Source organism: Momordica charantia (assembly GCF_013281855.1).
Source record: "Momordica charantia cultivar OHB3-1 chromosome 1 unlocalized genomic scaffold, Mcharantia_2.0 BLBB01000001.1, whole genome shotgun sequence".
In the NCBI taxonomy this organism is placed as follows: Eukaryota; Viridiplantae; Streptophyta; class Magnoliopsida; order Cucurbitales; family Cucurbitaceae; genus Momordica; species Momordica charantia.
The window spans coordinates 22,210,225-22,323,425 of record NW_028275157.1 but is presented as its reverse complement, the minus strand read 5'-3'; the positions used below and the strand labels follow the sequence as shown (position 1 = coordinate 22,323,425).

General features: G+C 35.1%; 16 protein-coding genes, 4 non-coding genes and 1 pseudogene across 41 annotated transcripts; 8 read left to right on the top strand and 13 right to left on the bottom strand.

Annotated features, from left to right (window-relative positions):
* Positions 1-1,901: 1,901 nt before the first annotated feature.
* On the top strand, positions 1,902-4,829 carry LOC111012249 (E3 ubiquitin-protein ligase RMA1H1). Of its 4 annotated transcripts, none has more exons than XM_022286323.2 (3): positions 1,916-2,026; positions 2,419-2,496; positions 3,881-4,829. In XM_022286323.2, the coding sequence occupies exon 3, from the start codon at positions 3,909-3,911 to the stop codon at positions 4,644-4,646; it is 738 nt and encodes a 245-aa protein (XP_022142015.1). In that variant the 5' UTR covers positions 1,916-2,026; positions 2,419-2,496; positions 3,881-3,908; the 3' UTR covers positions 4,647-4,829. The 4 variants fall into 4 exon arrangements, with proteins under 4 accessions (XP_022142017.1, XP_022142015.1, XP_022142018.1 ...); XM_022286326.2 differs by lacking the exon at positions 1,916-2,026 and adding an exon at positions 2,033-2,317; XM_022286325.2 differs by lacking the exon at positions 2,419-2,496 and having other exon boundaries at positions 1,902-2,026.
* A 502-nt stretch (positions 4,830-5,331) lies between these two features.
* On the bottom strand, positions 5,332-5,404 carry TRNAV-UAC (transfer RNA valine (anticodon UAC)). The gene has a single exon. It is a non-coding gene; the product is annotated as a tRNA-Val (tRNA).
* Positions 5,405-6,733: 1,329 nt separating this feature from the next.
* On the top strand, positions 6,734-7,804 carry LOC111012410 (BURP domain-containing protein BNM2A-like). 3 transcript variants are annotated; one of them, XM_088125742.1, is made up of 2 exons: positions 6,734-6,896; positions 6,985-7,804. In XM_088125742.1, the coding sequence occupies exons 1-2, from the start codon at positions 6,840-6,842 to the stop codon at positions 7,717-7,719; spliced, it is 792 nt and encodes a 263-aa protein (XP_087981868.1). In that variant the 5' UTR covers positions 6,734-6,839; the 3' UTR covers positions 7,720-7,804. The 3 variants fall into 3 exon arrangements, with proteins under 3 accessions (XP_087981868.1, XP_022142248.1, XP_022142249.1); XM_022286556.2 differs by having other exon boundaries at positions 6,734-6,900; positions 6,992-7,804; XM_022286557.2 differs by having other exon boundaries at positions 6,739-6,900.
* A 1,173-nt stretch (positions 7,805-8,977) lies between these two features.
* On the top strand, positions 8,978-18,269 carry LOC111012389 (GTP-binding protein, HflX). 2 transcript variants are annotated; one of them, XM_088124385.1, is made up of 13 exons: positions 8,978-9,477; positions 12,862-12,926; positions 13,009-13,072; positions 13,264-13,349; positions 14,370-14,482; positions 14,606-14,674; positions 14,940-15,084; positions 15,179-15,234; positions 15,350-15,400; positions 15,524-15,578; positions 15,672-15,728; positions 17,233-17,352; positions 17,446-18,269. In XM_088124385.1, the coding sequence occupies exons 1-13, from the start codon at positions 9,060-9,062 to the stop codon at positions 18,037-18,039; spliced, it is 1,893 nt and encodes a 630-aa protein (XP_087980511.1). In that variant the 5' UTR covers positions 8,978-9,059; the 3' UTR covers positions 18,040-18,269. The 2 variants fall into 2 exon arrangements, with proteins under 2 accessions (XP_087980511.1, XP_087980507.1); XM_088124381.1 differs by having other exon boundaries at positions 8,979-9,477; positions 13,009-13,071; positions 13,260-13,349.
* A 237-nt stretch (positions 18,270-18,506) lies between these two features.
* Positions 18,507-18,579, bottom strand: TRNAV-UAC (transfer RNA valine (anticodon UAC)). The gene has a single exon. It is a non-coding gene; the product is annotated as a tRNA-Val (tRNA).
* A 3,779-nt stretch (positions 18,580-22,358) lies between these two features.
* On the bottom strand, positions 22,359-22,431 carry TRNAV-UAC (transfer RNA valine (anticodon UAC)). Its single transcript has one exon. It is a non-coding gene; the product is annotated as a tRNA-Val (tRNA).
* Positions 22,432-33,167: 10,736 nt separating this feature from the next.
* On the top strand, positions 33,168-34,747 carry LOC111012446 (heat stress transcription factor B-2a). Its single transcript, XM_022286599.2, has 2 exons — positions 33,168-33,923; positions 34,261-34,747. Exons 1-2 carry the CDS (start codon positions 33,660-33,662, stop codon positions 34,570-34,572), a joined length of 576 nt encoding a protein of 191 aa, XP_022142291.1. The 5' UTR covers positions 33,168-33,659; the 3' UTR covers positions 34,573-34,747.
* Positions 34,748-35,626: 879 nt separating this feature from the next.
* GRXS17 (thioredoxin family protein) lies at positions 35,627-38,477 on the bottom strand. The gene is made up of 3 exons (XM_022286547.2): positions 38,155-38,477; positions 37,971-38,045; positions 35,627-37,060 (listed from the first exon to the last, which is right to left on the bottom strand). The coding sequence occupies exons 1-3, from the start codon at positions 38,323-38,325 to the stop codon at positions 35,837-35,839; spliced, it is 1,470 nt and encodes a 489-aa protein (XP_022142239.1). The 5' UTR covers positions 38,326-38,477; the 3' UTR covers positions 35,627-35,836.
* Positions 38,478-39,416: 939 nt separating this feature from the next.
* SDE5 (silencing defective 5) lies at positions 39,417-47,834 on the bottom strand. Of its 3 annotated transcripts, XM_022286542.2 has the most exons (12): positions 47,620-47,831; positions 46,174-46,724; positions 45,170-45,195; positions 44,516-44,593; positions 43,714-43,742; positions 43,224-43,480; positions 42,509-42,591; positions 42,333-42,389; positions 41,005-41,072; positions 40,790-40,899; positions 40,339-40,409; positions 39,417-39,938 (listed from the first exon to the last, which is right to left on the bottom strand). In XM_022286542.2, the coding sequence occupies exons 2-12, from the start codon at positions 46,721-46,723 to the stop codon at positions 39,813-39,815; spliced, it is 1,455 nt and encodes a 484-aa protein (XP_022142234.1). In that variant the 5' UTR covers position 46,724; positions 47,620-47,831; the 3' UTR covers positions 39,417-39,812. The 3 variants fall into 3 exon arrangements, with proteins under 3 accessions (XP_022142234.1, XP_022142236.1, XP_022142235.1); XM_022286544.2 differs by lacking the exon at positions 40,339-40,409 and having other exon boundaries at positions 47,620-47,833; XM_022286543.2 differs by lacking the exon at positions 40,339-40,409 and having other exon boundaries at positions 39,843-40,268; positions 47,620-47,834.
* A 1,057-nt stretch (positions 47,835-48,891) lies between these two features.
* Positions 48,892-52,235, top strand: LOC111012509 (defensin-like protein). 7 transcript variants are annotated; one of them, XR_002601595.2, is made up of 7 exons: positions 48,898-49,140; positions 49,743-49,796; positions 50,543-50,646; positions 50,896-50,934; positions 51,592-51,771; positions 51,858-51,939; positions 52,096-52,235. XR_002601595.2 is itself a non-coding variant. In XM_022286679.2 (6 exons), exons 1-5 carry the CDS (start codon positions 49,062-49,064, stop codon positions 51,733-51,735), a joined length of 420 nt encoding a protein of 139 aa, XP_022142371.1. In that variant the 5' UTR covers positions 48,898-49,061; the 3' UTR covers positions 51,736-51,771; positions 51,858-52,129. The 7 variants fall into 7 exon arrangements, 4 of the variants coding, with proteins under 4 accessions (XP_087976997.1, XP_022142371.1, XP_022142370.1 ...); XR_002601594.2 differs by having other exon boundaries at positions 51,592-51,779; XM_022286679.2 differs by having other exon boundaries at positions 51,858-52,129.
* Positions 52,236-53,478: 1,243 nt separating this feature from the next.
* Positions 53,479-61,693, top strand: LOC111012326 (transcription factor-like protein). Of its 7 annotated transcripts, XM_088120847.1 has the most exons (16): positions 53,488-53,950; positions 54,356-54,523; positions 54,903-54,971; positions 55,275-55,368; positions 55,544-55,644; positions 55,726-55,771; positions 55,856-55,915; positions 56,185-56,253; positions 56,604-56,723; positions 58,711-58,794; positions 58,932-59,015; positions 59,275-59,360; positions 59,988-60,078; positions 60,831-60,911; positions 61,088-61,162; positions 61,252-61,693. In XM_088120847.1, exons 1-16 carry the CDS (start codon positions 53,838-53,840, stop codon positions 61,384-61,386), a joined length of 1,476 nt encoding a protein of 491 aa, XP_087976973.1. In that variant the 5' UTR covers positions 53,488-53,837; the 3' UTR covers positions 61,387-61,693. The 7 variants fall into 7 exon arrangements, 5 of the variants coding, with proteins under 5 accessions (XP_087976969.1, XP_087976973.1, XP_087976978.1 ...); XR_015789331.1 differs by lacking the exons at positions 61,088-61,162; positions 61,252-61,693 and adding an exon at positions 59,566-59,653 and having other exon boundaries at positions 53,479-53,950; positions 60,831-60,878; XR_015789329.1 differs by lacking the exon at positions 61,252-61,693 and having other exon boundaries at positions 53,481-53,950; positions 59,988-60,121; positions 61,088-61,147.
* A 574-nt stretch (positions 61,694-62,267) lies between these two features.
* Positions 62,268-62,340, bottom strand: TRNAV-UAC (transfer RNA valine (anticodon UAC)). Its single transcript has one exon. It is a non-coding gene; the product is annotated as a tRNA-Val (tRNA).
* A 1,639-nt stretch (positions 62,341-63,979) lies between these two features.
* On the bottom strand, positions 63,980-67,606 carry LOC111012327 (E3 ubiquitin-protein ligase AIRP2). Its single transcript, XM_088126320.1, has 5 exons — positions 67,319-67,606; positions 65,790-65,940; positions 65,621-65,687; positions 65,283-65,517; positions 63,980-64,537 (listed from the first exon to the last, which is right to left on the bottom strand). The coding sequence occupies exons 1-5, from the start codon at positions 67,396-67,398 to the stop codon at positions 64,327-64,329; spliced, it is 744 nt and encodes a 247-aa protein (XP_087982446.1). The 5' UTR covers positions 67,399-67,606; the 3' UTR covers positions 63,980-64,326.
* A 1,599-nt stretch (positions 67,607-69,205) lies between these two features.
* On the bottom strand, positions 69,206-71,514 carry LOC111012266 (CBS domain-containing protein CBSX5). The gene is made up of 2 exons (XM_022286349.2): positions 70,938-71,514; positions 69,206-70,304 (listed from the first exon to the last, which is right to left on the bottom strand). Exons 1-2 carry the CDS (start codon positions 71,270-71,272, stop codon positions 69,449-69,451), a joined length of 1,191 nt encoding a protein of 396 aa, XP_022142041.1. The 5' UTR covers positions 71,273-71,514; the 3' UTR covers positions 69,206-69,448.
* Positions 71,515-78,493: 6,979 nt separating this feature from the next.
* Positions 78,494-79,961, top strand: LOC111012301 (stem-specific protein TSJT1). Its single transcript, XM_022286394.2, has 4 exons — positions 78,494-78,767; positions 78,862-79,102; positions 79,207-79,327; positions 79,599-79,961. The coding sequence occupies exons 1-4, from the start codon at positions 78,562-78,564 to the stop codon at positions 79,793-79,795; spliced, it is 765 nt and encodes a 254-aa protein (XP_022142086.1). The 5' UTR covers positions 78,494-78,561; the 3' UTR covers positions 79,796-79,961.
* Positions 79,962-80,539: 578 nt separating this feature from the next.
* LOC111012388 (uncharacterized) lies at positions 80,540-84,734 on the bottom strand. Its single transcript, XM_022286529.2, has 3 exons — positions 82,104-84,734; positions 81,871-81,961; positions 80,540-81,479 (listed from the first exon to the last, which is right to left on the bottom strand). Exons 1-3 carry the CDS (start codon positions 84,045-84,047, stop codon positions 81,289-81,291), a joined length of 2,226 nt encoding a protein of 741 aa, XP_022142221.1. The 5' UTR covers positions 84,048-84,734; the 3' UTR covers positions 80,540-81,288.
* Positions 84,735-85,473: 739 nt separating this feature from the next.
* Positions 85,474-87,615, bottom strand: LOC111012447 (clathrin light chain 2). Its single transcript, XM_022286600.2, has 3 exons — positions 87,178-87,615; positions 86,180-86,333; positions 85,474-86,091 (listed from the first exon to the last, which is right to left on the bottom strand). The coding sequence occupies exons 1-3, from the start codon at positions 87,507-87,509 to the stop codon at positions 85,666-85,668; spliced, it is 912 nt and encodes a 303-aa protein (XP_022142292.1). The 5' UTR covers positions 87,510-87,615; the 3' UTR covers positions 85,474-85,665.
* A 2,564-nt stretch (positions 87,616-90,179) lies between these two features.
* LOC148213450 (uncharacterized) lies at positions 90,180-93,128 on the top strand (annotated as a pseudogene).
* Positions 93,129-95,592: 2,464 nt separating this feature from the next.
* On the bottom strand, positions 95,593-103,176 carry CPL1 (C-terminal domain phosphatase-like 1). Its single transcript, XM_022286527.2, has 13 exons — positions 102,415-103,176; positions 101,230-101,706; positions 100,618-100,828; positions 100,302-100,459; positions 100,122-100,192; positions 99,868-99,973; positions 99,674-99,757; positions 98,704-99,267; positions 98,487-98,550; positions 98,119-98,246; positions 97,963-98,016; positions 96,859-96,955; positions 95,593-96,395 (listed from the first exon to the last, which is right to left on the bottom strand). The coding sequence occupies exons 1-13, from the start codon at positions 102,688-102,690 to the stop codon at positions 96,265-96,267; spliced, it is 2,421 nt and encodes an 806-aa protein (XP_022142219.2). The 5' UTR covers positions 102,691-103,176; the 3' UTR covers positions 95,593-96,264.
* A 2,955-nt stretch (positions 103,177-106,131) lies between these two features.
* Positions 106,132-108,488, bottom strand: LOC111012457 (epoxide hydrolase 2). 2 transcript variants are annotated; one of them, XM_022286616.2, is made up of 6 exons: positions 108,347-108,488; positions 108,053-108,246; positions 107,745-107,959; positions 107,161-107,340; positions 106,587-106,822; positions 106,132-106,431 (listed from the first exon to the last, which is right to left on the bottom strand). In XM_022286616.2, the coding sequence occupies exons 2-6, from the start codon at positions 108,120-108,122 to the stop codon at positions 106,185-106,187; spliced, it is 948 nt and encodes a 315-aa protein (XP_022142308.1). In that variant the 5' UTR covers positions 108,123-108,246; positions 108,347-108,488; the 3' UTR covers positions 106,132-106,184. The 2 variants fall into 2 exon arrangements, with proteins under 2 accessions (XP_022142308.1, XP_022142307.1); XM_022286615.2 differs by having other exon boundaries at positions 107,745-108,246.
* LOC148213449 (epoxide hydrolase 3-like) lies at positions 108,457-111,482 on the bottom strand. The gene is made up of 5 exons (XM_088122385.1): positions 111,185-111,482; positions 110,888-111,102; positions 109,674-109,838; positions 109,349-109,584; positions 108,457-108,844 (listed from the first exon to the last, which is right to left on the bottom strand). The coding sequence occupies exons 1-5, from the start codon at positions 111,252-111,254 to the stop codon at positions 108,598-108,600; spliced, it is 933 nt and encodes a 310-aa protein (XP_087978511.1). The 5' UTR covers positions 111,255-111,482; the 3' UTR covers positions 108,457-108,597.
* Positions 111,483-113,201: the final 1,719 nt, after the last annotated feature.

Below are 113,201 nucleotides of genomic sequence, written 5' to 3'. Positions count from 1 at the left end.
GTTTTTTTAATGTATAAATTTGTAATTTATGTTATCTTTGTAAAATTTTAAACTTGATGTTATATATAAATACATATTCTCTTTCGTGATATTTTTGTTATTTCTTCTAATTTTTATTTTTAGTTTTGTTAAATCAATGAAGAAATTTTAAAGATTAAGTTAATTAGTTACTATGTAAAAAAAAAAGTTAGGATATTAATAACTATTTTAAGTTGAATGTTTGAGTCTTCATCTATCTTGTAATATTGAAATTAAAAAACTATTTTTATATAGAATTTAAGAAATCAAATAAAACTATATAAAATTTAAATTTAAATTTCATGAACTAAAAGGATCAATCTAGGCTTAAAAAGTTGTAAAATTACCCATAATATACAAACAAACATGATATAGATTCATTATTTTATCAAAGTTGATACAAACAAGAGGAAAAGATTATGCCCATAAGGATAAGGTGATGGTGTACTTTTAAAAATATTTATAAATTTTTGTTTATAAGAAGTAATTATAATATAGTATTTCTAATTTTTTTAATATATATATATATATTTATTTATTTATTTATTAAATATAGAAGTTAAGTCATATATTTCAAAACAAAAATCGTGAAATTTATACCCTTCGAACACACTTGTTTGCTTCCAGAAATATTTGAAGTACTCTCTAATCGCCTCTTAATTAAAAAATATATATATGATCAACAAAGAAGTAATAGATTATATTGAACACAAAAACACAGTTGCAATTAATATACACCTTACAGATAAAATGATGATTATATATTTTTACATAATTATAATCAGTGATGTTTATGTTACTTCTTTCGATTTTTTTTTAAATTTTTTTGACTTCAATAATTACGAGGATCAGCTCTATTTTTTAAATGATAATAAATATGTTATTTATTGATATTCATATATTTTTTTATTAGTTTCTAAAATATTGTTCAAATAAAAAAAAATATACAATACTAATTAACGTCAACAATATTTTATTATATATTCAGTTTATAGTAACTAGTCACAAATAACATGCTTTTAAAAATATATTAATTGGCAAAGGATGGCTTTTAGCCTTTTTGACACGTACTCTGATCCTCAAATGAGCCAATATCAAACTAAGGTTTGAAGTGTCGGTTTGGAGTGTCAGTATTTGATAGAAATACTTTGAGATCTCAATTTCATAAAAATATTAATAAAATGTTGATGTCGATAAATATTTTTAAACATATTATAAAATAAAAAATAAATATTTAAATTTTAAAGATAACCATTTCATTATTATTAATCTTAATATTACATTGATAGTGAATTTTGTTGGATACGTTTGTATTTTTTTGCTTTTGTTTTTGTTTTTTTTTTGTTTTGAAATTATGAAATTTATCAATTTATCCTTTATGTCCATGTCAAACCTATAAATATGTGAAATGTCAGACATGTTGAAGAAAAATTAATACCTTATATCTAATAATATGGAGATATGATATTATATTAACCATCATGGGTGACTAAGATGGAATGAGTTCAAATCCTCTAATAGACAATTTTAAAGGGAAATTTAGTACTAATTTAAACAAATCGGATAGAGTAGTCACCGAATGATAGAATAATAGTAAAAATCAAAATGCTCTCTTTTAGTTAAAAAATTACATACGTGCGGATTAGTAATAGATCACGGTAGACAATCTAAAAACTTATAGATTAAAATAATATATATATAAATAAATAAATAATTGAGAGATTAAAATAGATAATTGGAAAATTTAGAGAGAAGAAGTTAAATAAATATCCAATAGCTAACAAGTAACAAGAAAAACAGAAAAACAGAGAGAGTATGATGCGAGATGAAGCCACGTCAGCAAATGTGGGGCCCATTAGAATGGTTAAAGAAACGGAAGTTCGTCAATAAAATCCCGTGGGGACGCTCAATAATTTCCAACTGCTCCCGCCCTCCTCCAACCCTTTTCTCCGTTTCCCTTTTCATTTTTCGTTAACATTGCCGCTTTTCCTGGAATTCTCTCTCTCAGGTGAACCACTGAATCTCAACTTTCGAGAATCGTTCTCGACTTTTTTTTTTTTTGTTCTCTCTTCTCAACTTTTCTTTCGCTGTGATTGTGCACATGGAGGTGGAAGTTTCGACTCTTCTTTCCAATTGTTTTAGTCTTTCTCGATTTCTTGGATTTCCTGGTGGCATTTCTCGTTTTCGATCAACTTTTTTATGGCTTTAATTGGTCGAGAGAAGCCATGGAAGCTTCGGCTTTTTGATATGATTTGTTTTAATTTTGAGAATTGGGAATGCGTATTTGGCTGTTCGGATGGTAATTCCAATTCATTTGGGTTCTTTTGAGGAAAGCTGGAAGGTGATTCAGTTTTATATGGAGTGACCACTTGTTGTTCTGTTTGTAATTTTCATTTCTAGATGGAGCCCTAAACACTGAACAGGGGAGGGAAAGGGAAAAGTGATGTCTACACTCTACGAGTGATCCAGAATTTCAGAGTAATAATAATCTCGATTCTGAAGTTGATATCTGATAAATGATAATGTTTCTGCTTGCATATTCATGAATTTGTGCAGATAGGTCAAATTTTCTCCATCTCATGTTTTTTATTTATGGGCCGGCGTCATCATTGAACTAGGACTACATATGTGTCGAAGTTAAGTTCATTTTAAATATATATAGTTGTTCAAAATGATAGGTTGTTATGGTCTCTTGTGATGATGAATTTGGGTCATAATCTAGAAAGACTTTTGTTTCTAGAACATAAGCTATTAAGTTGTGACTTTCATGCTGTTGAAGTTTGTATTTGCTACAAATCATGATCCTGGTGCTAGATTGCAAGTAATAGAGCTCAGGGTTGGAGACATTGTAGTGCCAGATACTTGGATTGATTGCCGTTCCAAATATGAATACGGAGATGGGGGTTTTCATGAAGATTCCTAGCAGTTAACTGCTTCCATTTTCCATAATGTGCAATTTACTTCAAATAAATGCAATTCTGGAAGGAAGTAGAATTGAACGGAAGGGTAATGAATTAATTGAAGCGGACTTAGGAGGTGGAGGACCATGTGCCAAGATTTTTTTTTTTTTTTTTTTTTTTTCTTTTTGAGTTCAACCAGGTGTGAGGTTGAGGTAGGAATTTGAATTTTTGACCTTTCGCAGAGGTTACATATTTAACCAATTGAGCATACTTAAGTTAGCATGATTATATTTTTTCTTTTTCGCCAACTAATTAAATCTTTATTTAACATTAAGGTTCTCTCTTCTCTTCTGTATTTATTCATTTGGTATATCAGTAAATAATGTAGTCTTCTTTTTTGGGTGTTGCTGATGTATTATGTCCCATGGTAAGCTCTAAGAGACAACTACTAAGTTTGGGGTGAGTAAATGACATTTTATACAACTAGATGAAAACGACTACAACTAAGAGGTTACTAGTTGGCTAAATTAATTGCTAATGCATTCATATAGCTGTTATTAGATGTTATTGCTCTAGCTGATGAAGTTATACAAATTCTCAGAACTAACCACATCAGGCAAATCGATTTAAAGCGCTTCGGATTTAAGTTCACTTCTACCTACTCAATGATGTGGTTGGTTTAGTTGTTTTATTGTTTTATCCACCCTCTCTCTAACCTAGCAATAGTTTCCAATTCTATTTCATTTTGTGGTTGGTATTAAGTAATTAAAATCTTACAGGATGGGCACCAACTTTTTCTGTAATTAAGTCGGTCACATGTTTGGTTACTTCCTGTTGGGGTTTAGGTACCTTAAATGGCTCACCAACCTTCTGTTAAATGATCTGTTGTCATTGACTTCCTTCCCTCTAACCTTAGCCTTAGCTTCTAATTGTGCATCTAATTTATTTGCACGTTTATCCAGGAAATAACTGGAGTTGCTTGAGCAATCCATGGCCTTTGAGCAGTACTATGCGCATGGATGGAAACAACACGTCTCTAGTACAGGGGGAACAGATCGAGAAAACTACAAAGGTTGCTTTGATTGTAACATATGCTTAGACTTTGCCCATGAGCCAGTGGTCACTCTGTGCGGCCACTTGTACTGCTGGCCTTGCATCTATAAATGGCTCCACGTCCAGAGTGCCTCTCTTGCCACTGATGAGCACCCGCAATGCCCTGTTTGCAAGGCTGATATTTCCCACACCACAATGGTTCCTCTCTACGGCCGTGGCCAATCTGCCGAGGAAGTCGAGCCGGAGGCCAAAGCAATCCATCGAGACATTGATATACCTCCAAGACCATCAGCTTGTGGTAACCATATGCTTGCTACTCCCAGCATAGACCACCAACAGCAGCAGCTTCCATATCGAAATCCTTACCAGCGACCAAACCATGACCCTCTTCTTTTCAGCAATTATGAAGAAGACTCATCAGCAGCTCCATTGCTGAACCTTGCAAGAACTTCATTTAGCAATTTTCACCATCCAGTGGTCGGGATGATCGGCGACTTGATGTATACGAGGGTGTTCGGGAACTCGGAAAACTTGTATTCTTATCGAAACTCTTACCATGTAACAGGGAGCAGCAGTAACCGGTTGAGAAGACAGGAAATGCAGGCATCCAAGTCATTGAACAGAATCTCCATATTCCTCCTCTGCTGTGTCATTCTGTGTGTTCTCGTCTTCTGATGATCATATTCTGTTGCTGGAAAGTGGAAACTACTCCCCCATTCTCAACACAACAAAGAAGATACAAATAAAATACATTGTTGTCTTTGTATTCTAGGCTTTTGGAAGTAATAAGCTCATGGACGTATAATCTGTTTATATGTATAAAATAGTATTAATATTTAACTGACGACTGTTTTATCACTCAAATTATGTCAAAGAAATCACTCGACATTCAGCCATGCTACCTAAATCTCGTGATGTCGCAGATAAGTGGAAATCTACTCCCTACAATATCTTCATTTTTTATTTTTTTCTTTTGGGATAATACTTCATACCCTTCAAAATACAAAAAAGGGAAAAAGAAATATACTTCGTACTTTGAACTACAAACCTGTTTTCTCTATTTGTTGAAAGTTTTAAATCTTATGTTTAACTACTGGGTACAAATTTGTTCCAAACTTTTGAGGTTGTTTTGGACTTTTTTTTACTTTTTGTTGGAGATGGATACCAATTGTAGTTGAATTAAGCTCGTACAAATATTAATAGATTTCGAATTAATAAAATACAATTTTTCGTTTCAGAAAGTGTAAAAAATTAAGGAACAAAATTTGAGAAATTTGCAGATCTCCCATTTCAGAAAGTGCAAAAAGTTAAGGAACAAAATTTGGGAAATTCGCAGAAAATGTTAAAAATAAAAGGATAATGTTGCTGCCCAGGATCGAACTGGGGACCTTTAGTGTGTAAGACTAACGTGATAACCACTACACCACAGCAACTTGATACTTGCAAAATGCACATAATAAATAATGCAACAACTACTCTGTTTCAGGCTTCTTCCCCTCTCTCTTGCTTCACCACTCCCACTCTTTCGCGTCTAATTATGTCTAGACAATTTGATGATCTGAAAAGTATCGACCAATCCGACTCAAATCGTATTGGATTGAGTTGAATTAAAATAAATAGAGTTCTATGAGTGAGATTGATTTAAAGGTTTATCCAAAATATATTTGAGTTAAATAGAATAAACTCGAATTTATTATTAATTGTAAAACTAGTTCTACTCACCGTTAAAAATATATAAGTTATATTTACTTTAGTTTTATTTCATTCGATAATTCTTTATGAATATTTATTCTATGATAGTTTTTTAATATATATATATATATATATCGATTTAAGGATTTTAATTTAATGTTAGACAATATATAAATAAATATTGAAGATATTATCATTTACTTTTTTTGTTATAAAATATTTTGGGTAAATGATTCGAATAATGCCAACATGAGATTAATTCAGACAACTCTCTATGACCAAGAGGTCAGGTTGGACTCCAGTTCGATTGTGCCAACAAATAATTTAATTAATACAATGCTATTATTTAATGTATAACATAGTCGTTAATGTTTTATTTTTCTTTTTGAAAATAAAGGTCAAAATATGGTCGTTTCTTGAAAAGACGATTACATAAATAGTCGTCTCGTACCATATTCCAAGTTTCTAAAAAAATTAAATGTGGCGTCAAGAGAACACCACGTCTTATAAATACTAAGTGGAATGAGACCAAGTGGTGGTACCAATTTCAAACATATTATTTTTTAAATAAGTTTGGGAGGAATGTATTATTTTTTAATATGTTTGGAAATAAATCTTAAATAAAACATTATTTACAAAAACAAAAAATCCGGTTTTACTTACCCATATTAATTTTAAACCAATTATATATTTTCGAGTGTATTTTAATACTGGCAAAATGGATATAGTTCAGCAATGATTGACATATTTCTCCAACCAATAAATTCTGAATTCGATTCCCTACCCCACATATTGTACTAAACCACAAAAAGTGTAATTTAATATTGGCAATTCGTGGCAAAGTCGCGTGCCAAGTATTGAGGTGGTGGCGGATGTATTTTGTGCCCCTCATTTTCAAATGGCATAAATTGTCACCCAAAAAATAAATAAATAAATAAATAAATAAATAACTCAGTACTTGGCAGTTGGCACCATGCTTTTGCCACGAATTAAAGTGGATTCCCATGTCTCTACAATATATACCTTCTCTGTGTCTGTGTCTATATATATATAAATATTATATAGGTATGAATATGTCATTGTTCCCTTCCCTCTCACACCAAACTCATCGAACAAGGAAAATAAAGGAACTCAGTTTTCAGTGAAGTTAGTTAGTTAGTTATTGAAAGACAAGACATGACGAAGCTGGTGCCTGTTTGTGTCTGCTACATCACTTTGTTCTCGATCGCTTCTGTTGGTAACCAACTTCTCCCCCTTCCCAATCCTTTCATTTACTTTTACATACATAAATCTCATTTGATTTAATTTAAGGTTTGATTAGTCTGCAGGTGCCATATTAGGCTCAACAAAAGAGCACATGGAAGACGCTAGAGATATGCTGTACTTCACCACCACTGATTTGAAAATAGGCAAAAAAATCCCTTTCTATTTACCTCCTTCGACCCCTCCTCTATCGTTGCCCAAAGAAATTACCGATTCAATCCCTTTCTCGCTCAAACAACTCCCTCAAATCCTCGATTTCTTCTCCATCCCCTCAGGCTCCCCCCAAGCGCATGCTGTGGAACTTACGCTCCGTGAGTGTGAACGCGAACCCCTTGTGGGAGAGACCAAGTTTTGCAGTACCTCCATGGAATCCATGGCAGAGTTAGCCTGCTCTGCCTTGGGCAGTAGTGTCAAATTTCTGGCCACTACCCTTCTCAAGAAATCAAAATCCCCCAGCCCCACCAATAATCTCCAAAACTACACGCTCCTCCAAATGCCTAATGAAATCAAAGTCTCTAACTACTTCGCTTGCCACATAATGGCCTATCCTTATGCGGTTCACTACTGCCACTCTCGGCTGAGCCACACCAAGGTGTTCCAGTGTGCAATGGAAGGTGAAAATGGTGACCAAATCCAAATTCTGGCTACTTGCCACATGGATACGTTGGGCTTTAATCCAAACCATCGCGCCTTTCGAGTGCTCAAGGCCAAACCAGGGACCATCCCCCTCTGCCATATATTCCCATTCACTCATCGTATATGGATTCCCCTCTCTACTTTTGCTTCTGCTTGAAAAAATAAAAATATGTATGTATTCTATGTTGTAGCTACGGGAGTTCATTTTAAATTTTATGGCAAATTATCTTTATTTTGTTTAATACAGCCATTTGGAAAATATGAGGATTAAACTTTCGAATTCGAAGAATATATAGAGTGCATGTCAATTACTGTTTCAACTATGTTCATGTTAGCTATGACAAATTATTTTTATTGTATATAACAACAATTTTACAAAAATGATACAACTTAAATGTTTTCAAATTTGACTTGGTCTAGATCGAATGCTCGTTTGAGCTTTGATACCATATTAATATTCTAGAGTTTCATCTCAAAATCAATTTGCAATGACATTCTTTTATCAATGTGAGATCCTTAACACATGTATTCTTACTTTCACTTCTACTTGCATCGTCTCTTTCCGTAATGTTATATGAAAATATGTGTATATAATATGTTGTATGTCTTAGAATTGGTGAAGCCAAAACATGGGAGATGGAATATGAAAAAGGTGTTTGGGCCTTTTAGCCAGCCAAAAGTGCAGCACCATGACGCTGTCATAAAAAATCGAAAAAAATATGTTGTGATCGCAAAAAATCAAGAAAAAAAATGTCGCGCATCTCATTTTGACATTGTGGTATTTGTAGTGTCCCAATTATTATTCTAAATACACACATCGACATTTCCATCGACATATGTATATTTCTATAGGTTCGACATCGACACGAGGGGTGAATTGATGTTTCCATCGTATTACAAAAAAATCGATAGAAATATGAAAAATATCAACAAAATGTCACTAATATATATATAATATTAATATTAACTATTTTTAACTAATTTAGAAATGAGAAAATGTTTATTTTAAATTTTTTAGGATTTTTTTAATTTTTCCAAAATTTTCAGAAATATCAATCGACATTGATATTTTATCGATATTTTCATGAAATTGAGACTTCGACATTTCCATCCACATCGACATTTAAAACTTTAGTCTCAACGTTGTGACCAGCATCTCCGACGCGACACTCTTGTAAAAGAGACTCTTATTTTGGTTTAGGTTTGGCCAAAATTAATTTTGTTGTTGCACATGTATTAATTAATTTAAAAAGTCCAAAAAAGTCTTTAATTTTTATTATAAACAGTAATTCTGATTTTTATTTTTTTAAAACTTTTTATGAAAATATTTACATAACCTTTTTAGAGTAATAAATAAACAAATTCAATTAAAAATTAACTTAAATAATATTTTTCTCCAGAGTATTAACCACCTCTTCTTCTCACTTGGTCTGGCGTGAGTTGCCTTTGTAGGAAGTGACTGAGACTCCAGGGAAATTGTTCGACAGGTTCTTCCAAATGTTGAAAATCATCTCCCTATCGCAACCTCGTATCAAGTCTGTAGCCCGTTATGTAGCCTCTGCATGTTGCACCTCAACGAGCTGTCTATCACCGTCTAATTCCCCTTCGAATCTATTGGCACCTTCGATTTGGATTCTGTTTTCGCCATTCTCGAATTCGTCCAAGCAGAAGAAGGAAGATACAAACGACGTTGTTTCCGTTTTCAACAGAGACCCAACAGCTCCCGCGAAACTCTTCGTGGTTCAACCTCGTCTTCGTCCCGATACGTTTCTGGAAGCAAAGCTAAACGAGGCTTTGTGTCTTGCAAATTCTCTAGAAGAACAACGAGATGGGTATTTTGATACTGATTTCTTTGACAAGGAAATACCCCCTCACGTTGTAGTTCAAAATCCTTCTGCAAGAGGGGCTCGCGCTGGTGAGTCATTGAGATGTGAATTCTATTGCAAGAATTGCTCTTTTACATCTTGATTGTAATCTTGTTATTCTTCCATCTTTTTGGAAAGGTCTGTGAGCTGGTAGCTTAAGACTTTAGTTTACAGCCTTTAACTTTTAGTTGACTCTCTTACAACAGGTAATTCGTTGTTACTTATTAAAAGTTTTACGTAGCTGTTAATTAGTTATCAGCGAGCTGTTAGTTAGTTTTCAGGTTGTTTACCGTAGCCCTTCTCTTATAAATAGGAGCTAGTAGCTACTTCTTCCTTTGTAAGCATTATTTAGTAAATTCAATAAAAAACCCCCCTCACTTGAATACATCATTTTTTCTTAGGCTTTTTAATATTTATAACCTCAACTAGGAATTACTATTTATAGGATTCAGCCTGGCTATCCTAGCTAGATTGATTTAAAAACACACGGCGACTAAGTGCATGGCTCATGGAAAGATCAACAAATGTTACCATATCTCCGATTCCAATGGTGTTGCAAAGCAAGTGAACACATTAATCATCTTTTTCTGAACTGCTCTTCTTGTAGTTCTTTTGGTGGTGATTGCTGCATCTTTATCAACTATTTAGGTTCCTACCCTCTCTTTCTCTGTTTTATGTGCAGATTTTAGGATTGTTAGGTGAAGATGTTTAGAGCTCAGGTGAGATCTAGAGATACCATAATTACCAAAGGCATTAGTGTTAACATAAGCATAACTCAATAGGTTAAGACACCTTGTGTCATATAAGAAAGGCACCTTATGTCATACCAGAAAGTCGTGAGTTCGAATCTCTCACCCCCACATATTGTATTAAAAAATAAAATAAAAAAAGCCTTAGTACTAGAGGTCCAAGAGGACACGAAGATTCTAACACACTCCCAAAACAGGTCTCTTTATTATTCTTCTCCAAGGAAAGTCCGATTGTTTCTTTCATACCAAAGCCTCCAAACCAAACCAACTATCCCACTAGACCAAAGAACTTTCGCTTGCCCTTGAAAATAGGTTCCTGGAGCAGTTGAAGAAAAGCCTTAGAACCATTGTTTGGGAACACCCAACTCATGCCGAAAATTCTGAACATATCAAGCCAACATGCAGCCGCAAAGGGCAATTGAAGGACAGGTGCCACTGTTCTTATTCACTCTTCTTACATAAAACACACCAGCTAGGGGAAAGGCAAACATTGGGCATCTGTTGCTTTTGAAGTCTGCTGCAAGTTTCTTACATAAAACACACCAGCTGGGGGAAGGCAAACATTAGGTGTTTGCTGTAATAGAATCTTTAAGGGGTGGAGAGAGATGGAGAGTTGGTTTGGGATCTCATTAGATTAAATGTTTCTTTGTGGAGTTCTGTTTCGAAAGTGTTTTGTAATTACCAGTTAGGTTCTATTCTTTTGGATTGGAAGCCCTTTCTTTAGATAGGGCTCCTCCTTCTGGACTTTTGTTTTTGTATGTCCTTGTATATGCTCTCTATTTTCATTTGTCTTAATAAAAAGTTCAGTTTCTTATAAAAAAATGAAAAAAAGAAAAGTCTGCTGCAAGTTTTTAGCCATCCATGAATCAACAATCATAGGAATATTTTAACTTTTTTCGGGTCCTCTAGTTGCTAGATTAAACCACCTTTGAAGTTGCCTCCATTCGAGTTTTGTTGTAAAAGATTGGCCATAAAGGATTTGACTGTAAACGACGCCACTGTTGTCTGACCAAACTTTCCTGTCACTTAAGTTTGATAAGGAAACTCCAGTAAGTAAATTTGTCAGCCCAGCCCATTCTTCAACCTCCAAGTTAGCAAAATTCCTTCTAAAGGCCAAATCCCAACCCCTACCCTCTTCTAACCATCATTGAGCTATCGTGGAAGCTTATGAATTTGCCACTCTATACAGCCATGGGTATACTCTGGATATAGGTTCATTTAGAAGCCAAGAGTCATGCCAAAACAGAGCTTTATCCTCCTTACCCACCTTTAACTTTATACCATTCATCTGCTATCTTACAACAAGGAAGGATATGAACTCACGGCTCCTTAAACTTCGCATTATTTTGCACCTCTGACCACCACTCATTATCCTTAAGATGATACTTGCTTGCAATCACCCTCTCCATAAAGCTCCTCTTTCCGTCATGAACCTCCATTCCCATTTGGCTAGAAGGGCACAGTTTCTATTTGCTAAGTTGCTTAATCCCTTCAGGCAGAGTTACCACCTCCCATCAAATAGGACTTCGACATCCACCTTCCTTGCCAACTTTCTAAAAGAAGTCCCCCAACAGCTTCTCTAGCTTCAATATGCTCTGCTTTGGGCATCTGAAAATCGAAAAATAATACAACAGGATGCTTGAGAGCACTGATTTTGCTAAGGTGAACCTTCCCCCTCTAGAAAGCACAAGGAGCTCCTTTCGCCAGCGTGGTAAGAAAGCTGCCAAATCAGTGGGTTGTTATGGAAGTCCTTGGTTTTCTATTTCAAAGATTTGGAAATCTGTGGAGCAGTTCATTCTTTCAAAGTGGGCAATGGGAGGCGTATTTTATTTATTTAATTTTTTTGAAAAGAGGTATGGTTGGGAGATTCTTCCCTGTATAGAAGATTTCCTCATCTTACCAGAATTTAAGGGTTGTTTTAAAATCACCCCTAGTGAAGTCATTATGGAAGCTCAACTATTAGAAGAAAGTGAAGATGTTCCTTTGGTTCATGGTTCACAGAGGGCTCAACACTTACTACGGACCTAAAAAGTGTAGAAATTGGGCACTCTTCTCATCGATGGGCAGCTTATGTCTCTTGAGGGAAGAAACCTTTGACTATTTCTTTCGTCATTGGCTCTTTGCTTTGAGATGTTGGTCCATCCTCCCAAGGATTTTGGTTTATCTACTTGCTTTCCTAGTCAAATAGATGCCTAGCTCATTGAAGCTCTTCACGAGCCATCGCTCAATAGCAAAACTAGAATTTTGTGGAGATATGTGACTAGAGTTTTGCTGTGAGTCTTTGGTTGTAAAGAAATCAAAGGTCTTCTAAAGATAAGTCTACAAATTTAGTCTTTTTTTAACAATGTACAACTCACAGCTTCTTGGTGGTGCCACACTTATAGCAAATTATTTTGTACCTACTCTCTCTATCATCCTTCAAGATGCTTTAATCTACTCTTTTGGGAGGGAGTTTACTCTTCCCCTATCCTTAGGCTGTTCCTCCTTTTTGTGATTTATACATCCCTCATGTTTCTTTAAAAAAACAAAGTAGTAGTTATAATTCCTCCTTGATATTGAATGTTATAAGAGATAGACTTTTTTATTTTTAAATGTTGAGTTCATTGGCTCGTCTGTAATCCAGATGGTTAAACATTGCATCATGTTAATTTATTTTCTTTTTCTAATTATGTTTTGTATTTTCAGACACGTATTTTGGACCAGGGACTGTGGACACCATCAAATGCCATTTGAATGTGACTGAGTCGAAGGTACGTGGTATTTTGGTTATGTTTGTGTGTGATTAGGTATACAATGTTATCACTAAACCTTTTCAGTTAAAAATTTTATCAGAGTGAAGTTGATGCTATTTTTGTGAATGCCATTCTCTCTGGTATTCAGCAAAGGAATCTGGAGGTATATCTTGTCTATATTCATTTTCTTCTTCATGTTAGTTCGACCATGGACAACAGCTCTTCAATACACGTTCATATTTTTGTGGATGAAGTTTAGGTTGTGCGTATTTTATCTTTGTACTTGTCATCAATATTTCCTTTTTTGCAATATTCTTTATCTTGATAACATGTTCCTCTATTTTATGTCAGCGGGCATGGGAGAAACCTGTACTGGACCGTGTGGGTCTCATTATAGAGATATTCAATGCTCATGCCTACACAAAGGAGGCGAAGTTACAGGTTTTCTCATGGGCCCAATTAAATATATCATTGCCTTTTTCTTGCTAAACTATATTTACAGTCATTGAATAAAGGGATTGGTTTCAATTTATATTTTGTTATTGTTTTGACTTGGTTCACAAACTATCATAGATTTAAAAAGGAAAAAATGTGAGGGACCAACATTGAAACAAATACTCTATAATTTGCAGAGCGAAGATTGAGGTCTGACCTATATTCTCTCTTAGGCTTAAATGTGTTTTTATCCTTGAACTTTAGAATGGACCCTACCGCTCAAAAGTTTGATTTTCGTACCTACGCCTTCAGTTCCTTGTTCTTGCATCAACCTTTTTTTTTTTTTTTTTTCTTTTGCATCAATTCAAATAAAAAGTAGCGGAGACACCGACATGCTTGAACACGTCCGACACGTGTCAGACATGATAACTAGAGTGCCCTATTTTTCTTTTCATTTTTTAGTTTATTGGCACGAGGGGACACAGCAGGGACACTTTGGGGACATGGGAAAAATAAAAAAATTTCACGAGCTCTTCTTGCCATTTAGTGCCATCGCCATACCCCCACAACATGTGCGTCAAACCCACCACGGATAAAGATGAAGAAAGGGAGGAGAAGAGTCAGAATAGTTGGAAGATGAACGGTCAAATAGCAGATATTCTCACGAAAGGATTGAACAACAACAACAACAATTTTGAGCATTTGGTTAGCGAGTTGGAAATGGAGATTATTCATTCACCAATTTGAGCGAGAGTGCTAAATTATGTTGTACAATTATTCTTTGTTAATTTGTATTTATTTTATGTTCAAATAAGTACCCACTTATTAAGGATTGAAGTTAAAGAACTTGGAAAGCTGAAATATTTTCTCAATACAATCTCCCATAAATTTGTATTTTCTTTGTGTGTGTGTTTTTTTTATTCTTTTTTGGTTCTTTCCTGTACTTGCTATTTAGTCTATGTATCTATTCTTTGTAATGAAGCAAAAATCCTTTTCTCAGCTTTGACACCTTCTTACTATTTATAGGCTGAACTGGCTGCTTTGATGTATAAAAAGTCAAGGCTTGTTCGTGTACGTGGCCTTGATGGACGTTACACATTTGGTGCTACAGGAGAATCCGAAGTTGTTAGTGCCAGAGGGTAGGGTATACTGCATTTACAGCTTTGCAATAACAAAAACCGTAACAAGCCAAAGTTGTCCCTTTTTTGTGGTTTTTATTAATTGACATGGCGAGTAATTACTTGTGAAGTTATCAATTGCAGGAGAGGGAGTGGAGGACGTGGCTTTATAAGTGGTGCAGGAGAGACTGAACTTCAACTTCAGCGGCGAAGGTTGAAATATATGATGCTAATTGCTCAAATTTGAAAACTCCTTTCTTACAAACAAAATTTTTAATGAAAAGTCCTTGGTTTCTTTTTTTTTTTTTTCTCTTTGCTTCCTTTTGGAAGCTTGTATCGAACATTTTTCTTTCTTTTCATATTTTAATGAAAAGTTAAAAAAAAAAAACAAACAAAATTTTATAACAAGAAGGATTCAATAATTAGAGGATATTTACTTCTCTGCTGCAGTTTAAGTTCTGTAAAACTATTTTTTCAGAATTTTGATACGAAGAAATCATCTATTATCTCAAATTGAAGAGGTACGCCGTACACGTGCTTTGCAGCGTGCTTCTCGAAAAAGGCACGGAGGTTCAAATGGGCAACATTTAGCCACTGTTGCTGTAGTTGGGTATACTAATGCTGTAGGTGCTCAGATCCAATTATTTATGATTCTTTTCTGAGTTTCATAAAAGATTAAAAAAAAATCTAAATATCTTTATGTAACCCATTTAATAGGGGAAGTCGACATTGGTTGGTGCACTTTCAGGCAATGATCTCTATAGTGATTCTCGGTATTTGACATGCTTTTCAATCAATACTAGACAATGGCATAGATAATTTTCTTTTTTCCTTTTCTTTGCCAGAATTTTTCATCTGATTTGATCATTGGAATCTGAATTTATGCAGATTGTTTGCAACTGTTGATCCCAGATTAAGAAGCGTTCTTCTTCCTTCTGGGTAATATGATCTCTAACGAGTTGGAAGTGTCACTTTTTGTTGACTTCTATTAATTAAGACTTCGATCTTATCTTTAATTTTCAGAGATTTTTCTATAACCTTTTGCTGTCTAATAATTTTCAGGAGAAAAATACTCCTAAGTGATACGGTGGGATTTATTTCAGATTTGCCTGTGCAGGTAATGAAATTATGAAAGCATGGGGTGTTACTTTCTCTTTCACAGGTTATTCCTAAAACTCTTTCTAGCTAAAAGACGATGAATTTTTTATAGTTGGTCGAAGCATTTCATGCAACTTTAGAAGAAGTTGTTGAAGCAGACTTGTTAGTGGTATGATCTGCTTCCTTTGACCTTTCTTTATTTGCAAGGATTTTGCATCTCCAGCTCCGTTGAACAGTGGTCTCACGTGAATGATATACTTTATTATGTGGATCATTTTACCTTTTGTTCTCCATTAACTTGTAGTTTCTTCATTGTTTTGAACTTATTGTATCAATTATTTCCTTTTTTTTAACAGGATACGAACTTCTTATTGATTAATGAAACAAAATGTTCAAATGATGCAATCTTAAGTGAGCGAAAAAAGAACAAAAAGAAAAGAGAAATCTAGATTCTAAATAAGGTTATACAACTCAAAAGAGCATACAAGAAAAACTACATAAAGACCAAAACAGCTACTTTTAAATAGAGCCTCCAAATAGCAAGGAACCATAAATAAAAGCTTTGGGAATCTTGATCATCAAAAGCATCATCAAGGTCATCTTTATCTTATGGGAGCAAATCTTTGAACTTCTGAGAATGTTTGGCCCAAATATTTCTGAGACCTTCAGCGAGTTCTATTTCCCGATCAACTTGAATTTCTATCTTTCTAAAGTATGTTTCAATACAAATAAAGTTCTCTTTCCCGATCAACTTGAATTTCTATCTTTCTAAAGTATGTTTCAATACAAATAGCCCTTTCTTTGCGAATTTGGATAAGCTTGGACTTAAGAGATGATAAATAATCATCCAATTGAGAAGGAGATAAGCTTGAAATGAACTTGAGAGAAGAAACGAGGTCTTCTTTAAAAACTTTGAGGGGAAGATCCATGAAGCCAAGAAAAAAAACCTCACAGCAAACCAGAAATAAGCTTCTGATTTGGAACAAGCCAACAATGGAACTCCTTCCCTTAAATAAGAGAAGCAAAGGCATAATAAGTGTTAAATGATAAGAAAAAAATAATTCCTTTTCAGCTCTCAACTTCTAGAATTAGCTCCAACGTTGAATTTTGAGACACTCAAAATCGGAGGCTTTTCATCAGCACACAACGTAGAATAAACCCTTTCTTTAGATAAACTTGTTTTAAGACTGGAATATTTAAAATTAGAGTTAAAACTCATTCAGATAATTCTCTACCCAAAGCATTTTTCTTCTAAAATAACTCTCTTATAGAGAGTTACAGCAGGTGGGGGTGTCCCGGGTTATGGGGGCAAAACTTTGACTCCCAATTATTAAAAAAAAAAAAGTTATCTTACCTCTTCATAGAATTTAGTGGGTGATGCCTTACTAATGTTGGGCTGAAATTTTTATTTAAGTTTAAAGCACTTGTTCCTTGCAGTTTTTTTCACCCTTGTTTTTGTGCCGTAATATGTCTTACATGATCCCTGGGGACCATGCTTGCCTTATTACAGTTGAATTATTTTCCACAATAACATGGTGGCACAATATGATACTGATTTGTTTGTTTAATACCTATTAATGGATAATAAAATCAATTCTGAAGTAGCTGTCCAGGATATTTTATCATATAGATACTAGTATGAGACATCAATGTTGTTACCTTGATTATTGCAGCATGTGGTGGATTGCACTGCCCCCAACCTTGACGAGCATCGATTGACTGTTTTCCAAGTACTTGAGAAAATAGGAGTTTCTAAGACGAAGCTTCAAGATATGGTTGAGGTTTGGAACAAGGTAATTCTACTTACCACATTTCTTACTTCTGCACAAGAAGAAAAGTACTGAAGTTTGCTTGGTAATGCATGATCCGTGTAATAATTTGGACAGATTGATTATCATGAAGAAGGCAAGAGTATAGACGAATATTATGATGAAGATAATAGCGAGGCTGGCAATTTGTCAGGAGAAGATAGTACAATGGCAAAGCTATCAAATTCTAAAACCAACAATTTCATTGAAATAGAGAAGGGCGATATTACAACAAAGCAAGCAACTGGACTAGTCCGCCGATCCTCCATCGGAAATGTCTGCCAGCTTTCTCAGGGAGTTCTTGGAAACACCATGGAGGGACAAGACAGCGATTGCTCTGATGATTGGCTAGCAGAAGATGATGATCAAAACCATTGGGTTGATGAAAATGGTTACTCTGAGGCTGAGGCTGAGGCTTGGGAGACCTCTGAAGGCCGGGGGATGGTAAACGTTGTACAGCCTCCAGGTGATCAATGCAGTCCACATGTCAGAATATCAGCTAGATTTGGAGTTGGTTTGCGGGAGTTGCTAGAACTCATAGATGATAAGCTGAAGGTTCAGGATGAGAGGCTGAAAACTCGAAATGTTTTAGAGAGAAGTATTTTTGAACGTAAATGGAGGCCATCTCAGGCAGAGGCAGAAATTGCAGCTGAACAATCGGTTAATATATAGATTACAGTGCCTTCCAACTGCAACGGAGCTCTACCGAAAGCATGGTTGTTAGTTGCTATCTAGATTTTTGTTTTATAAATGGGCGTTTGGTTCCCTTTTTTAGAACGGAGAGTAGGGTTATTTAAGCCAAACTCGTATTCGTTTCACAGTTTTGTAAATCCAGGTTTGCTACGATAAATATTACCCTATCTGTTTCAGTTTTTCTGAAATGCATACGAGTTCATTTTGAATTTTGTGGCAAATTCATGGTTTTTCAAAAGTTTGGCACACGACGCTTGAGGCGGTTTGCCACATGGAATTTATCCAGGTGGGCCTTTGTGCTTTTGGGCCAGTCCAAAACTTGGTCCAAATCTGGAGCCCAACGTGCCGGTCTCGCTTAAACCCAATCTCAAGGTATTTTCCAAGTGGAACATTCACGAGGAAAAATAAAAGGAAATTTGCAGAAAATGTAAAAAATAAAAATATAGTGTTGCTGCAAAGGATCGAACTGGGGACCTTTAGCGTGTAAGACTAACGTGATAACCACTACACCACAGCAACTTGACGCTTACAAAAACCATATAGTAAATAATTCATTAACTACTGTGTTTCAGGGTCTAATTATAAGTGTTAAAAAAATTTGATGACCTGGAAAAATCAATAAACTTGACTCAAATCGTAGTGGGTTAGGTTGAATTCAAATAAATGGAATTATATGATTGAGATGAGATTGGTTTAAAGGTTTACCCAAAATATATTTGAGTTAAATCAAATAAACCCGAATTTATTATTAATTGTAAAACTATTTCTACTCACCGTTAAAAATATATATAGTTATATTAGTTTTAGTTTTATTTCATTTGATAATTCTTTATGTATTGTTTATTCTATGATAGTTTTTTTAATATATATATATATATATTTTGATTTATATATATATCGATTGAAGGATTTTAATTCAATGTTAGACAATATATAAATAAATGTTGAAGATGTTATCATTTACTTTTTTGTTATAAAATATTTTGAAAAATGATTCGAATAAGGCTAATATGAGATTAACTCGACATCTCTCTATCTGGACTCCAAAATAATTTAATTAATACAATGCTATTATTTAATATAAACCATAGTCGTTTATGTTGTATTTTTCTTTTTTTAAAAAAAAGGTCAAAACCCCTCCCTGTTGGTAATTAACAAACCTCTCCCTTCCACTTCCTCACTTTTTATTTTTTTATACAATACATAATATGCCTCATCTAAATTTTCTTTTTATGTGAAATCGTCAGCTTCCGAGTAGCATAGAGTCCAAAAAAGAGCTGATAGAGCATCAGTGGAACAATGTGATGGCCGATGGGAGATGAGTTATCATTTCAAGCGATCGGCCATTCTGATTCAAACCCATTTCTTCATCAAGGTGAAAATCTTTTGATCAAAGGATATAGAGATTCAACCAAACTTCAATGGATCGCTGCCTCTTTGGTCCTATAAAACACAACTGTCATCTTCTACATCATTTACAAAATCTTTCATCAAGGATGTAGAGCCTCAACAAAACCTTAATCGACCGTTCCCATTATGGTCCTATAAAATACAACCGTCATCTTCTACATCATTTACAAAATCTTTCATGAAGGATGTAGAGTCTCAACAAAACCTCAATCGACAGTTCCCTTTATGGTTCTACAAAACACAACCGTTATCTTGATAAGATCCATGTTCACCGACATGAGACATGATGATTCTTAAGAGATTGACATCACATGGAGGACCATTCAAATATGATTTTCTTCACCATCAATAATTTAAAATTAGGTAAAAAAACCTCATTCTATTTACATCAAACAACCACTCGTCTATCATTGTCCAAAGAAATTGCTGATTCAATCCCTTTCTCCCTCAAATCACTCCCTCGAATCCTCAATTTCTTCTCCTTCCTCCCAGGCTCCCTCCAAGCCCAGGCTGTGGAATCTACACTCCGTGATTGTGAACGCAAACCCGACGCAGGAGAGACCAAGTTTTGCAGTACCTCCATGGATTCCACTGCAGACTTGAGTAGTTATGCCTTGGGTAGCAGCGTCAAACATCTGGCCACTACCTTTCTCACAAAATCAAAATCTCACACCAATCTGATCCATAACTACACTCTCCTTGGAACCCAAAGCATCCCTCGTTTCAAGTGCTCAATGTCAAACCAGGGACCATCCCCATCTGCCATCTCTTCCCACTCACTCATCATCTATGGATTCCCATCTCTCTACTTCTACTTCAACTTGAACTTCATGTGTTATTAAAAAAAAAAATTAGAAGTTCATGTTGCGGACTGCTGCCATTAATAATAAGAGCGCCACCTCAAGCGCTCATCTATCGTCGCACTTACCCTGAATGTTGTATCTTTGAATATGATGTAAATGTTATGAAAAGTAAAAAATGTATATATGTTGTATGTGTGCGAGTTCATTTTGAATTTCATGGCAAATTCTCTTTCTTATATATAACAACAGATTGGAAGATGAGATTTGGGAAATGGGTGTCTTACATTTTGGAAAATTTGAGGTGGGTTTTCGATTTTGGGGGGATGGAGATGGGTGTTTTTCATTTTCCATTCCAAGAATGTACATTTGGATTAGGGGCTTGATTTTGGAGATGAGATTATTTTTTTCTATTTGGGGAGGAGAGAGAAGAAGAACAGAAGAGAGAGAAGAAGGGGAAGAGAGAAAAGGGGAAAAAAATGGAAGAAAATCCACCTAAGCCAAAAGTTATATAAAATTAATAAATATTGTCAAATTTGTCCCTCAAGTATTCAACTTAACTAAGAGTCTATTTAAAGTTATTTTTCAAACTTTAAAAATAAAAATGTTGTTTTGAAAATTTTACGGAATAAATAGATATTTAGTTCAAAATTCAGGAACCAGAACATATTTTACACTAGACTATTATACCTCTACTTTAATTGATAACATTTTGAAGTATATTATCAACCTTAATTAATCAAATGGAAATAATTATAAATTCATTAATAAAATAATAGTCCAAATTATTTTAAATTTTTATTATAAAAACAATAATGCTGACTCACTTTTATTCTCGAATGTTTTTGGGCAAATTTATTGTTTACATAACCTTTTTAAGTGTGAAATTAAATTAACTTAACATGATGTTATTATTTTTTATATTTTCTAAAATATTTTCTATTTAGAAATTTAATTTTAATATTTTTTTATAAATGGTTTTAATAAATTGTTCATATATTATATTTTTACCATGCATTTTTTTTTTCAGATACGTGTGAGCCCCCTAAATTTATCTCTCCAAAATCATTAAAATTTTACAAAGTATTTTAAGAAAAATAAAATTTTAAAGTAAATATTATTATTTAAAATAATTGAGAAAGCTTTAGACTTACTAACAATTCAAACAAATATTTGGTTGTGTATTTGGTTCTTATAATGACAAGAAAATAGTTTGATTAATTAAAAACAATTAAATATTGTAAATGTTGTTCTGTATAAAATTACATTATTTATGAACTTTAATTACACAACAGTAAATCTTCTCATTAAATTTTAGTTTTTTTTCAAATGTTTTGTATAATTTTAATTGTTTTGTCCACAACTTATCTTAAAAATACGTCGAACACAATATTTTTTTAAAAAAATTAATTGTCTGGGGGATTTACAATTTACTTAAAAAAAAGATTATTAAATTAGATTTGGTATATTTTATTAAAAGAAAGTTAATATTGTTACGTACAAAACTATTCAGATTTTGGCAAAGTTTGATAAACAATAATAATAAAAATAAATAAAACATAGATGAATTCAAGTAAAAAGGAAAAAAAAAAGGTTATTGTATCAGGTAAAAGTCTAAGAGTCCCTCCAAAAAAAGTCTAGAGTACACTTTGTTATTCTCAATGTCTAATGACTTTTGCAGATATAAATATATTTTAGCCGGTGTCAAAACAAGTATAATTTAACAGTAATTGACATGTATCTCAAACCAAGAAATTGTGAGTTCGATCTCCCACCTCTACATATTGTACTAGAGAAAAAAAAAATATTTTAGCCAGTAAAGCAGAACCTTGATCCTCCCTCTCCATTTTTTTTTTTGTACAAAACTAAAAATTTAATGGTTTTTCAAAAGTTTGGCTTCAGGCGGTTGCCACATGGAATTGATCCAGGTGGACCTTTGGGCTTTTGAGCCAGCCCAAGGAAGGTCCAAATTTAAAGCCCAATGTTGCCGGTCCCGCTTCTTACTAAACCCAATCTCAAGGCATTTTCCAAAACATTAATGGGGAAAAATAAAAGAAACTTTCAAAATTTTGAAAAAACGAAAATTATTGTTGCTGCCCAGGATCGAACTGGGGACCTTTAACGTGTAAGACTAACGTGATAAACACTACACCACAGCAACTTCATGTCTATAAACTTCACATAATAATATAGATATATGTGAACAAAAATAAAAGGTAGAAAAAGTATATATCTTTATTTTTATTTTTAAAACAACAATATATTTATAATTTTGGTTGGAGATAAGATCCTTAACCAATCGAGCTAAGCTCGAGTTGGCAAAAAGTACAAATTATGTATTTACCTTTCAAAATATGTGTATTGTTTTTTTCTAGAGATCTCGATCCTTGATTTCTTCTCCTTCCACTCAGCCTCCCCCAAGCCCAAGCTGTGGAATATGAACTCCGTGAATGTGAAAGCGAACCCGTCGTAGGACTGACAAAGTTTTGCGCTACCTCCATGGAATCGATGGTAGAGTTGGTTAGCTCTGCGTTGGGTTGGGTAGTAGTGTCAAACATCTAGCCACTACCCTTCTCACAAAATCAAAATCTCCCAACCCCACCAATTTCCAAAACTACATACTCCTCCAAATGCCTAAGGAAATAAAAGTTTCTAACTGCTTCGCGTGCCACAGAATGATCTATCCTTGTGCACTTTACTACTGCCACTTTGGGTTGAGAGACACCACGGTGTTCCAATGTCCAATGGAAGGTGAAAATGGTGACCGGGTCCAACTTCTGGCTACTTGCCACATGGATTCATTGGATTTTAACCCAAACCATCCCACCTTTCGAGTGCTCAAAGCCAAACCAGGAACCATGCCCGTCTGCTATATATTTCCATTCACTCATCGTATATGGATTCCTATCTCTACTTCTACTTGAACTTGCCACTTCCACTGCTGCCATCAATATAATAAAAAAACACGATAGGATCGGAGTGAATCGTTACCTTTTCACTTCTTAAGTAGAAATGTACTTAAATAAATCTATATTGTAATATGTAACATTACTATAATATATATAGTAATGTGTAAAGAAGTGAAATGTACTTAAATAAATCTATATTGTAATATGTAACATTACTATAATATATATAGTAATGTGTAATGTTGTACGTATATTGTGAGTGAATTGTCTTTATTATATATGTATATAATCAGATTTAACTCCTTAAAAAGGGAACTTCAAAGTTTTAAGTATATTATAAAATATGCATGCTCACGCTGCCCATGTGTACTGCAGAATAACCTTTTTTCTATCTGAGCATAACGTGGTTAAGTCCTTGGTACTCCTTTGGAAAATATATATAATACCTTCAAAAATAGGAAAAGTAAAAGAAGTTTTAAGTACATTATAGAAAATCTCCATTCCAGAAGTTATGAATTGACCATTAAATAAAAAAGTCAAATCCTTAAACTTTTATAAGTTACCATTCCACTCGAGAAAATTTAATGGCTCGTCATTTCATAATTGTTCCAAAAATATAATTTGACCAAACATCTCTGAACAGTTTCAAAAAAAATTGACCTGACAACTAAAATGAAAGCTTCTCTGATCTAATTTTATCTTAAAATTATTTCTCTACTGTCAACATAATTCATTTAATCTATTATCTATTTAATTTTATCATAATCTCCTTTTTAAAAACTCAATTCTTTTAAATTTACTTTATTTTAAATTTAATCTAAGAAAGTCTTTAAGTTAATTACTACGTCATTTGAGATCGGCACACATCAATTTTGCCGAGATTTATAAATGTAAGGTTAGTATTCAAATTCGTGAAAGAATAAGAGTATTTTATAAATATTAGGCAAAATTCAAAGGTTCTTTTTTTTTTGGGTAATTTAGCCCATTTGAGAATGAGGGACACAAAAAACATCCGCCGCACCGACGGGCCCACAGCCCGAGTAGTTGGCATGAAGGTGCACGCTGGCGACTGGGTCGAGGCGGTGGCTGGTTGCCACATGGATACGTAGGAGACATATTCTAATGTCTCTATGTGCACATACCTCTATTACGTACTCTCTTCAATTTATTTTCTGTCTATTTTAATTTAATTAATTTTTCGCATCCTGTTTTAAATTTCACTTTAGTCGATTAAGTTAATCTGCTGCAACAAACACACAAAGGAAAATGTAATTGATTAACACTGTTGAAGGAAGGAAGTGGGTCGATCAGGAATTCAAATTCAAAAATTTACATTACTGGTTTGGGAGATTGATCTAAAATGTGATACGTGGCTCACAGATTCTGTGGAGAATTACACAAGTACGCACATCTCGACTCATCTGCTTGCCCGAACCGAACCCTTTCGATGGCCGAATCGAACAAGCCTGCACATAATCTCGTTCCTATATCATTGGTTGAACCGATTAGCTTACCTCAGCTCGGTCCCATCTCGATACACTCCACTACAACACGTCGCATTTCACGACAAACTTAAAGAGTCGTTGAGGCCTTGTCGGGAAAACTGTCAGAGACTTCTGTCTATAAATAGAACCATTCCGCTCCATTTTGAGGTACGCGAACAACTCAATTCTCTCTCTCGAATTGATTTTGATCACACTTATTGACATTTACATCGGAGTGCTTACTCTGATATGCAAGTCCACTATCCAACTCATTCTGATCAAACATATGTCTTCTCAACAACTATTATACTAGCTCTCTATATATATGTGTGGATTGTTAGATTAAGAATATCAAATGTGTCCCCACCAAATTCATCCATCAAAACAGAAAACGAGATTCACTTTATTTTTGATATGAAGTTTCCTCCCTACATCACTCTCATCTTTTTGCTTCTATGGGTAATACCAACCAATCTAAAAATTTTTATATGATATGAAATCATCATTTTTTTCAAGTTTAATACTCTCAAACCCTTTTTTTCTTTCTCTGTGTGGTGTTTTAGTTTGCGAGAACCATAGAGTCGAGAAAGGAGTCAAGAATTCATGCGTGGGAAAATGTGATGGAAGATGTGTCATCGTGCGGAACAATAATCAAGTTTGATTCAAGCCCACTTAGAGATATAGAGCATCGACCATATTTCTATCGTGACCTTAAAATAGAAGACTAATCCTCCATATCGGTGGAAAATCCAATCAAAAGAATGGCCAACAAAATAGGACATGATGATTCCCAAGAGATTAACCCCAACCCCCAACCCCACGGAGCATCACCCCACAAATATGATATACTTCACCATCCATGATTTGAAATTAGGCAAACAAATCTCATTATATTTACCTCAAAACCACCCTTCAATCACTCCTCCATCATTGTCCAAAGAAATTGCTAATTTAATTCCTTTCTCAATGGGTCAATATAGTTTGAATTCTTATTCTATAGTTGTAATATTATATTTTAAAAAAATTAAGAGAGAGGTTAAAAACATGCAGAAAAGTTAAATAAAATTTAACTCATAGAGTAAATAAGAATGAGGTCTCTACTGTTCCACGATTCATTATCGACATTTTCACAAAATTTTAACTACAAAATTTCCACATACTTCCATATTTAATACATTAAAGAAAATAGATGGCTAGATAGAAAAATAAGTAATGAAGAAGCAGATAGACAATTTTATGTAAAAAAATATTTACAACAAAGAACATTGAGATTAAAGTTAGGGCATAAAAAAAGAAAGAAGGAAAAAATGGTTTCAATTCACTAATTTATGGAAACAGATACTATAAATTATTGTGGTTAAGAAAATATGAAAAAAAAAACAAAAACGTATTTGCAATAAAGAAGATGCAAATACCTTAAAAATGAATTTAGATATACAAAACTGAAGAAGAATGGGAAGAAATATTTTTCATAATTACCCGATGGAATTGTTTGCCTTTAGACCCTTCTTATATAATTAAGTGATCATAATTCATACTTGTGAAAATTTCGTGAATAATTGTCACTCCGTAGAATATCAAAAGATATATCTTGATGGAGAAACGTTGTCGGAGGAAAGAATGGAGCTAACCTGTTTGCTGTGTGTCACAATCGCACTTTTTCAAAGCAGCTCGAGCAATTGTGTGGCACTTACTCTAGCTCAAACGAGCAAATCAGCCGGGAAAAACTGTAAGTTGCGGACAATCTCGGTCGTGGGTCTAGCCTCCGCTCACGTTTTAGGAGAAAATTGGTTTTAGAAAACGTGAGAGAGAAAAACAGTTGAAAACATCTTTAAAACAAGCATTGTAGACATTGGATGCAAGAAAGCTTTGATTGCAAGAAAGTATACAACACTTGGTCGGGGGGAGGTTTGATGACTACTTGGTCCCCCCTAAGGTACATTATAAGGCATTTTTGGTGTGGCAGGTGTAGACGTCCTAAGTGGCGAGGAGTCACTCGGTGGCCTACAGGGCCCGTGTGAACTCCGATTGGCTTGAAATTTGGCATGCTTACATATCTTACTAATACACACCTAGTTCCAAAGCCGCTCCGCCAAATTCCACCTACAACCCCAAAAACCCGATACAAGAAAATTACACTAGAAAGCTTTAAAGACATGAAAGGAAAACGAGTGGTGAGGATGGTTTGGACATGCGGCCATGGGTAACACACCCTGGACAAGCATGCCCACAACATTCTCCCCCACTTAAACGGTTGACGTCCCTGTCAACTGCTGCAACTTGAAGTCCTCGATCTTCGTCTTCCAGGCTTCAAGGTCTTCTTCTCGTTCCCAGCTGGTCTCTGCATCAGGTAGGTCCTTCCATTTGACGAGGAATTCTCGAACATTTCGAACGGGTCTCCCCACCTTTCTGGTTCTATCTGCAAGGATCTCTTCTGCTTCTTTGTCTTCCTTCCGTTTGAAGTCGATGGCGGGCCGCACAACAGCATCGCGTTCGTCATCCTCAAAGTCGGGGTGATAAGGTTTTAAATTGCTTACATGGATTACCGGGTGGATCTTCATCCAAGCTGGTAACACCACCTTATACGAGACACTCCCCACCTTCTTAACGACTTCCACGGGTCCCTCGTACTTTCTCACGAGTCTCTGGTCTTTGCGTCCTCGGAAACGAATCTGTTCTGGCCTTAGCTTGATAAGAACTTTGTCGCCTACTCGAAATTCGAGAGGGCGTCTCTTGCGGTCGGCCCATTTCTTCATATGCTTGGAAGCTTTTTCCAAATATGCTCGAGCAATTTCTGTCGTCTGCTTCCATTCCTTTGTGAAGTGAGCTTGAGGACTTTTCCCCCATACGGGTGGTCAAGAATATGTGGCATAGACGGCTGTCTTCCGCACACAATCTCAAAGGGGCTCTTTCTTGTTGAAGAACTTGTCTGGCCGTTAAAACAGAACTAAGCCACATCTAACAGCTGGACCCAGTTCTTTTGTCTGGCATCGATGAAGTGACGCAGGTATTCCTCAAGCATGCTGTTGAATCTCTCTGTCTGACCATCGGTCTGTGGGTGATAACTCGAGGAAATGTTCAAGCTTGAACCCAGAATAGAAAAAAGTTCCGTCCAGAAGGTTCCTGTAAATCGGCCATCCCTGTCGCTAACGATGCTCGTCGGAACTCCCCATAGCTTTACTATATGTTTAAAGAACAACTGCGCCGTCAGCTCGGCGGAACACGTCTTGGGAGTCAGAATGAAAGTTGCATATTTGGAAAATCGATCGATAACGACAAGAATGGCTTCATGTTCTCCTACCTTGGGCAAGTGAGAGATGAAGTCGAGCGACACAATCTCCCATGGTCTCGTAGGAGTTGGTAGGGGTTCAAGCAACCCTGCTATTTTAGTCCTTTCTACCTTATCTTGCTGACAGATAAGACAGGTCTTCGTGTATTGCATCACATCTTCCCGCATATTTGGCCAAAAGTACCCCTTTTTCAGCAAGGCGTAAGTCCGTTGCCACCCCGGGTGACCAGCCCATAGAGTATCGTGACACTCATGTAGGAGCTTTTTTCTCAGGTCTCCCATTCTTGGCACGTACAGTCTGTTTCTTCTTGTAAATAATAGGTCCCCTTCAACCTAGAACTGGCGGGTCTTCCCGGCCTTAGCCAGCTCGACCACAGTTCGGGCGGAGGGGTCTCTTTGAAGATATTCTCTGATGAGGTCACGGATCGACCCGTCCACTTTGCTGGCGTGAATGTGGGCTAACATGCACAGGGCCGCATGTTCGCCTTTACGGCTAAGAGCGTCAGCAGCTTGGTTGGACTTTCCTGCCTTGTGTTCAAACTTAAAATCAAAATCGGCTAACAATTCCTGCCACCTGGCCTGTTTGGATGTTAGCTTAGACTGATTGAAGAAGTGGCAAATTGCACTGTTGTCCGTCTTTACCACAAAATACGAGCCCAACAAGTACTGCCTCCAAGACCTGAGGCAGTGAACGACTGCTAGCATTTCTTTCTCTGATACGGTATAACGTCGTTCCGCATTATTCAGCTTGCGACTTTCATAAGCGATCGGGTGACCGTCTTGGAGAAGGACACCACCTAAAGCGTAGTCTGAAGCATCCGTTTCTACTTCAAACGGCTTCGTCACGTCGGCTAGCCCAAGTACTGGGCCTTTCATCATGGCCGCCTTTAGATCTTCGAAGGCGTCCTGACTTTCCTTTGACCACATCCAGGTCATTCCTTTCTTCAGTAACTCTGTCATTGGGGTGGCTCTCCTTGAGAATCCTTCGATAAATCGTCGGTAGTAGTTGGCCAACCCCAAAAAGGAGCGTAACTCGGTCACAAAGGTAGGGACTCTCCATTCTTGGATCGCCTTTACCTTATCTGTGTCCATACTGATTTGCCCCTGTTCGATCACGTGGCCAAGGAACGTGATCCGCTTTTGTGCGAACGCACACTTTTCCTTCTTTACGTATAACTGATTCTGCCTTAGTTTGTCGAAGACCAACCTGAGATGGATCTGATGTTCTTTTAGCGTCGGACTGTATACCACTATATCGTCTAGATAGACTACCACAAATTGATCGAGATATTCGTGAAAGATCTGATTCATCATAGTACAGAACATGGCAGGGGCATTCGTCAATCCAAAAGGCATCACGAGGAATTCAAAAGCCCCATACCTCGTCACACAAGTAGTTTTAGGTTCGTCACCTTCTGCAATACGCACTTGGTAGTAGCCCGACCTGAGATCCAATTTCGTGAAGTATTTAGCTCCATGTAATTGATCAAACAGATCGGTTATGATTGGGAGGGGATACTTGTTGCGAACTGTGACTTTGTTGAGGGCTCTATAGTCAATGCATAGACGCAACGTCCCATCCTTCTTTTTCTGAAACAGCACAGGGGCTCCGAAGGCAGCTTTAGCTGGACGGATGAACCCAGCATTTAACAACTCATCTAGCTGCTTCCGGAGTTCGGCTAACTCCGGTGGAGCCATCCGGTAAGCATTCTTTGCCGGAGGTTTAGCTCCTGGAATGAGCTCGATTTCGTGGTCAATCCCACGTCGAGGGGGTAAGGTCTTCGGTAAACTATCTGGCATTATGTCAACATAATCTCTCATGACAACTTGAATTTCAGGTGGGACATCTCTTGTCTCCACCGACTGTTCGACCATCGGAATGGCCATAAAGGTAGGTTCCTCCCGGTTGAGGCCTTTCTTCAGCTGTAACACAGATATCATCCTTATGCCACCAGGTTGTTTGATGCTAGCTGTGACCACAGTGGGACTATTACTAGTGACAATCATACACTTGGCCAGAGGCATCGGTATGACTTTATGCTCGATGAGGAACTCCATCTCCAGTACAACGTCGAAGTCGTCCATGCGAACTACTACGAAATCGACACTGCCTGTCCACGTCCCCAATTTCAACATCACTCTTTTCGAAACTCCCACAATGGGTAGAGCTTCGGAGTTGACGGCCTTCATCTTACCCGTATCCTTCTCAATCGTCAATTTCAATCGGCGGGCTTCCTGTTCTGATATGAAGTTGTGGGTTGCACCCGAATCCACCATGGTGCTCTTTGCAGGGTTACAATTGATCGTAGCATCTACGAACATAAGCCACTTTTCGGACGTTCCTTTGGGTCCATTGATCCTCTTTTGAATGGCATATAGGAATTTTAACGCCCCCATTCTAGGTGTTTCTCCGTCTTCTTCCTTCTCACAATCCGTTTCAACTTCAGGTTCATTGCACGACTTAACGGATGCTTGAAGGGCAGTAAGGGCCGCTCGGTACGGGCATTCAGCTACCCGGTGGGGACCCTTGCACAAGAAGCATGATATCGGCCTTTGAACGTTTTGACTTTGTGGATAGGGTCCTCGGGAAGGACCGGGATTCGGGCCTTGAGGTCTCTTGTCAGCTCCCCCACTCTTTGGGGTAAAGGGTTTGAACGTCTTGTTTCCCCCAGTGGGGTTTGTAGCATTCTTTTTCGGGTGGGATGGCTCACTGCTATAGTCTAGCAATCTTTCGGCAGCGGCCATGGCGGTGGCAAGGTCTTGTACTCTTTGTTCATACAGATTGGTTCTGGCCCACGGTTTCAATCCTTCGATAAAGACGAACACCTTGTCTTTCTCTGACATGTCGCGAATATCCAGCATCACGGCAGAGAATTGTTTCACGTAGTCCCGGATTGTTCCAGTGTGCCGGAGTTCACGTAGCTTCCTTCTAGCCATGAACTCGACATTGTCGGGGAAAAACTGACCCCTCAATTCTTTCTTCAGATCATCTCAGCTATTGATCGTGCATCGACCATTCTGAATATCGTTGACTTTAGATCTCTACCACAGCTTTGCATCATCAGTAAGATGCATGGAGGCCAAAGTCACTTTCATCTCTTCTGACGTTGTTCTCGTAGCCTTGAAGTACTGTTCTACGTCGAACATGAGGTTCTCGAGATCTTTTGCGTCTCTATTGCCATTAAATGGTTTGGGCTCTGGGACCTTCAACTTGTTGAACCCCATGTTCGCTTGGTTGGGAGCCTGATTTCCCACGGCTCGCATGGTTAGGTTCACTCTAGTGCTTATTTCAGTCATCTCAGCTCGGAGGGTGTCGATGGTTACTTTGAAGTCTTGTCATTTCGTTAAACAATTGCATCATTGCCGAATGCGAGTTGTTTAACTCACCCATGCGTACTTCTATCTGTGTGTTTGGGTTCGTGGAACTATCTCCACGTTCGAAGCTACCAGGACGCGTAGCTTTGCTTTCTAGGGTCTCAACCCTCATGACTATATCTTGTATCGACAACCCGTCTACGCGGGCATTCACTGCGTCTATTTCTCCAAACTTCTCGGAGAATTCATCAACTCGCGCCTCCAGCAGACGGAGGGAATCTGGGACTTCTCTTAGGTAGAGAAGTTGTTCTTCTATCTCTACCAGTCGGTCGACGTACGACTTGCTCAGTTGTTTTGTCGCCGACACGGTTCCGGACTTTTTCGGGTCGAGGAGCTAACTAAGCTCTGATACCACTTGTCACAATCGCACCTTTTCAAAGCAGCTCGAGCGATTGTGCGGCACTTGCTCTAGCTCAAACGAGCAAGTCAGTCGGGAAAAACTGTAAGTTGCGGACAATCTCGGTCGTGGGTCTAGCCTCCGCTCACGTTTTAGGAGAAAATTGGTTTTAGAAAACGTGAGAGAGAAAAACAGTTGAAAACATCTTTAAAACAAGCATTGTAGACATTGGATGCAAGAAAGCTTTGATTGCAAGAAAGTATACAACACTTGGTCGGGGGGAGGTTTGATGACTACTTGGTCCCCCCTAAGGTACATTATAAGGCATTTTTGGTGTGGCAGGTGTAGACGTCCTAAGTGGCGAGGAGTCACTCGGTGGCCTACAGGGCCCGTGTGAACTCCGATTGGCTTGAAATTTGGCATGCTTACATATCTTACTAATACACACCTAGTTCCAAAGCCGCTCGGCCAAATTCCACCTACAACCCCAAAAACCCAATACAAGAAAATTACACTAGAAAGCTTTAAAGACATGAAAGGAAAGCGAGTGGTGAGGATGGTTTGGACATGCGGCCATGGGTAACACACCCTGGACAAGCATGCCCACAACACTGTGCAACACAACCTTTCTTCTGCAGCTTGGCTCGATGAACTCGAGCTCTACCCAAGCACGTGCCTTCGTGGAAGTGGTCCACTGTAACCTCCATTAATATCAACATTTTTTTAGTATTTCCAAGATAGATCTAACATTTTAGTCAGTCCTCATCTCGTGCTTGTGATTCATCCCTTGTAGATATAGCCTTACTAAACTATGTATATTGCACGCATCATCATGACCCTTCCTTTTGATCTGGTCGTGAAGTAGAGGAGAATCATGGCCGTCCATCACATCCCTGAAAACCTTTCCACATTTTCAACCATCAGTGGGTAGTTGTGTAGTGTTTTATGCATACAATAGTATTATATCATCCTGTCTCTCACCGCCCACACCCGACTAACAAAAAAATATTTGGAAATTTTTCCAATATTTTAATAGAATTTGAAATTTTTAAATATAGAAATTTATATATATAACTGTTGAATCCAACTAGAATGTTTAATCATAACTAAGATAGAAAATTGTAAAAATATAAAATATCTTTGAAAAATAGTAAGGTCGATAATAATAGGCATAGAGATAGATTCTCACTGATCAGGACTTAAGTTTTTTTGTCTCAAAATATAGTGCAATAATGCAAGTGACTAAACGATCATTAGAACTTTCCACTTAAGTTTTTTTGTCTCAAAATATAGTGCAATAATGCAAGTGACTAAACGATAATTAGAACTTTCAACTTTCAATCTAAAGCTACGTTTAAAATAACATAATTTGTAGAATTTATAATATGTTAGCTAACCATCCTTTGGGAATCTTAAATCAAATAATAATGAAATAATTCACATGGGGTGCAAACGCAAAGAGCCAAAAGAGAGGGGGTAAATAGTGGGTCAGAGTTCGCGGCCCTTCCTTTGAAATTACATGTCAATTTCAACTTTATGAACAAAGAACATCCCAAAACAAATTATAATCGTTCTTTTTTTTCTCATAGATTTAATTATTTACAACAAAAATCATATTTTCTTTTCTTTTTCCATTTTTCTTAACTAAATATAGCTCAACTTATTAAAGTTCACATTTGGAGTGTTTTCAATCCTTTTAATCCTGTATTCTGATATTACTAAAAGAAGCATGGTTTTGATTTTTGATTTATTTATTTTATTTGAGTTCAGCACGGTTTTGATTTTATAACTTCATTGGGTCCAGCTTATACCACCAAACAACCTTGAAGAAAAAGCAGATTTGGAAAAGAAAAAAAAAAGAAAAGGAAATAATCTGTTCAACTTTGTGGCACCTGGTAGCTTCCTAGCAAATGGCTGCAGGTGGGGTGGTTATAAGTAGAGAAGCTGTTCAACTTTGAACAAAATTTGGGTCTCACAATTGCATCAAACTAAACTATGCAGTCTTCAAGAACCAGAAGCCCTGCTCCTTTTCTATCCAAGACTTATGATCTGTTAGAAGAAGCTGGAAGCTTCCATTTTAAAGCAGCTCATCATGAAGAAGAAGAAGAAGAAAATGGTGGCAATCCTAGGATTGTGTCCTGGAATGCAGAGGGAAGTGGGTTCATAGTTTGGTCTCCTACTGAGTTCTCTGAGATTTTATTGCCCAAGTACTTCAAGCACAATAATTTCTCTAGCTTCATTCGCCAGCTTAATACCTATGTATGTGATTCTCTCTCTCTCTTTCTCTCTCTGGGAATGCCCCACCATTGCTATTCCCATAAACATCCTGAAAGACGAGTTGATCATTTAGATCCAAGAGGCGCTTTTCCTAATTTTTTGAATACTGGTATTCGTCCTTGGAAATTGGATCTATACATATAGTTTATCTATAATACATATTCTTCATACTCTAATCCTGTAGAATTCGAAGATGCCATATTTAGTTACCACTAAATCGAAAAGCTTAAGATGATAGGTTACAATATTAGTAACCTTATCTTTCGGACGTCATTTTCTAGGAAGGGTTTCGATCTAGTTCTTGTGATTTTGGAGACAGGGCTTCAAGAAAACGTCGCCAAAGAGGTGGGAGTTCAAGCACGAGAAGTTTCAGCGGGGAAACAGGCACATGTTAGGGGAGATTGTACGTAAGAAGTGTGAACCAAGTGTGTTTCCAGCCTTTCTAAGATCGTCTCGTGAAGGGGATACAACAATAGTGGCTGCTGATCGGGAGAATGACGACCATATGTTACTAATGGAAGAGAACAAGAACCTAAGAAGACAGAAGCAGGAATTGCAGACAAAAATAGCCCAGTTCAAAGAACTCCATATTAGACTGCTGGACTGTCTCGGTCAGTGCATTGAGAAATAGCCTATGGAATTTTGCTAATTAGGAAGATGGGTTGGTTGTAAAATTTTTAGAAAGGAATGCTTTTGGGTCATTATCCACCTGTAAGTTTCAACGAAGTTGTGATAACGTATTGCCTTTCTGTAAAAGTTGATATAAACAACTAACAAATCATTCTGCACTAGTTTGATGGTCTAAACTTATAATCTAATATTAACATAACCAAATAACAAATTGAAATACGCAAGTCAAAAGAATTTAAGTAAAGAAATGCTTTCAGTTTAAAAGTGGTAAGTTTAGGGAGAGTTTGAATGCATCTAGTTTGCCACAGCTTGTTTATGGATTATGAAATAGGAATAGATCTCACGTGATTTATTTTGAAGATACCAGAAGATGCTAGAGGAGAGTTTGGTTTGGATTGTCCTACTGATCTTAAAAGTCCAAAAATGCAACACAAAATTTTCTGCCTTTTCCATAAAGTAAAAGATTTTGACTTTGAAAATGAAAAAGAGTAATGGCGAGCGCCATTTCTTTCTCCATAACACCTACCCCTTGATTTATTTCTATTGACAAAGAGATATTAGCATACCTTTTATTCTTTGGACCAGTTTTCTTCAGAAGGCCAACAGTTTCAACCGTAGCATTTTCCCAAGCAGAGTTATGGATCTGAAGCTGCCCTACAAAATCCTATCGAGAAAACTCATTTGCAGATTCTTAGTCCAAGCAACATTAAAAGAAGAATGTAACAGCTATTTCAAACACATTTAATTCAAATCAAATGATTGGTTCCGTCTATCACTACTTGTACAGGGTGTAATGCAAATGTAATTTCTAAGTCATTTAATACACACATGACAGAACTATGAAATTAAACTTTTTATACTCATTATAGAGTGTGGACAGAAACCTGATCCGACATTATTATAGCCTGAAGCTACGAGAATTCAAGAGGTTTCAGGACAGGTACTCCTACAAAGTGGGAACTGGGAAATATAAGTCCCAACTTTTAGCATGAAAGCACGATTTCTCATCATTGAAAACCCAACTAAAGAAGCAAGAAAATGAACAAAGTTTCCAGTAACAGGTAAAAACACACATGATATAATTCAAACTCGTCGGTCACCAGGACAACCTCTTGCTTTTACATGCAGTAACATTTAAGGGTCAGAGATCAATCAAAATTACAACTAATAAGAGCAAGCTTTGGAAAATATATAATGTCAATGATTGATGTAGTGAGGCAGTTGAACGAGGATGCGGATACACCCCCAAGAAGCTCATGTTGATACTACTCGGATAGAGAAGATTTCAGTTCTCCATTATTTCGTAGCTCCAGCACAATATCACAGCCCCCTATAAGCTCGCCTTTGTAATAAAGCTGGGGAAAGGTTGGCCAGTTGGAATAGGCTTTCAACCCCTGCCTCACTTCCTCGTCACTTAAGATATCAAAGGACCCAAAACCGACTCCCTCCTCCTTGAGGGCATTAACAACTTTAGAACTGAAACCACATCTTGGAGCATCTGGTGTACCCTTCATAAACAGCATAACTGGAGAAGAAGTGGTCAATTTTTTCAGACGATCTTCTATAGTTTCTTTCTTGATGATTCCTTTATTTGTTAAAACTTTCTTAAGTTCTCCACTTCTCTGCATTTGCAAGGCAATATCTGATCCACCAATCAGTTCACCCTTGATATACAGTTGGGGGTAACTAGACCAGTTTGAATAATCTTTGAGCCCCTGGCGGACTTCATCGTCCAAAAGAATATCAAAACTCTCAAAGTCCACATTTTCCTCTCGAAGGATTGCAACCACCTTGTGACTAAAACCACATTTTGGTTCATCAGGTTTTCCTTTCATAAACAGCATAACAGGACTAGAATTTACTAGCATTTTAAGACGAGAGGCTAGAGCTGCACTCAATCCACCTGAGGTATCACCTGTTGTCCTATTCAGTTCAGCAGCCTTTACTTCATCTGAAGCTATGCTTCCAATGCCATGATCTCTGAAGACTTCCTTCAACTCACCACTCTCATGCATTGCAATTACTATGTCACACCCACCTAGTAGCTCCCCTTTGCAATAGATCTGCGGAAATGTTGGCCAGTTAGAGAACTTCTTCAATCCCTCACGAATCTCATTGTCTGATAGGATATCAAAACTTCCAAATTTCACATTTTCTTCCTTCAAAATGTCAACAACTTTTCGACTAAACCCACATCTTGGCTCTTCAGGGCTTCCTTTCATGAATAACATGATTGGACTGGAGTCAATAAGTTGTTGTATTTGCTTCTGCAAAGCACTGCTCAATCCAGGTTGCACCTTGCTTTCAGTAACAGAACCATTGTCCCTTGCCAATTCTCTCACTGTCTCAAGAACAATGGCCCCTGCAGCCGTCCCAAGGCTAGCTGGGGCTGCAGGTTCTCCGGTGTTAATTGCCCCAGAAGCTTTAGCAACTTTATTAGCCAAGCTAGATGGATCCGCCCCCTCTAAGGTATCAACAGTCTTGCCATCCTGAAACAGAAAATTAATTACAATGCAATTAATTTTGTTCTCTACAATAGACGTTAGTTGAGCCTACACATTCCAAGCATCTCTAACTTTTTTGGTGTTTAATATGGAAACATATAACAATATCCTTGACCTACTCTTACAACAACGCACCCAAAGCCACTACAAAGAAAGGATGAACGTGGAAAAGGAAAAGTGCATTAAAAATAAATTCTGAAAGTTGCCCCTTGCCCAGTTGGCAAAGGCTTGAGATCTCTAGGTTATACCAACTTAGAGGTCTCAAGTTCAAACTTTCTTGTGAGTTTAATACCAAAAACTCTTGATGTCTTTCGGATCCAAGCCTTGGGGTAGGCACGGATGCCCCTGTATAGAGGAGCAAGGCTCCAACTCCTCGTTATAAAAAAAATTAATAATAATAAATTCTGAAAGCACAAAAATTTACTATGTAACAATTACCGATCAACAACAACAATTAGGAAGCCCACTACTACATCATATCCTAAGCAATTCTTGTTTTATTTTTCTTTCTGTTCATATACATTTCTAGTAAAAAATGATGAATTCAATTTACTTTTATAATTACTCACAAGAGAGAAACTAAAAACTTCCAGTAAATTTAAGGTCAATTCTTGCTTTGGAAAAATCAACAAAAGAACCAGGGAAACTTCAAAGCCAAGTTCAAAGATCAGACAGCCAAAACATTGTCATCTCTCCGGCTAATACAATTGGATCAACTACAGGTTGGAAACCATCCTTACACAAGTCAAAACAGTAACAAGATTCCATAATCCACCAAACCAACTTGGCAATTAGAAATAATTCAACTCAAATAAACTCGGCACAACCATTCCCCAAAATCCAGATGAACGCAAGAAAATTACAAAGAAAAAAGTAACAGAATACTCGAACAGACCTTGATAAATACAAAGTAAGGCACAGCAGCAACCGAGTAAGCCTCCGATATTTCGGGTTGTTCTTCAGCTTCAACCTATAATCTCCATGAACAACTAAGAAGATATACAATCGAAGTAATAAAAATTGACAGGCAGAAAAAGGATCACAAAATACAAGTAGTAAAGAGAGATAGAGAAACCCACCCTTAAGAAATGAGCGTGAGGAAAATCGGTAGAAAGGTGTGAAAAGACCTGGTCCATGTGCTTGGAAGCTTCACACCATGAGGCCCAGAAGTGGAGGATAAGCATGGCATCACTCCGGAGCAGGCCGTCCAGCTCCGCCTTCGATTTCACGTCCTTCACAGACCCACTCATTGTTCTTCCTGACCCGCACCACAGACAGACGGGCGATCAAAACTTGACTCTGAAATTCAATCGCGAATATAAAATAAAAAACCTAGAAGACAATGCTGAAGCGTGAAGCTTCTCTCTTTTTCTTTCCTTTTTGTTTTTAAATTTAAAAGCTTTTCTCCTTGTACTTATATTATAGCCATCGTATTAAATATATTTCCATTCATGTTTACGTGCAGTCATCAGTTGCACGTAGATGTGAACTTAAATCCACATTCCATCGTCATAGTACAAAAATATCAATAAAATATTATTAATATATATCTAATATTAATATTAATTATTTTTTTATTTTTTTATAAATAGAAAAATATTTATTTGTTAATTTAAATATCTTTTATAATTTTTTTAATTTTCTAACTTTAATCGAAATATCCAAAGACATCGATATTTTATAGATATTTTCATGAAATTGAAACATGACATTTAAAACCTTGGTATTTTTATTATTAAAATAAATAAAACTATGGACCTATACATCAAATATTTGAAAGAATATTTAAAAATTAATAGCTAAACACTACATAAGATGTTTACTATTTTCAAATCCTAATTACGTATGAGTCAAAAATGGAAAAACAAAATTCATAACTACCGAGAAAAACTGTCATTAGGTCAAAACAAGATAGAAATACGAATAGGTTTTATCCCTCAATCTTGATAATTGTGTTTATTTAATCCTCAGACTTTAAAATGCTTAAAAAAAATTCGGGTACTTAAATACTTAAATTGCATCCTTATACTTGCAGTTGATTTTAATTCAAATAAATCTTTCTGAAATATTCCTATGATGATGAGTAAACTAATAAATAATAATTTGCCATAATGTTTACAAGAAAGTGAACTAAATGGATAAAATAAAGACAAAAGCCAATTATAAGTTTTGTTGATGTAATCAGTCAAATTACATCTTTAACTAAAAATTTTTTCTCACTCATATTATCACTTACAAGTTCAATCAACATATCAAATCAACATTTACATAGTATTATTAACCGCACATATTTATTAAAATAAAATCCAAAAGCTCAAAAAATAATAGATGCAACCATTAATGACTTGAATTTTAGTTTAACCTAATATTCAAAGATTTATCTAAAACACACCATGTAGAGATATGTAACTTCTTTTCTAATTCGTATGAAAAGAAAAACAATCACATATCCTATATTATGGGGAGTGTGCTTTAGTGTGTTTTTCAAATATATTTCTACATAATCTATTAACCTATTTCAAAAATACATGGCTTTACTGCTTACACAACTCGTTGCATCAAGCAATTTTAAAAAAAAATACAAGCTTTTGGCCACATACATACACCAGACACTCGGTGCTGTGGATTTAGATTCAGAGAGCACAAAAATATAAAGGTCTTCTCCCGTGATGAAACTAAAATAATCTTCCATCGGTTTCTTGTTTCGGGTTCTTTCAGTTCCATTGCAACCCATTTGTTATCCATGCATTTTTTTTACGAAACTTAATTGTTTTCGATCGATAGTATCCAAACGAATAAGAATGAAACCGCCGTTTTCTTCCTCAGTCCACTCAATTGACTCTTTCTCCAAGAGCTTCATAACCTTTCCAAAAAATAAATGGAGGTAAATCACAACACAAGCAGAGTTCAGATAGAAGCTCATAATGCAACCAGATGTTAGAAGTATGCATCATAAGTTTGCAATATCTTATACCCATACCATCATTTGTGCTGTCAAATAACAAACATTCATGCTTATGTATGTATATATTTCATGCATGCATGCAACTGAGTTTCCTACTAATCCTTTTAATATGTAGGCAGCAATTTCTATCACTCCTCTTTCTTTCTTTGTTCTTTTTCCTTTTTTTTTAACTTCCAACACCTACAAGTTCCAACTTCACTCGTGTCTGATCCCCTCCTTGACCAAAAACTGAGAAGGAAGAAAGAAAAAACAAGAAAGGGTGAACCACAGGGAAAATGTTTCCAGGGTAAGTTCTTACCAAACGTCTACAAGACCGTTTCGAGGTATCTTTATCATTTGCCTCTATTATTACTTTAAGATGTTTGATTGCTGAAAAGAAAACGAAAATAAGTTGTATCAATATATAAAATGGATAACTGAGCCCCATTTGATACTTGTTTTGTTTTTAGTTTTTGATTTATAAGAATGGCTAATTTCTTTCACAATTTTGTTTGAGGTATTTTTTACCTTTCTTAAAGAACAAAGATGAATTTTTAACTAAATTTCAAAAAATAGAAACAAATTTTTAAAAACTATTTTTTGTTTAGCTTTTAATATTTAGCTGAGATATTGAAGACATTTTTGAAAAGTAGATTACTAAACAAAGAAAAATACTGATAGGAGTAGACAACAAAATAGATATTAAATGGGGCCTAAAAATGCAATTACGAACTGAAAATAAGTAAGTAAATAAAAACAGAGGAACTCACATGGGATTTGAGATAGCGAAGAAATTTGAGACTTCAAAACGCTCACTGCCTCCCTGCCACCAAGGTTGTGCAAATCAAGCAATATTTCATCATCTTCAGTATCTGCATTTCTGCTTACGAACAAAACAGAAAAAGTGAGCCTGAAATTGATTTACAGACATCTAAAAAATGCTGTAGTTTGACAAGGCATACTTGTAAAGATCATAACCACCAACCTGGGGTCAAAAATTAACTGGCACGATTGTTCATCTGCTTCTTGAGCCTTTTTACGAAAAAAGTGCCCCTACATCATGCATTTTAGGAACATGAGTTTACACCTCAATATACGAGGTCATGATAACATTTGTACATAAAATAGTTGACCACTATCCCATTTCCCCAGTTGAAAGAAATTGTGTTCATCTTTTGTCATGTAAAGAAATTACTGCATACTCGTAGTTTCATTTTCTCACATATAATAAGTAAACAGGATCAGAATGTTGTTGGTTGAAAACTCCATCAAACCAAGCCCCATCTTACTGGAAGGTTTTGGCACTAACCGTCTGAGATTTTAAACTTCTAAGAGTTTTGCTTTGCCTTTTCCTTCTCTGTTTTGCTTTTTCCTTCGCTCCTTTTTGGAGTTTGTTTCCTTTGAACAATTTTTGTAACTTTTCATTATTTCAATGACAAGTTCGTTTCTTTAGATGTTTTGGGATTGTTTGGGCCCATTCCAGAGATTGTAGGGCGATGATGGAAGAAGTATTGTTATTCCCCCCCATTTCGAGACAAAGGGCGTTTTCTTTGGCAAGCGTGTTTTCTGGCTACTCTATGGGGTATTTGGCAGGAGAGAAACAATAGAATTTTTAGGGGAGTGGAGAGATCTGTGGATTATGTGTGGGATCTTATTAGATTTAACACTTCTCTATGGAGATCGGTCACTAAAGCTTTTTGTAATTATCAGTTAGGAGTCATTCTTTTGGATTGGAGCCTGTTTCTTTAGGGGTTTCCTATTGCTGGGCTGTTTTTTTGTATGCCCTCTTTTTGTAGTTTTTATTCATTTATCTCAATGAAAGTGCAGTTTCTTATCAAAAAAAACATGACAAGTTTGTTTCTTGTTCAAAAAAATTTACAAGTGTGCTTCTGTTTTGATGTTATAACTACGATCATCATCAGGTTGAATAGTAGCTCAAATCTCAATAGCACGCCAAGATAAGATTACTTGGAGAAATGAGCTCTTGCTCTTCTTTGAGAAGTTTAGTTGGAAAGAAATACAAATTCTCCCAGGATATAGGATGACGTCAGGGAAGATATTTGGGACATCAATATTTTCATAGCTTCTTCATGGCATTTTCTCACTCTTTGTTCTGAAATTACACAGTTTCTTATACAGCTACCAATGTGAAAGATTTTCTATAATCCTTTGGCCAAGGGGCGGAGGTAATTTCTTTCGAACTTTTCTTTTCACAATCCCATCTCTTCAATGAAATATAGTTTGTTTCTTATTTTAAAAAAATAATAATAAAAGAAATATGGAAATACAAGATGAAAAACACTACACCATTACCTCATCTGTGAGTTTGGCTGCTCGAACATAATCCCCTTTAGCAAATACATCTATGGCCTATGAACAAATTAATTTTCTCATCTTAGAAGTGATTCGAATGACACTGAAAAAAATCAGTTTATGGCAGATTATACGCGTGTGTGGAAAAGTCAAACCAAGGCACAAAATCCACCTACCGCTGCATAATATTCATTCATTGTGCCCCGGTACTCCCTAACAGCCTTACGAAGAAGTTGGTATGTATTTTCTTCATCGTCAACTGCAGTTTGTAGAGCACTTGTCAGATCAAGAATAATTCAACGGCCAAAATAACAAATTAAAAAATCCAGTAATAAACTCAAACTAGTACCAATTACATTCCTAGAATAATCTTTTAACAGGTCTACATGACAGGACGATTCTATACTTCTTGAACTGTGCAGTAGGAGATCTTGCCCCAGAACATTTCAATAATATATGTACCAGCAATGCGACATGAGCATAATGGTCAAGGCATTCTTACCTCCCTAAAGATATATTCAGCAATTTACTTTATTTACCCCCTTGATTATGCTAAATGATGCACCCCCGTGAAACTTTTTGATTTCTTCAAAATGTGATACACGATTACTGATATTATATTAGTTATGTGGTCCAAAAGACAATGTCATTATTCCTATTAAAAAAATAGAAATACTTCTAAAATTTTAGTGATTTACTTATACAAACAATTGTGCCATAAGAAAGAAACTTTAATCATTTGAAAATTAGAATTGTAAGATATAGAATGTTGAGCGTTTAGAAAGTAAACAATCAATATTGAGAATCTATTTTTCGTCCAACTCCACAGCCAATGCTTTAATCTTCTATGGCTCCGTAAATAAATGTCGAAAAAGATAATTCTGCAGTTACCATCCAAACTATTCTCCGCCTGATGTTCCACATGCTTTTCATCCTCTGCATCCATGTCTTTGAATGGTTCACTCACCAACTGTCCAAATGCTCCAGACCGCTTCATCTTTGATACTGTTCTTCTTCTTGGTAACTCCTCTTCTGGTTCCTCAGAAGCATTAAATAAAGTAGTTAGAATCTCCTTTTGAAGATCGAATCTAGTCTTCCCCAGGTTAGTCAACTCCAAGCCTTTTTTGCTTGAGGCCATATTTCCATTCCTGGATGGACAAAAAATGAACATTAATTTCGAACTAAGTAACGAATAACAAGTTAACTTTGTCCATAAAGAAGTCTTATCCAGATTACTAGCATGTCAGGAAAATTCTTAACATAATATTTGTTCTAAAATGGATACGTAGAATAATGGTTATTCTACTTTTAACAATGACATAGGCTACACGACTGAATATGGAACAATGAGTGAATGAATAGACCAAGCAAACATGCATACCCTCCAGGACTTGAAGACGAAGCTGTAGTCTGCAAAAAAAAAAAACACTCGAGTAAGAAAGAAAATATATATTAAAATGAACTCATATTTCACAAAGCAAAAATGTCATTCTATAATCAAGCAAAGGTTGAACTTTTAAACTAGGGAAAAAATCATTTATACCTTTAAACTTTGCAGGTTGAATCAATTAAACCCCTAAACTAATAATTTTATTAATTAAAACTCTTAAACTTTTCTAGATGAATGTTGTAGGGTTCTTCCTTTGAAAACCATTAACACACATAATTCTCACAAGTGTGTGCAGACTTCTTCAAATGCAAGACTAACGAAATATTAAAGGAAAATGATAAAACAAGTGGGTGGTAGTATCTTTTATCAATATGGTAAGTTTTTCATCTTCTCTTCTTCCTCTATCTTTCTTTTGATGAAAGCCTCTGCAACTCACTTAATTCAGCATTACCCTCTAATATTTCATTAATTCTTCATTTAAATAAGTCTACACATATGTGAGAATTATACATTAACGATTTTTAAATGTAACCATAGCAGAGGGTGTAAATTGATTCACTTGTGAAAGTTTATAGTTTTAATCAATATAATTATTAGTTTAAGGTTTTAATTAATTCAACTGCATACTTTAGGGGTTTTTCAATTGATTTTTTGCCTTTAAATTATTAGAGGAACTTCCACCATAATTTTAACCAGTAACCAGCGGACAAATTAAAATGATTTCATTAATTGTAACGACCCTTTATCCTTTACACAACCTTCTATGTGAAAATGAGTACTCAAGTCAACTAACCGTGCCATTGGGCTTATTACCCGAACCACGTCTTTCCTCCACTGGAATTGTTGACCGATTAAGCAAATTCTCCATGCTCTGAAAACTCAAAAGGATACTCTTTAGAGGAATTAATGGCAAATTATTATGGTGAAATCTCTTTATAAGAAATAGATAGAGCGTGAAAACAAGATGCATGTCTGATCATGACGCTATTAGAAGGTATCTCAGACGTCATTATCGATCAAACAATGAACATAAACAAATTAAGAACTTAAATCTTTCTAAAGTTTAGATCTCGTATTCCATCCTGGATGTTCACAGCCTTAGCTGCACTTTAAAGCCATTTGATATCTACGCTTTTACATGACCAATAAGCCCCACACAGATATAACTATAACTTCCCCCGAAACCCCATGGTCAGGTTAGTAAGAAGCATTTCGCAACAGTTATTTAATTTTTCAAAACTAATTTCTTGGATTTTTACAAAATAAGTAATGAAGGTCGGCACAAATTTGAAGAAGTCATGACATATACAATTAGAGAGAGAAAGAGTTATCAAAAGAAACTGCTGAGTGCTGAAGGTCATAAAGAGAGGATAGACTCCACTCAGAACTGCAATTCTTGAAAAGCATCAGAGGCTGAAAAAGCCATTAAAACTGACAATATGCATACCTTTTTCATATCATATCCACAACTACCTGCAAAAACAATACAAATTCTGGTTACTGGTTAGATTTTTCACATATTATTCAATAATAAGCATTTCAATAAGAAGCCAATTTCCATGAAAATACTTCATACTAATACAAGTAAACTATAAACAAGACAATATACAAACCCAGAATTCTATTGCAATAGATGGAAATTCTTATATTATTGTTATTTATTCTAAACTCTCTTCTAGGCTTATAAATACTAAACTAATTGTCATCTTCGAAATCAAGTTGCTTTCAACAACTTTCCTTTGTAGGGCTAGCTGGGTCAAATACTTAAAGCTGGCACATATCTCAAACCATCAGCAATACAAATAAGTCTTGGATATTAAGTACAATGGTTAAAGAGACTAGTAGGACTTACATAATATTTAAACAATTACTTCGCTGTGAAAGCACTATAATTCACGGAGGAATTTCTGTTTGATGAAATAAAAACATAATTGCATCTAAAACACTTCTTGACCCTCAAAGAATTTAGAAATACCAAACCAAAACAGACATTTCAAGGCTATTGTTGGTTCAATTCTTGTATATTGAAGATACTAACTATTGAAGTTCCGAACAATGCATAAGGTTGAGATGAAACAATCAAATAAAAGAGTTGTTTAGAAGTATTACAGTAGAGAGTTCTGAAATATTCAATTAACACGTCTCAAAAAAACTTGTATTTCAAAAGGCCAAACAATAATCTTATTTTTAGACAGATTTGTAACTTATAAATCATGATAATTATTGTAAGGTTCTGACCCACAAACTTCTAACACAATTCCCTATGATTCTAACAATCTTCACACACAATTAAACTGTTGTGATTTTAATAGTATGTAATGCAAATCAGACAGACAACAAACAAATCTTGGCCTACTGGACAAACATAAGGTATCTGGTTAATTTCCCATAACTTGATATTTGAAAGACACCATTGAAGATAACTAGCAAAGATAAAAAAAAACAGCCTACCAAGAACTTCTCGAATCACTTCCCTCTTCAACCTGAACCCATCCCCAAGCATTTTGAAGAGGAAATTTTCCATATCTTGATGCAGGTGGGACTCGCTAGTGAAATTCGTACAATCTCCTTCACTCGAAGATTCATGCAAAACCTTTACCCCCACCTTCACCGGTTTATATACCTGAGTAAACTGATTTGCTGATGACTTCGACCTAGCATATTCTTTACCAATAACGCTCGAAACTGTGCCTGCTGAGAAAGGCTGAATCTTTGGCTTTGCAGTTTTTTGGCTCCCATTGCCTTGGTATGAATTCTCAGAACCTTTACACAAATTATCTCCATTTCCTATCTTGCCATTAGATGCGGAGCTAGGGGTGCTTCCCTGCGTTTGGTACAAGATTTCAGCAGCCAAATCTGCACTGTAGTCTGCCTTCAAATAGGCAGAAGCTATTTCATCAAGTGAAAATGTAGAACCAAAAGCATCAAGCAAAGACTTGAGCACCACGTCCTCCTTGCCGAATTTTGATGCGTTCACTCCATATGCTTCCTTTCCTGTCATTCTTTTCAGATCATAGGAAGTGGTAAAGCAAAGATCAAATACATTTCTACAGCGAGCAAACTTGCAATAAAAATTAAAACTCAAAAGTTAAATTATTTCCATTTTATCCAAGGTTAACCACAATGGAAACCAAGGACATGAGTTTCATTAAAATCATGATGATGATAATAATTTTAAAATAATAATAATAATGATAACAAACACATTCCAAATAGATGATTAAAATGGTAGAGGTTACTGGACATCGTAGATTAAACCAGTGACATGACTGCCAAAAACAGAGAAAAGGAGATATAGCAGATCCAAGATGATTAAAATGGTAGAGGTTACTGGACATCGTAGATTAATCCAATGTCCCACTGAAGCCTGGATTCTTCAAAAGCCCGAACAACTCACGAGAAAAAAAAAAAATACCAGTATCAAAGTATATCCAGAAATTATCTGGGTGACAAAACTCAATGTCATGAACGGGGAGAGATGCTGAGTGTTGTATTACCTCACTCTTCCATGTTTCTCTCGTTCTTGTATATATATATTCACACATTGTTAAGACCACACAAGCTCACACATCAATGAAAACCAAATAGAGATCCGGAAGAAATGCGGACATATTTGATTGTAATTTTCAGTTCTGGCTTCGTTATAATGAAAATGTCGAACAAGAAACGGATTCCCGGTAAAAATGCAGCAGTAAATAAATCCATAACTGAAAATCACAGTCAAATATGTCCGGATTTCAACTTGGGAAGAACTCAAACTTCCAAACAAAGTCGGCATTCGTTGGAAGAAAGAAAAACGAAATCACAAACAAAAAGATTGTTAGACCCATAACTCTATATTGAAAATCGACTCCAACTCCGACAGAAACATACGAAATCTTCGGGAAAAAAATTAACCTGGAGTGTGCTTGATAGGAGTTGGGTGAGGCTTGCTGTCAATGGTAGCGGTAGTGAGGAACCGATTACTGAGTAATGAGTGGGCGCCGCATCCTACTTTTATAAATAAAAAACAATTAAAATTGTTCGAACAGATAGCGAATCGAAATGCTTTTTGGCGCGTCGATGATCGGCTCGCTTCGAGGAGAAGTTTTGATTTGGACTCTTCCCACGCGTGACGCGTCTACCCAGTGAAGCTAAGGAAGTGTATTATGTGTGCTGTTGATTTTGTCCATTTGGGGATAGAAGTCAATTAGTTTTGGTTATTGCAATTTGTAGCAATAATATTTCGTATATTATTTAACTAATATTCTAATTTCCCATCTAAAATGATTGTGTTAAAACCGCTTTTTGTTTCATTTCTCTATATAAAAAAATCATTTTCATTACTGTTAAATGATAAAAACGACGCGACAATAAGAGATACTTCGACAATACGAACTATTTAAGTCACGAAGTACCTTGGCCAAATAATTATACAATTTTAGATTATCTATTGTATAATAATATTGTTAAATGATTAAAAAAATCATATTATTAAAAACTAATCTCCAAAAAGTATTTATGACAAGTGACTCATTTTTTAATTTGGTTAATACCCTTTAATTTTATTTTTTTTTTGCAATTTCCCCGTCATGTTAGATATCTGTCTTCATTTTTATTTTTGTTAGTACAACATATGAGGATAGGGGATCGAACTCACAACATTAGATATATATATTACGATCCGTCTTCATTTTAGCGTGAAAGTAGTTATAAGAGTTGTTTTGAACCATTCCAAAACACAAAAAGATAAAAATAAGCCAACATCAACTAAGTTCCAAGACAGTTAAGAAGCATAATTGAAACTATCTTATGTTCACGTGTATATATAATTTGACAACTTATCATCAAATTCATAACCACGTCCTATTTTTTGTTTATTTTCTTATTTAATTGACAAAATAAGTTAAAAGTGAGTATAGTTCAACGGTAATTGACATATGTCTCAAATCCAAGAGAATAGAGATTATGAATACAATATTCTATTCCACGTATTATACTAAAAAAAAGATAAAAATAAGAGTCAACAAAATAATTTAAAAAATTGAAGATAGAAATGAAAATTTTGAAATAATAGAGGCATGATTACAACGAAGCCTAAATTCAAGGCGTTTCGTACAATTTAACGAAAGATAAAATCAGGGAAAAGAAAAATAAGGAAAAAGAAAATTCCGACAATACGTGATCTTGAGACAGGTCAACCATTAACGCGCGATCAAAAGGTGTGGTCTACCCTTTCACAATGCTCCTCCGTGCGTTCGCATTTTCATCCCTTCTCGTCTCCTCGTTAACATTACACGCAGAGAGGAACAAAACAATCGCTACAGAGACACAAGGATTTGAAGGAAGCTTCGTATTATATGATGATACCGCAGCAATGGGCGTCTCCTTGTGGAAACCAATGCACGCACAAATACGCAGCACTCACCCAGATTCCTTGTAATTCCTTCTCTCTATCATCCATTTTTACAGCATTTTTCTCTCTTCCGCATTCCTAGAATCTATATCTTTTACGCATTTCTTCGATTACTTCATTAGACACGTCTAAAAAGTGGGTGCGGTTCGTAAGTTTAAGAACCCACCCTTCTTTAATGTTAAGCTAGAAACTCACGTCGCGTAAATCCGTTCTATTTTTCGTCGGATGCTGAACGCTATGGTCGAATACCGGACTCCTTGCGTCTGATTGGGTTATTACTTATTCTTATTACGCATGATTTTGCTAGGAAGCTGTATTTTGGATGAAACAGTTGATGGAAATGCCCGCATTTGTAATAGATTAAGGGAGAATATACTTTTAACCCTATGTTCCGTTTTAAAATTTGAGTTTTCGTGAATTGTATTTGTGATATGGATTTGGGGGTCCAATGTTGAGGATATCAATTTATTCGACTTAGGCAGTTGATAGTGCGAACGGAGATGGTTAGTTTCGTGTGGGATCCTTGAATATGGTGCTAGTTGACGTGGTTTTAATTTTGTTAATGTTTGAATTTGGGTAGTTTAATAATACTTTGTTCTGCATAATCTCAATGGTTTCAATGTAGGGCGGGTATTTTGCAAAAAGGGGTGTGATGCCGATGGGGAGGACTGGGAGGAATGTAAGTAGTTCTTCTTCTCATCTTTCATTTTTTCATTTCACAATATTTTTCTTCCAGATGTATTTTTCCTGCTTTTCTTGTGGTCTTGTGTGATTTAATTTTTAGTGTACATGTCATTTATCATTTTTGAGTGCTCAGTTGATTAGTTTATTGAGGTTCATTGAGATCTTGGGGCACACGGTTTAGTTGTGTTGAATGCTACAACTTGCTATAGTTATTTTCAGCAACATTCATTGTAGGCAGAAAATTACTGGTCCAGCAGAAATTTTTTCTGCTTCCTCTTTGATTTTCCCAATGAATTGAGGCAATGTACAGTAGTGCTGAATGTCCCTCCAAACCCTTAATTTGAGTAAGATTGGTTACCACTGCTTTCTTCCAAATGCTAGATTGCGGGTTCTAGAGAGCTCTCTTGTCAAAATCCTGACCAACACTGTTAGTTGGGGGAGAGTATCCATAAAAATGCTAATAGCATGTTAATATAGCTTGTGATAATTGAAAACATTCATATGGTTTTTCTCTTTTCATGGTTTTTTCTGTACTTATATGATATCTGATCATTTAGTTTAATCTTTACCGTTATAGATAAATTGTAGCTTTTAACAGTTATTAATGTGTTATTCGTGATAAGTAAAGGCTAATAGAACAATCTTGTTTGATGGTTTATAATTGTAAGACGATGGAATTCTAACAATCAAATGTTTAATATTGTTCATAAATATTAATCGTTGCTGTTGTTGAATCTCAAGGCTTGGAAGAATGCACTGAGATATGCTACAAGGATCCTGTACTTAAGGATCACCAGTGGAGTGCTTACATTGACCGATCTCCTGGAGCTGCCAGTTACTCAGAGGTACTTTATCGTCGTGGTATTATTTTAAAGAATTTATTTGATTCTGATGGTTTTCGTCGTTGATAGTTTGAACGAATAATATCTCAGCAACCCACCTCTCTAGTAATCACCATTCACCAAACATTCTCTCTGCTCTGACAGGATATGTGAACTATGAACATTTTAAGTTAATTCATATGTAGTATCTTTTGTTACAACCCATTTGTTAATTATACCTACTTTTGGATTTTGACTCTTTGCTGCTAACAGGAATGTTTTCACGCCTGTGTATCTGGTTGTGGCTTTAAGGTGAGTTTGATCCTATTAGGAATAAGCTTCTGGTCACTTTTACTTGCATTTATGAATAGTAACCGTGTGAAGTAGTAGTTGGAAGACTCATTTCATATGTTAAGTAAATGTCCAAACTGTAGATTAAGTCCTTAGTTCAAGTTCAATAATTCTTTGACTTTAATAGTCCCCCATCTCCTTTTTCAAAAAATGAGTTTTAAGCTGCTTTAGAAAACGAAAATGCTTTGTCACGATTTAAAACCTTGAACCGAATCATGGACGTGATACTCCCTGCACTCATTTTTTTCAATATACATACAGTGTTAGTGCCTGCACCCTGCAGCATGGTTTTGCTACTCATACTCGTATTCGGCCTAAACATGTAGTGGGACGTTGACATTGTTGATAAATGCTGAATGCTTGAAAGCCATGCAATCCTCCCCTGTACCTTCTTTTAAACAGTTAAAATTAAGCATTACCTAGAGCTATATTTTATACGAAGGGTGTAGTCTGATATTCTAAGATGCTGGTGTTATTGAGTGATTATCATGCATTAACTTTTCTACTAATGTCTTGCCATTCTGATAGCCTTAAGAAAAGTAATAGAAACTTTCATGTTTAGTAATTAACAATTCTAACGTTCTCGTATTCTGATGATGTTTCACTTTCTGTGATTAGTTTGAAGTCGATTCGGAGAAAGCTGACAAAATCCAACCAAACAGGCCTGTGAAACCAGCGCCTGTGGTTCCAACGCCATCCCCTCGACCTCCAATCACTGAATCTAATACCAAAAATGAAGATTTACCAAGCACTTCTGCATAGCAGTGGAACAAGAAAACCCACCGCATCAAAATTATAGTTAGTCAGTTAGGTTCTAGTTTTCCTTTAACCTCTTACATTCCTCTGGGGAATCCTTATAACCAGCAACCTCAATTGCAATGCAGGCTTACGTCTCCCGTTGCATGATATCTTTTCCCACGAGTGAGCTTCCAAATTCTGTTGGATGATGTATTATGACACTCACTTGTAAGTTCAGTCCTTCCTTGCCTGTGAAAGGACATAGGTTTCTGACATAGATGTTTGTCCCGTATGCTGAGAGTTGCTAATTGCTATGTTGTAGTTTTCACTTTGGCTTTACTAGTCAACGATTTTTGTGAAACGATGATGCGTATGGTGAAACAGGTTGCTGTTGTTTCGGAGAAGAACTTTTGGAGAACTTGTGTTTCTTTGGACTGAGCTCGTAGAAGTATATTAGCAGGATTCAACTCATTAGGAATTTGAGAAATGCAGGGCCTATTGATATGCCATCTGGATTTCGTGAATATTTGAAGCTGTTTTTTTTTTTTTTTGGTTATGTTATCCAAAATGTGAAAATTCTGAAAATAATATTTTTATATTTCCAATTTTTAGATTTTGAATTTGAAACTTTAAAATGTAAACTCACATTAAATTAAAAACATATAAAAGTTTTGCTAAATTTATGGTTTCATGTTATAAATTCATTTCATTTTTGTTAAAAATTAAAATATGCAAAACATAATATATTATAAATTAGGGTAAAATATATTTTTGATCCAAGTTTCAAAATGAACATTTTAGTTCCTGAGGTTTGGTCCTTGAAGTTTAAAGTATGTGTCAACTTGGTCCCTGAAGTTACTAATATTAGCTGGAAATGGAAAAGGGTGCAAGAGATAAGGAGATGAGAGAGAAAGTACAACCACTTACACATATATTTTTAATTAATATAATTTGCTACATCAGTAACTACAATAAACAATTTAATTGCAATTTGTCACGTCATTTTAATATTAATTAATTAATAGTAAAAAAAAAATACAGAGACCAAACTATTTTCCAAACTTCAGGGACCAAAAGTGTTCATTTTAAAACTTCAGGGATCAAGTTGACAACTACTTTAAACCTCAAAGACCAAAAGTGTTCATTTTGAAACTTTAGGGACCAATTAGACACCTACCTCAAACCTCAAAGACAAAAAATGTTTATTTTGAAACTTCAAGGACCAAGTAGATATCTACCTCAAACCTCAGGGACTAAAAATGTATTTTTTTTCTATAAATTATATAATATTGTGAACTAATAATTGTACATATTAAATTAATTAATAATATTTTATATTCAACTAAATATTCGTCGATGACTATTATTTGGTTTACAAATATATTACCGAAATTTTTTTAAATTTAAATTCAATTTTCTTAATATGCTACCACGAATATAATTAGAAGTTGGGCTTTTCTTGACTTCAAGAAAGTAGATATTCATATGTTATGCTTCTATGTTACAAGGTTGATTGATTATGAATTTTTTAAAAATATTTAGTTTCTATAAAACATTCGATTTGTTTATATGTTATGAGGTTGATTGGATTTTTTAAAAAATATTTATCTTCTATGAAAGTTTTTTTTTTCCATATAGTGTATGAAAAATTAATAATAAAAATGAAACTTATCATTAAATTAGAATCGTTTTTTATAAATGGCTAAAAATATTTAAAATTACTATAAAATCCACTGTTATTTTAAGGGAAAAAATGTAAAGCCCTAATTAGAAAGAACAATTGGATATTGGACGACGTGTCGTTCTTCGACTTGGGTCTTCTTCTTAGAGAACGATATCGGCTACATTGGTTCTTTGGGGTTCGTCGGACTGGGACCAAGCAGAGAGTCAATCGACAATCATCAAACTAGATGAGCTGCTGTAATTCATTGTTTGTATTCGGAGGTTCTGAGACTACACCGTTGGCTATAATTTCTCATTGCAGTCTCACTGAAGAACTGGAAGCTCCGATTGTGTGCAATTCTTAAAAATTCAGTGTGTCGAACACTTCTGGGATCCTCCTCTGCTTGCTCAAAGGTGTGCGGAACCCGAAGGAAGGAAAGAAGAGAAGGAGAGCATAATTCAGAATGCCTCAAGTAAAGATCATAGCGAAGAATTTCATGGACATGGTGGCCTCCTTGCCCGCCATGAAGCTCGACAATCTCTATGAGAATGCATTTATCTGCGAAGCCATTCTCAGGTCATTGCTCGCGACCTCTTAATGCTTTAACTGTTTCGGGTTCTTTTTATAACTGCAAACCAAAGTACTAAAACCTGGTATTGGATTAATTGTGGATTTGAATAATTTTCCGGATTGCTCTGTGTGTCAACTGGTGCTCTTCGACATCTGAGCTTGATTTTTCATATATTGGAATCTTTTTATAATATGATGTCACTTAAGCTGGTTTTTTTTTTGGCTCTAAAATGTTTTAGATTTGATATTGATGCTGAACTTCCATATTTCTTAACTAGCTGTTTTTTCATTTTCCTTCTTGTTAATTGAGTTAGAGGACCGTGGCCAAAGCTCTAACGGGTTTATCTTAAAAGTGCTATTAATCCTAGTTTTGGAGGTTTTCATTTATAAACAAAAATTCCAATCAATCAGGTCACTTCCACCTCTAGCCAAGAAGTTCGTTTTACAAATGTTATACATTGAAGCTCCAGTAGCAGCCAAGTCCATGGAGGAGTGGGTGCTTTCAGATGGAGTCTCAAAGTATAAGGTTGCCCTTGATCGATTGATTCAATTGAGAGTATTTATTGAGACTGCGGATAGGTATTTATTATCTTTCTTCATTATTTTTAAAATTTGATATTCTTTCATAATGCATTTTTAAAAGTAGAGACAGAGCTAAGAAAGCTGATATTCAAGTGTTCAAAGTAAGGCCAAGACTGTGGAGTCTTGTTTCTTTTCCATTAGTGGAAGTTGGCCTGCACATGTTCATATCATGATATCATCTGTATTCAGTATAGTCAAGAGGTTCATGCGAGAACGGTAATTATGGACTTGTGGTGCAGTACATAAATGCTTTTGCATGGTTTCTGTTTTAATCTCACTGAAGTTGTTCATAATTCTATCAGTAATTTTGCATGGTTAATAGTCCTCAATCCAATCCTATATTGTAACCTTCTATGGATCCGTATTTCATTGACAGGAAAAGAGAAACAACCTACAGGCTAAATCCAACATTCCAAGCAAACCTCCAAAAGCTTTTAATATATGGGTAAGTTTTCTCTCATTTGCTCCCAAAAATGCATTTTTTAACAGGATATTTAAGGAGGGACGGTACGTGATCCGTCTCATTTCCTTTCTACGCACCACAAACATTTTGATGCCCCGATCTTTCTTAATATATGTATATTTTCTTTCTGCTTGATACCTTATTTGCATTCATCAAGTCCAAATAGCTGATCGCTCATATTTTATAAAAAGAACCTGATCCTATAGTTGAAACTCCCTGATTTCAACATTTAAAAGTAATTTTCTCATTTAGTTCAGAGAATGACCATGAATTTGGATTTTGCAGTGAAGTTCTAGCCAGGGAACCAATGCCTTCAAATATAACCGTGAGGCTTCCAAGTTTGGAAGATCTTGAGGCTTATGCTCTTGATCAATGGGAGGTTGGACGATTTTTAAAATAATTTTCATCATCTATATATTTTTTTTTTGTGTACCCTCAAGCTATTATTTGTTTGATCCTCTTGGGCCTAATCAGAGGCAACTAGTCTTTTCAATTGCTTACAACTCAAGTTTTAATCTTGTATATTCTTCTGACCTGTTATTGTGTTAGTTCAGTGCTTCTTGCTGCAATTGATAAACTCAGGCCAAGCAGAGAAGCCATCAAATATCAGTTCTTCTGTGATGAAAGTTTTCCAGAAAGGCCTTCTAAGTCAGAGGTTACAATCTTGTTCAATGTACAATAGCTTAGTATAGAAATCACTTCTTATATCTAATATGATGTCATGTATGTTATCCAGGGATAAAGAAGCTCCACGACTAACTGAGAGTGGTTTCCAGTTCTTGGTATGAATCATGTGAACTATAAACCTCTTGAATTTCTCATTGATCTGTCTCACTGGGAATTCTTGTAATATATGTAAACTTCAGTTGATGGAAACAAATGCACAACTTTGGTATATCATCAGAGAATATATATCTAACTCTGAGGTTTGTGTTCTATTTTTTTATTGTTAAATCCTATTGCCTTCCTCTAAGAAAGAACTATATATATCCTGTCTTTAATTTGAATACAATTTCTAATTGAATCCAAATGATGGACAATTCTTACTTGAAACGAAAAGCAACCATTGTTAATTTTAAGACTATTTTTTTTAACATGTGTAAGTTTAGATTCATAGGTCGGTGTAATTTTATTTTTTATTCTTTGGTATTAACTCCTATTCCTCTTCTATAAATGTTTTATCAATATGGTGCAGGAGCGAGGTGTGGATCCTGCAGATTTGATTTCTTTTCTGCTAGAGCTTAGTTTTCATGTGACAGGAGAGGTATCAACACTTTGGTTATCTCTTAATTCCTTATTTTCATCTTTATCTTTTATTGTCGTGCTTGTGTTATTTTGTCACATTACAAAATTCTCTTTTCAAGTCTTTGCTGCTTCATATCATTTTAATACTGAACTAGTTTGGGTTGGTTCGGAGTATATTTTCTAACGCAAATTAATTATATTTTGTTTGTTATTTGAAAGCCCCCATAATACTGTGCAGTAATCCTAATTAACCTTCGTTCATTTGGGAGTTGAAGCGGCCTCTTTAGCTGGAATTGTTATGGTTCTCTCTTCCAGTTTTTGTCCTATGGATAGTGGTTTTGGGGCTGATTATGCATTTCTTTGGTCTAGCTTCAGTGGCTCTTCGGTGATGCAGATTTGCTTCTGAGATTTGTGTGTTTGTTTCGGGGCGCTTTGTTCTTCATCGTTTTATCTGGATTCTTGTATTTTTGGGAGTTCATCTCTTTTTTGGTAGGGTTGCTGGTTCTTTTCACTCCCTACTGGAGTTTATTATTTTGAACTTTTTTTTTCTTTTTATTTTAAATGAAAAGTTTGTTTCTTGCTAAGGGAAAATAATAATAATAACCTTAGCTTGTTTATGGTTAGGTTAAATTTTGTTGGAATTTTTGCTATATTTTTATTTATTTTTTAAATAATGATTGTCACTCTTATTTTCAAATGTGACTATAGAAAATTAATTTTGTTGAACTGTTTTCTAACAAAGTTCTGTAGAGTTCTTTTTCCCTTCATCATAAGAGAGAATAATGTTAATGATGAAGAACAAAGTACAAGTGGAGGTAAGGTATACCAATTAAGAGTCACTGGGATTACAAAAAGTTCATCCCATTGACATTGACAAATAAGAACAATAATTACAGATGTCGAATAGGAGCTCCATAAGATGATTTTTGATTTTGATCATCTTACACAATCATCTTTCCCTTAAACTTATCCTGAAAAGGTCTACAGGTCCTTTCATCAACACTTGCTGCATCATGGTCTTAGCAGCACGAAATGATCTGGTTTTTAGTTTCCATATTTCCTGTGCACGTGATGCACAAGGAGAGAATTATCATATGGGTTTCTCCTTTGAGTTATCTTGGCTTGTATTAATTCCCCTCATCGCAAGATGTAAAATGAAAAATATAATTTTCTTTGGTTGCCACGACTCCCCTCCAGGTAATCCTAAACAGGTTTCTGCTGTATTAGATAAAATAGATAATAAATATTTACAAGTCTTAGACTTTAGAATTGTCCAAATTCCGTTTTATTCTGTCAGGTTGCTAATTTGGCTGTGGTTTTTGACAGTCCTCAGCACCCGACCAAGATCAGTAGCCTCTCAATCATTTAAAGGTCTATTGAAATCTATCATTTATTTCTCCAATTCCAGCAGCAGCTAACTCATCACTTCCACAGCTAGGCAACTGAACTCTACAGAAAGCTAGCTTCAGAGGATTTTTCAAGGCCTATTTTACTTTCCCAGAGGCTGATTTTGGTTCTGTCACCAATTTTGAAGTAGAAAATTCCTTATTTTCTCTTTGCACCTCACCACAAACTTCCAAGGGCCCCTGCTTCTCATGTTCCTGTGGTGAACAAGTAGATGTAAATCAGTTGTCTCTATCAATGCAATACTTGGTGGAGATTATGGAATACAGGAAAAATGCAAGAGGGATCTCCATAATACCCATTCAGACACAAGTGCTAAATTTCTATCCTTTAAATTGTCTACTCCAAATCCGCTCTTTTGGTAGTTAGACACCCTCCTCCAATCAGCTAGATGGCTGCCATTGTCAATGCCCTCTCTAGCCCATAGGAGATTTCTCATCATACTCTCCAAAAGCTTAGCCAGTTTACTTGGATTTTAAATAGAAAGATCAGATAAATAGGCATATTCAACATTGTAAATTGCACTGAGGTGAGTCTTCCACCTTTAGAAAAGATGACACTCTTACACTTCTTATTTGTGAAACCTCTGGAACAGATTTTACATCCATTCCCGTAGCTCCAGGTGGCTATTAACCTGTTTGTAAAATTCTTCCCTTTGAAACTCAACTCTAGGAAGGGTAAGAAAAAAAACTAGGGATAACACTGGTTCATTTAACTTTAAGGCACATGCCCTAAACGTGTTCTCACGGGTGATTTTTGGCTATTCCATTGTAGACCTTTTGTACTCCTGTCAAATTTCAAAGCTTCATTTCTCTCTCTCGCGTCTCTTTACTTTTTTTTTTTTCTTTTTTTTTGGATAAGAAACCTTGTATTAGAACAACTCAAAAGAGGAACAGCCTAAGGTCTGGGGTAGAGCCCTTGTCTCTTTACTAATAATAGCAGTCCACTAATGCTCTTTATAACTATAACAAATTCTACTCATCCATTATAACTAACTGTCTAACTTATGTAAAACTAGTCCGTATTACCGTACACAGCCCAATAACTAACGTGTTTCTTGTATGTTTTGTAGGCTTATGATATCGATACACTAACAGAAGAACAGAGGTATGCAATCAAGGATCTTGCTGATCTGGGACTTGTTAAACTTCAGCAGGTTTTTTTGCTAACCTCTGCTACTTTTTTAATTGACATGCCGACCTTTGCTCAAGTTTTTTACTTTATTTTAACTTCACCTTTTTTTTTTTGGGGGGGGGGGGGGGGGGGGGGGGGTGTGGTTTTTAATTTGTCCAGGGTAGAAAAGACAGTTGGTTCATACCTACTAAATTAGCTACAAATCTTTCAATGAGTTTGGCAGATTCTTCTTCAAGGAAACAAGTAAGTATTTCTGAATTATATTTCAATTAGATATACTTCTCTGAGGCTTATTTTCTTTATGGCTACTAGGCTTTTCAATGGTTTTTGTCAATGATAGCTTTTCCATAGTTATATTTTACTTATATATATGTAATATCCTCTGGTATATGAATGGATTTTTTTAGCTGCTTCCTAAGTTTGACATTATAGGAACTTGTTCCTCAATTGGAGGCTCTGTGAAAAAAATTTTAATTCCTAATTTTCTTCCTGTTATACCCAGGGATTTGTTGTCGTGGAGACAAATTTCAGGATGTATGCTTATTCTTCTTCCAGACTACATTGTGAAATATTACGTCTTTTTTCAAGGTACATGTTTAATGCTGTATTACATTGTATAACCAGTGTTGAAGAAGAATAAGTTCAAGTAAGCTTTACTAAACTGATTGCCTACTGGATACATTTAATATTGTCATCAAAAGATTTACTTTTTCTTCTTCTTGAATGCTAAAAATATTTTAATTCCCCACCCCTGATAGACTTATATTGAAACTTGAAAGTTCACATATGTTAGGAGGAAGAAAGAGGGCCATGCTGATGGGTAACTTAGTCATTAGCACAGCATCTTGAGAGTGCAAGCGACTAGTGATAGATTCTGTTAGGTTAGTGGGGCTGATTAATCATTTGAATACTAATACATAATTTATAGAGTGTATTTGTATAATAATAATTTATCTTCTACGTTTACGGCAAATATTTACAACAGATTTGTTTTATTGTAAAATGATTTTTTTTTCTTTTTAAATTTTATTCTTACCAGAACCACTTGTAGTTTACTTTGATCAAATAGGGATGTGATTCAACATTCTACATTTTACATACTGCATAATTAAGTTGTATACAGTTATTACCTTTTGTGCTGTAAAGCAATCTGATCACATCGTCAATTTTTTATCTGGTTCAAGAATTGTAAAACAAAGCAAAACTGTCCTGCAGGATTGAGTATCAACTTCCAAATCTTATAGTTGGAGCAATAACGAAAGAAAGCTTGTATAATGCTTTTAAGAACGGAATTACGGCAGAGCAGGCAAGTTTTGCTGTTTGTTGACCCTTCAACATACTATTATGAAGTAAGGGTATCATTATATTATATTCAAATTGCCAATGGCGCTTCGTTAGGTCATGATATCTTGAGCTCTTAGCATATTGTTAATTCTTTGCTGGTGGTGGTGGAATATTTAGAGAGTCGTCTCTATTTCTAATGAACTTTGTTCGTACAGGCCACTATAATTCTGCACTAATAGTAGCAAACAAAACAGTGCCAAGCCCATCATTATTGGCCCGCCACAAAGGACTTAACTATTTAAATCACTACTTAACCCAAAAATTTACGTAGATGGGTTTTCGTAAATTCAATATTCGATTAGTTCTTTAGTACTCCCTAAATTTGTGGACTTGAAACTTCGTACAAGTCCTTACAGGTGGTTATCAATATTAATGGGGAGGAAAGAACATTACGAAATTCGAACATAGGACTTCATGCTTTGATATCATGTTAAATCACCACGTTAACCCAAAAACTTAAGCTGGTTGTGGTAAATTTAATCTTTTATCAAATACTTTCGCAACATTGGCTCTAAATCCATGAGAAACAATATATCTATTTTTCTTGTGCGTATCAATCAAAGTTCTCTCATAAATATAATGTAAACTCGAATATCTCTTTCAGTCTTAAAACTAGCAGCACATAGGTATTCAATACATTAAACACAGTACTGTTACATTTCTATGTTGGTTTTCTCATATCAAATTGCTTGATATCTGATTGTTGATTTGCAGATAGTTACTTTTCTGCAGCAGAATGCACATCCTCGTGTTGCAGAGAGAATACCATCAGTCCCTGAAAATGTCACGGATCAGGTTTGGGTTGCTTTATATGCACCTTGATGTTTGGCTACCCAATAGTTCCTATCTGCAAGTCACCCCTGCTTCGCATGGAAACCGAAAAATTCTATTCATCATATTTTGATCAGACATTTGTATAAAAAAATATTTCCTATTCCTGATTTGTTCCACCGCTCTCTGTTCCTTGACAGATTAGGCTATGGGAATCAGATCTTAATAGGGTCGATATTACTCCCGCACATTTTTACGACGAATTCCCTTCCAGGGTACAAATTTCAAATGTTGCATCACTTAGCTTTGAAGATTACTTGTACATTCATCTCTTAGCTGAGAAGGAACTTCTTTGGCATGCCAGGAAGTTTTCGAGGCTGCTTGTGACTACGCCCGAGAATGGAACGGGTTGCTATGGGAGGACTCGAAAAACATGCGGCTCGTAGTGAAGGCGGACGTACACACACATATGCGGGAACATCTTCGTCGTCAAAAATAGATGATATATAAATGCTGCAAGATCTGCATATAACCATGGCCTCTGGAACTTCAGTTTTTGTTGCTTAAAGTGGGCATGGGCTAAAAGATCTACTTCATATATGGGAATGGTGAAGAACGCAGTGTGAGAATTGTTGTATGGGAGAGAAGAAAATTGTGCCATTGAGTTCATTAGTGTACGTTTTTCCAAAGTCAATTTTCCTCTCTACCATGTGGAAGTTTGGTTAGGTTGATTTCCCTTCATTGGGACAACTTTTGGAAAAGAAAAAAATATATATATTCAATGAGGTGGCAGAAAAATTATCCAATGCCTCTAGCAACCATTCGATATAGGTTTAAAATACCATTTCTAAAATTTTTCCTTCTACATCAATCACATTGTTCTAACTCCTTAGAATATCTTTTTTCAATTTTTCGACATAATTTCATTTTATGATTGGCTTTCAGTTGAAGATTTTAAGTTTGAGAAAATATTGATGTCTCAATTTATAAAATTGATAAAATATCAAATTGATGAATGATAACGGAGCAAAGAAGTTATAAAAGTATTTAAATTAAGAAATAATTATTTCATACTTTTTGATAAATGTATATATAATATTTCGTGACTATTTCTTTATAAAAATGGATTAAACTATGATCAGAAAATAAAAAAGAGTGATTGGGAATAATTTTCTTTTCCAATTGTTTTGGCATAATTTCATTTTATAATCGACTTTCAATTAGGATTTTAAGTGAAAAAAATATTGACCATTTAAATTAAGAAAGAATTATTTTACACTTTTGAAATAAATTAGAAATCTATATGTATATTTGGTGACTATTTCTAAAAAGATATTGAATTAACGACTGATGGAGAGAAAGTAAAAAATAAAAGGATAATGTTGCTGCCCAGGATCGAACTGGGGACCTTTAGTGTGTAAGACTAACGTGATAACCACTACACCACAGCAACTGGACGTAAGTTAATTTATTACATAATAATTAAATGTACAATCATATCCTGATTTCTTACCACTGATTTAGCTTTCTTTGCTTTTCTCTTCATACGACTAAAAATGGGCCAATTTTAGTGTCCATAGTATACATATAAATGACTTGACTTGCCTCCATGACTTGTATCGCTCCAAACCATTGTAATATTCTGGGGAAATCATGGTGCTCACTGTAATTTGAAGACATAATGTTATGAAATGAAGTGTTCCTCCTCCAACAAATGTGGAAAGCATCAGACAAGCCAAAGATTTCCAGCCCCAGAGGCAGACCATGGCCACACCAAGAGCTATCTGAATGGTGAAAGTTTATGAACTCTCAGAAGCCCGGAGCATAGAAGAAGAATTGGAACATGACCCATATGACTTTCGAGAACAAATTCATCACTATACGAGTTCGGCTCCGAACATCCACGTCGACGCCGTCTCCCTCTTGGAAGCGATGGTGTTCAAGAGGATATTTTTGAAAAGCCAGACATGGGCACACCAATGGGAAGATGAAATGGATTGGCTGAGGAGAAAGCCAAATCTATTGTAACTGACATTCCCTTCCAATTTGAAAATGAAAGACATCAATTTGAAAAATGAGTGATAGAGTTGAGTTTTAAGTTGTTCGATGGATGAAGACCATCTTACCTACGGTGATACTTTCCTTTCAAATGATGATATTTGATAAATGCGACCAACCCAGACCGCCACCTCAGATCTATCTAATTGTCTCATATCATTTCAGCCTAATCTATCTACCAGTTCAAAGATATCTTGAGGAGATGAGCATTCACAAAATTATGATAAGTGTTTTAGCATTTTTCAATGGTAACTAACTATCCCTTCTTGTATTTTCCTTTTAATATTTTCCAATTACATGTCTTTTTTTTTTTTCTCTCTCTTTATGAAATCTTGATACTTATGGTAAACCATCTGCCCAAAAGAATGAAGATTAAAATCATTCCATTTTTAAAATATTACATCACAATTCTAAAAAAAATATTTAGAAAACATATTATAACACAAATGCATTTATTTTTAACCTATGATCACTTTTGTTACCATTCATTAATATTGTTTGTTTAGCACAGGTTGACAAACATAATTATATAAAAACTTCGCGATAATAAAATCTTATTTAGATAGTATGATTCTTACAAAAATAAAAAGAAAAAAAGCACCACTGCCTCAAAAGGAGAAAAAGGGAAAACGGTGTGCCCTCAATCAAAACACAAGAATATATAAAATGTCTATGCCTTTAAAAAATGTGCCACTCCAACAGTCAATTCATCCTCGATTGCACATCATCATATCTTAGAATAGACTCATTTTCATCACATAATTATTAAAAGGAAAAAAAAACAAAGCAAATCACTCACTTTACCATTTTAATCCCTCAAATCTCAAATTAATTTTAAAAATCAAAGATATTTTAAAAAGGTAAAAATCTAATCCATAATTTGACATGATGTTGAAGAAAAGTGGTTCGATTTTCATCACAATCATTATACTCATAACTTCCACCAACTTCTGTCATCATCACATGGCTTGTTTTTGTTATTAATAATTTTGTGATGAAAATGAAAGATCAGAAACAGAGATCTTTTACCCAACTTGCAAAATGAAAACAAAGCATTTCATAGATAACATCAAGAATGTACAAACATATACAAATGTGTTAAATACAATTTTTTTTTCATGGAAGACTTCAAATCAAACTATATATCAACTTCACCACCCCACACCAGTCATACAATAACTCACAGACTGGTTTTTTTTCACTCAGAAATGGAAGTGGGAAGAAACAGCTGCTGGTCTTCTCTAACATTTTAACTATTTTTTTTTAGCCGAATGAATTTCAGTCCTTCTGTCATGTCATATCATCCCAAAAGGACTCTTCATTTGGAGAAAAAAAAAACTACTTAAATAGTGACATTAGATTTACTGTATGTACCGATCGCTTATCTTAGGTGCGTATCGTAGGCGTCGAAAAGGGAATCTGGAACAACCAGAGGCAGTTTCTCTATGTACATGAAAAGCCTTCTGAGATTCTCTCGTGACACTGTCGCCATGTCCACGATGTCCCTGTTATCAGTGAATACCCAGAGATCGCCAGAGTTTACTCTCTTGAGACTGTCACGACAGAATGGGCAAGACTGTGAACGTGTTCTCCTGAAAAGTACATTCAATTGAGGTTGGCATGATGTATCAAGAAGTTAAATAAGAATGCAGTCAGAGAAAAATCCAACAGAAGCCTCATTGATATCGAACAAGAGCTAAGTCTATAATCTATCAGGTCCTTAGAATGCAGTTCTAAGGCATCGGGCAGTTGAGAACCTTTAACTACGGCCTTTATAGTTGATTAAAAATGACTAATGCCATCGAGAAGTAGATAATTTACAATAATAATCAGTTTGTAGAAAACTAACAATTCAGCGGCAAAGCATTGTATAAGATTAATGCGTATTTTTATTCCTAATACATAAAGGAATCGACATGCCAAACCACGAGCACAGCTTGAAACACCCTATCTAATCACAAGTCAATTATTCATTACAATTAGCTACCAAAACAGAGAGAAGGAATCAAAGAATGTCCAGGATTGAATCCAAGAAAGAATAAATCGCATCGACAATATTTCTGGTAAGTTATAAAGCAAAGGATATCAGACAATTAATTGCCCTGATCTAGCACATCAAAAGAAACATCATGATGCATCCATCCAATTCACTAGAGATGAACAGAAGGCTTCAGACACAGCAGTTTTTGTAATTAATGAAGACAAGAAAATATAAGGGTGTATAGGGAAATTTTGATAGAGCCTCTGTAGATTGCCTCAAGAATCCATAATTTATACCTTATAGTGCCATAAGTGATATAGAATACTGAAAGAGGAGAACAAAAGAGATGTGAGTACCATTCACGGTAACATTTCAAGCACAAGGCATGGTTGCAGTTGGGCAACACAACCTTACTAGTAGTCTCCATGCATATTCCACATTCTTCTTCTCGTTCAATGTCCGCATCTGAACACTGTATATGTTCATCGTCGTCTCTTCTTCGGTATCTTTCCATGCAGACTGCCTTCTGCTTTTTATCCTCAGTATCGGTAACACCTCTCTCAAGTTGCAATAGAGAGGGGTAAATAACAGCTGACCACAGCACAATTACAGAGATCAGTTATCAAAAAGTATAGATACATCAAACAATTAAAACTCATGGTCTATTATGGAAAAATCAGAACTTGAATACTACCATAGAATTCCCTGATGCTTGCTTTTCTCTCGTGGGTGGACATCGTGGTCGTGCCATCCACGTACACCTGAAGCACAAGGCACATGATGAATTTAGCAACTCTGACTGGATATAAAATGGATTTCAGTGATGATTACAAAATCTAATGCCATGAAGTGACAAACTTGACCTTGTAAATTAAAATCCTCAGCAGTCCCAGGGCTCCTGCAAGATGGCAGTCTGTCCACTGCACTAGGAATAGGAACAAGTGAGCAGCAGGACTATATGACATTCTCATCTGAAGGCAGGCGCCATCATATTCCCTTGGAAAATCCGACGCCCTACAACTCAGGAATAATTAGAACATTAAGTTGACATATCTGATACAGAACCAGCAATCTTGAGAATCTCTTAGTATAGCAAGGAATTGTTAGCATACAAACATTTCAACTTTTTAATTTATCTGTCAATTTTCATAACCTGGGCACAGAGCATGATGTACAATATAAAAACTACGACCCATTGGACCCATTGGATCGTGTCTTTTTTCTGTTTTCCTTTTCTTAAAAGGAAAGAATCATATTTCTCATAATTTATAATTTTTTTCCTACTAGATTTGGTATTATTAAATTAAAAAGATAGTATACCTTTTTTTTGGGATAGGAAACAAAAAAAGATAGTATACCTTGTATAATAATTAGGAAAAATGGAGAAGGAAGGTATTATCACATTACTAAATAGAAATGCAGCTTCTGGAATAAATATAAAAAATGAAAAACGTTATAGAAAAGCACTAGCATCTCGAGAGCTAGAAACAAGATTAAATGGGCTCCAAAGTACTCTCCCAGAGAAGCTGCCATATTATCTTAAATTTCTGTTTTACAGGCAGAGGAAAAGTAAGTGAATAATCTCATTGGGCGACACCACAGCTAGGTGACATGCCTAAAATCATACAGAACAGAGAGAGCAAAGGACTCCGGGAAATGAAGGCAAGAAGTAACAAAAGCACAGAAAAGATTAAGGGATTAGCAGAATCGGCTGAAGATCATAGCAAACTTGAGAGTTGAAATAGTGATACTGCAAAAATAAGCATTCCATTGAGAGAACCATAACAACATTCGAGTAGTAGGTGACAGCTATACAAAGAATCAGCTTCCCGAGTTTGAAAATATGTCAATCATTATTCATAATCTATACAACAGAGAGATGCAGATGGCACAAGAAAGCCCTGAAACCCAAGAACATTCATGAAAATGATGACAAAATTTATCGATGTGGAGTAAGAACGAAATGAACATTGATAAAATGACTCAACGGTTACACACTAAAACAAGAGGTAAAAATTGATTGAACGAGTAAATCATTTCCCTTCCAAGAAGTAGAGCTACAAAACAGAGAAGCGAAATTTGTCTCTATCTCTAGACAGAAACCATCATTGAAAAATCAATTACTTAAAATGAGTCAGCCCAGCTCCAAACATGGCAGGTAAACAACGATCACGTTCCAGAAAATCATTAATTGACGAAGATTACACATTATAAAAAACAAACCCGTAAACAGCAACTTTAAGAACCAGAATACTAAAAAGAAAAAAAAAACCCAGAAATGGCATTTGAAGTAAAATTAGGGGGAGCAGGCAGAACCCCAAAAGTGATCAGACAGTCAGAGACGATATTATAAGCAGAGAGAAAGCGAAAAGGAAAATCAAAGCTCACTTACAGAGTATTGGCGTGCTGGATATCAGCTTCAAGCACTTTGAGAGAGTCCTTGAACGACTTTCTCATGGAAGATACATACATCTCCACCCGAAGGGGGGAAAAAAACAAGCAAATTAGAACCAATTCCTCCAAATTTAGGCTCCAAAAAAAGCCAGAAAAAAAACCCTAATTTCGTCTCGCCAAAAAGAGAAAAAAAAAACCCTCTCTGTGTGTAGAGGTGGGTAGGCAGCGTGCGAGTTCCGTCTTCTCTCTCCGAGAGTGTGTTTAGGACTTGACCTTCGCGTTGCTTCGGTGCTGTGCCTCTTGAAGGCCAAGCCAGAGAGTGGGAGGGACACGTGGAAGATGGACGCTCCGTCGGAAGAAATAAAATATTTTAAATATTAATTAGGGGATACAGATAATATTAATTAAAATAAAGGGAGAGATTAGCGAAACGCAGCGTTTTGGTGGCTACGGCCTTATCCATTTGTCCAACCGGTTTTATGGGATATTTGTGTCTGCCACTCCACTATCGCCCTTTTCCCCTCCACGCACTCCCGACCGTTACCTTACATCCCTCTCAAGAATTACCATTACGCCCCTCCCATTTCTCGTAATTTTCATTTTTTTTAATTTTGATTTTATCCTTTTTCCGATAAATATTAAGGTCTCCTCTAATTTCTACTTTTCAAGAAAAAAAAAATAGAAAGTTTGTTACGTCGTAAATTGACCTGTTGGATTTTCTTTCTTAAAAAAATGTGGAAAAAGCGAATGCACTGCACAGCTAATAAAAGGGAGAAAAGATAGTCATAACTGAAATATATTACATTTTACGTTCAAATATTATTTTAGTTAGTATATTTTAAAATTTCTTCTATTATTTTTAAATGTCAAAATAGCGAAAGTGAAACTTATAGATCTGAATTTAGAGAGGAGGAAGCAAGTAAAAAGGGAAGATGATCAACTTGTAGAGAAGAGAATTAACGAGGTTGCTTCGTCATCATCTTCGATGATTTATGATGTCAAGGAGGCAATATTTATGCACCGGATGGACGTCTCTGGACTTGCTGTTCAAATAAATTTTTCACTTACTTAAAATGAGATTCACAAAACTTGCCTTCAAGAAAATTTAGAAAAGTTAAACAAATTTGAAGCCATTTTTCTTTTGTGAGTTGGTATGAAGTAATTTTATTAAACAAAATATTTTGCCTACAATTTGCAACTGGTTGTGCAAAATGCGAAGTAGACCTTCTTCTGTTGCATTAGCTGAAGCATTGCAAATTGAACTTTACCGATGTTCTTAAGTATCCAGTTAGTTATAATAGGGTGTGGTTATTATAGAGATTAGAAATCTAGAGGGAAAATTCATAGCCCCCAAAGGTTTTGACTCACATGTCGTAACCATTCTGGTCCATTACACTGTAATTTTCCATTCAGTTCTGTCATTCTTTCTGGGTCCTATGTGCTGAACAATTTTAAGTTCATTCTACATCCCAGCTTTGTTTAGATGGGCACTGATCACATTGCAGCAAAGATCTCGGCCTAGGCCGAATAATAGCAAAGAGAAGATGAAGTTGCTGCTGCAGGCAAAACGACCATACGAGGATTAACTTAACATGGACTCCGACAATCTTCAAGTAAGAGAAGCTTTAATGTCCTGCATATCTGAGCTCCAGTTCGAGCAGTACTAGAAAATTTGAGAGAAGGATATAGCTGTTTTTCTTTTATGCTATTGAATGTGTGATAACCTCTGTTCTACTTGCAATGCTGCGGAGGCAATACCAATTCGGAGAAGCTCTTTATTACTTTCTTATGTGTTGGTTTCTCTCGAGCCAAGTTCTTTTTTTATTCTACTCTAGAATCTAACAAGATCTGCAGACAGTACACAATCAATTTGTGCAAATTTAAGTTGTAAAAATAGATTCTTATGATACGAAGTTTGTTTCGTTAGGAAGCTGGCTACAAATTACAAACATCGGACTTGTAGAAAGAGAAATTTTGCTGCTGGAAACGAATTTACATTATGCTCCAAATACAGTGAGCAAAATACCATAATTGAGTTCATAACACAGATCCATGTAAACGTGTCGTTGTCGTTGTTGTTGTTATTGTTCAAGATTAGGCAAACTCTTGTTGGGCGTCCAACGTGTTTTTAACACATTGATTTCAATTGATCGCGAAAAACCTTCAACATGGATGCATACGTGATGATGCCAACCAAGCTTCCGTCTTCTTTGATCACCCATATATATGGCACCCGATGCGAAAGTGCCTGAATCATCACTGCAACCAACGAACTCCGGGGATAGCACACCGGAGCCTCTGAGCTCCTCACTTGCCTTGCTGAATTCGCTGCCACCTTCCCACTCCTTCCCAGGCTAGAGTCATCGTCTGAGGAAGATGAGTGAAATGATGAAGATGAGTAAAATGAAGAACATGATGACATTGCTGATTCTTCTTCTACCCACTCCAACAGTGCCCCTAAGTTTCTCTCCTCCAATCTGTCTTTGACCAGCTGCACCAGATCCTCCGGCGGGTCACCACAGTCCACATATGCCATTAGCTCACCTGCTGAGAGTGTCACTATGGCAGCTGTTACCGTTTCATCGCAACAATTTAGTGCGAGCGGTGAGATTTCTCCGATCAACTTCGCATCAGAGTCAACGATTGCAATGGAAGATTGGTGGATGATGGCTTGAGAAAGGAGGGGCAAGGCAGAAAGTGCTGGATCGTCATAGTGCACAGCAAGGATGTTGGCTGTGTCGATGGCGTCGAGGGAATTAATGGGAGTGATGGAGGTGGGGCTGAAAAGCCCAATAGAGTCGAGGAGGTAACGGATTACATCCTCTTGGGCGAGCCAGCAGTATTCCAGGTTGTTGTGAAGCGGGCAGTCGTAGGGGGGAACTTCCTGAACAACTTTATTTCTGGAATTTGCAGAGGTTCTAGCTTGAATCGGGACTACGAGATTTTGCGCACCTTCCAGGAGGAGATCTATGGCTTCGATCAGGCTGAAAACCATGGGAGAAAATTATTAATTATTAAAGAGCAATATATATTTGGTAACTGAAAAGACATCAAACTATAAAAATTCAGTAGACAAATTCAGTTTTCTATGTAAGACGATTTGATGCAAATTACAGGAGACGATTGTGTATCAAAGCAAAACGGTCCCGAAATTTTCCAATACAAGTGGAGAAATACCGAAAGGTTAGCGGCAGGGCAATTTCTGGAGTGAAAAATCATGCAGAAACCAACCAACCCGATAATTGAAAGTCGGGAAACAGTGAATTTAGATAAAAATTCAACGAACGCGGATCGTTGTGTCTTTCTGTCATAAACGGGGCAAATAAGATAAAGATTCGCTTTCTAGTTCTGAGATTGAGTTTCAAGCTCTAACGTGAATTCTATATATAAGACTCTAGGTCTCTATTACTCAAAATTCATAACAATATTCGATCCTACCCTAGAGAAACCAAGCAGATTACGAATTTCACAGGATAAAGTCAAATGTGAATCGGTAAACAAACCACAAAGTTCAGAAATAAAAAATTCAAAACGGAAGAACTAAATCCTAATTCAGACGAGGCAGAGAGCAGAAGTAAACTCCTCAAAAAAGGCATAAACGAAAGAAAATTACGCACCTAGCATAAGGCTCCAAATGCCTAACGATGACCGGAAGTTGAGAAATCAGAGCCGAAATCGGAGATTGAAGCGCGACAGCAGGTTGCGAGAAGTTCTCTTCTCTACAGAGGAATAAGATAACGTCAGCCATGCAAATCTTGGCGACACATCGGCAATCGCCGGAGCCGGATTTGGAGGAATGGTCGCCGCAGCTCCAGACGGTGATGTAGCAGTCACCGTGCCGTTTGAGCGCAGAGAGGGCGTCGGCGAGTGAGGCCGAGACGGAGATTGGCCTTAGCGCAGGCTTTCCAAGGCATATGTCAGCGACCTCGTGAGCCAACAACCTCACTGCCATGCACAAAGAGAAGAAATGATCGAGGAACAGAGAATATGGAGGAGAAGCTGCGGTTGAAGACACTTCTAGAGAGGAGGGAGATTTGATTTCGTGAGGTGGTGGTTGTTAAAACTTAGTGATTATTTCTATTTTCCTTCGCAGAGGGAAAAAAAAAATTATTTCTATTTTTATTAGGAAGAAGAACTAAGAAGATGTGGCTTTTGCATTATGAACTTAGAGGCCACGCGGTTTCAAGAGAATGTATTAAAATATTGGAGAAATTACATTTTTAGTCGGTTTCCACGACTTTTTATTTGGTTTCTAAAATTTTTGCCTCCGAATTTTAAGATTAGTTTCCGCTAAGTTCTTGAATTGAGTTGATGTTTACCTAGGTTATTAACTCCATGTCATTGTCGTTGGGTTTGTTATCGTTCTCAATCCAATTGAGTAGTTAGATGACTTAGCCGATGGGCTGCTTTAAATCGAATATAAATCTTAACCATTTTTCTATTAAATTAACTCGACGAATAGGCTCCATTAAATCGAATCTAAATCTTAATCATTAAAAATATTTTTTGAAACTTCAGGGACAAAATAAAATTAAACTCTATGAACAAAAAATCTCACTTTGAAACTTGAGATATCAATCTAAATAATTAAAAGTGATGATTTAAAACCTTAAAAGCCAAATATAAACTAAGTTTATACCTTAAGACTAAGTGTAATTTGTTCTAAATTCTTAGCTAAATTATTTACTACTTACATGGTAAGCATAGTATCACTTCATTTAATCTTTCAATTTAACAAAATTTTAATTTTCATTCCTAAATATTTAATTTTTGTTTTAATAAGTTTATGTTATCAACATTGTTACTTAAAAGATTTATGTGAAATTTTGATTGAATTAATAAATGATAACGATAAGCGTTTGTGTAACAAAATTGATTGAGGTCAAATTTGGTCAAGAAATGACAATTGGGAGAGCTTGAGCATCTCTGACAAAAAAAGACCTACACAATAGAGCAAACATTCTAACACTCAAATCAATTTAAGTTCAACTTTAATATGGAGTTCGACATAGAATGTGATATTTGATACAGAATTGAAACCCTCTATTTATAGGTTAGAGATCCAATCGACCACTCGACAGGCAGTTATTAGTATCGTTTGAAGGTAAGATTTATCGTGTGCCTATGGTTGAACTTGAGTCATACTTTCCCTACCGGAGAGAATCGCTACAATATTTGCGGCTAAGTACGGAAGATTGTTCACTCTCGAGGTGGCTCTCAAGTAAGACCTTTGTCTTCTAACCTTCTTCCATTGTCCCCGTAGTAAAGCTATTTTTCTACCCAATAATAATAATAATAATAATAGTATGTTAGACTACTAAAGTAAGGACAAATGAGTTTGGAATTTTTTTTTTATGAAGTATGTGAGATAAATTTAAAATTGACCATACATTTCGTGTGGGAATGCAACTCTCTCACAGGGAAAAAAAACATTTAAAATCAAATTGTATGGTGAAAAACTTAATTAAAAATATTTTAAAATTGAGACTAAACGTAAATTTTATCAAAAGTTTAACATCAAATCGGGGAATTTATTACTTAAAAGACCACAGCCATTCAAGCAAACGAAACAGCTAGAGGTGTCAATTTTTACAGGCTTTGTAGGACCCACCTCAAATAGAAAAGAGAGTCTCCGCATTTTGAAAGTGATTTTTTTCCCCTTAAAAAAATTCATTTCTCTACCCATTTGTGATATTTTAATTCCAAGATTTATTATATTTTAATCGATATTCTTTTAGTGGAATTATTTTGAAATACCTAATAACTTACATTTTAATAGAAGAAAATTTCAAAATAAATAATAATAAAAAAATAAAAATAGACATATTTACATAGTGTTAAACATTTAAAAATAACAAAAAAAAAGAAATTAATTTAATTATAATGAACAATTTTACTCCCTAACAAAGATTTAATATGTAATTTTAAAATGTTACCATTTTTATTGTTTGTTTATAGATATGAGTTTCTCAATTTAAGTTTGAATTTAATTTTTTTTAGTTTTAATTTAATTTTTTAAAAGAGTTTTAAGTTTGATTTGTATCACGTTAGTTTAGTAAAATTTCAAACTTTTTTTCTTTCTATATTTGAAATACATATCAATTTTATGCTAGTTATACAACTGTCTCAAGAAATTTCAAAATATTTAAAGTGGGATTTTTAGCCCATATAATTTTAATTGAGATATTTAGAGATGGAGATGGAGACTATTCTAGTCCATGAAAAATGAAAACAAAAGATTCAACCACGCTGAAAAGAAAAAATGAAATTGACCGAGCAATTTGTTAATTTGCTGATATTTTCGCCCATCAGACATTGTCCACAAAAGCCACGACAGCACTTTTTTTTTTTTTTTTTACGTTCTTTCAAAATTATGTTTTTTCAAAAATTTGGAAAGCGGTGCTTTATAGTTTATGAAAGTCCATGACTGTAGCCAAAGCGGACATAACTCAATAATAATACGTTTGAGAGGAGATTCGGATTCACAATCTCTGATTGAAGGTATATGTCAATTACCAATAGTTTTGACGATGCAAATATTTAATTAAATTGTACTAAAAACAAATTTAATTAAATTGTCATTGTCCCACCCTACTTAAATAGCATGCCGAACATTCACATATATGTGGAGCTTACAAATTTAAGTAATTATAGTCAAATTTAATCAATGTTAATTAATGGGGTAGACACACATAACTGAGGCGGAGAAGTTTCATGTTCCAACCTTTCATATCTAATAACTTTCCCAAAATATATGTGTGACACACATTAGAGAGAAAAACCTTAAAATCTTAACCTTTTATATATAATTTTTTTTTTATCGAAAGACAAATTTAGAGGTATGTGAGTCACCATGCTGACTCAGTACTTATCAGACATGTGGCTGGTGAAAAATCATCTCCAATACTATATGTTTCTTTTGTCTTATATTTCCTCCATCTTATCTATCAAATTTAAGTACCCAAATAGTGAGACAAGTATAACCTCGTACCTGGGCCATCTGAGATATTAGCCGATCCATGCTAACTTCAGTAGACGCCAACCTCAAATAGAATCCACGACAACAAGTCGTGATTGATCTCAAACTGTAGGAGAGCCATTGGATGCCTGTTGGAGGTCCTATTAGAAGTTAAGTCTATAAATAGAGACCTCCCGCCTCATTTTTTAGGTACAGAAAACTATACTTCTCGAGTAGATAGATCAGCCAACTATTACTTGAGTATTACTTGAGCATTGAAGTACTTAATTTGTTTTGTAGGTCTCCTACTTGCATTCACACACCTTGTTTGGAGAGTTACTTTGTATAGTGCCAATCGACCTTCACGGACTTAATCAAACATGAAGATACAAGAGTTACAGTCATTTTTCTCCCATCAACTTGAACATAGCTGAAAAGACAACCCAGATTAGAACTTTTAATTTCCACCTTCATTGGTTGGAGTGAGAAAAAGAAAGAGAGAAAAAATGTCATTTTCTCCCTTGGAACATGTTGCATTTTGAAATTTCATAATGGGCTGCATTTGAAGCCCATCTGTGTAAAGATTGAGATCCCATGCACTGCACCGACCAAAACACACCTCGAAGAGGAGCGAGTGAAGCTTTTATAGAATATCAATATTGAGATAATTCTCTCTCGTGATTTTTTCTCTGTCAGACAAAGGTCTTCCACTCCTCATTTTTACTCCTCTTATGCTAATAAATTTAATTCTTTTGAAGCAATTTATTTATTGTAATTAAATAATAGGTTATGCGAATATCAATTATAAAATTTAGTTATTAATTTATTTTGTTGGAAAATAATTTTAGTTCAAGTAGAAGTTAAAATCATCATATTCACATCAATATTACCACGGTTACTATATAGAGATATTTCATATATAGTTATGTAACAAATATTTCACATCTTAATTATGAGATTACAAATTGTCAATTAATTTTAAGTGGTCTGATTTATGTGAACTGAACCAGTATTAAGTTACATAATTTGAATTATTCATCGGAGGCCACCTACCGGTGTAAGAACGAGGAGCCACGATAAGAAAGAAGTGGGAGAAAATTATAATTGTGTTTAGGGAGGGAGGTTTATGAACTGCTAATTTCTTTTTTTTTTTTTAATGCTGCTGCAATACAGATAAAACAAGGATATTGTTCGAATACTTGAAATTCTGAAATACAGATAAAATTGATTTTTATTCACTACAAGAAAAATGCTACGGAATGGAAGATTTAAATGTTATGGGAGTAGGGATGATAGCATGAGGTAAGACAGCTGACCTCTCTGCAAATTTGAGAAATTAAAATTTAGTTGTATGATTGAACGTCCATGGTATGGTTGTTGGATTTCGACAAAATATTAGAATTGAAGTTTATCCCACATCGGAAAGATACAAAGAGAGAGTGTGTTTATCAATTAGTAGAAGTTGTCCATCATTGAAAAGTATCGAGATGTATTCCAACTACTATAAAAAGCTCCTTAGTTTTGATCTTATTTCAAGGAAAAAAATCAATGTCAAATTTAATTATTATAATTTTTTTTAGAAGTTCATATATCATTTTCCATCCTTAATTATACTAAAATGAAGGATAGGAATTTGTACAACAATTTGAAGATATAAGAGATTGAACTTCCGACTTCGAGGAAAAATATAGATCAATCATCGCTGAGTTATGTCCATGTTAACTAACGAAACATTAAATTTTTATAATTCAAACCAACAAAATTAACCTTCCATTAAAGTTATAGTATTAGTTATCTATAATTTTTTTTTTGTCATGTTTACTGGAAGTGATGATTCTTTGCTGGTAGGTCATACTATTAGAAATGACTATTAATTTTAGAAAATTTTGAAATTTTCATAGGAGAGAAAAAGAAAACATTTAATTATTGGATCTTCCAATACCATTTTAATGTATTAGTTAGGACGGGTCCCATTGTTGAAATTTTACTTTAAGAAAAAATCAAATATAATTCACAATGTATTTCGTTGGTTCAAATTATGAAATAATTTTAATAAATAAAGCGTTAAAAAACTATATCTAGTTCTATAATCTATCTAAAAATTATATTTACCTTTTGCAAAAAAAAAAAAAAGTTTTATAACATATTTATTGAGGTAATGAAAAGTGCAGGAAGGGGTTGTGGGTCCCACAGGACTGAAATGTGAAGATATGCTGAGTAGGATCGACGTCAATCCACGTTGTTTTTAACCATTAAAATTCTCCAAGTCCACGCAATAAATCCTCTCTCCACTCTCCATATTCCAAACCTCCACTTTGGATAACTCTGACACGTGCCACATCATTATGCGTTTCCTATTTTCAAAACGCAATTTATAATTCCACTTTCCCTTTTTTTTTTTACCCAAAATTTATCTGATGGGATTTGTTAGGATTGCTTCACAGTTTCATAAATCTAAGTTTGATACAGTAAATGCTTTTCACCACAGATTTATTATAATAATTTATTCCTACTTTAAGTTATTACACTCTATATCTTTATTCTCTGTTCCAAGATGTATTAATTTTTAATTAAAAATATTAAATAAATGAAGAAATTAATTAATTATAAATAAGTAAATCAATTTAATTAAAATTACATGTAATAAATAATTCATTCATATATCGACAAACTTTTCTCTATTTTGTTTCAAATGATCCAAAAGAAATCTAATTTTTTTGTTATTGGTATCTATTTCTAGTTGTGTGGTTTTTTTTTTTCATTTTATATAATTGTTCATCTTGTTTCTACCATTTTTATTTACTTTTTATTACCACTATCACATTTGTAAAAGACACTATAATTTGTATAATTATTTATTTTAATTTTATATCTTTTTTTCAACTCATGTTAATAGGTTTTAAACAAATATTATTTAAAAAGGTTTTCACTTTTTAATAAAATTTAATTGTCAGATAAATACTTGAAATTTAATAGGTAAGGTGGATGATAATGAAGTAATAATCAATTTTTTATAATAATTAAATAATCAAATTTACTTAAGATAGTAAATAGTGAAAAATTAAATAAATTGTTGATAACATTTTCTAAATTTACGTTGAATAAATTTATGTACTCTTGTTTAAACTTTGTAAATACTAGGAAAAATATTTTCATAGATAATTGAATAGTTTATATTTTAAGAATTAATCATTAGAAATAAAAATTGGATGGAAAAACATATTAAAATATTTTATATATCTTTTTCATAAAAAAAATGACTTTTGCAAGATAATTTAAATGTGATTTTAATTATTTTAATTAAATAATTAGTTTATAAATTATATTTTTTAAAAAGAAAATTAAAACTCGACCAACCGAACACAATTTTAATAAAGTTAGTTTAACAAAATACAAAATACATACCTAATAAACCTACACCTAATATCAATCAAAAACTTAACAAACCTAGATTCAACAAACCCACAACTATGACAAAATAGGGAACCAAATACCATTTATTTTACATAGCAGTATTACTCATTTCCCTTCTTAATCGGTTACTTTGAACAAGTAGTCACGATTGTTACACATGCAATTAGAATTTGATTCCATTCTTTAAATTAAAAGGCAAATTTAATAATATATTTATAGTAATATAGTCTTAGTTCAAATAATAAAATTTAAAGTGTACCATAATTTCTAATTCGTCAAAACAAACATAATTTAATAGTAATTGACATATATTTAAAATCAAAAGATTATGAATTCGATTTTCTATCCCAAGATGTATACATGGAGAGAAATTTTAGTGCGATACATAAATTTAATAGGTATTCTAAACAAATTATCTGTTTAAGTTGAAGTTTGATTTAACGGTACTATTTTTGTAAAATTTTATTCCATTTTCAGTGATTTTATTCCTAGATTGATACGCACTTGTCTACTTGATTGGCTGGACTGGAACAGCTGCCAATCCTTTTAGTGTAAGTTTTCATTTATATATGTTGGAAACAAGTTACGAGAGTGAAATATAATATATATAATATATATATTTCATTTTTAAAAAATGGATAATGTTTTAAATCGACGAGCTTGATATATTTGACCCGTGACCGTACTGCCCAATCCCCATTAATTAAAGCCCGAATAATCCGAGTTTGGATAACGACGCCACGTCGGCTACCTTATTCTCAACACCAAACACCCCCTCTTTAAATATTTCCTTGAAATCACTCTTCTCCTCCATCAGTTCTCCAAATTCCCAATTCCAAATCGTTCGTTTCGTTTCTCTCAGATTGAAGATGTTGGCCATTTTCGACAGGCAATCGGTGCAGCCGCCGTCGGAGCTCCACAGTCCGGCGTCGTTTCGGCTCCCGACTTCGAACCCGAAGCTTCCTCGCGAGATTCTCCACCATTTCACTTCCTCCGGAGCTCTCTCTGTTTCCTTCGGAAATGCAGCGTCGCTCGCATTCGATCCGTCGGCATCCCGATCCACTCCCCAACAAACGTAAACAATTCCCGATCTGAACCAATTTTTGAAATCTTTTTTTTTTTACCATTTCTAAAACAAATTCTAACTGGGTGAAAATTTTCGAGTGCAGGTTATTTTGCGGGCTGGATGAAATGTACTGCATATTCATGGGGAGTTTAAACAACTTGAGCCGCTTGAACAAGCAGTACGGGCTTTCAAAAGCCACAAACGAAGCCATGTTCGTGATCGAGGCTTATCGGACCCTCCGAGACCGCGGCCCGTACCCGGCGGATCAGGTCCTGAAGGATCTGGAAGGCAGCTTCGGGTTTGTGCTTTTCGACGCCAAATCCGGCTCTGTATTTGCAGCTCTGGTGAGCTGAATTCTGGGTTTCTTTTCTTTTTTCGTTCCGCCTGAAAATGAAATGTAATTGGGTTTCTCAAATCTTCTTCTGATTCTGAATTTCGGTTCAAATAGGATGCGAATGAAGGGGTGAATCTCTATTGGGGCAGTGCGGCCGATGGCTCTCTTGTAATTTCCGACAACTTGGAGGTCATTAAAGCTGGGTGTGCCAAGTCATTTGCCCCATTTCCACCTGGTAATTTATTAAATATTATGCTTGAATATTTTATTGATATTTTTTGCAATATCATAGAAAGGTCTGCATTTTAAAATTTTAAATTTATGCCGGTGTTTTTAGAATTTGGATGACAGAATTTGAAAATAATTTTTAAAGAATTTCAGTATTCATTGAATTCATTTGATTCAATAAATTTGAAAATAATAAACAGAATCTGAATTTTATTCGTGATGTCGGTGTCGAACTCATGTATGGATAGAGATCTAATATTATGATTGTGAGTTGGCAGGTTGTATGTTCCACAGTGAGAGAGGCCTTATGAGTTTTGAGCATCCGACGAAGAAGATGAAGGCAATGCCTAGAATCGACAGCGAGGGGGTGATGTGTGGGGCTAACTTTAAGGTTGATGTCCAATCGAGGGTTCACAGCATGCCACGTGTTGGAAGTGAGGCCAACTGGGCAACCTGGGGATCACATGCCGCCTGAAACATATTTTGATTTCTGACTTCTTTTTTTTTTCTTAATTTTAATTTTCTAATTTCTGGTTTTTTTCCTTAATTTCGGTTTGTGTATATATATCTGGCAATACACTTTCGAGTTGTCTGTAAGTTTCGATCGATGAAATGAAAAAATGTCTTATCATTTTACATAAGAGGATAATTTAATATTTACTTTTTCTATCTTGTGAAATAATATATAAATATCAGATTGTTACTCAACATGGATATATTTAACTCTGAAATTCTACAAGTTTCCACAAAAAAAAAAAAAAACAAACATAAAACTCTGACATTCCATCTTGAATATTAATGTTTTCAATAGACTTAGTCAACAAAGATAAAATTGAGTTGGTTGTTTACGAGTTGATTTATTTGATAAATATATTTTTTTAATTTATAGTTGGAGTTGTTAAGGGTTGTAGGTTTTTGAGTTGATTTATTTGATGAATATATTTTTTTAATTTATAGTTGGAGTTGTTAAGGGTTGTAGGTTTTTGAGACATTATTTGATGGTTGGTGATATGATTATAGATGATGATTGATGAACCAATCCCTTCTGTCTTAACCACTTGAGCTATGTTCGGATTGACAAGTTCTTTCATATCGTTGCTGCGTGGTTGTTGTAATAGTAAATCCCTTCTCCTTGAGTATCGAATTATTTGAGTTGCTCACTTTATTTAAATGACTTTTTTTTTTTTTTCCATTGTACAGAGCTTATGAAACCGAAAACTAATATTGAATTTCTACACTTTGATCATATAATCTCAATTTATTTGGACAAGGCTGGTAACTTCAGTTTATAGGAAAAATAGAGTCTATCTAGGAATGAAAAAGAGCAAGTCCAAATTTCAAAACAAACAGGGTCCCTCTTAATTAGGGTCTCTTGAACGAACAGGGAGCTACAACATTACATGAACAAAAAAAAAAAAGAAGAATCAGCAATGTCATCACGTTCTTCATTTTACTCATCTTCCTCGGATGATGATTCTGATTATAGTCGGGGAAGGAGTCGAGGCTGCTGTGTGCTATCTTCAGGCGATTTCACGTCGTGTCCCATATATATATGTTGAAGGTTTTGTTGGCATAGTCACGTTTGCATCCATGTTGATGTTGAAGGCTTTTCGCGATCGTTTGAAATCAATGTGTTAAAAACAAGTTGGACGCCCGACAAGAGTTTGCCTAATCTTGAGCTGAAACAATAACAGCGCCATCTACATGGGGTCTGTGTTTTTAACTCAGTTCAGTTGTTTTGCTCACTTTATTTGGGGCCTGATGTAAATTCGCTTCCAGCAGCAAAATATCTCAAGAGCTTTTCCGAATTGGTAATGCCTCCGCAGCATTTCAAGTAGTGGCATTCGTTATTATTACTGTTTTCTATTGGGATTTTCTTTTTCAGATGGGTAGCAAAGCAAAGATCAGAGGTGTTATGAAAGATTCAATAGCATTAAAAAAAACAGCTAGATCCTTCTCTCAAAATTTTTAGTACTGCTCGAACTGGAGCTCAGATATGCAGGACATTAAGGCTTCTCTTACTTGAAGATTGTTGGAGTCCATGTCAAGTGAATCCTCGTACAACCGTCTTGCCTGCAGCAGCAACTTAGTCTTCTCTTTGCTATTGGACGGCCTTAGCCGAGATCGTTGCTGCAATGTCATTGCCCATCTGAACAAAGCTGCAATGTAGAATGAACTCAAAATTGTTCAGCATATAGGATCCAGAAAGAATGACAGAACCGAATGGAAAAATACAGTGTAATGGACCAAGAACTAGCCAATACCAATGGCCAGTCCAACAAACCGACCCCCTCGTCTATATAATCTCCATAATAACCACACTCCATTGTAACTAACTGTATACTGAAGAACATCAGCAAAGTTCAATTTTAAATACTTCAGCTAATGCAATAGAAGGTCTACTTTGCATTATGCACAACCAGTTGAAAATTGCAGGCAAAATATGTTCTCAATGCTTCTATAATGGGCAAAATAGTTTATGAATCTCATTCTTAAGTAACTGTGTACTTCTGTGAAAACTTTATTTGAGCAGCAAGTCCAGAAACATACCATCGGGTGCATAAATATTGCCTCTTGACATCATTGCATCAAATTTATCAATGGCAGCCAAGAAAACCTTGTCAGCATCAAAAGCTGCTTCCTGAAATTTGATATCACAGAGAACCTTTTAAATAGTGAGAAACATAGAAAAGCTTGCTAAGAACAGCCTTCTTATCGATTATTACAATCACAAGTTCCTCTACAAAATACAGGTTAGCTATGTGCAGGACAGTAGTACTCACAGGTCCAACATCTGCGATCAACTGTGCGCGAAAGGAGAGGGCAAGACCCCAGTTATATAGCGCTCGCACATCATTCCGGTCAATTGATAATGCCATTCTATACTTTCTACCTGCCATCACAAGAAGTTCTTCACACTCTTCACACACACTAATTAGAATAGATGTTAATTTATCTCTTCCAGTAATCGAATCATCTAGTTCCTCCACCATATCGATCCATTTCCCAATTGATATGGGCTCTTTTCCACCCAAAAGTTTTCTTAACTCGCGACTAATTCTTAACTTCAATTCTCCATGAAGAAGATAAGTATTTCCCAACTGGCCAACTGCCAACAAACTCATCGGCTTCATAGTTGTGGCTTTTGACAACAAACTAGCAGACTGACATAATATGACCTCCACGTGCTCTTCATCTCGTCTATATTTCATCAAATCCTTTGCTTGTTTCAGAAGATCATTAGCTTCCATAAGATATTTATTGAACATTGCATCATCATAAATCATCGAAGATGATGACGAAGCAAACTCATTCTCTTCTCCACATGGTTGATCATCAGTCAAATGAGAACTTCTCTTTTTACTTGCTCCCTCCTCTCTAAACTGAGATCTATAAATTTCACTTTCGCTCTTTGACATGTGAGAAGACCTAAAAGCTCCATTTTCCCCCTCATATCCACGCTCTTCAACAAAGGAAGTTCTAGTCTCCATATGTTTTCTTTTAAAACTTGTGTCCATGGGGGGATCAAGCAAACTATCCTTAAATCGTGAATTCTCTAGTTTGTTGTTAAGACCTGTGTTAGAAATATTGATGTAATTGTCCCAGTTCTGCAATCTATTATTCTGGTAGCCATATTCTTCACCATCAGTGAATCTTTCAGAGCTTCCATGGATTCCCTTTGAATTTATTCTATCCTTCTCTCGAGTAACATTAATCCTTGCAAAATAATCCATCTCCATAGCATGCTTTTTCCTTGATTCCTCAAAAGCATCAAAATTCGTAGGTGGATTAAAACCAGTAGCAGAATCCATAGAACCAGAACTGACTTCAGACGGTGTCGAACTCCTTTTAGTCTGATTGCTGATGGAATTGAGTGGCATCTGTGGCTTAACATTGTTCCTCACTTTACTAGGCTTTGAACCAACCAACTTTTCTCCAAGCAAACTGCCAAAGGATTGCAAAAGCTCAAACCCCACATCTCCTAAGTCTTTAATTTTTCTACTTGGTTTATGATTCTCAACAATCACAGCTTTAGAGTTGCTTCCACTATTAACCAAGGCCTCAACAACCTTTCTAGCATTGGAGGTTGATAAATCGTTGGATTCTAAAACCTTGATGTAACTTTCCAAGTCACGAAGTGTAATTTCCCTAGAATCAATAGCATTCCGTATACTACATTTCAAATTATCCACTTTGACTGCAAATCCATCAAAGAACTCCACCAAATTTCTTAAATTCTCAGCGTAAAACCCAGAAGTTTCCTCTAATTTCTCCCGGTTCTTATTTCCAAGCAAGTTCAGCTCATCTAAACTTCCACCACGAACAAACCCAATAGAAAATCCAATAGCAAAAATGAAAACAGAAGCAGGAAAAACAGCGATGGAAGAGACTTTAACTCTGGAAATGGCCAGAGCACATAAAAACCCAAAGAGAAATGTGAACAAATGTCTCTTATGATCGATGCCAACGGAAACCAAAAAATTACGGAAATGATCCGAATCACTTACAAGTCCATCGTCGTCCCAGCCGCCGTATCCGGCGGAGCTCGTGAGATTGAAATCTCCAACGGAGCAAAATCTGGATGTTCTGAGAAGCCATCTCCTCTGAGAACAGATTGGGAGATTTGGGTTCGCCCGGGAAAATGGAGAAGAGTGAAAGAGATGATTGGGAGCTGGTAATTGAAGACAGGAACAACAAATGGGTCTATTAGAAAGTATGAAATTCATTTGGGGAGGAAGAATTGGAAGCGAATCCCCTGTTACACGGCAGCTACGGCGGTCGCCACCGCTTCCAACCGGCGTGTTCCGGCTATACTGAGAGGGATTAGGAAGCTGCGGTCGGACTTGGGTTATTTTGTGTTGTGCAGTGGATTCAGCACACAGAGAGAAGACGGAAAATCGGAAAAGAGGTTAAGAGAGAGAGAAGACGGAAGTGGCACGCTGCCTATCCACGGTGGTCCAAAATACTCCAAGAGCCGAAAATTAAAAAAAAAAACATCAATACATAATTAAAATTATTTTTCCATCAACAATATATAATTAAAAATATTTTTTAAAAAATCTTATAGTGATCCAAAAATATTTTCCAACAAAAACTTTAGGTGCTTTCTTTATGCGAGTAAAATGGACAGCAACACACCAAATTTCAGTTGGATCTTTTCTCTACATAAACTCTTGACATTCCATCTTAAATGTTAATGTTTTCAATAGAATAAGTAAATAAAGATCAAGCCATTCAAATATTTTGAGACGAATTATTTTGTGGTTAGGGATATTATTAAGGATGATGATTAATATTCAGAAGATGACATGTATCCCTATTTTAATTAAAAACTTCCTTTGCCAAACCGAGCATATCTCAAAGTGATTAAGACACATATCTCTGACAAAAAGTCATGAATTCGAATCCACACCCTCATATGTTGTACTAAAAAAAATAAAAAAAAAACTTCCCTTTTTTCATGTAACGTTGTAGTTCCCTAAAACCATAATTAAAAGGGATTTTCTTTGTTTTGGACTTCTCTTTCTCAACCTTAGATAGACTCTATTTGTCCTACAAACTAAAGTTACTAGCCTTGTCCTGAAACTAAACTAGATTTGATGTTAGTGTTATTTTATTATTAAGTAAATATATAAGTTTTTCTAATAATAGATCAAATTAGAAAGCATGTAACAAGAACATGGTAAATAGTCAACGCTTTCTTTTTCCTATTAAAAATCTCAATCAGATAAGCAATTTCTTACTAGCTTCAAATTTAAAAAACCTTACACATTTCAAAATCTGTAATTTCTTCTCCAAGGGCAAGAGTATGCATTGTTGGAAAAGTGTTCCATTTTCCATACCTAAGTTTCTGGTTTCATAAGCTTTGTAACCAGATAAAAAAAGTCATATAACCAAAACTGAGTAACTCAAATAATTCGAAACTCGACCTTGAGAACAAGAAATTTACTACATAGCAAAAAGAAATGATCACAAAAATCACAACAATATGAAAGAAATTCTAATGTTCACGAAGAAACCAACCCATGTTTACAGATGCAAACGTCTACTGTGGAGGAAGGTGGGTTGAGAAAATGAATAGGCTAACCTGAAGAAATAATTTCATGAAAGATGTTTGAAGAAGGTGGCAATGACAAAATCAGAACCTCGACAAGTCCAAAAAGATAATGCCACTAGAGACCGTCATAAGGTACAGAAGAATAAATGTTGTATAAGATCACAACTGATTACACATTCAAATGAAAGGTAGACGAAACGAAAACAAAGGAACCTCAAAGAGAAAAAGTAAAAGTATTGAGCGAAATGAAGTCGATAATGGCTATGGCTATGTCATTATGTAGCAAACTAATCCTCAGCAGCAGGAGCAGTAGCAGTTGGTTCTTGAGGTTTGGTAGAAGTGCCATTGGCAGTGGCAGCTCCAGGCGCAGGATCAGATGCTTTTGTTGCTGCATCTTTTTCATTTTTGGCATCTTTACCATCTTTTCCATCCTTTGCATCTTTGGCATCCTTGGCAGGTGGTGGTGGGGGTGGTTTCATATGAGGTGGGGGGGTGTGCTTCAATTTCACGAGAATTTGCCGCAGTCTTGAAAGATCGGTCGGTTTCCCAGGCTTTGGGCCCTGAACAACTATGATAGATGGTTTCTTTTCTTGATCCTTCTTGCCTCTCTTTTTCTCAATATTAGGAACTTCATTGGGAATTAGTTCCGCAATTGCTTTCCAGTATTGTTTGTCAGCCTCCTTATGAAACTTCTCCTGATTTGCCAAGTATAACTGCTCCAAAAACGAAAACTCTATACTAATAAAACAGGGCTAGAGAAGAAAAAGAATACTGCTCCAGAAATGGCAAACTAAATTGTACCTTCTCTCTTTCTCTGTTGTTAACTTTGTTGCTCTCAACATTGAGCTTTCTTTTCTCATAGAAACCTATTTTATACTCCTCAGCCTCTTCAATGATTTTGATTCTCAATTCTTTCTCCATTTTCTCCTTCTCCTCAAGTTGAATGGCATTTTGGCTGCACCAGTGAACCCGTAATTTCTAAAGTTAAAATCGGAAAGGCAATAGATGTACACTAGAAATACATCTTCGGAACTCAAATTGGTATCAAATACAAATTTCACTCTGTGCGATCTAAGGGGGAAAAAGATTCAACAAAATGGATACTTTGTAATACCCAATAAAGAAATTTAACAACAGCGAGAAAGAAATAGAGTGTTTCAAAGTTTTCAATTGAAGATCTACTTCAAGTTCATGCAACGCAATTTCTGTTTTAGGATTCACTCAAGCTTTTACGTAATTGTTTCATCCTAAACAGGCAAACCAATCCAACAAAATCCATAATATGGGTCATGGATAGCTATACCGCATCATCCACTGTTAGCTCGCCAAGATTTACCTAAATTCCGCTTAAACTTCAACATAGATCAACAACAACATAGACCCACTGATAATAATTATAGTAATTCGACTTAACAGCTATGTCCCTGGCTGATCTGCTAATATAAACCTCGATAAGAGCTCAGTAAAGCGATAGCTTCTTCATCTAACTGTACTGGTTTAGATACAATAGTCCCTAGATCTAAGTTCTTTCACACACCACCTCTTAATGCAAATCAATAAATTTAATTTCCCTCGTCAAATCATTCTATGTGGAACTATGAGACCGATGGGGGAATAGTCGAGATGAATCAGTGTTATCAAGTAAAAACACTAAAAGGAGACGAAATTAGTAGAGATCTGAAGTTGTTCACCAAGGAATCAGATCTGAATCGTCACCAAGATACAAAGCACCGGCAACAGATAAAAAACAAACTTCTGCTCCAAGAAATGTAAAAAAATCGAGGATCTCAAGACCTTACCGACGCCATTCGCGAAGAGCATATCCTTCCTCCATCCCCATCTCGCTGGGAGGCGGCAGAATTGGACCATCCGATTCAAAAACGCCGTCGCCAACTTCATCCTCGGCTACTCCATAGCCGTTTTCATTTCCATTCTCCACATGAATTGGATCAAACGGAGCCTGGGAGTAGTTAGGGCTCGGATCGTCGAATCCGAAGACGTCCGGCGAGGCAGCAGCGTGCTCGACACTGACATCACTGTCGGCGGGGAATCCGCCGGCGAAATTGGTGTAGGATCCGTAACCGCCATAGCTGTCTTCGCCGTCCATGCTGTAGGCGTCGAAGGAGGACATTTTTTGGTCGCGCGCTCTCTCTCTCTCTCTCTCTGGCTCCTCAAGACCGCAGAGATCGTGAGTTTTCTATGGGTTGGGTGTGTAAATAAAACACACAGTGATGACTCTATTTGAAGCTAATTTGACCCTTTTTATATGGTTTACACATTTTAACCAATTTTCATACTTCTTTCTTTAAAGAAATTAAAATTAAGACTAACAACAAAAAAAACTTAAAATTGAAATGATATTGAAAAAATTTGACTACACACCGTAACACACATATATAGTCTAAGACTTCTAAGTATAGTACGACTACGGTAGCTAAAATATAGGAGCTAAATTTATAATAATTTATTTCTTTCTTAAAATTATATTTCTTAGTGAGATTAGAGTGAAACTGTTACTTAAAAATATATATTAATTATAATATTAGGATGTCTATGATTACTCCAAATATATTTATGATGATAATTAACATCTATCTCTCATCGTCGTCTCACTCGTTGTACTTAAATAAGAAACTTTTCTGTTTATATATATATATATATAGTTTTCCTAGTGTGTTCAATCAAATAAATTAACACATCAAAAATAAAATAAAAAAATGAAATCTGAGCGGCCAATATAAACGAATGACCAAAGCAGAGCATGAAGTTCAGTCTTCTACCATCTTACAACAGTAAGGACTTCAGCTTATGAGATACCTCCAACTGCAACCACCTGCCCATGCCCATAAGTAAGAAAATTTCGTCTCTATATAATTTAATTTGAATTTTATTTTCGTTTTTAATTTATGCTCGATTAATTAAATTAAGATAAGTTGAATTTGGGTTTTGATTAACACAAAATTTTAAATTTGATTGGGCCAGGACTGAAGTGGAGAAAACAACTAAACATTCGTATATCTTGTGGATCATTATTGCTTTTCTTTTTGGAGTGTTTGTATTTTGGTTTTATTTACGGAGACAACTACTGTTATATAATTTTAATACTTTTCTTTTTCTCTACACTTGAATCAATGATATGGTTTCAATTTCAATTATTGTCTTTGATTTTATATATTAAAAAATAAAAAAAAATAAAAAAACACTGCAGCTGGTTTGCAAAACTTTGGATGCCACCCAACTATATCAAGATCTTGACAATATCAACGCAACTCCTCACAGGTTATCAGGTTTCAATTCTATCTTAATTCACATCTTAATTAATATTTTGTCATTTTCTAATTTTATATTATCTACGAATGTTTGTAGGTGGAAAATTTATTTTGGACGCGCCCACTGAATAATATTTAGGATATTTCGTCAACGACGAATTTAGTTGTTCTACCACCTTAGCAAGTGTAGTATTTATTTACTTAATTTATTTTTTAAAAGTTCTTGTTAGTTTTGCGAAATATTTCACCCTATGGAGATCCAGATGATCCCACATTATTATCGGGAGAATGTTTTTGAGAATCAACTTTGCAAGAATGCACCTTTTACTTTAGAACGAGGATTTTACTGGCTCGATGATTTAGATTACTATATGTTAGATTGCTTTTCAGACTCCGATTTCCAATTTCGAATATTTCGGACGTTTCTATGTGGATTGTACGAGAAGATATGGAAGAAGGATCAGTTTAGAAGGAAGGTTTACTGCCTAGCTGATTTAGATTCCTTTCCAGACTCCGACTCCGACACCGACTCCGCCGACCCCGACTTCCAATATTTCGGACGTTTCTGTGTGGACTACATGAGAAGATCTTGAAGAAGGATCAGTTTAGAAAGAAGGTTTTACTGTCTAGCTGATTTAGATTCTTATATATTGATTTAGATTCCTTTTCAAACTACGACTCTGACACCGACTCCGCCAACTTCGACACCGACTCCGCCGACGACTTCGAATATCTCAGACATTTCTGTTTTGGACTACATGAGAAGATCTCGGACATTTAGATTTCGGCTAAGTATATGAATTTGCATTCTCTTCAAATTCTGTAAACAGTTATGAACATTGGCTATTAGCCTTTAATCTCAGTCTAGAGAGATAATTCGAAAACAATTAGTGAAGCGAGGAATACAATTTTACTTGAGGTGATGTTATTGATTCAAAATTTTGATTTCCTGAGTTTTTTTCTCCAGTATTACCAAAATTCGATGCATGTGTTCCTTAATAAAATTGTATCATTTCACTTCTCTGACGTTGTTACGAAAATTTATTGTGGTATGTTACTTTGAAAACTGTATTTTTATGATCTCGTTGTCGTGGCTTCCTGATCACTTGAAGCCTAAAAATAAAAACCCGCCCCTAGCTTTATATATTTCGTCTAGTGTAATAAAAAAGTAAAAACTGTGTTGTCATGATAGATTGGTTAGACAAATTTAGAACAGCAGCAAGAACCAATTCTGAAAATCATCATCCTCATACGAACAAAGCAAAAAAAAAATACAGAGGAAATAATGTCGGACAAAAAAACAATGAGGAAACAATATTGACACATTTCATGACAGTGATGAAATTCCTGACCAACAATCATACATATATTATGAATGATTGTGATGGTACATGGATTAATACTTAAATATTAAATATGGGCATGTCGCATGTAATTTATCTACTATATTTATGAAATAATGTATATTTTGATTTAATATATTTTATGATAGTATGTTTTGTTTTGTTTTTTTTTTATTCCAGAGCTTTTCAATGGATGATTCGAGTAGCAATAGTGAAGAGGAAGGTAATGTTGCTATGAATGTTGGGATCATGAGAGTTGCCCGACGAGGTCCAACCACTATGTCTAAGTTGGCGTGCATAAGAAATGCAGGGGAACGAAAGGTAATTGAATATAATGACAAGGGTCAACCAGTCGGAGAAAATGCTAAAAAATGCAAAGCTTAATTGGCGTTTGTGTTAGACAACAAATTCTAGTACTTACAACCATTGGAAAGAAGTTCCTCGAGAACTCAAAGATAAAATTTTTGACTGTGTAATAATGAGTAGTATAGAAATTTAATCAAAGGTAGAAAACTTTTGTACTTTATTTGATTTCTAACAATTTTGTGATTTTCATTACAGATGTCATTCGTGGTGGACTATAGGTCGAAACATAATATTCTTCAATCTGCCTCAAAGAAGTTTCGAAGTTTCAAGACAACCTTAACTCAAACATACATACTTCCATTCAAAGACAACCGATCTGTATTGGAGGCTCCTCCTGAAAGATATTCACATGATCAAGAAGATTGGAATTGATTCGTTAATTCTAGACTAAGTAAAAAGTGGGAGGTACCTACATTATACCAATATATTTTTAAATTGATTGGAATTGTATTTGTAATTTAAATTAAATGTCTTATGTTTCATAGGAGCTTAGTAGTGTCCAGAAAGAACGAAGGGCAAAATGCACGTATAATCATCACATCTCCCGTAAGGGATATGCAAATCTTTCCCATGAATTAGTAAGTTGTAGTAATTAAATTAAATGTCTTATGATCGTTAATGTGTTTATGCTAATTATTATACATATATTCCTATATCAGGCGATCCTTCCTATCGTGTGACTTTATGGAAAGAAGCACGAAAATGAAAAAATAATGAGTACTTTGATGATGCTACTAGAGAATGTGCAGCTCGAATTGTAAGTTTACTTGGTTTATGTTTCAATGAGATTTAGATGGTGTGATAATAAATGTTTGTACCAGGATGAGTTGACTGAGTTACACAAGGGAGAAGACATTTTAACGGAAGCATTGGACACACCTGAACATAGAAGGCGTATAAAGGGAGTGGGTGAGTTTGTTTCACCATATGTATCAAAAAATGTTGTTCAAGGAAAGTCAAAATTAGGTCCACAACCTCGAGACCAACCTAAAATGAATACTCCAGAACAACAACCAACTAAATCCATAGCTCAAGAGAGTAACGTCGCAAAGAAAAGGCCAAAAAGGAAAGGAGGTTGAAGAAATTAATGTCTCAGATGGACTATCAATAAAGATAATTATTAATTTGTTTTAATTTCAGCATTTAGCCATAAGGTGGGACTGTTATAAGCTTTTATAATTTAAAATTTTACAGGGGAAGCCATGTCACCTAGCTATTGGATCAGTGGATAATATTGTTGCCGTAGGCACGATGTTTGAGAATGATGTTCAATGTCCAATCATTCAAGGAATGTCATTAGGGGTTGACAATGTTAGAGTAATGGTAGATATTGTCATGGGAGAAGATGTTACGATACTCATTCCTGTGAAGGGCGAGATTGAAACATTAAATCAAACAATTGGTAGCTTTGTGGCATGACCTCGCAAACTTGTAGTTGTGACTAAGGAGATAAAGGTACGTCTTCTTACCATTTTAAATGAACTGTTTGTATATATATATTTTTGTAAATTCAGTTTGAAATATTGTTTGTTATAGGTTTCTTCTTCTAACACTACAAAAAGGTCTAAGCATGCAGATATCAACACAACTATTAAGCTCCTAAACCAATATGCCAATAAGTCAATGGAATGGAATGAGATGATTCAAATTAATATAAACAACTGACATCCTTGGAAAGGAGATGAACCACGTGATGACATCATGCATTATTGCGACATTGTTGAAATAGGTTATATGTGTGTGCTCTCCTATATTGCGTAAGTATATAAAATCTATTACACACCTTCATTTTCCTTAACCATGGTTTTTAATATTTTATAATTATCTTTCTAGGTAACTTTGGGATGTATGTGAGACTGAGACAACAAAAACTTTTTTGATAGTTGACCAAGTAACCATTACTTCAGATATAAAGTCTCAAGAAGCCCGTTCAAAAAGTCTAGCCGACAGGTTAGATATGGGTAACTTGGAACAACTAGTACTCATCCCTTACCGCATTGAGTAAGTTAGCAATTTATATAGTTTTTACTTATGCATTATTTATTTTATTCATAAGTGATAATATTAGGATGTTGGTTATAAATAGTTGTCATTGGATGTTGATTGTTATCCATTTACGAGAGAATTGTGTGTATATCTTGGACTCTTTACAAAGTAAAGTTCAAGCAGATTTTCGAGGAGTCATGCTAACGTAAGTGTTTTCAACTTTTATAGTGTTGTAATCAATTTTTGTAGTTATGTTGTTCTAATGTTTCAAACTACTTAGATCAATGAAAATGTAGAAAGCCAAACATTCTATTCGACATCGTGGTAGTACAATGTGGAAACTTATAAAGGTAAATTTGTGTTTCACTATATTTTATACATCATAAAATTTGCATATAAATCTTCTATATGTAACTCGTAATTGTGTTTTATTCATTTTTATATATGTAGTGTCCTCGTCAATTAGAATCCGTAGAGTGCGGCTACTATGTGTAGAAGTATTTACGAGAAATAGTGCAAAATTCTAGCACCTTCATCAGTGAACTTGTACGTATAATTATCTATCTTTATGTGTTTACATCAAATGGATTCTTATCCTAGTATCATCTTTCCGTCTTTGTAGTTTAACACAAAAAGTATATATCGCCAAGAAGAAATTGACGAGGTTCGAACTGAGTGGGCTTACGGATTTTGTTTGTTTGATGTTAAACTAGTTGGATTACTTTTTGTGTTAGTAGAATTGAAATATTAGGATTGTTGTTGCTGAATTTAGTTTGTGTGGAGGGACGGGCGGTCCCATTACATTTAGAAATATTGAATGTTGTTAAATGTAGTTTTTTTTGGAGACGGGTGGTCTCATTATATTACATGTGTAGAAATGTTGCTGAATGTAGTTTGTGGAGGGACAGGTGGTCCCATTTCAATTATTGTTACATGTATAGAAGTGTTGGATACGTTGCTTAATGTAGTTTATTGAGAGGCTGATGGTCATTTGCCTATTATGTTTAGTTATGTATTACATGTTATCGTATTTCAGTTGTAGTTTTAGGATAATATATAGTAGAGGTCATGCTGAAATTTTGACATTTATTGTTTGAGTTATGTTTTGATGAATGAGAATTGAATCTTTATTGTCTATGTATTGAGTTATCTAAGAGAAAGTTGTTTATAAGTACATATGTTTAGATTAAGTACTTGCATTTAAAAAAAAAAAACTATTGTGATTTCTCCATAGGTTGAGAAGGTCCTGTACATATTATGAGTTAGGAGGAAAGATTGTTTGTTACTATTATGGTTAATTACATATATCTTATACTTCAGGTGTGGTTTAATATATTCTAGCAGAGGTCATGCTGAAAGAAATTTTTACATTCTTTTGTTTGAGTTATGTTTGATTAATTAGTATGAAATCTCTATTCTCTATTGAGTTATGTATAAAAATAAGAAGATTTTTGTATAGAAAGGACACACGTGTTTTGGGTGAGTACTTGCATATTAAAGACCAATATTGAGATTTGTGGAGAAATAGGGAAAGGTTGTTGGTTAGCGCACGTGAGCAACCAACAATTTTTTTTATTAAATTATTACCCAAACAATGACCAGTATTTTTCACCATTGAAAACGAACATATCATGACGTACATATAATGACGAACATTTAATAACAGACATTCAGTGACGAACATTTGATGACGGACATTTAATGACGAACATTTAATGACAGACAAATTTGTTGACTAACATTGTATGCTACAATAACACTAACATACATATCATGACGTACATATAATGACGAACATTTAATAACAGACATTCAGTGACGAACATTTGATGACGGACATTTAATGACGAACATTTAATGACAGACAAATTTGTTGACTAACATTGTATGCCACAATAACACTAACATAGATATCGGACCGACATCATAAAAGACCGTCATCATAGAAAACAATAGCGGTCACCTACAATATCGGGCGTCGCCCGTCATTGATAGTTGTCCGACATGAAAAGCTACAATAACACTCGAATTAATGTCGGACACGTGCCCGATATTAAATCCCTTCAATGACGGGCAATGACCGCCATTAAAACCTGTTTTTCTACTCAATGTTTTAAAAAGCTCGAGGTGCACTAAAGCCCAATAGATCTCTGGAGCTTAAGCGCGAAGCGCAAAAAAAAGTGCGGGCCTTTTTTCGCGAGGCGCACTATATATAAAAATAAATATATATATATATACACACATATAAAACACATATAAGTCAAGTAAGATTAGAAAACATCATAAGTCTACTCTTAGCATAAAGAATCATGGTCTATAAAAACATGAAAATGGTCCTAAACTAGTATAAGACTATAAGTATGATAGTTCAAAATAAAAATCTAAAGATCAAACTCATCATCACTAAATAGTCCTTCAATTTCATCATTTTCATCCTCTCCATCATTAGACTTGTAGCCATCTGCATCTTCCTCCTCGATGTAATCTTCATCATCAATCAATTGTATGGGTGTGATTGTATGGGTGTGGGCTGTGTGGATTCATAAGAACTTGAAGCTCCAGCCATAGTCCTATTTCTTGACCTTGACGTACTTGCTCTGAAATGATGGGCATGTTCTTCTACTCCAGCAGCTCTCGAAACATCACCCCGTGTTGAAGAAAATAGTGTTGGATTGGAGAAATAGAAAGTAAAGAAGGGATAGATAAAGAGCTTACAAATTGAATACTATAACTTTGATGTCGGAGCTTGCTGTTTTGGATTAGAATAGAAACAGAGGGAAAGATATGCACTTTCTGTTATAGATTGGAGAATTAAAAAATTAGAAATAAAGATAGAGAAAAGAACGAAGAGGATAGAGAAAAGAATAGACAAACGAAGAGGATTAAGTGACTGTTGAGTTTTTTACGTGCATGGGAAGGAAATGAAGAAGACGATACGGTTGAGATTCTTTCCATTTAAAAAGAAAAAATCAAATTAAGATTGGAAATCGGAAAAGGCGTGCGGCGGTTATCATCCTATTCCTTCCATTTAATTAAACAGACCCCGTTATTTTAAAAAAACAAAAAACAAAAGCCCAGGCTTCGAATTTTCTAACGACGCACGCCTCATTCAGATCACCTTGCCTTTTCAAGGCGAGGCACAATAGGTGGGCCATAAGGCCTAGGCGCACCTAGGCTACTAGTGACAACATTCATGTTTTGTTCAAACCATCCTAAAATGGGGTATGGGGGATTCACAATTCCATCTATCTTATATAAAAACCAGTGAGAAATTGCATTCGAAGAACTGGCTATACAACTCTACCATCAACTACATCATTCTCGAGTTCGGAACATCAATGGGGGGTGCCTTAGCTGTTGTTAGTTTAGTGAGGGGGGTTAGGTACTGTGAATATGAGTCTGCAGAACAAGGAAACATTCCTGAACACCAGCAAATTTTCTTACTGTGCTCAATCAAATAAATATTAACACATCAAAAATAAAATAAAATAAAATAAAAAATGAAATCTGAGCGGCCAACATATATGGTTCGCCCAAACATGTGAACCAGTCGCCAAAGCAGAGCATGAACTTCAGTCTTCTGCCACCTAATAACAGTAAGGACTTCAGCTTGATGGGAGGGAAAATTCAACTAAAGCAGGCAGATATTCATCCCTCATCTCGGTATCTCGAGATTAAAAATACAGGTTAATGGAGATGCCGCAACTGGATCCTAGGTATGAACTTCACCGGGATACAGTCATGTCACGTGGAGAAATGAATGAAGGCATAAGATGATCTATCTTGCAATTTGCTTCTTGATAGCAGAAGGCCAAAACTGCTGTCTTGGTGGCCTTAACCTCGAATATGTTGAAACATGCTCAATAGGGTCAAACAAATATGGCGGCCATTCATGGAACAGAAGCAAGCATTTGTGGAATATTTAGTTTTTGGAAGATGTCCGTGGATAGTCCAGCTTCAGTCGTTTTCCAGGTCCATTATCGTTCCCACTAGGAAACTTGTTTACATCATTTGCAGATGTATTGTCAGCCTTACAGCGTGATACATAAATGTCTGCATTACATGTTATTATGTCAGCCAGATTCACCGTAGGAGCTCATTTTCATATTCATTCTCAAATTAGAGAAAAATGTTTATAGTTTTAAACACTTGACCAGTCATTTCACATCAAAACTCAAGCTTGCAATTTAAACTCATACACCAGACGCCTTAATACAGAAGACAATTCTAAGAAAAAACCTTCTAGAAATTAAAATGGCAATGAATTTTCCCTATTGATCTAAGATAAAACTTGCAGTCAATTGTCATGTTCTTAAATCATTATATACAGGATATTCTAGATAATATAATAATTGTAACGTACATGAAAGCAGGTATCTTGAAGAAACAATATCTTCATGCTAGATTTCAGCAAACAGCTAAAAAGCAGGTATAACATAAACAGTATACGAAAACACAAATGTTCTAAACATATAATGGTGTGGAAAAAAAAAAAAAGAATGGAAGAAGACCATACTAGCCAAATTCTTTATAGAACCTTCAGCAGCAAGTCGCTGAGCTTCCCTTCTTGTCCTACCAATTCCTTCACCAATTTTCTCTCCCACAAACCATGCCTACAAAAGTAAGCAACAAGTACATACTCTATAATCAGAACAAATGGAGACAAGCATATAATAACTTTTCATGATTTTTATAGGAATTTGAGATCATATCCTGTATTTTATTGGAGATTTACTTGACATTGTCTCAAATCTAGTTTTATTTAGGCCCCGTTTGGTAACGTTTTTGTTTCTTCTTTCTTGTTTTTTCTTTTATAATAAAAAATATATATAATTCTGTTTTTGTTTTATTGAAAAAAGAACGAAACTCAATTATGTTAGGAATGAGAATAAACAAGAAACTTGTTTTTTTTTTCAAAAATTCAAATACAATTTTGGGAACAATTCTAAAAAGATAAAAAATAAGGAAACGTAAATATTTATCAAATGCTTAAATTTCTCAGTTAGGCAATTAACATGAAATGGGTCCGTTCGAGTAATTGATGATTTATTGATTTTACACTAAAAAGTGAGAATTGAGTCTAATAAAAATCCTAGAATTTTCCCCATCTTCCCACTTCTTGCCAAACCAGAAAACATTCACTTCCTCTTTTACTTTTCCAGTCTCGGCCTATCTTTTCCATAATCTATTTCTCGTTCCTATTCTACTCACTTCTATTTCTCAATATATATTCACCAATCACACTTTTACTTCTACCCTTCATAAAGGCTGAAGACGTTATTTTATGCAGCAATAAGCTAATTTGTGGAAACTAATTGCTAGTTTTCCTTCCAAGCACACAGACAGAACCGAAGGCGAAGGTTCACGAACTCCACTAATGGAAGAATTTTTTAGTAATGTTAAACATTATTTTGTTGCAATCCAGTTGCTCCTAAATAAGGCAAAGTTTAAAATGAAGATACAATTACTAGAGAGCAGCAGAAAACTCTCCAACAGTGTAGATAACTTATGGCATTGAACTGTCCAAAATATATTCCCAAAAAAAAAAAGAAAGAAAAATCTACATTCTGATCAAAGTTTAAAAACTAAAAAACACATGAAGGTAGAAGTCATAAGTTACCTCCATGGAAAACTGTAGTTCTGTGCTGGAAACTAACGCCGGCTTAAATTCCACCTGTAAGTTTTTCAATTGTTAATGACTCGATGGAGGAGGGTGCAATGCAAGGATAAATTAAAAACCACAATAATCTATCATGGGAAGATTATATCGGATTACCTTGGTGCCAAACTTCATTGCAATTTCCTGTAGAGCTCCAACAGGAGTTTCACTCCAAATGGAGCGTCCAGATTCAATTTCAATATCCCGGCTTCTTGAAGATGATTGATTCATTGGAATCTCCTCACCTGCAAAAAAGCATTACAGAATGTAGAATAACCGCAATGAATAGAAATATTAATGAACACGATAATTATTAACAAGATGATAGCAAAAAAAAAAAAAAACAAACAAAGATTATCAGATCCCTGAGCATTTAACACGAGAAGAAAAAAAGGAGGAAGATAAAAAGGAAAAAAAAACAAAAAAACTAGCAGAAGCTACAAGATTTAGAAAATGGACACACAAGCATGTCAAACATGACTCACCTGAGAAAGCAGGATAACTAGATGACCTACGACTTGCTCTCACACGATCATCTCTATAAAAAGCCTGCATATATATAAATAAATAAAATAAAGAGAAGGAAAAAGAAAAGGAGCCCTGAAAAATCATATAGTAGCTTTTCTTGCCACCCCTGAAAAAAGGAGGAGCCGAAAGTGGAGATCTTCATAAGAAAATAAGTCAGAATCATTATCTAATTACCTCTTTCGACAATCTTTGATTTTCGTGAGGAATTCTATCTGGTGGAATGGAAGTCTCAATTTTGGGGAAATACGTAGGATGATTAGACCTATGCTTCTCCCGCATCGGTTCTGCATCTACAGGGAACTCTTTGCGTGCAGTCCGACTTAATTGCCGTGGGCTCATTTCTTCTTCCATTGGAGACCAACTTCCACGTGATTGTGCACGCGGACCAGCAACCTGCTGCAATGGAGGAGGCCTCACTGGAAATGAAGGTTCACTTGGTAGACGTTCTCTTGTATCTTGCCCATGTTGCAATATAAGGAGCCTCCGCCTCGTATCAGGATCTAATTCTGATTCTGGTACCTCGCCCTCCTCTCTAGCAGGAGAACTTTGCAAACTTGGTTCAGTGGGGGCTACATGGACCACTGAGTTGACATGGGGAGGCTGCATATTCGGAAAATATGGCATTGACCCCTGCTTTGGTGGAAGTGGAACTGAGCTAGAAGCAGAAGCCATTGTATATTGAAGAGAAGACACTCGTGGATCTGTAGTAGTGATAGTTGAAGAAGCCAAAAATGCATCCTGTGGGAAGATGGAAGAGCAATCCTTTTCATATATGTGTGTACGTTTGTGGGTGTATATCTATATCCATATCTAGCTATCTATCTATCAATATCCATACAATGATAAAAAAAAGAAAGAATATATATATATATATAGAGTGTATATATATATATATATATATATATATAGAGAGAGAGAGAGAGAGAGAGAGAGAGATCTTAAATTGGAGTACTATGCAAACACAATGACTAAATATTGTTGGAATGTATCAGGGCAACTTGAAAATTTAAGCACCAACTCATTCCTCCTAACAAATATGTTGTACAAGATATATCATTCACTTTCCTGGACCTAATTAGTTTCCTGTTATACGCTACTGAATGTTCACTTATGACCTCAACCGATGACCGGTCTTTTTCAGTACCTTCAGTCTTCTTTCAACTTCCATGTCTGACATGCTATCAAAAGTAAGCATATCTCTGTTTCCGTTAGAAATAGAATATTCATCCTGAGAAACATAACGAAGGGAAAAGAATGAAGCATTTAACAAGTCAAGAAACACTGGCAGATTCCACCATTATTTTAGGGAAAATCATTTGAGAATAAATCCTGACTAACCTCTGAAACGAGATAGTTGCTCACATCAGGAGGAGAGGGAATATCATTGGCACCATCCTCATATGAAATATCAGAAATTTTTTGCAGAAGGACCTCATCAAATTCCCTGAAATCAATGGAAGGTCGTGATTAAGAAAAGAATAATGAGAACATGCATCAACTTGGACCACCTTCCAGAGCTAAAACCTTAATTAGAAAATATTAAGAATAAGCAGGATGTGTATAAGGAACTTTTGCAGTCTTCTGAATCTTACTTGAAGAAACCACCTCTAACATTGCAGGCAACGTTCCTTGCTACACATAAAACAGGGACAGCATTATTTCCCTACAGAAAAGAAAAAACAGCAACATCAGATAAAAGGGATAAAATATTATTGTGTGATTCTTAAAGAAATATTTCAAACTGAAATGCTAAACTGCAGATAGGAATATACTTCAGCATAAGGGGCATAGTAAGGAGCAAATGCAGGAACAACATGCACACGAGGTTGATCCTTTTCATCCCACACTTTTAAACGATCGTCAATTACCAGAGCCATCTTGGGGTGGCAAAAGCCATCTTGGAATACGTTGAACAACGACTTCCTAGAACCTAATGATATGGACCAAAAACAATATTAAAAAAAAAAGCAACAATAAAAATAACAAACTGCCATGCAATACAAGTCTCTTGGTAAGATGTGTATGAAAAGTGGTACTGGTTTGGGAAGGGATTTTTTTCTTCTTGGGAGTTGGATTAAACTTACTAACCAGACTTGACACAAACAATGCGATCCAACAATTCCTTAGGATTTATCAAATTTGAATCTGGATCAAGAAGCCTCCACATCTCCAAAGCATAATCCCTTTCAGCCATTGTACATACATAGACCTCAAAACGCTTGCGACCTCTTGCAGTCAAGTAGCTCCGAAGGTCTTCCCATGCAGGTCGCAACTTGACAAGAACACTTGTGTCACGAATCTATGGAATTAAGTAGTAGATTAGTTAATAGAACTGTCATTCCATGATTTCATAAACTATTTTGTACTTCCATTGTGCAACAGATGAGTCTAAATGATAGCATTCTTCAACAAACATAAAAACTGCAATATCATATAAACAGCTCATGCACCACTTAACTCAACCTATTTTTGTCCCAGGAAAATGACATCAGTACCGAGATACCTTCAAGGATTACAGTCTACAATCCATAGAAAATTTGAGATTGATAAAAACAAGAAAAAATCAAACAGAAGGATACTAGAAAAGGGCGATATGTATGATATGAGAAGTCCTGAAAAACAAGTGTACAGTCTCATACGGTGGTACTTGCATAATCAACAGATATAATTGCAAGCAAAGTCTGGGTTAAACCTAGTTACCTGGGGGTTAATTCGAGTCAAAATGATATTCTTTTCATGCAATCGTAAAATTGGTCGAACAATTGGTTGATGATTGTCGGACAATGGAGGAACAACCTCAGATTGACTTTTAATCACTTTTCCATTCTCAATAATCTGGTCATTTTCAGCATACTGCTTCAAAATGATCTTGTCATCTTGATATCGTTTAACCTCTGCCAGCATGCCAGCTGCACGCTGAGAATCTACCTCACTGCTTATTTTCCGCTGCAGGGCTTCAATTCTATCCTCAAATGAGCGCATTGTATTAGCAACCACAAGTGTCTCATCAAGATCAAATACAATGCCAAGACATCTAAGATTCAACATGACAAGACAAGAATTGTAAAGTCCCCTTGTAACATTGAAACCCCAGAAACATGGATACTGCTTCTCATGATCTCTAGAATACATCGCGACCAAATGGAGCTCCTCCACTCCTAATGCCATCACAGCAGTCTGTTTGAAGCAAATTGCAGTCATCAGTTTTTGAAACACATCCATCAAGGACTACGGACTGAGGAAGATTAGGTAATCCCATTGCGGAAAACTAAAACAACATGCCATAAGATGCAGAAAATTTTTTCCAATTTCCAACTAGATAAAATAACAGAACCACATAAGAAAGATTAGAAGTTTGAAAACGCAACTCCATGAGCCAACAAGTACTCGCATGCAACATGTTGATATCTGTTATTAAAATTATTGCTTTAATTTGCTTGCGGAGCAAAATCCTACGTTTACTCTCATATTGAAACTACCAGCAACAAAATCTTCAAAAAAATATCACCAACCAGACATAAAGCAAGAAAATAGGAAGAAAGAAAGAAAGTAATGAACTTCTTATGAACCTACAATCTGCGAATGAGATTTTGCCATCAAAAGCATGCCCATTTTCTTGCATAGGACTAACGAAGACATGTTAGAAGGGCAATCGGGGATAAGTTGCAGAGATCATACAAATTTCACAAAATGTGAGGCAAAAATTGCAGCATTATTGTCAATTAAGGTGACATTTTTCTCAACATGATTGGAATGTTTCTGGTCCTTGTAAGATGAACAAAGTTTGCTTTAGAATACAGATTTTCCCTTTCCTAAGAAGTTTCAATCTTTTACCTTACTTTGTCTTTTGGTGTCCTTTGTTATTTTTGAGTTGTGTTTTTATACCTTATTCTCCATGACACACGAGGAATGCAAAAGATAGAGCGGCGTGTCCTGTGACTGCGAGGTCTTTGACTCCATTTTGAAGCAAATTCCAGAGGCCGCAATGGTATGAAGCACTGCAAGTGGTGGGCACCTCTCACTCGGTTGCGAGAAGTGAGTTATTCTGATTTCCTTCACTTCGATGTTCTTGTTGCCGTTCTTTTCTTCTGGGTAAATTTCTACCTCTCCCAATACCTCATCCCCTCGATAAACCACCGATTTATACATTTTTCCCTCCATCTCCTTCCTCAATATGTCACTGTTTGGCTTTTTGGCTCTGGAAATTTCGTCAAGTTTCTATATAATCCCATGGGTTTCAATGAATTCCTTTCCAGGCAATAAGAAATTTTAAAAAGATCATGATCGTCCAGAATGCTTTAGATTTGATCCAGTTTTTTGCCAATTTAAAACACCGATCCGTCAAGAAACAACAGAACAAACCAAGATTCGGGTTCTTCTTTTTTCCATGGTGGGAAAATTTACAATCCTGATTGATGATGAACCAAACAAACAACCAAAAAAAAAAAGGGAAAAAAGAATTAAAAAAAAAACTCAAAATCAACTCGATCTCTGGTTTCTGGTTTGGGGAAACACTTTTTTCATCTGGGTGGTGGCAATGCTAGGGCTCGTATTTTGGGGATAACGAAGGAGTCGTCAATGACATGAAACCCTAGATCCAGAAAGCGAAAGGTCAAAATTTCACACTCGGACTTCCCGCAGATTAGACTGTTCAAATAAATTATTAATTTAATACTGCAATACACCTAATTAAAATGCTTACTCTGCATCCGTATTTATATTTGTTTATAAAAAACGTTTCTTTTCCTCCCTAAAAATTCTATTTTCTACAGTTAACTATAATTACGTGAGGCTTTAGTTTCTTCACATTTACGGGGCAACTACGGTAATAAATTAGCTGACCCGGGGCGTAGCTGACCCGGGGTGTTATTTTTATTAAGGGTTTCTTTAGCTATAATAAATTCATACCTTCTCAGCAAATACATTGTAGTTCAACCCAAATCATCCCATTTACTTTGGTTTTTTTAATTATTTTGTAATGTGCTATTTGAAATAAATTCGATTTTTAAGTATTGATAAAAATAGAATACCAGATATTTTGTATAAGTTAAAAAAAAATTATGTGGTATTGTCAATTTGGTACGATTTAAGCTTAATTATTTCAATCCAGTCATTGTAAATTTATAGGTTTTAATTTGGTTAACATATTTTGGATTTAATTTCAATTTTGTTCGTACAATTTTAAAAATTTTGTTTTACTTCACATATTTGATCGAACCTAACAAGTTTCCATGTTATATTAGCATATTGAACTTATTCTATTATACAACAATAGGTTAGTATTTTATTTGTTTATATGGACTATTTATAGATTTAGGGCTCACTAAATAAATAAGAACAAAGATTAGTTGAAAAATAGTCTAACCAAATCATGACGCAAGATTAAATTTTTTAAGAAATATATTGGCAAATTACGCATAAACCTTCAGAATCAAATTATTAATTTAAAAAAAAAGCAATATATCTAAAGTTATCTCTAACGCTATGAAAAAAAAAAAAAAAACCCTCCAACAAATATTTTACATGCAAATTATCACTATAAATTTTCGAAATTAATCTTTTTTAAATCAATTTAAAAAACAAAATAATATGCATTCAACATAATGTAAAAGATAACGTGCTTTCGAAAATGTTAACAACAAAAATATGATACTTTGTATTAGCAGGACAAAAATCAAAGATGAGTTATCTAAAATTTATAATTATTTTAAAATTAATGCCTCTTTATTTATATTTTATAAAACTACAATCATTATTATTCGAATTTGGATTAAATAATTTATTTAAACTACTATATGCTGTGTCTCCTTCTTATTTATGCGATAATATAATAGTGTGTATTTACGAAATCTTAATAATTTACTGTTAGATTAATCTAAAATTGTTGCATACTAATTATTTACTAATATAACTAAAACCTTATTTACTTATAATCAATATGGAACTATATCTGTTTATTAAAAAATAACTACAAATATTTACTATAATTATTTAAAATATAGTCAAATACTTGTATGTTCTACCTAAAGTTGTCTCTTTTCCGCAAAAGAAAATATTACCTAAAAAATTTCATTATAAACTGAGAAAATATTGAATTTGCAATTTCTTTGGGCAAGGATGGAGGTTTGGTTGAATGGTCCTTTTGAGGTAAATAGAAAGGGATTTAATTTGATTGTCTGTCTTTAAAATCACTTATGGTGAAGAACAACATATTTCTAGGCTCCTCCGTGTGATGGTCCGTCGTGGGAAGTGAGTAGGGTTGTAGCAGATCGAACCGAACCGAAACCGACCAAATCGAAAATTTTCGATTTGGTTCGTTTGGTTTTGATTTAACCTAGAAAAACTAAGTGTGTGCCTCAATCAGTCCCTCGACCCCCGCAACTAGGGGTGAGCATCATATCTCGAAAAACCACCCCAACCGACCAAAACCGACTTGGTTCGATCGGTTTCAACTACAGGTCGATCGGTGTCGATTTTACAAAACTGACCAGTCGGTCGGTCGATGATTCCAAATAAGGAAAAATCGACCGACCGACCGACTTTTATGTTAGAGTGGGAAGATACCCGTTTTTCAAAGTGGTTTTTAAGAAAAACCATGGGCCCTCATGATTTTTTTAAAAACCATCCAACTTTTTTATATTATTTTAATGGTTTCTCTGTGGACTGGATGATATGATCTAGAGGGAGGATCGGTTTAGAATGAAGGTTTTATTGTCTAGCTGATTTAGATTTGTATATGTTGCTTGCTGTCTACTTGATTTAGATTTGGTCGAAGTATATGTAGTTTGCATTCTTGAATTGTTGAAATTTTGTAAAAAGTTTCAAGCCCAATGAAAACAATTAGTCCGACTCTTGATTTAAGCATGAGAGTTTACTTTATTTGTTCTAAGAATCAGTCATTGTCATTATCACCATTCAGTCATGGCAGAGGTTGTGGACTATATCGCCTGGTGAGTTATCTGTTCGCTCAGATTTCCTTAGCTTAGTATTTGCACTTTCTGAATTCTTTAAGATAGGAAATTTTAGCAGTTCTCTTCTAGTTTTCTGTTTCACACTCACTGCTTTCATATGGATATCGTGGTTTTTTGGTCTTAAAGAAGTGCATCTAATGTATGTTGAAGCTTGAAATTTCTTGTTACAGTGCATAAGTTAAATAGATTATGGAAAGACCATCTTCGCTGCTCTTTAGGCCATAGCCAGTTAATTACAGTATGCAACTCTCCATGTATTTACTTGGGAAATCATTTTGCTAACAGATAGCCAGTTAATTCCATGATTTTATTATTTTTTAAATTGGGAAATCATTTTGCTAACGTTATGCAGGATGTGCAACATGAATTATGATTTGAAGTATTAGTTTTTTTCTCTTCTCATTGCTTCATTCTTTTCCAAAATTGTGGTGCAGGACTTCAATGAAAACTTGTCAAGATCGTACTAGTCGTATTTCCCCCCTGCTCCTACAGTTATCATACCCATTAATTTAATTTAATAACATCAATCTAAACATATCTCAATTAGTTAAGGCATATATCTTCCATTAGCCAACCTTCCGTTTCGTTGAACTCCAAATTAAAAAGAAAAAAAAGGAACAATAACAGTACATTGGAGAACCAGTCAAAAGTTTATTTAGATTTAACTGATGTAGTATCGTACAATCAAGTATGGTTGGCAAGGAAAGTAAGTAGAAGTTGATTAACTTCTTCAGGGGATTGCTCTTGAACAAAATGGGATCCTTCTGGTAAATAGATGATCTCTAGTTTGGGAACATAATCTTTCACCCTTTCACTTCTTATGTATTCCTCAATTTCAGGGAATTTGAAAACATAGTCCTTTTCACCCATTATAAAAAGTGCTGGAATTTCAACTTTTGGATCTTTTATTCCCCAGTCTTCATTGAATGACCTATCAAATGCATTCATGTATCTTATCAAATGCAACACATAACTACCTAAGTAAAATAAGGTTCACTTCATGGGTCATGTTGAAATAGCCAATAGGATTCTAACTCATTCGTATCAGTTGAAAAACAATAATCAAAATTCAAGTGCATTCATTACCTATAAGGAACTTTCAATGCTGTTTCGAATCCAGATTTCTCATAGAGAGCTCCATAAGTTGCTAGATCTTCCTCCGTGAACCAAGGAGGGAGAGGGGTGGATGGGTCCACTAAGTCCATTACTTCTTGATTTTCTTGAGCTATTGGGATTTCGCTTTTGGAGAAGAGGATATAGACATTTCTGACAACAGTTTTTGCATCAAAACGACCAAAATCAGCCTCAGCTCGCCCAGGTTCCTAGTTAAGAGATAAAGTTTGAAGCAAACAAGTTAATAAAAGAAACAACCAATAAGCAAACGAAAGAAAAGAAAGCATTATAAAAAAAAAGTCATTTCCTTTGAAGAACAGTATTGTTTGCTCAATAACTATTGAGATAGAGATCTCCATCCAGAATCAATAGTATGAAATCAACGGTTACTGTAGAAGTGCATTTACAAAAAATTGATAACAAACTTGAAAATAATTGTTCCTTCAATGATCAAACTTATACATGCCAGAGCATTGAAATCTCCGTTCTCAGTTTTCTTTTGGAAGGGGAAAGTGTAAGGTAAATGGTAGAGAATGGGCATACTCACCCGCCATCTTAAAGTATAGACGCCTTCAGGGATATGGTGTTGGGGCTTAAGACTGTTATTAACAGATTCAGGAGGCAGGAATGGCACTCCCAATGTGACAACTCCCAATGCCCTATCAGGATGTTTCAGAGCAAAGTAGTATGCTGGCCATGCTCCAAAATCCTTCCCAATAACAAACACCTAAACAGAGTAATGTTAGAAGATTTCTTATTTTGCAATCATAGCCTACGAACAGGCCATGTTCTGATCAAACATAAATATCAAAAACTGGAATGACATTAGCGTAAAATCATAATTGCATCTCAGTTCAAAATGGTGATAAAAGGGGAATTCACATAACTTTGTTTTCAGGAGGATGATTTACAATCGGGAACGAGTTGCCCCACTTGGCCTTTCTACAGTGATTCCTCTTTCCATCAATTATTAATTATTAACGAACACTTTTATATCAATTAGTTAATTCAGCAGTTCAGTTTTACAAACATCTCGCGAAACTTTGTTTAATTTTTTGGAACCCTATCGTTTTCTTACCTCTGCAACTAAAGTAAAGTACAGCATAGGGGAGAATACTATTAGAAGAGTACCTTGGGGATGTTGAGAGCGTCGAGAATTCCAACGAGGTCGCTGATGAGGTCGCTGAACGTAGCCTTGGAGGGCTCGGGCGGCGCATCGGAGAGTCCATATCCTCTGTAATCGGGAGCGATTGCTCGGAATCCGGCGTTAGCGAGAGCGATCATCTGGTACCGCCATGAGTACCAAATCTCCGGAAAACCGTGCAGGAAGACGACCACATTGGAACCTGGAAAATCGGAAAACGAGCAGTAGGTTTTTGTGAGCAAGACAAGTTCCGTCGAAGAAATTTGGGGAAGGTAGCGATGAGATGATCGATCACCGGTTCCGATTTCGGCTACGTGGAGCTTCAGTCCTCGAACTTGGATGAACTTGTGCTGGATTTGTTCCATCGAGAGATTCTTTGGAGAACAGATTTTGGACTTCAATCGAATCTTTTACACAGCCAAAAAATCGGGACCTCCTCGTTTTATTATTGTAATTATTTCAGTATTTTATGGAGTTCCTGTACTGGGACTAAGCAAATCAAAGAACCAAGTTAAAATATCTAGAATGATAGATCCAAAAGACCAATCCACTGTCACTAAAAAAAAAAAAAAAATGCAACTTTTCTTACCATTAAAATTAAAAAGGGTCATCCAAAATGCAGCTGCAAGTGCATCATCTTTAGGCATATTTGAATTGAATCGGAAACAAGCTTCTTGCAGAGAGAGTGTAAACCATAAATTTACCACAAACTATAATATATTTAAAATATTATAATTCAAGTACATTCATACTCTTTTATTTATCTCAAAAGTAAAAAACTTTACTTTCAACTCATACAAAGTAGGACCAATTCTCCAAACAAATAATTGAGATCCACAGTCAATTATTGTTGGCGAGAAAAGTGAGTAGCAGCTGGTTAACTTCTTCAGGGCATTGTTCTTGAACAAAATGGGATCCCTCTGGTAAATGAATGGTCTCCAATTTAGGGACATGCTCTTTCATTTTTCCACTTCGAATGTATTCATCAATTTTAGGGAATTTGAGAGAGTAATTCTTTTCCCCCACTATAAGAAGCGTTGGAACTTCAACTTTTGCATCTTTTATTCCCAAGTCTTCGCTTAATGACCTATAATGGTATTCAAGGTGGCAATTACCCCCAAATCAAATGTGTCAAAGGAATATCCTTGATCCATATTTGAAGCAAAACGGAACATGAAACGTAACAATTTTTAGTTTTCAATCTACTCCTTATCATGAAAAATCTCATCAAAATTAAGTATCTATTTTTGTCATGTAATCATTAAGTCACTATAATTTGTAAACATATTTGGTCCCTCATCGATATATTGATCTACATATATAAGAAAATTTATAAAGAAAATTTAAAGTTTAGAGACTAAATTGTTACTAATTTGAAAAAGGAAAAATGCCCACTGAAAATTTGACAACTCTTTAAAAAAGTTTATGTTTTTTAATTTCTCACTCTTAGTTATCAAACATTGGTGAAAACAAGGTTGCTCCTTACCGTCAAAGAGCCCAGTGTTTTTCTTTGAAAAATACAAAGACTAGATCGTTATAAACTAAACTTAAGAGACTAAATCATTACTTCAATCGGGATCAAGAGTATCACCTGTAAGGAACTTTCAACGCAGTATGGAATCCAGATTTCTGGTAAAGAGCTCCATAAGTTGCCAAATCTTCCTCACTGAACCAAGGGGGAAGAGGGGTTGATGGATCCACCAAGTCCATTATCTCCTGATTTTGTTGAGCTATTGGGAGTTGGCTTCTGGAGAAGAGGATGTACACATTTCTAACAACAGTTTTTGCATCAAAACGGCTAAAATCAGCCTCTGCTCTCCCAGGTTCCTAAATAAGACGCCATTAAAACAAACCAGTGGAACAAATTTGTTGCTTCAGAAGATCAAATTTAGGAATTACTAATACATTTATTTAACCTGCCATCTTGAAATATAGAAGCCTTCTGGGAGGTGTTGGGAGTTGTGAGGTTGATGAGGCATGAATGGCACTCCCAATGACACAATTCCCAGTGCCCTCTCTGGGTGTTTCACAGCAAAATAAAAAGCCACCAGTGCTCCAAAATCTTTGCCAACAAGAAATACCTAAACACAGTAATTTTGAACATTTCTTATTCTGCAAACAAGGGCAGTTTGTGATGTATATCAATGGTAATGTAATATTAAAAAACAGTCCTAGTTAAATGGCTCAATTTTAAACCCTGTTTATTTCTAAAGGAAAAGAAAAAACCCCTGTTCTCAACTTTGATCTCCTAGTTTGTTTTTCACTTTTCAGGAGATCCCCATCATAATGATTGGAAAGAAATGGATAGATTTTTAAAAGACAGAGATGATTTTAAATTACTAATTGTATTTGAAATGAATTGATTTGAAATTATTGAACGTTCATGAGAAATGGAAAAAGATATATTTTACAGTTATGTCCTTATAATTTTACAAGATATAATAATAATAATAATTTTTTTTATTAGTACAACACAAGTAAGAGTGAAATTCAAGCCAATATGAACTTAGCTCAACGATAATTGGCGTATGTATTTTACCAAGAGGTCATAAGTTCGAATCCACGTATTCAAAATTAGAAAAAACTATATAATAAAGCAAATACTATTTCAAAGAAAAAGAAAAGAAAAGAAAGCAAGTACTTTTATCAAATTAAATAAATAAAAACTTGAAATTTCATATTTATTGGCAAAAAGAAAATATACACACATATATATCGTAAATATCCCCATTCAAATAAGAAATATTAAAGTTGAATAGTTACAAATTTAAAAACAAAATTACTTATTAAATCTGACTTATATTTAAATTTAAAAAATTTAATAGAAAACAAAGACGAAGGAGATATAATTTTGTGAGTGAAGCATTTCAAATATTTAAAAATGGTTGATTGGCGAAGATGTTTCTGATTTTTCTACGCAGATTAAATTGTTGGTATGAGATAATTTTAAAAGTAAAATACCAGTGAATACAAGCTATTTGAGATGTGGAAAAATAGGATTTAAATCAGATATGAGTTAAAATTCAAAATTTTATATTTGATCCAAAGGGATTTCAAATTCCTACCAATCCAGAGGTTCCAAGACCAAATAAAAAAAAGGCAGTCAGCGGTTGAGGCGGGAGAATAGTACCTTAGGAATGTTGAGAGCGTCGAGAATTCGTTGGAGATCGGCGATGAGATCGCGGAATCCAACCTTGGAGTGGAGCGGCGGCGAATCGGAGAGTCCATATCCTCTGAAATCGGGAGCGATTGTTCGGAATCCGGCGTTGGCCAGAGCCATCATCTGGTGCCGCCATGAGTACCAAATGTCCGGAAAACCGTGCAGAAAAACCACCACACTGGGGCCTGAAACACATCGGAAAAATAATACGTTAGCCGCGTTAGGCCGAATTTCCGGCCGGAAAAAAAAATAAAAATGACTGGTTACTGGTTCCGATCTCGGCTACGTGGAGCTTCACTCCTCCAACTTCGATGAAATTGTGCTCAATTTCATCCATTCCGACCTTCTTCACAAACACACACGACTGCTACGTAGTTTGTTAAAATTTCAGGGCTAATAATATATGTTTTACTCCCTAATCTCGTCTTTTTCATTTTTTTTTTAAATTTTTATTCTTTAAAATATTTCAACAGAGTATTTTATATTAATATTGGCTAATGATAATTTTACTATATATAAGTTGATAAAATAAAATTAGAATGGAGTTAGCCTGTGCATAGCTGGACAAACTAAAGCACACATCTTAGGTCATAAAGTTTTTAGAAATTTAAATTCCTTTCTCAGAACCCAAAAAATATAATAATAGGAATAGACCCCTCAAACAAAAAAAATTGACCAATTCAAACATAACTCAATGAATAAGGACATCTATTATCATCTCAATTCTCAATTAAATGTTGATGTTTAAGTCATCAATGTATTGGTTTAACGGAAAACAACAAAAATTGATATTTTTGTCAACTTCTTGAAAATTTAAAATCAGAAATAAAAAGATTCTTTTCTTTTAGTGACTTAATTCATTCTCTCAAATATGTATATCTATCATATATATTAAGAAATAAAATTAGATTAAGAAAATACCCACAATGTGAAGTAAAATATATATTTAGCCTAAATTTTATTTAATAGTAATTAAATATGTGTCCTTTAGCGAAATTATAATACCATTTCGATGAAAGTTTTAGTTTTAACAAGAAGCTCACCTAAATTGAATAACTTTTTTAGCTATATTAATTTCCATTTATTAATTACTTGTTAGTATTAAATTTTTCATAAGAAAGTAATCTATCCACAAATATAACCAAAAAGCAGAAATTTAACCATTAAGGTCGGTCACGTTACAAGTTTTACGTTCTAAAAATGAGTTAGAGACAATATTAGTTTCCTTTTTCAAATACAAAATTACAAAATATACAAAAAGTTAGAAATTCCAAAATGGACTATGTTTAGTTTAAAGAGAGAGAAAAAAAAAGACAGAGACCATGTTGCCTCTGCCAAGTGCCAGCAACTTATTTGTCGTTGTTACAGAAAATTAAAGAGAGAGAAAAAAGAAGAAAAAAACTATCTCCAAGTGGATGACTTTCATATTTAGAGAAAATTTTCAAAAGGAGTATTATATTAACTCTATTTACACTAACATTTTGTTTTTATAAATAATTTTGATGCCATAACATTGTGAGTCAGATTCGTTTGATAACCATTTTAGTTTTTAATTTTTGATTTTTTTTTGTTTTTAGTTTTTGGTTTTCTGTTTTTATAAAATAAAAATCATATAACTATTTTTTCTTTTTTGTTTTACAAAACAGAAAACCAAAACATATTTGATCCATTTTTAGTTTTTTGTTTTTAAAAAGTTAGAAAACTAAAAATAGATACTAGATAGAGAAAATTTTATGTAGAGTAGAGATGACAATGCTGTGGATGCGAGTGAGGATGTTCTCCCCCATTCTCGTGCTCGTGAAAATTTTTAGTCTCCATCTCCACCTCGTTTTTGGATCCGAGAGATGTTCTCGAGAAAAATTATCGGTTTTATAACTGTTTTTAATTATTTTTAGAATTTAAGTATAAAAAAAGTAATGAATATGTATTAATTATTTAAAAAATGGAATCGAGGATGGGGATGAGGTCGGGACATGCATTTCATATTTTTGAGACCCGACCTGCTGAAATTTTTGTTTTCCCCAATATAAAGATTTAGAAAAAAAAATAATGAAAGAAAAGTTAAAGACAAAAACAGAAAAAGAATAAAATCGAGAGGAAAAGATATGTTAAAAGAAGAAAAAATTATTAAAGAAAGAGAAAAATTATTATGGAAACAAATTTAAAGATAAAAACAAGATTCAAAATATAATTTTTAGAGAAAATGAATAAATACAAAGATAAATAAAAGTTACAGTGAAAGAAAATTGAACGAGAAAATAAAATCTAATTTCCAAAGGAAAAA

What these genes read in the sequence shown, in the direction of transcription:
- LOC111012327 (XM_088126320.1), bottom strand. Translation starts at nt 67,398, where the DNA reads ATGTATGTATCTTCCATGAGAAAGTCGTTCAAGGACTCTCTCAAAGTG. An exon ending in ATCCAGCACGCCAATACTCT is followed by an intron (nt 65,941 to 67,318) that starts GTAAGTGAGCTT and finishes CCTGAGTTGTAG; the next exon opens with GGCGTCGGATTTTCCAAGGG. An exon ending in TTGAAATGTTACCGTGAATG is followed by an intron (nt 64,538 to 65,282) that starts GTACTCACATCT and finishes TGTACTTTTCAG; the next exon opens with GAGAACACGTTCACAGTCTT.
- LOC111012389 (XM_088124381.1), top strand. Translation starts at nt 9,060, where the DNA reads ATGTTGAAAATCATCTCCCTATCGCAACCTCGTATCAAGTCTGTAGCC. An exon ending in GAAGTTGTTAGTGCCAGAGG is followed by an intron (nt 14,483 to 14,605) that starts GTAGGGTATACT and finishes TATCAATTGCAG; the next exon opens with GAGAGGGAGTGGAGGACGTG. An exon ending in TTGAAGCAGACTTGTTAGTG is followed by an intron (nt 15,729 to 17,232) that starts GTATGATCTGCT and finishes TGATTATTGCAG; the next exon opens with CATGTGGTGGATTGCACTGC.
- LOC111012301 (XM_022286394.2), top strand. Translation starts at nt 78,562, where the DNA reads ATGTTGGCCATTTTCGACAGGCAATCGGTGCAGCCGCCGTCGGAGCTC. An exon ending in GCTCTGTATTTGCAGCTCTG is followed by an intron (nt 79,103 to 79,206) that starts GTGAGCTGAATT and finishes CGGTTCAAATAG; the next exon opens with GATGCGAATGAAGGGGTGAA. An exon ending in ATTTGCCCCATTTCCACCTG is followed by an intron (nt 79,328 to 79,598) that starts GTAATTTATTAA and finishes GTGAGTTGGCAG; the next exon opens with GTTGTATGTTCCACAGTGAG.
- LOC111012266 (XM_022286349.2), bottom strand. Translation starts at nt 71,272, where the DNA reads ATGGCAGTGAGGTTGTTGGCTCACGAGGTCGCTGACATATGCCTTGGA. An exon ending in CATTTGGAGCCTTATGCTAG is followed by an intron (nt 70,305 to 70,937) that starts GTGCGTAATTTT and finishes CATGGTTTTCAG; the next exon opens with CCTGATCGAAGCCATAGATC.
- LOC111012326 (XM_088120843.1), top strand. Translation starts at nt 53,838, where the DNA reads ATGCCTCAAGTAAAGATCATAGCGAAGAATTTCATGGACATGGTGGCC. An exon ending in AGAGTGGTTTCCAGTTCTTG is followed by an intron (nt 55,772 to 55,855) that starts GTATGAATCATG and finishes TGTAAACTTCAG; the next exon opens with TTGATGGAAACAAATGCACA. An exon ending in CTGAAAATGTCACGGATCAG is followed by an intron (nt 60,912 to 61,087) that starts GTTTGGGTTGCT and finishes GTTCCTTGACAG; the next exon opens with ATTAGGCTATGGGAATCAGA.
- LOC111012388 (XM_022286529.2), bottom strand. Translation starts at nt 84,047, where the DNA reads ATGAATTTCATACTTTCTAATAGACCCATTTGTTGTTCCTGTCTTCAA. An exon ending in TGATCGCAGATGTTGGACCT is followed by an intron (nt 81,962 to 82,103) that starts GTGAGTACTACT and finishes ATCAAATTTCAG; the next exon opens with GAAGCAGCTTTTGATGCTGA. An exon ending in CAATATTTATGCACCCGATG is followed by an intron (nt 81,480 to 81,870) that starts GTATGTTTCTGG and finishes TCTACATTGCAG; the next exon opens with CTTTGTTCAGATGGGCAATG.
- LOC111012447 (XM_022286600.2), bottom strand. Translation starts at nt 87,509, where the DNA reads ATGTCCTCCTTCGACGCCTACAGCATGGACGGCGAAGACAGCTATGGC. An exon ending in GCTCTTCGCGAATGGCGTCG is followed by an intron (nt 86,334 to 87,177) that starts GTAAGGTCTTGA and finishes TCACTGGTGCAG; the next exon opens with CCAAAATGCCATTCAACTTG. An exon ending in ACAACAGAGAAAGAGAGAAG is followed by an intron (nt 86,092 to 86,179) that starts GTACAATTTAGT and finishes TTTTTGGAGCAG; the next exon opens with TTATACTTGGCAAATCAGGA.
- CPL1 (XM_022286527.2), bottom strand. Translation starts at nt 102,690, where the DNA reads ATGGAGGGAAAAATGTATAAATCGGTGGTTTATCGAGGGGATGAGGTA. An exon ending in ACTATGCCCCTTATGCTGAA is followed by an intron (nt 100,193 to 100,301) that starts GTATATTCCTAT and finishes TCTTTTCTGTAG; the next exon opens with GGAAATAATGCTGTCCCTGT. An exon ending in CAATGAAGTTTGGCACCAAG is followed by an intron (nt 98,017 to 98,118) that starts GTAATCCGATAT and finishes AAAAACTTACAG; the next exon opens with GTGGAATTTAAGCCGGCGTT.
- LOC111012509 (XM_022286679.2), top strand. Translation starts at nt 49,062, where the DNA reads ATGATGATACCGCAGCAATGGGCGTCTCCTTGTGGAAACCAATGCACG. An exon ending in GAGCTGCCAGTTACTCAGAG is followed by an intron (nt 50,647 to 50,895) that starts GTACTTTATCGT and finishes TGCTGCTAACAG; the next exon opens with GAATGTTTTCACGCCTGTGT. An exon ending in TATCTGGTTGTGGCTTTAAG is followed by an intron (nt 50,935 to 51,591) that starts GTGAGTTTGATC and finishes TTCTGTGATTAG; the next exon opens with TTTGAAGTCGATTCGGAGAA.
- GRXS17 (XM_022286547.2), bottom strand. Translation starts at nt 38,325, where the DNA reads ATGAGTGGGTCTGTGAAGGACGTGAAATCGAAGGCGGAGCTGGACGGC. An exon ending in CTCACGCTCATTTCTTAAGG is followed by an intron (nt 38,046 to 38,154) that starts GTGGGTTTCTCT and finishes TGGAGATTATAG; the next exon opens with GTTGAAGCTGAAGAACAACC. An exon ending in CTTACTTTGTATTTATCAAG is followed by an intron (nt 37,061 to 37,970) that starts GTCTGTTCGAGT and finishes TTTCTGTTTCAG; the next exon opens with GATGGCAAGACTGTTGATAC.
- LOC111012249 (XM_022286325.2), top strand. Translation starts at nt 3,909, where the DNA reads ATGGCCTTTGAGCAGTACTATGCGCATGGATGGAAACAACACGTCTCT.
- SDE5 (XM_022286542.2), bottom strand. Translation starts at nt 46,723, where the DNA reads ATGACAGGAAAGGAAGCATATGGAGTGAACGCATCAAAATTCGGCAAG. An exon ending in AGTGATTCGAGAAGTTCTTG is followed by an intron (nt 45,196 to 46,173) that starts GTAGGCTGTTTT and finishes TTGTTTTTGCAG; the next exon opens with GTAGTTGTGGATATGATATG. An exon ending in TCGTCTTCAAGTCCTGGAGG is followed by an intron (nt 43,481 to 43,713) that starts GTATGCATGTTT and finishes TTGTCCATCCAG; the next exon opens with GAATGGAAATATGGCCTCAA.
- LOC111012410 (XM_088125742.1), top strand. Translation starts at nt 6,840, where the DNA reads ATGACGAAGCTGGTGCCTGTTTGTGTCTGCTACATCACTTTGTTCTCG. An exon ending in CTTTGTTCTCGATCGCTTCT is followed by an intron (nt 6,897 to 6,984) that starts GTTGGTAACCAA and finishes AGGTTTGATTAG; the next exon opens with TCTGCAGGTGCCATATTAGG.
- LOC111012457 (XM_022286615.2), bottom strand. Translation starts at nt 108,122, where the DNA reads ATGGAACAAATCCAGCACAAGTTCATCCAAGTTCGAGGACTGAAGCTC. An exon ending in ACGCTCTCAACATCCCCAAG is followed by an intron (nt 107,341 to 107,744) that starts GTACTCTTCTAA and finishes TACTCTGTTTAG; the next exon opens with GTGTTTGTTATTGGGAAGGA. An exon ending in GCATTGAAAGTTCCTTATAG is followed by an intron (nt 106,432 to 106,586) that starts GTAATGAATGCA and finishes TGCATTTGATAG; the next exon opens with GTCATTCAATGAAGACTGGG.
- LOC148213449 (XM_088122385.1), bottom strand. Translation starts at nt 111,254, where the DNA reads ATGGATGAAATTGAGCACAATTTCATCGAAGTTGGAGGAGTGAAGCTC. An exon ending in ACGCTCTCAACATTCCTAAG is followed by an intron (nt 109,839 to 110,887) that starts GTACTATTCTCC and finishes TACTGTGTTTAG; the next exon opens with GTATTTCTTGTTGGCAAAGA. An exon ending in TCTATATTTCAAGATGGCAG is followed by an intron (nt 109,585 to 109,673) that starts GTTAAATAAATG and finishes CGTCTTATTTAG; the next exon opens with GAACCTGGGAGAGCAGAGGC.
- LOC111012446 (XM_022286599.2), top strand. Translation starts at nt 33,660, where the DNA reads ATGCAGTCTTCAAGAACCAGAAGCCCTGCTCCTTTTCTATCCAAGACT. An exon ending in TTCGCCAGCTTAATACCTAT is followed by an intron (nt 33,924 to 34,260) that starts GTATGTGATTCT and finishes TTTTGGAGACAG; the next exon opens with GGCTTCAAGAAAACGTCGCC.